The 121,822-nt window shown below is 46.1% G+C and overlaps 1 protein-coding gene across 7 annotated transcripts; it reads right to left on the bottom strand.

The window, feature by feature from the left end:
* Positions 1 to 34,837: 34,837 nt before the first annotated feature.
* RHOT1 (ras homolog family member T1) lies at positions 34,838 to 109,586 on the bottom strand. 7 transcript variants are annotated; one of them, XM_055131079.1, is made up of 21 exons: positions 109,375 to 109,580; positions 83,517 to 83,575; positions 80,306 to 80,387; positions 78,447 to 78,490; positions 77,697 to 77,750; positions 77,493 to 77,545; positions 74,791 to 74,899; positions 74,379 to 74,480; positions 69,892 to 69,990; positions 69,037 to 69,145; positions 67,616 to 67,736; positions 66,463 to 66,547; positions 65,963 to 66,108; positions 63,883 to 63,983; positions 60,780 to 60,910; positions 59,194 to 59,277; positions 55,404 to 55,523; positions 53,208 to 53,410; positions 52,084 to 52,164; positions 50,309 to 50,431; positions 34,838 to 35,963 (listed from the first exon to the last, which is right to left on the bottom strand). In XM_055131079.1, the coding sequence occupies exons 1-21, from the start codon at positions 109,448 to 109,450 to the stop codon at positions 35,846 to 35,848; spliced, it is 2,100 nt and encodes a 699-aa protein (XP_054987054.1). In that variant the 5' UTR covers positions 109,451 to 109,580; the 3' UTR covers positions 34,838 to 35,845. The 7 variants fall into 7 exon arrangements, with proteins under 7 accessions (XP_054987054.1, XP_054987057.1, XP_054987056.1 ...); XM_055131085.1 differs by lacking the exon at positions 34,838 to 35,963 and adding an exon at positions 35,988 to 37,692 and having other exon boundaries at positions 83,517 to 83,571; positions 109,375 to 109,586; XM_055131078.1 differs by lacking the exon at positions 34,838 to 35,963 and adding an exon at positions 35,989 to 37,692 and having other exon boundaries at positions 109,375 to 109,581.
* Positions 109,587 to 121,822: the final 12,236 nt, after the last annotated feature.

The raw sequence follows: 121,822 nt of genomic DNA, 5'->3' as shown, positions 1-121,822 counted from the left end.
AATGCGGAATGGCTGAGACTGGGAGGCAACCGGGCCACCCCACAGGATGAAACTCCGTTCCAGGGACAGGCACGCGCCTTTGAGATGGGCTTTGAAAGATGTCAACACTACCCAGAGTGTGGAGGGTGCTGGGGAGAGGGAACCCCTGCAGCGACACAGTGAGACAGGGCTGGGCACAGCTCAGTGGGCAGCACCCAGCGGGGCCACCGCTGCCCTTGAGAGCCCGTGGAGGAGTTGGCCCTCACGCCGTGGGCGACGGAGAAGCGGGACAGCTTTGTCGTCCAAGCAACATTTTAGGAAGATTAAGTTGGCCGCTGCTCAGATGGACGACTCAGCGCTCTGGGGAGAGCGTCCATCTGGGGCCAGCCCCTGGCCGAGGTGCTGAGAATACAAAGGCAATCAGACCCAGGTCCAGGGCTCCCGGGGGAGAAAATTAGATAATCCTCTAATTACAGCTCAGGGGGAGAGGGCGGAGGGTAGAGGGGAGAGTGATGGGGGGGTCTCCATTCCTCCAGCAAGGAAGCCACCTAGAGGGTGAGATTTGGTTTTGATTCTGCCTTCAAGCTCAGCTGGGCTGAACTGGGGAAGCCAGAGGCCGTGGGGCGGCTCCTGGTGGACTGGGAGAGCCAGGGAGACAGGGGCAGGGCCGGACAGGGCGGCCCGGAGGAGTTTGTTTGTGGACAGCAGGAGCTAATGAGAAGCCAGGGAAGGAGCGTTAAGGCCTGTAATTACGGCTCAGAGCAAATGGCAGCACTGAGAGAGTGAGGGCTGGGGGAGCATTTTTTGCGGAACTCTTCTGCTTCTGCCTCTTCTTCCACTCCTGTTTGCTGTTCCGACGTCCCGCCCGACCCCCAGGCCTGTACCCACCTTTCTCTCCCTAAGGGTGGCTCGGCCTGACACCTCCTTCCCTGCCCACGTCTCCCCAGAATCCTGCACAGGGCCGGGCACCCGCCAAGGCCCTGCCAGATAAAGACATGAGTTATTTTTGACTGAGATCCAAGCCCCGGCCCTGAATTCTTTTGTCTTCCAGGAATCCCCCAGTCGTGTTTGAAGTCTGCAAGTCCGAACAGCCGACGACGAAGGCGGGCAGCTCAGGGAGGAGACGAGAGGAGACTGTGCCCCGGAATCAGCCAGCCTCCTTCCTGCTCCCCCAGGAGCGCCCTGCACCGTCTTCCAGATCAAACAGAACCACACCGCCACCCGGCACCCCCTCTTTCCTTTTGTCTCTTCCTTTTTTCACTCCAGGCCCCCCCCCCGCCCCGATTTCCCTCGTCATCTGAATCACTACTGAAAGATGTCTAGGTTCACAGACATCCAACCCTTTCAAAGAATGGCGTGGGCACCCCAAAGTGAAGCCAGAACAGCACAGGGGAAACTTCCCCCGCCCCTCTGGGAACCCCCCCACCCCCCATCAGGGATATTCATCAGCTGCTCTGCCGTGTCTCCTCTTCCTTCTCTGTCATCTCCTGGAGACTTGGCTGATCCCCAGAGCCCGATTTGCAGATTCTCTCTGGGGCTCCCGCACTCTGGGGGAGCTCAGGCTTCTCCATGGGCAGCTCTGTCTCTCCCACCGCCACAGCCCTCCTCCAGGGTGCTTCAGCCCAAACTCCTTCCTCTGGGTCACTTTTTCCTTTCTACCTTGCACTATATTGTCTACACTTGGGGGTGATGATCATGATCATCACCTGGTCATGATCGGAGGTCACTCCTGGCCATACTGATGGAACCAGGGTTGGCTACATGCAAGGCAAATACTTTAACATCTATACATCTCTCTGGACCCTAACTTGTTTTTTTTTTAGGGGGTGGTGGGTAGAGGGGCATGCCTGATTGTGCTCAGGGTTTATTCTTGACTGTACTCAAGACTGACCCTGACAGTGCCCAGGGATCATATGCAATGCCAAGAATTGAACTGAGGTCAGTCAAGTGCAAGGCAAGTTCTCTAGCCCCTGTGCTATCTCAGTGCTCTGAATTTTATTTTTTGACGGGAATCATGGAGGGCACACCTGGTAATACTCACAGCTTACTCCTGGCTTTTCACTCAGGAATTACTCCTTGGGGACCTGTGGGCTGTGTGCAAGGCCAGCACCCTACCTGTTATACTACACTCTGGCCCCTACATTTTTTCTTGGTAGAATAGAGCTTATCCAACTTTGCACCCACCCCAAGACACAAATCAGAAACACAGTTTCAAAGGCTGGAGTGTCTGCCTGGCATGCACAAAGCCTGGAGTTCAACCCTTTGGTTGCCCCCAACTCCATGAGGGAGGCTACCCCCCTACGAAGATAAAGAATAAGAATCTCCACTACACGCCATTGCACACTGAAGAAGCTGAAGAAATATCTGTTTAATGAAAAACAGAGCATGTCTCTTGATATGACATGGAGTCTAATTACGTAGTTATTACTCTGAACCCCTCACAGGAAACAAGTTTTATGTGAGAGAGAAAAGATTCCTCTGCAAATTAAAAACACAATTGCATTCCTCCTGCCTTTATTTCAAAGCACCTCCACATTTGTCATTTCATTTCAACCTCAAAAAGGCAGGTGACCTTTTGAGATAAGCTGGTCAGGTACCAGTGCCTCCATTTGACAAATAGAGACAGTAGCAAGACACTGAACTCAGAGATTTGAGTCTCACCAAATGGTTGTGTGTGTGTGTGTGTGTGTGTGTGTGTGTGTGTGTGTGTGTGTGTAGGGGGCCATACTGGGCAGTTTTCAGGGGCTATTCTTGGCTCTCTACTTGAAGGTTGCTCCTGGCAGTGCTTGGGGGAACATGCAGTGCTAGTAATGAAACTTAGAGTTCCTATATGTAAATCCTATCCTCTGAATTGTTGAGTTATACCCCAGCCCACAAAGCCTTGCTTTTGCTTTGATTTAATTTGGTCTTGGGGCCACACTATGCTGTGCTATATCCTGGCTTTGTTCTCTCTCTCTCTCTCTCTCTCTCTCTCTCTCTCTCTCTCTCTCTCTCTCTCTCTCCCCCACCCCTGGATTTTTGGGTCACACCCTGTAATGCTCAAGAGTCACTCCTGACTCTGCACTCAGGAATCATTCCTGGTGGTGCTCAGAGGACCCTATGGTATGCTGGGGATCTAACCTGGGTCAGCCACATGCAAGGCAAACACCTGCTGTACTATTGCTCCAGCCCCCTGACTCTATTCTCAGGGATCACTCCTGGCAGTGCTTGGGAAACCACATCTGGTGCCAGGGATCAAATCAGGGCTGACCACATGCATGGCAAATGCTTTACCCATGATGCTATCTTTTCGCCCCCTCGGTTTTGTTTTTCTTTTTCTTTTTTTTTTTAATTTTATTTTTTTAAATTTTTTATTTATTTATTTATTTTTGCTTTTTGGGTCACACCCAGCGATGCTCAGGGGTTACTCCTGGCTTTGCACTCAGGAACTACTCCTGGCGGTGCTTGGGGGACCATATGGGATGCCGGGGATCGAACCCGGGTCGGCCGCGTGCAAGGCAAACGCCCTACCCGCTGTGCTATCGCTCCGGCCCCGGTTTTGTTTTTCAATAGCAATCTCTTGTAAAATGACTCTCAGCATATGAAAGTATTTGCACAGTGAATGACTCTATCCTATTGCTGATTTTTTTTTGTTTGAGGGTCACACTTGGCAGTGCTCAGGGACTACTCCTGGGTTGGTGCTCAGGGGACTATGCGGTGCCAGGGATGACACCCAGGTTTCCCTCATACACAGTACTCACTCTAGCCCTTGCAGCCATCTCCCTGGTTAGACTCTGCAGGTTTAGGCAAGGTCTCCCAGAGGTCAGCACTCCTGGGGTGTCTGCCTAGCATCTGACTTCACCGACCTCCTTGACCTGTCTTGGGAAGAACGTCCATTCATCAGTACCTACGCTGGTGAGGGGAATCCGAAGAACACTTTGGGGGTCCACATGACCAGGAGCATGCAGGAGCAGCCTGAGAACATCTTGGAGCTCCAAATCCACGGTAGCATGAGGCGCCCAGCACGAGGGAGACGGTCCTGAACAGAAGCCAGCGGCAGCGGCTGCAGGGAGCGCAGGCAGAGGAGAGAGACGGTGGGCACTCGGCTTCCTCCATCTCCCAACCAAAGAGAGGCTGTGAGAACTCAGCACATTGTAAATACCATCTGTCACACTGCCTGCCCAGGCCCGGCCAGCCTCCCTGCAAGGGAAGCATTCTTGATTATCGATGCAGCACGCACCCTACTTAAGTGTGCAGCCGCCAGGGGAGGGAAGGCACAGCCAGGCAGAGTCCCTGCCTCCCGGGACCTGTCCTCAGAGACTGGCTGGTCGGATGTCTTGGTCAGCACCACTCTGGGGAGTGGGGAGGTCCACTTCCGCCCCCGGACATCAGGCAGTCAGGCCAGAGCCCAGCCCCGGGCCCCAGGATGAGTTCTCCTCTCCTGCTACCTCCGCTCACTGCCAGGTTCTGGGCCCAGCACCAACTCTGGGGGCCTCCTTCTGAATCTTCAAGTGCAGAGGTCAGCCCAGTGGTCCTATGACATCCCTGTCAACTCAGAACTGTAACTGGGGGTAGGGAGAGGGTCCAAAGGGCTGGCTGTTGTGCTTTGCCTGTGGGAGGTTTGATTTCCAGCACCGCGTGGTCTCCCAAGGCTACTGGGGGGAGCCTTCAAGTACTGAAGCAGAAGTAGCCTTTGAGCATCAACAGTTGTGCTCCCCCCACCCAAAATGCAGTTGGGCTGGAGATATAATATAGCACAAGTGAGCTTTTTTGTTTTGTTTTTTGCTTTTTGGGTCACACCCGGTGACACTCAGGGTTTACTCCTGGCTCCACACTTAGGAATTACTCCTGGCGGTGCTTGGGGGGACCATATGGGACTCCAGTGATTGAACCCAGATCAGCCATGTGCAAGGCAAACGCCCTTCTCACTGTACTATCACTCCAGTCCCACAAGTGAGCTTTTAGGGGCTGTGCTCAGGGATCTCTCCTGATGGGCTTTGGTGAGTATATGTGGCAACAGGAATCTAACCTGGGTCTGCCAACATACAAGGCAAGCACCATGCTTGCTTGCTATATCTCTTTAGCTCTTGATTTTTTTAAAAATGTATTAAAAAATGTTGCGTCTTTTTTTTTTAATTGAATTACTGTGAGATAGACCCTTACAAAGCTTCTCATGGTTAGGTTTTAGCCATACAGTATTCTGACACCCATCCCTCCACCAGTGTACATTTCCCAGCACCAGTGTCCCAGGTTCCCTCCCATCACTCCCCCCCACCCCTGCCTGCCTCTATGGCAGGTGTGTTCTCTCTCTCTCTCTCTCTCTCTCTCTCTCTCTCTCTCTCTCTCTCTCTCTCTCTCTCTCTCCCCCCCCCCCTTTTGGACATTGTACATTGTGGTATGCAATATTGAAACATTATCAAGAATATCCCTTACGTATTTTAACCCTCAGATCTTGTCCTATCCAGTGTGATCATTCTCACTTATTATTGTCATAGTTGTCTCTTCTCTATCTTACCTACCCTCCGTTTCCCCCCACACTTATGGTAAGTTCCAATCACTGACCAGTCCTCCTAACCCCTGTTTCTCCTAGCCCCGGATATTATTCTTCTACTATACATATTTTTTACATACCACAAGTGAATGCAGTCACTCTATATAAGTCCCTTTCCTTCTGACTCATTTCACTCAGCCTGATACTCACCATGTCCATCCATTTATAGGCAAATTTCATGACTTTATTTTTCCTGACAGCTGCATTGTATTCCATTATGTAGATGTGCCATAGTTTCTTTATCCATTCTTCTGTTCTTGGGCACTCAGGTTGTTTCCAGAATCTGCCCATGGTAAATAGTGCTGTAATGAACATAGACGTGCAGATGGTGTTTCTGCTGTGTGTTTTTTGGCCCCAGCTTATATTCCCAAGAGTGTTATTGCTGGGTCAAACGGGAGCTCAATTTCTAGTTTTTTGAGAAACATCCATATTGTTTTCCAAAAAAAGGCTAGACCACTCAGCTTTCCCACCAACAGTGAAGGAGAGTCTCTTTTTCCCCACATTTACACCAACATTTAAACCATTTTTGTTCTTTTTTTTTTTTGCTTTTTGGGTCACACCCGGCAATGAACAGGGGTCATTCCTGGCTCATGCACTCAGGAATTACTCCTGGCGGTGCTCAGGGGACCATATGGGATGCTGGGATTCGAACCTGGGTCAGCCGCGTGCAAGGCAAACGCCCTACCCGCTGTGCTATCTCTCCAGCCCCCATTTTTGTTCTTTTCGATGTGTGCCAGTGTCTGTGGTGTGAGATAATATCTCATAGTTGTTTTGATCTGCATCTCCCTGATGATTAGTGATGAAGAGCATTTTTTCATGTGCTTTTTTGACCCTTGGTTTTTAACTGATTATCTTGTTGTTTTGTCGCCATACCAGCAGTGTTCAGAGGTTACTCTGAATTACTCTGGCTCTGTGCTCAAGGGTTACTCCTTGTTTGTGCTTGGGGGACCAGATGTGATGTTACAGATTGAACTAGGGTCTACTGTATTATCTATCAGGACCGGGAAGTTCCTGATTTGGATCCCAATACTTCAGACCCCTTCAGCAACACTGGGGGTGTCTCCTGTTAATTCACAACAAGATGCTCAGTGGGCTGAGCACATGCTTTGATGCAGGAGGCTTAGTTTCAGTGCCCAACACTAGATGGTCTCCAAGCACGACAGGGAACAGTGACATCCCCCGCCCCCTCCCCCCAACCACTGACAGGTGTGAGTCCCCCTGCAGCTCAGAAGTACATTCCTTCCTGCGCAGGCCTTCCTGCTGACTGGCCGAGGAAATTCAGATGTGGGTGCTGTTCCTTGGTACTGGAGAGCAGGACACAGAGGTGAGGAAGCACTGGCTCCTGTCCAAACTGTCACTATTAGGGGCCGGAGAGATAGTACAGTGGGGAGAGCATTGCTCTTGCGTGTGGCCAACCCAGGTTCAATCCCCAGCATCCCATATGGTCCCCCCAGCACTGCCAGGAGTAATTCCTGAATGCAGAGCCTGGAGTAACGCCTGAGCATCACTGGGTGTGACCCAAAAAGCAAAAGCAAAAAAAAAAAAAAACCCACAAAACAAATTGTCACTATTTAGCCATAAGACTAAATATGGCTCCTCCTTCTCCCCCTCTTCCACTTCCTCCCACTCCCCTCCCTTCTCTTCTTCCTCATCTCCTTCACTTCTGTTTTTGTGAGACTAGGGATCAAACCTAGAGCCTCACACACACAGGGCAAGTGCGCTACCACCAGCCCACGTCCTGGCTCTGGGGAAGGCAATTTCCTAATGTCAGTTTTGCCTTTTGGGAAACAAGTGAGGGGGACCCCGAGGTTTCAGCAGGAGAGTCCTCTGCGGTCTTGGATTTCTCCTTCCAAACATGACCCTGAGACATCTTCACAGAGTCTCCACCCAGCGCTGGAGGAGTCCGGGCCTGTCTGTCAGGGAGCTCTGAGCCAAGGCAGGAGCTGGGCTCAACAATCCCCTCGGGTGCACGCAGACTGGCACTGGGCAGAGACACAGACCGAGCAAGTGGGAGCAGAAAGGGGTCCGAGGAGACAGCAGAGCTGCATCTTGAAAAAGCAAGTTGGAGTTGGTTGGGTGGATGAGGGGCGAAGCCGTCCAGACAGAAGAAACTGCGCGAACCGCGGCAGGAAGGTGCAAATCTGCATAGAAACTGCCCAGCTTGCTGGCTCGTTGTTAGGGTGATGGTGACATTCTGTGCATCTCTGCATTGACTGTTTCCTTCCTACCTCTTTAGAACAATCCAACACTTCCTGGCCCCTGTGCATGCGTGCATGCGTGCATGCGTGTGCATGCGTGTGCGTGTGTGTGTGTGTGTGTGTGTGTGTGTGTGTGTGTGTGTGTGTTGAGGCTTCAGCCTGGTCTCCCTGTCCATGAAGCACATTTCAAAGAGAGAGGAGACTAACAAGATTCTTCCCTTCCCTCTCCTGCCCTGAGCAGATCCCTGAATTAGAATTCGTGAAACAGGCTAGAAACTAGGGGCTGGCTCAGGTGGCCCCCAAGGTGACCCCCAATCCTCCAGCCTTGCACACCAGCAGGCCGGGTCAGAAGAGGAATGTGGCTTTGTCCAAGAAGCGGCCCAGCAGGGGGCTGGCGTGTGGGCAGCTGGGTGTGCTGGCCACCCTTCCGGATGATCCGTCCTCCAGCGGCGGAGACCTGTGTGGCCCCTGGGGGGCTGTCCACGTCCTCTGCAGAGGGATGGAGTTAACCTGCCCCTTCTCCATGAAGGGCGTCCTGCAATGGAAATGTGCTCTCCCCTCCATTCCCTCCCGTCCCGTCCCCCCCACCCCCCCACTACTCAATCTGACTGCTGCAGTTCTGGTCTGCAGCTCGCGCGTCTGCTCTGCATACTCGAAAATACACCAGAGCAGCGGCGAGGAGGAATGCAGACATCCACGATACCCGTTAGCTGTGAACAGCCTCATCAGCTGTGAGCCGCGGGGTTAACCAGGCTCGGGAAAGAGCGCGTGAGGTGCTGGTAAGCGTTCTGTTGGTTCGGCATGCTGCAACAAGGAAAAGGAGCTGCAAGTCAGGAGAATACCAGTGGAGGAAGGGGCACGTTTGCCAGATGGTTCCGGGGACACAATTATATTTGCAGAGGGCTCGTCTGTCTGCAGAGGGAAGTCCTTTCAGCGGAGAGCAGAGGCACTGGGCTGAGGTTCACTCATTATCGGGGGCTCGTCTGGAGGAGGGTGGCAGCGTGGAGCACACCCACGCGTGTCCTTTCTTCCCGGAACCTTGAAGCCGAGAGTGCCTGAGGTTGAAGGACCTGCTAGGAGGGGATCTCCAAGCACTCCTCGCTCTGCTTCTTGAGACACCTACCACCTGTACCTCCTCTCCGGGCTGATGCCAGTTAATTCGTTCTCTCAACGGCCAGCCAGCTGTCATTCTCCCTCCATAATGTAACTGACCACACTGAGTTAATTACAGAGCCCAGGCTCCCCACAGCGGTGAGGTGAGTTGTGCGGGGTTGCCAGAGCTGAAGGAGGAGGCACTACGGAGGAGTCCAGGAGGAGGCTTGTGGGTTTGAAAATGAGACTCCTGGAAGGGCCCTTGGACTGATTTGCTGCACAGAACACAAACATCTCAGAACTCAATGCTTCCGCATGGTGCCTGTATCCCTGTCCTGGTCTTTCTCCATGAGACTGTGGATGGTGGGCACCGGTAAGGTAGCTCAGAAGGCTGGAGTACATGCTTTGCAGGGTGGGTTTGATCTCTGGCACCCATGGGCTCTCAGCACTGCTGGGAGTGACCCTGAAACAGCGCCGGGAGGCACCCGTCTAGGCTCTGCCACATGTGACTCTAGCTCTGTCTGGCTTGGCTTTGCCAGGGGTTCTGGGTGGCTTTGTGGTCGCAGCCTGAGTCACGCAGACGCCCCACCGTCTTGATCATGGAGGAGGGTGGGGGATGGAGTGGGTCAGCCACACCATCACAAAGCCCCAGCGGCACCCCCTTACGATGCCCACTGTGTGCGCAGTCAGCATCAGAACAGCAGCAAAAACGGCATGTATGGGATGCCCACCCCCAGGGCACCTGTAACTGTTGCTTTATCTTCCATGCTGGACCAGGAGGATGGGTTGCCTTTGGAGCATCGTCACTTTGTCTTCTCTAGACCACGCCATGAGCGCAGGATCCTGGGGTGGAGCGGAAGAAAGGCCAATTGATTCCTGTCGATCTCTGTTTGCAGCTGGCAGAATGATCTTCCGCAAGTGAGGCCAATGAGACTCAGAGAGCCTCCACTTACCTGGATAAAACATGGCAAATGGGACAAGAACGATAGCAGAGTGGTTAGGGAGCTTGCCTTGCACGTGGCCAATCCAGGTTCAATCCCCGCAGCCCGTATGGTGCCCTGAGCCCGCCAGGAGTGATTCCTGAGCACAGAGCCAGGACCACAGAGTCCTGAGCACAACCAAGCTGTGGCTCAAAATCAAAACAAAAAAAATAAAGTGGCAAATATGACACATCTTGCCAGAATGTAGATGAAAACAGACAGGGTGGCGCTTGGCACAGAGAAGCTCTCGGTAAATACCAGTTTCCCCTCCTCCCTCCACACCAGACACTCCACGGTGCTGAAAAGAGAAATCATTGCAGAGGTGTATATACCGTGGGGACTTTCTTCAGTACGTTCACATTACAAAAAATCCAGGTATTGCAGTGTTTTGTGCCTTTAACCCAACTAAGCAGCCAAATTAACAGTTTATAGCAGGAATATCCGCCCTGTGGTACGCTTACCTGGTTTCCAACAAAGATGTATGTACGTGTGTGTGTGTGTGTGTGTGTGGTGCTGGGGATCAAATCCAGGCCTCACATATGCAAAGTATGTTCTCCATCAGCTACCTATCCTTTCCTATTTGCCTTTTTCCTGGGAGGTGCTGGTGTGGGGGGCCACAAGTCGTGGTGCCTGATTCTGTGTTCCTGGGAGCTGTTCTCCGCTGCACTCAGGGAAGCAAAGGGTGCTGGAGCATAGCAGAGGCTAAGTATGTGCTAAGCGGTCTACCCACTTTCCCTATTTACTTTTTTTTTTCTTTTTGGGTCACACCCAGTGATGCTCAGGAGTTACTCCTTGCTCTGCACTCAGAAATTACTCCTGGTGGTGCTTGGGGGACCATATGGGATGCTGGGGATTGAACCCAGGTTGGCCGCATGCAAGGCAAATGCCCTACCCACTGTGATATCGCTCCCGCCACCGCCACCCCCCGACCCCAGCCTCCATTTACTTTTAAAGGAGAATACAAAGAAGCGACCATGGACCATGTGAAACAATGCCAGAGGATATGGTGCTTGACCTCTTTGGCCTCTTCCCCTTGACACAGAGAAACACTGATTGTGCCTAATAAGTGCACATCAAAGGGTTGGGTTTCTGAGAGCCCGAGGAGTTGCTTGCCTTGCATGTGGCCAACCCAGCCCCCCACCCTGAGCCCTGCTATGAGCACAGCGCCAAGAGCAAGGCCTGAATACCTCTGGGTGTGGCCTCAACAAAACCACAAAACCACGGGAGAGCGCGCGCACACACACACACACACACACACACACACACACACACACTTCATGGAAACATGAAGTCTTGGAACCACAGTGTCCTCTAGCGAGGAAGATTGGTTATAACACCCCACAGAGTGAGCCCATGGAGACAAAGCCCAGGCTGGCAGACTGGCAGGCACAACTGACCTTCATGCCTAGGAAGGCTCACACACACACACACACACACACACACACACACACACACACACACACACACACACACACACACACACACACACACACCACCCTTTCCCGAGTTCCTTGCTCACTTGTAGCCATGTTGTTTGTTTCCTTCAAATTCTTTACATCCTGGAAGAGGGTGTGGGTGATGCTCCAGGCTGCCGGCCTCTCTGAAGGAAGGCAGACGTTTGTCCTGCGGAAGGAGGTGCATTTGCTATGGAGCTGAACCTGGATCTGATTGAGTCTCTCTGGTCAACTGTCATTTTCCAGTAAGTGAGTTAACAGAGGAAAAGATTGAATGACACCAAAGGAATGTGATCAGGAAAATCCAGATTGTGGCCAACTCTACAGGAATGACAAATGTCCAGGTTTCTTCATAGATATTGCAAAGGAGGAAAGGGAAGGGGCATATCTTTTGAAGTTCCTGATTTAAACAATGTGAACCAAATAAAATACTCCAACTACATTTTCATCAACTGAAATATGGAAAGATTCAGTTGTAGAAGACTGAAATTTGTATGTGTATGATAATTAGGCAACAAATCATAGGGGAAATATATATATATTTATACCTATATATACCTATACCTATATACATATACATGTATATGTACATATATATATACCTCTCAGAGAGACTGGCAAGCTACCGAGAGTATACCGCCCGCATGGTAGAGCCTCGCAAGCTCCCCGTGGCGTATTCGATATGCCAAAAGCAGTAACAATAGCAGGTCTCATTCCCCTGATCCCGAAAGACCCTGGTGTGCTCAGGGGACCATATGGGATGCTGGGAATCGAACCTGGGTTGGCCACGTGCAAAGCAAACGCCCTACTCGCTGTGCTATTGCTCCAGTCCCTATGCTATTAGTTTTACTTTTGTGCAGATTTGAACACTCTCAAATAAAGAGAAAGTCCTTAATAGACAAAGGTCTACCTTGATTCTCCTTGAGAGCCCACAGATGACTCACTTAAAAGCTTTAGTATGAAAAAAAAATCTTTAGTCTGTTGTTTCTGAGAGAAAACTGGAGCCCACTATATGTTTTCATTTGGGGGCCACATCTGTGGCCTCCAAAGCATTTATTTCTCACTCTGTGCTCAGGGATCATTCCTGATGGGCTTGAGTGGCCATGTGAGGTCCCAGGAATTGACCCTAGGTCTGCTGCATGAGAGGCAAACACCTTAGCCCCTGTATTATATCTCTGGTCCCAGGGGCCCACTATTTGACAGTCTTGGTAAAAGGTTGCTTTCCTCTGGTACATATGAGAAATATGGCCAAAATCAGATAGGGTTCAGGGCTTTGCACCTGCACTTTTATTTTTACTTTAATCACAATTACAAGTACTCGAACTACTCTCATATCAGTGCTCAGGGACTGCTTATGGTAGGGCTCAGGGGATCATGCAATGCTGGAGATTGAACCTAGGTCTCCTGCATAGAAAGCCTGTACTCCAGCCTTTTGTGCTATCTCTTCAGCCCCAATAGTTGCCCCATTTAAATACCCCCTTTATTTACTCCTGGGAAAGGGAGGAAATAGGAAGAGGAAAGAAATTAGTGGGTAGGGGCTGGAGTGATAGCACAGCGGGTAGGGCGTTTGCCTTGCACTCGGATGACCCGGGTTTGAATCCCAGCATCCCATGTGGTCCCCTGAGCACTGCCAGGGGTGGTTCCTGAGTGCACAGCCAGGAGTAATCCCTGTGCATCGCTAGGTGCGACCCAAAAAGCAAAAAAAAAAATAAATAAATAAAAAGAAAAAAATAAAAAGAAAAAAGAAATTAGTGGGTAGATGTAAGGATTCGCTGGCACACATACTTTGATTATTTGCATAACTTTCTTCACCACTAATTTTTTTTTTTTTGCTTTTTGGGTCACATCCAGCGATGATGCACAGGGGTTGCTCCTGGCTCTGCACTCAGGAATTGCTCCTGGCGGTGCTCGGGGGACCATATGGGATGCTGGGAATCAAACCCGGGTCAGCTGCGTGCAAGGCAAACACCCTACCCACTGTGCTATTGCTCCAGCCCCTCTTCACCACTAATTCTTTTTGTTTGTTTGGTCCTGGGGCCACAGTTAGCAATGCTCAGGATCACTCCTGGCAGTGCTCGGGGATGATATGTGGTGCCAGGGATCCAACCCAGTTCATCTGTGTGCAAAGCAAGTACCTTAGCTGCTGCACTACCTCTCCAGACCCTCAGCACTAATTCTTTTTTATTTTTTGGTCTTTTTGCGTCATACCCAGCGATGCTCAGGGGTTACTCCTGGCTCTGCACTCAGGAATTACTCCTGGTGGTGCTCTGGTACCATATGGGATGCCAGGGATTGAACCAGGGTTAGCCACCTGTAAGGCAAATGCCCTCTCCGCTGTACTATCACTCCGACCCCTCAGCATGAATTCTTTTATTTTAGGTTTTATTTTTATAAAGTTGTTCATGATAATTTATTACATTTAATATTTCAACACCAATCTCACCACCATTATACCTTCCCACCACCATTACTTTGAATCTTCCCACCACAACCCAAGCCTGCCCCAAGGCAGATACTAAGTAATTTATTTTGTATTGCTTGTTATAGATAATCCACTAAAAATGGTCCAAAAAGGTTTCTTTAGGGGAAATTGTTGAATCTTACCATGAAGCCATTAAGCGCCCATATAAGAGATCACTAATGTTGTTACAGGTTGAGTCTTACGTGCACATATATATATATACATATATATGTGCATATATATGTATATATATACACACATACATATATATTTTAAATCAAGATCGATTGCCTCCTACTTTATACCTCATCAAACATGGTGCTACTCTTAGTATCACTGTCATCCCATTGCTCACCGATTTGCTTGAGCGGGCACTAGTAACATCTCCATTGTGAGATTTGTTATTACTGTTTTTGGCATATCGAATATGCCACAGGTACCTTGCCAGGCTCTGCCATGCGGGTGAGATACTCTCGGTAGCTTGCCGGGCTCTCCAAGAGGGGCGGAGGAATCGAACCCGGGTCAGCCGCGTGCAAGGCAAACGCCCTACCCGCAGTGGCATAAAGTATGGCATGCTTCAGAAATTCTAAAATTTTAAATAGGGCCAACACTAATTCTTAACTCCCAGCTTCCCTGGAAAAGGCCCTGAGTGTGCTCACAAGCTCAGGTGAACTCAGCACCTCCCGCCGCCTCAGTAACCCTCCTCTTGCCCTCTGCCACAGGCTCACAGACACACAGCTGGATCAGCAGCCTGCCAGCTGCAGAGCTCCTGGAAGATATTGGGCACTTTTCCTATTCTGGCTAAAAATAAGCCACCAGCTCTCCTGGGCATGAGCGGGTGGGGCGCTCGAGAAACCAGGCTGGGGTTTTCTCTGGCTGCCGGAACGGAGAGCCCGGAACTGCTTGTACCCAGTCCAGAGCAGAAGGCCGGCTATGTCCCTCGAGAGTCGGTTTTGAGCAGAACGGCAGCAGAGAAGGGCTCCTGCCTCTCTCTTAGGGCTGTGCTGATTAGGACTCACCTTTCTCCTAGCAGCAGGGACAGGCCACGGGAGAAGTCCCCGGCCTCGCACTTAGCTGGGTCTGTTACTCAGCACCCTTGAGATTCGGTTCTGTTCCATCTGTAACGAGGAGGTTGGTCATACTCTACATCTTGGCTGTGAGAATGAAATATGTGAATTGGGGTTTTTGTCTGTTCGCTTGTGTGTGGCGGGGGAGGCATGCCAGCAGTTCTAGCTCTTTGCTCAGGGTTCTCTCCTGGAGGGGGTCAGGGAACCATATGAAATGCTAAGGACCGGGGCTGGAGCGATAGCACAGCAGGTAGGGTGTTTGCCTTGCACACGGCTGACCCGGGTTCGATTCCCAGCATCCCATATGGTCCCCCAAGCACCACCAGGAGTAATTCCTGAGTGCAAAGCCAGGAGTAACCCCTGAGCATTGCTGGGTGTGACCCCCCAAAAAAAAGCAAAGAAAGGAAAAAAAAAAAAGAAATGCTAAGGACCAAATCTGTGCTGGCTGTGTTCAAGGTAAGCAAGCACCCTACCCACTGTACTATCTTTCCAGCCCTCAGATGTTTGAGAAGGATCTTGGAAACACTCGCAAACTAAACCAGGTTCATCCGCTACTTCCCTCTCTCTACCTTTTGTCACATGCCCTCCCCCATCTCCTGTGTCAATAGGATCTCCGCTACACATTCACTCAGCAGACACGGAGTGTGAGCCAGAGAGAGAGCACAGGGGTCGAAGCACTTGCCTTGCACACAGCAGACCACAGTCCTATCGCAGAACTGCATATGGTCCCCAAGCATTGCCAGAAGTGACCCCTGAGCACTACCAGATATGGCCCACTCCTTCAAAAACAGACAGACAGACAGACATTTGGACAGACATTAGAGTGTTTGTTGAGCACCAGGTCCCATTCTAGGTGCTGAAAGTGAAACAGTGGACAAAACAGACAAAAATTCTGCCCTCAAATTGCTGACAGTATTAGGGAAACTTGAAACTAAGAAAAAACAATTCTATCAGGAGTCAGAGTGCTAGTACAGAAGGTAAGATGCTTGCCTTGCATGCAGTCAACCCTATTTGATCCCGGCATCCAATGTAGTCCCCTAAGTACCACTGGAAGTAATCCCTGAGTATAGAGACAGAAAGTAAACCCTGAGCATTGCTGGATGTGGCCCCAAACCACTCCCCCACTTCCCCATCCCCCCAAAAAATTCTATTAAAGGAAAGAGTATGTAAGGTGATGCTAAGAATGATAGAGAAAAATTAAGTAAGGATTCAGGATAGGAAATGCTTATATGAATAACAGTTAAATTTTTTTCCTTTGGTGCCAGGATGGAACCTAGGGCCTCATAAATATGGAGCATGTACTACTCTGCCCATGATTTATATCCCTGGCTAAAGATACTTTTTATTTAGCTAAAAGATTAAAAAAAAAACACCCTGTTTTGGCCACCTTTGACTATTCCTGGTTCTGCACTCAGGGATGACTCCTGGCGGCTACTCTAGCAGGGTGAGCTATACCATCTCTCTGGCCCCTGGCTAAAGATTTAATTAATTAATTCATGTGTTTGGGGTCATACCCAGTAATGCTCAGGGCTTACTCCCAACAAAAGGTCCAAATAACCAGTTTTTAAGCTGAAAACTCCGGGGTCTTCTTGGAGTGGAGGTGGGCAGCCTCCTCCTCCCATGACTTCCGGAAGCCCCCACAGCCTACCCACAGCCCACAGTGCCGCTGTGGAAATTCACAGCCCAGTTTTATAGATCTTGACGTTCCTGACGATCCTTCCACACAGATTTCCCATTTCCCAGTAGCTAGGCCGTCACACCCAGGGACTGCCCCCGGCGCCATGTAATCCCACCAACGGCCAACATCCAGAGACTTAAAACCAAGCTTCTGGAAGAGAATAATGCAGAGAGTCTCTTGCCCGTGTGCCTGGCTGTCTTCCCCGGCGCCACTCAGAGGGGGTGGGCTCCAGCTTCCCTCCTCCCCCCCAGCAGAGCTCCCACGGCCGAAGACCTCTGGAGCCTAGCCACAGCCATGCTTATGGCCCCTCTCCACCTGTTCGGACGAGCCTCATGCATGAAGGTACCAGCAGAGGAACCCAGGTGTGCAGGACCTGGGGCTGAGACCTCCAAGCCTGCTTGGGTTGGGACTGGGCCTCTTCCACCCAGATCCCCCCTTTTCCAGTAGCTAGGCAGTTACACCCAGGGACTGCCCCCAGCACCGAGTAATCCCACTAACGGCTAACATCCAGAGACTTAAAACCAAGCTCCCAGAAGCCTCTTATAGCCTAGTTCTTCTTCTGGGAGAACCTGGCAAGCTATCGAGAGTTTCCTGCCCACATGGGAGAGCATCGCAAAGTCCCCATGGTGTATTCATATGCCAAAAACAGTAACAATGCTGAGTCTCATTCCCCTGACCCTGAAAGAGCCTCCAATGCTGCATCGTTGGGAAGGATGAGTAAAGAGAGGCTTCTAAAATCTCAGGGCTAGGACAAATGGAGACGTTACTGAGACTGCTCGAGAAATTCGACGATCAACGGGATGATGATGATGATGATGATGATGATGATGATGACGTTCCTGGAGCGCATGGTTTCATAGGCACCTTCAAATTCCACAATACTGACATCCCAGTTGGAGCACACCAAATTAGATGGAAAAGTAACATGGAAGGCAACAAAGCTCAATAAACAAAAAAAGAAAAGGCTCAGCTAGAACAGACAGTTTAGTAAACCCTCAGACAAGGATTTAAAGACCCAAAGTGAGATGTAATAATTTTCACAAATTTTCTTTTACTTAAGGTTTTTTTTTTTTTTTTTTGGCATTTTGGGTCACACTCGGCGATGCTCAGGTCTGACTCCTGGCTCTGCACTCAGGAATCACTCCTAGTGGTGTTCGGGGGACCATATGGGATGCTGGGAATCGAACCCAGGTCAGCCGCGTGCAAAGCAAATGCCCTACCCGCTGTACTATCGCTCCAGCCCCTTAAGTATTTTTTAAAATAATTCCATTAGCCACTTAGTTGTAACAAGCAATATAAAATAAATTATTTTGGAGGCCGGAGTGATAGTATAGCAGGTAGGGCATTTGCCTTGCACGTGGCCGACCTGGGTTGATCCCTGGCATCCCATATGGTCCCTGAGCACTGTCAGGAGTAATTCCTGAGTATAAAGCCAGGAGTAACCCCTGAGCATCTCAGGGTGTGACCCAAACATTACGCCCACCAAAAAAAATTATTTTGTGCCTGCTAAGGGGGCAGGCTTGGGGTGGGTGGGAAACTATGGACACTGGTGGAGGGAAGGTCACACTGGTGGTGGGATTAATGTTGGAACATTGAATGCCAGTAACAGCTATATTGTTGTTACAAATAACAACTTTGTAAACCACTGTGTTTAAATGAAGGGGAAAAAAAACCCTATCTTGCTTAAAACAACAAAAGAGCAACCAAGAATTACAGGTGAGGGATAAGGCATGTGAATATTTGGGAGATAAAAGTTTCTGGTAGAGTTACAGGCAAGTGCAGAGGTCCTGGGGTGAAAGCAAACCTCACACCTTCCAGGAACAGAAGGAGAGCAGAGCAGCTGTCGGGAAATGAGGGGAGGAGAAAATCAGAGAGGCAGAGGATGAGGATGGATGAGGTCGTGTAGGACCTCATCTGTCACTTGTAAAATTACTGGAAAATTCTCTCAAGAAGTAGCATGGGGTGTGTGTGTGTGTGTGTGTGTGTGTGTGTGTGTGTGTGTGTGTGTGTGTGTGTCTTTTAGGCCACAGCTGGCAATGCTCAGCACCTGCCTTAGTGCTCACAGGTCACTCTGGACACTGCTTGGAGGACCCTATTGCAATGTCAGGATCCATCCAGGCCTACTGCTGTTCTCTCTGCACTCCAGTTTTTATTAGGATTATACTGTTTTTTTTTTTTTTTTTTGGTTTTTGGGTCACACCCGGCGATGCACAGGGGTTACTCCTGGCTCTTCACTCAGGAATTACCCCTGGCGGTGCTCAGGGGACCATATGGGATGCTGGGATTAGAACCGGGGTCGGCCGCGTGCAAGGCAAACGCCCTACCCGCTGTGCTATCGCTCCAGCCCCAGGATTATACTGTTGTGTTGAGAAAAAGCCTGAAAAAGTACACGCAGGGAGGCTTTCGGGATTTTTAAAAGACATAAATTGAAATAGTAGTGATGGAAAACATGATATTTTTATTTTCATCTATATTTATCTATATTTAGATGAGCAATAGTCCGGATAGGATTAACAGTAGAAATGATTACTGAATTTCAAGACACAAAAATCAAAACTATCTAAAATCAAAGACTGAGGGCCTAGAGTGCTAGGTCAGGGCTGTATGCCATGCACACACAAGTACCCGAGTTTGATCCCTAACACTGTATGTTCCTCAGCACTGCACGGTGTAACCCTGCAGACCCTCAAACATCTCTGGGGGTGGCCCGGGGGGTCCCCAGCACTGCTGGGCTTGAGCATTGAGCCATCTGGCCCAGCTAAATGAGTATCATGGAGAGTGATACTCCTAAGTATTTCTTGGGAACCTTCCCCAATATAAGGCCAAACAAAACAGAAAATTAAAAATTAACTATGAAGAAGAAAATAAGACTTAAAAAAGTAGTAACATACCAATAAGCAGTGGCACAGTCTCAGGCATATGCATATATATATTCCTATTAGATGAGATCACAACATACATGGGGAGTAGAAAAATATTTGAATAACTGAAGAAATATTTAAATAAATGAAGAAATAATGATCACAGTTCTTTTTTTAATTTTAAATTTTTATTTATTTATTTATTTATTTTTTGGTTTTTGGGTCACACCCAGCGATGCACAGGGGTTACTCCTGGCTCATGCACTCAGGAATTACTCCTGGCGGGGCTCGGGGGACCATATGGGATGCTGGGAATCGAACCCGGGTCAGCCGCGTGCAAGGCAAACGCCCTACCCGCTGTGCTATTGCTCCAGCCCTATTTATTTATTTTTTAAATTTTATTGAATTACTGTGAGAGTTACAAGCTTTCATGTTTGGGTTACAATCACACAATGATCAAATACCCATCCCTTCACCAGTGCACATTCCCCACCACCAATATCCCTGGTATAACCCCCCCTTTCCCACCCTCCACCTGCCTCCATGGCAGACAATATTCCCCATACTCTCTCTGCTTTTGGGCATTGTGGCTTGCAACACAGACACTGAGAGGTCATCATGTTTGGTCCATTATCCACTTTTGGCACACATCTCCCATCCCGACTGATTCCTCCAGCCATCATTTTCTTTCTTTTTTATTTTTTTTTTGCTTTTTGGGTCACACCCAGTGATGCTCAGGGGTTACTCCTGGCTTTGCACTCAGGAATTACTCCTGGCAGTGCTTGGGGGACCATATGGGATGCCGGGGATCGAACCCGGGTCGGCCGCGTGCAAGGCAAACGCCCTACCCGCTGTGCTATCGCTCCGGCCCCTCCAGCCATCATTTTCTTAGTGATTCCTTCTCTATTCCCTCTGCCTTCTCCCTTACACTCATGAAGTAGGCTTCCAGCTATGGGGCAATCCTCCTGGCCCTTGTATCTACTGTCCTTTGGTGTCAGCCTCATGTTATGTTATTCTATACTCCACAAATGAGTGCAGTCCTTCTATGTCTGTCCCTCTCTTTCTGACTCATTTCACTTAGCATGATACTCTCCATGTCTATCCATTTCTAAACAAATTTCATGACTTCATCTCTCCTAACAGCTGCACTAGTATTCCATTGTGTAGATGTACCAAAGTTTCTTTAACTAGTTATCTGTTCTAGAGCACTTGGGTTGTTACCAGATTTTGGCTATTGTGAACAGTGCTGCAATGAACATATAGATATAGATGTCATTTATACTGTGCTTTTTTGCATCCTCAGAATATATTCCCGGAATTAGTATTGTGGGGTCATATGGAAGCTCAATTTCTAGTTTTTGAAGGACTGTCCATATTGTTTTCCAGAAAGGCTGGACCAGTCGGCATTCCCACCAACAGTGAAAGAGTGTCCCTTATTCCCCACATCCATGCCAGCACTGGTTGCTTTTGTTCTTTTGAATGTGTGCCAGTCTCTGTGGTGTGAGATGGTATCTCACTGTTGTTTTTATTTGCATGTCCCTGACTAGCAACGTGGAGCATTTTTTCCATGGATCATGCAGTTTCTAAATTTGATGAAAACTATAAGGGCATCAGCTTAAGAACCCCAATGATCCCAAACAAGATAGGAAAAAGAGACCAAAAATGGGGTTGGCGTGATAGCACAGCGGGTAGGGCGTTTGCCTTGCACGCGGTCGATCCGGGTTCCATTCCCAGCATCCCATATGGTCCCGTGAGTACTGCCAGGAGTAATTCCTGAGTGCAGAGCCAGGAGTGACCCCTGTGCATCGCTGGGTGTGACCCAAAAAGGCAAAAAAAAAAAAAGAGATAAAAATAATAAGAGGGGATAGAGCAATAGTGCAATAAAGAGGGAGTTTGCCTTGCATGAAGCTGACCCGGGCTCCATCCCCGACATCCCATATGGTCCCCTGAGCACTGCCAGCAGTGATCCCTGAGTGCAGAGCTAGGAGTAAACCCTAAGTATAGGCAGGGGTGGTCCCCAAAGAATAGAAATAGGAGAAAAATACACATAATCCAATAGAATAAAGGTGATGATAAAAAAAGGCTATTCCCAAGTAGCCTGAGGGAAGCCAGGCCACACACAGAGGAACAAGAGGGCAGATTTACCTTTAGATGTACGAGGCCAAGGTGGGTTTGATCCCCAGCATCTCATTTGGTCCCCTGACACTGCCAGAAGTGAGTCCTGAGCTCAGAGCCAGGAGTGATTCCTGAGCTCAGAGCCAAAAAAAAAAAAAAAAAGATTCATCTTTATAAACAACGCAAGCCACACAATGCTGAAAGGAGCCGGAAGAGAGAACAGAAGGGTTTAGGCACTTGCCTGACATGTGACTAGACCCTGGTTTGATCCCTAACACCACATATGTCCCCCAGCACTGCAGTCACTGCTGAGCGGAAGCCAGCATAGCCTCGGAGTGGGTGTGGCTCAAACCTGTGCCCTCCTCAGTGCTGAAAAAAACTTTTGTTATTCTTGGTAGGGACCACACCCGGCAGTGCTTGGGGCTTACTCCTGGTTCTGTGCTCAGGGATCACTTCTGGCCGGGCCTAGGGGACCATGGGATGCCGGGGATCGAGCCAGATCAACAGAGTGGCAAGGCAAGCACCTTATCTGCTATACTATTGCTGGCTCCAACCCTAGAATTCTTTCCCAGTGAAATATTTTTTCAAAACTGTTGGTGGAATAAAACTTCTCAGACACATAAAAGTTTATCACCAGCAGACCTGCCCTCTAAGAGATATTATCTTCAAGAGAAGAAAAATGATATCAAATAGAAATCTGATTCTAGCCAAAGGAGATAAGCAACATCATAAAAGAATATACGGGTGCCTTGAGCCTTTTAAATGATTTAAAAAGATAAACAATGTTCTAGGGGGACCATGCAATTCCCAGAACTCCATATGATGCCCTGAGTCTCACTAGGAGTGACCCCTGAGTGCAGCACCAGGATTAAGCCCTGAGCACTGTTGGGTGCTCCGAAACAAAACAATTTCCTGGGGCTAGGAGGTAGGACAACAGGTAAAGCATTTTCCTGACCTATGGCCCAATCCTGGTTCTTTCCCTGGAATCACAATCCCCCAAGTACCACCAGGAGTGATCTCTGAGCACAGTGGAAGGAGTAAGCCCTGGGTAGTGTGGAGGGTTACCAACCTCACTCCCACAACAAACCAATAAAAATATCAACTGGACTCATGTGAACCCTAAGCTGTACTATCTCCTGATCTCCACAGCCATATATTTCTTTCTTTTTTTGAGTGGGGCCACACCCAGTGGTGCTCAGAGCATGCTTCTGGATCTGGGCTCAGAGATCACTCCTGGCAGGCTCAGAGGGGACCATATGGGGGCCAGAAATTGAAGCAAAGTGGGCTGCATGCAAGGCAAGTGCCCTACCCGCTGTGCTATGGCTCCAGACCGCACACTGATATCTTTCGTGACAATAGACTCAAACATTGCTAAAACTGTAGAGGACTGGAGACAGTGGGTGGCAGGTAAGTTGCCTGTCTTGCAGCTGACCAAGTTCAATCCCTGTCATCCCACAGGGTCCCCTGAATCCTGACAGAATAAGCCCTGATCACATTCACGTGTGGCTCCAAAATAAAACAAAAATAATGCTAAAATTTTGGCAAATAAACCAACACATATGTAAAGGACAACATACTATGATCTAAGAGGTTAAGTCCATTAAGACAAAATTGGTTTACCATTCAAAGATAAATGTAATTTACCTTATTAACACCAAAAAATACATAATCTCAATAGCTGCAAGAAAGCATCTAACAAATTCAACATTTTTTCATGATAAACACTCTCAGGTGTTGATGTATTGACAACAGCTAAAAGGAGAGGAAGCAGGGAAACCAATGAGAAAGTTAGAAGCCTAAGGACAGGAATGATGGTATAGCGGGCAAGGTGCTTGCCTTGCACGCAGCTGACCCGGGTTCTATCCCTGGCATCCCATATGGTCCCCAGACTCCACCAAGAGTGATTCCTAAGTACAGAACACAGTGTGGGCAGCCCCCAAACAAAACAAAAAGAGGAAGAAGCAATCTATCACAACAACAATCTCAGCTAGAGAAAGACCAGGGTGATCATCTAATCATGGAGGTAGTGGCAAGTGGTTGGACTCTGTAGTTTCATTTTTGGATTTCTTGATTTTGGATCACACTGGCTATACTCAGGACTTACTCCTGACAATCTGGTTAGTTGCTCAAGGATAATTCCCAATGCATTCAGGAGCTATTTCTGGCTCTGTGGTTAGAGATCACTCCTGGCAATGTTCAGAGGAGCAGAAACAATGCAGGGAATTGATTGAACTGGGTCTGGCCACAGGTGAGGCAAATGCCTTAACTCCTGTACTGTCGCTGGCCCGGGACTGATTGGTGAAGGTAGTCCAAATGGGATTCGCTAAAGAAATGGGGGGAGCCAGAGAAAGAAAAGAGACAGGAAGTCTCTAGGATTTTGGGACTTCTTTCCTTCCCTCCCTCCCTCCCTCCCTCCCTCCCCCCTCCCTCCCTCCCTCCCTCCCTCCCTCCCTCCCTCCCTCCTTCCTTCCTTCCTTCCTTCCTTCCTTCCTTCCTTCCTTCCTTCCTTCCTTCCTTCCTTCCTTCCTTCCTTCCTTCCTTTCTCCCACTGAACCCAGGTCTCATGCCACTGGACTTCCTTCCTTCCTTCCTTCCTTCCTTCCTTCCTTCCTTCCTTCCTTCCTTCCTTCCTTCCTTCCTTCCTTCCTTCCTTCCCTCCCCCTTTCCTCCCTCCCTCCCTCCCTCCCCCTCCCTCCCTCCCTCCCTCCCTTCCTCCTTCCCTCCCTCCCTTCCTTCCTTCCTTCCTTCCTTCCTTCCTTCCTTCCTTCCTTCCTTCCTTCCTTCCTTCCTTCCTTCCTTCCTTCCTTCCTTCCTTCCATTGAGCCCAGGTCTCATGCCTCACTGCTGCAAGGCCAGTACTTTACCACTGAGCCACCTTCCCGGCCCAGGTTGTATTTCTATGTACTAGCAATGATTAACCTCAAAACAATTTCCATTTACAGTGGTCTCAAAGGAATGAAATACTTAGGGATAAATTTACCCAAGGAGAAAGACTTCTACACTCAAACCTACAAATTACTGTTAGATACAGAAAAGATTTAAATCAATGGAAAGGTACCTGAGTCTGCTGATGGGAAGGCAGTTCAACTGAAACGGGGTCTTACAGAAGCAGAGTATGGGCTTTGCATGTATGAGGTGCTGGGTTTGAGCCTCAGCACCAAAACAAAAACAAACAAATAAGACACTATTGTTGGTGGCGATCTGCCCCTAAGTGATTCACATGCTTAAAGACATCTGATTTAGCTTTTCATTTTTTTCTTTCTTTCTTGCAGAAACTGACAAGCTAATCTTAAAATCTGTATGGAAATACAGGGCCTTGGAGTGGCAAAAGCAATCTTGGGGTGGGAGAGGACAAAATTAGAGGACTCACAATGTCCAGACTTAAAATTTTACATTCCAGATGGGATGCCAGAGATCGAACCCAGGTCATCCACGTGCAAGGAAAATGCCCTATCTGCTGTACTGCCAGCCCATAAGCTTTTATATTTATGGCAAATTGATTTTCAAAAAGGGACCAAATATATTCAATAACAAAAAGATAAAATCTTTCCATCAAATGGTGCTGGGAAAACGACACACACAGCAGAGGAATGCAGGCCCTTGCTTACATAATATACAAATTACCTCACAATGGTGCAAAGACCTAAATGGAAAAGTGAAAACTTAAAAGAAAACACAGGTGTTGGGGTCAGAGAGATAGTATTGTGGGTAGGGCACTTACCTCGCATGGAGCCGACCCGGAGTTAATCCCTGGCACCGCATCTAGTCCCCCAAGCCCCGCCAGGAGTGATCCCTGAGCACAGAACCAGGAGTAAGTCCTGAGCACCTCCAGGTGTGCCCCCAAATAAAAAGCAGGGAAATTCAGTTTAAAGGTGGGGCAGTCACCTAAGGGGCTGCAGCGTGTGCTTTGTAGGCAGAGGCTCGGGTTCAACCCCAGCTCGGCCCAGCACAGCGGGGTCCCTGAGCACTGATGGCAGAGCAGCCCCTTCCCACCCAGCAGCACCTCAGGCGTGACCCAAAAGCCAAAGCTACACACAGGTGTAAATCCTGGCAACTTTGGATTAGATATCAATTTCTTAGACATAACACCAACGTTACAATACAAGAAAACAATCAATTGAAATTCATCAAAATAAAAATGCCATCTGCTCGAAAGGCCACTATGAAGAAAGTGAAAGACAACTCAGGAAAGGAGAAAACAGGGCAGATCCCCTTTCCGACAAAGATCAAGTCATCAGACTATAATAAATTACCCTTACTATCTTTTTTGGGGGGTGGACTGGACTTGTCCGTGGGGCTAGTGGCCATTAGTGCTACACGTGGCAAGGCTCAGAAGGTGCCAGGGATTGAACTCGGGGTCATGTGCATGCCAGGTTTGTGCTGCAGTGCTCTGAGCTCTCTCTCTGCTGTCTGCAAGGTGAGCACTGCTACTTAGTATAACTTGATAGAGTTGGTAGGATGGTGTTTTTTGTTTTTTTTTTTTGAAGCTTTTGAATCACTCCCAGCGATGCTTAGGGATTACTCCTGGCTCTGCGCTGAGGAATTACTTCTAGTAGTGCTCATGGGACCATATAGGGTGCCAGGGATCGAACCTAGGTTGGCAGCGTGCAAGGCAGGCACCCTACCTGCTGTACTATCTCTGTAGCCCCTGGTTGTTTTAACTTAAATTTTGTTTGGTTTGGCTTTTTTTTTTTCTTTTTGGGTCACACCCGGCGATGCACAGGGGTTGATTACTCCTGGCTCTGCACTCAGGAATTATTCCTGGCAGGGCTCAGGGGACCATATGGGATGTTGGGAATTGAACCCGGGTTGGCCGTTTCTGCTGTGCTATCACTCCAGCCCCTGGTTTGGGTTTTTTGGCCACACCCAGCTATGCTCCTGACTAACTCCTGGCACTGCACTCCGAAATCACTTCTGGTGGGGCATGGGGACCATAGAGGATGCTGGGGATCAAACCTGGGTTGGCTGCATGCAAGGCAAACACTTAGCCTGTCGTACTATTGCTCTGGCCCCCATTGGCTGCTTTTTGCTTCTGGGCATGCTAGTGCCACTAAGTCACATGGAACTTCTCTGAGATTCCCAGACATTTTGAACGTACCCTGTGAAGTATTCAAGCCGCCCTCTGGGGAGAGGCATCTTGGCGAGGAACAGCGGCTCTAGACAACAGCCAGGCAGGCAAATGGTGTTGGAAGGGAACCTCCTGGCCTCAGGCAGGCTTGCCGATGACTGCACCCCGCAAGCCCTGGCTAACAGTCTCCCGGCAGCCTCTCCAGAATCCTGAGCCCGTCAGCCAAGCGGCCCCCAACTTTGACACAGGCAAACGGAGAGATGACAAATCTCTGTTATCTGAAGCTGCCCAGAGTTGGCGTCATTTGTTAGCAGACAGAGATAGATAACCATGCCCGCGCTTATGACAAATGTCATTCTGTTTCCGTGTGCACGGTCCCTTGGCCGCCATAAAGCATGACCTGACTACAAAGTTTAAGGCTTTCTTGCCCCATCGTGTCTCTGGCAATGATGGGAGCAAACACCAGAATTTGCTCCAACCACATTGCACTCTAGTAAGAGAGTGTGGCCTGGTGTATGTGGGGGGGGGGGTGGTGGTGCTGGGAACCCCCTCTGTGCCTGCCCATGGAGGCATTTCAGGTATAATGCTCCCGCCCCCCACCCCCAGGACTGTGGATCTTTTTGTTTGTTTTGTTTTTGGGGGAGCCACACCCAGCTCCGAGTGGGGCTTACTTTTGGCTCTGCTTTTGCAGATCACTCCTGGCAAGACTTGAAGGGACCATAGAGGATGCCGGGGATCAAATCTGAGTCTGCCGTGTGCGAGGCAAACGCCCTCCCTGCTGCGCTATCGCTCCAGCCCTAGGACCCACATCCACCGGCGACCAGTGTGAGAGCCACAGAATTTTGAGTTTTTGAAATGCTTCCAATTTGTTCAGAAAGTGAAGTCAGCTAAGAAACGACTCCAGCTCTCTGAGGTTTTCCTGTCTCTCCCCCATCTGGGCGGCCTCCCCACACTGCCGAGAGAATCTGTCAACTGCACTCTGAGGATAAAGGAGAGAGAGAGAGAAAAAAAAAAAGAATCTAGTCTTTTCCCTGGAGTGGGAAGGCAGCTAATAGCATTCAGATATTTTGAGATGAAACTGTTACCATGGGAATGTTTCTCTATCTCTCCCTTAATAATGATGTGTGGAAACGACAACCAGGATAGCACTCAGAATTCCAGAAATAAAGGAAAGCAGGGAAGGAACCTGAAATCGAGAACAGGTCCCCCAACAGGACGGGTGAGTTCAGTCAAAAATTGCCCTGGCTGGGCCAAAGTGATAGCACAGTGGGTAGGGCGTTTGCCTTGCATGCAGCCGACAGGGTTAGATCCCCAGCATCCCATATGGTCCCCTGGTACTGCCAGGAGTAATTACTGAGTGCATGAGCCAGGAGTAACTCCTGAGCATTGCCGGGTGTGACCCTCCCCACAAAAGAGGTTAAAAATACTGCTTTGGCTTGGTTCAGAGTGAGAGTACAAGGGTGCTTGTCTTGCACAAGGCTGACCTGGTATAATACCCGGCTCCCCATATATGGTCCCCTGAACCTGCCAGGATGGGTTCCTGAGCACCACTGGGGGTAGCCCCCAAATCAAAACAAAAAATAAAAATAAAACATCTCTGGCTTGTGGGCTGGGAGGTAACTCAAAGGGCTGGAGGCCTGAGTTCCATCCTTGGCACCTCAGGGTCCCCTGAGTACTGACCTGGGAGTGGCCCCCCCTAATCAGCACTAAAAACCAAGACCCACTCAGAAAAAATGGCTCACAGTGCAAGGCCAAGGGCCAAGTTGGGGCTGGAGAGAAAGTACAGTGGACAGGGCAGTTGCCTTGCAAGTGACCAACCCAGGCTCCCATTCCCAGCATCCCATATTGTCCCCTAAACTAGGATTGATTCCTGAGCACAGAGCCATGAGTAAGACCTGAGCACTGCCAGTTATGGCCCAATCCACTCCCCCTCAAAATCCCCCCCCTCAAAAAAAAAGTTGTTTGGCAAAATTTAAAGTCTGATTAAAATATGGCGACAAGGGTCCAGACAGATAGAACAGGGTGTTAAGGCACTTGCCTTGCATGCAGTGGACCCTGGTTCAATCCCCCCCACCACACTCTGTCCTTTGAGCACCACCTGGAGTGATCGTTGAGCACAGAGCCAGGAGTAAGCCCTGAGCAACACAGGATGTAGTAGCCCCCAAACCAAACAATAAAAATTAAAAATGTTGACAAGTTAATGGTTACCCAAGCATCACCTGATGTGTCCCCAGAGCCAAAGAGAAAAGGCTCTAGACAATATTCAGAAGTGGCTAGAAAGGGGGAGGCTTGAATGACAGAAATCCCAGAGGCCAATGAGAGAAGTTTAACAACAATCCTTGAGTGATAAAGCTTTTATTATCTTAGTTTTCCTTTCTGCTAAAGTCTCTGTTCCAAGGTATTCTTCCATTTATAAATAAAATGTGAAAGTCATTTTTTTCAAAATTGAACAACTTAAGAACATTTTTTAAAAATCCTAGTGTTTTTTAGAGTGGTTCTGTCCTCACTTGCCCCTGGAATAACCCTCCCCACCGAGCCTGCATGGCTCCAAATAGACCCGTCGTTACCTGGCGACAGTGCGGAAGTGAAGGCATGAAGCCCGTGGCGCTGACAGTTTCTCAGAAAACTTGCTTTGCCAACTTTAACCCCTTCCAGTGGCAGAAATGTCAATACCTTTTTGTTTTCCTTTTTGCATATACCCAGCAGCGCTCGGTCATTGTTCCTAGTGGCCATGTGGGGTGGGGATGGAACCGGTGCTCCCTCATGTGAAGTCTGTGCTTCTGGCCCTTTAAGTCATCACCTGCTTGGCAAATGTCAAAATTCTCTTGTGTGTGGCCCGCATCCAGCAGTGCTACTCTCAGCACTGTGCTCAGGGGTCATTTCTTTTTTTGGCCACACCCAGTGATGCTCAGGGCTTACTACTGGCTCTGCACTCAGGATTTACTCCTGGCGATGTTGAGAGAACCATATGGGATCCCGGGGACTGAACTGGGTTGGTTGCATGCAAGGCAAGGGCCCCGCCCAACATATTATCACTCTAGTCCCTCAGGGATCATTCCTGATGGGACTCAGGGGACCATGTGGTGCTGGGGACCAAGTCTGGGCCTCCTGCACATGAAACATGAACTCAGCCCATTGAGTTATCTCTATGGCTCCCCCCCCTTTTGTTTTGGAGGGGTTCACAGCCATTGATGCTCTGTAGGGACCATATAGGATGCAGAGATCAAACCCGGGTGGGCTGTGCAAGGCAAGCACCTTACCTGCTGTATTATACCTCCAGCCCCTGTAAGAATTCTTTACTATTTATCTCCCCACCGCACCCTCCCACACACCTTTCTTTGTTCTCAATTACTTTTTCCATTTTTTTTCTTTTTTTTTGCTTTTAGGGTTACACCCAGAGATGCTCAGGGGTTACTCCTGGCTCTGCACTCAGGAATTATCCCTGATGGTGCTGGGGAGGACCATATGGGATGCCCAGCATCGAACCCAGGTTGGTCAAGTGCAAGGCAAAAGCCCTACACGCTATACTATCACTCCGGCCCACTTTTTCCATTTTTTCCCTAGAGACATTCCTTTTTTTTAATTAAAAAACTACGATTTACAAAGTTATTGATGGTTAAGTTTTAATATATAATATTTCAACACCAATCCCAGCACCAGTGTCAACTTCCCTCCACCAGTGTCCCCATATTCCCTCCCCACCCCAGCCCTACCTGTCAACTTGACGGGCACATCACAAAGTTTCAGTGGCTGCAGCTTAGCTCTCATGTTTTCAGGGTTGTTGAGTCTGTGTTTCGGATATGTGACCATACCCCTCACTCTTACCAGGAGTTTAACTAAAGCCTTAAAAATTTTTTTTCTTGTGGGGGTGGGGGTGGTTTGGGGGCCACATCAAGCAGTACTCAGGGCTTACTTCTGGCTCTGTGCTCCTGGTGGGGCTGGGGGCACAGGGGATGTTGGGAGATCAAATCTGGGTTTTCTGTGTGCAAGACAAACGCCCTACTTGCTGTCTTGTTGCTCCAACCCCTAAGTTGTGAGTTCTGAGGCTGAGAGAAGATGCATCCTCACACCATCACGCACACCGCGGCACACTGGTGTCTCCTGCTGTCTAGACCCGAGCTTCCACCCTTCCAGCCTTGTTCCCTCCCTTGGCCCTCTCTCCCCTTTCTACCATTTGGCCCCTGTTTACAGCTCTCACCTGTGTCCCCCTTGGAATATCTTGAGGACTCACTGGAGTGTGGCATACGGCCCTTGGCTGAGAAACACTGCTTGGAGTCTAGTAAACTTCAAATGAAACACCTTTCCCTCCCCCACCTCTCCCCAGTGCCTGGGATCTCACCTAGGCCTTCACACGTGAGGCATGTGCTAGACCATTAGGCTACATCCCTGACCCCAAAAGGAACACTCAGGAATTGGGGCCATACCCAGTGGTGGTTTGGGACAACTTCTTGCTCTGTGCTCAGGGATCACTCCTGGTGGTGCTCAGGGGATCCTAGGCGGTACCCGGGATTGAATGTGAGTCAGCTGCGTGCAAGGCAAGCACTCGACCTCTTTGCTTTACTATCTCTCTGGCCCCAAACGAAACATTCTTGCCAGACACGATTACTTTTCAGGGTCACCAGCTATCAGAGCAGGCAAACAGAAAATAAACACGGGTCAGTAGTGGAATAGCTCCGGGTGAGTGCCAGCGGGGAGGAACTGTTGAACAGCAACTGACAGGAGCCCTGGCTGCCAGTTCCCGCCATCCCAGGCTTAGTGTCGGCAGTGAAAGCGAACAATTCGGGCTGGAGAGACGGTACAGCGGGAGAGCACTTGGCTTGCATGCGGCTGCGTCAGCCACAATCCTGGTTGAAGTCCCAGTCCCCTGCGAACCCCCAGGCATCCCGCCTGAGCACTGAGCCAGGAAGAGCCCCTGAGCACCACAGGATGTGGCCCAAAAACTAAGGAAAAAATTGGGACAATTCTCATACCTCCTCCCATCTTAGTTTCCCTATAGATAAAGCCTGACTACGGCAATTTTAAGATTTCCCCCCCCAGTATTACACTTTTACAAATCCCCAAACAATCAGGGGTGTATTTTTAACTACTCACTTTTCTCTCTTATTGGTTATCTGGCCAACGGCCTAAATATGACGAATAATTTCTTTTAAATTTTTCTTTATTTTGGGTTTGGGGCCATCCCTGGTGGTGCTCGGGGTTGACTCCCTGTTCTGTGCTCTGGGAGCACTCCTGGCGGGGATCAGGGGACTGTACGGGATGCTCATCTCCTTTAGGAAGCTGCTTACTTCCTCTACGGTGCCTTTCCCTGATGGTGATGTACACAGACTCGCCCACAGACCTCCCAGCCGTCCTCCATGAGTTTTCCAGGATGGTTATGCTGCATAAACCCCACCGCTGCGCCCACAGGCTCCGACAATGTGGGGTGGTGTTCAGCGGCTGTCACCCGTGAAACGGAAAGACATACTGCTGGCAAGTGGGGCCGGAATGACAGTACAGCGAGTAGGGCACTTGCCTTGCGTGTGGCTGACAGTTTGATCCCCGGCACCCCATATGGTCCCCTGAGCCCCACCAGGAGTGATCTCTGAGCGCAGAGCCAGGGGTAAACCCTGAGCACCACCAGGTGTTCAAACCAAAACCAGACCCCAAAGCAAACCAAGCCTAGTGTTGGCAAGCAGCTCCAGCCTCTGGCTGGACAAGGCTGTTCTCTGGCAATCCCGCAGGCCCACACCCCTTCTCCTTTGGCTGTCTCATTGGTCATGAAAACATCCCAGCAAAACAGTTTCAGAATGGAGCAATTAAAAGGCCATACAGGAGCCAGAGCAATAGGTCAGTGGGTAGGGCATTTGCCTAGCATGTGGCCCACGCAGGTTCGAACCCCGGTAACCCTTATGGTCCCTGTGAGGAGTGAAACCTGAGTGTAGAGCCAGGAGGAACCCCCGAGCATCTCCAGGTATGACCCAAAGAGCCTAAATAAATAAAGGGTCATAGAGTGGGAGCCGTGTGAAAGATTTCCTTTTAATCCTGAAGTACTTGCTCCTTCTGAGTATAACGTAAAAGCCAAAAGTTGGTCATTGTATTTATGCATATATTTTCCTACGCTCACTCATCCCTAAAAGGGATGAGATAAATGATTTCAAGTGCCTGGACAGAGAATCAGTGAGCCACCACATTCTCCCCAGTCCTGACATGACTGAATCCAACAGAGAGAGAGGCGGCCAGGCCCAGTCAGCGCTGGTGAGAGAGCAGGGCTGCTGGCCGGGCTCTCTGCTCTCGAGTTGACAGGACAGTTTCTAATGAAAAGACGCAGGGCCAGAGTGATCGGACAGCGAAGAGGGCTCTTGCCTAGGATGTGGCTGACAAGGTTCAATCCCCAGCACTGCATAGGATCCCCTGAGCTCTGCTAGGAGTGATCCCTGAGCACAGAGACAGGAGTCAGAACTGAGCAATGCCCCACACACCCCCGCAAAACAAACACCAACCCTCCCCCCTCCAAAAAAAAAAAGATGGGTAAAATCCACATACAGAAATACATCACTTGGGGCTGGATCGATAGCACAGTGGGTAGGGCTTTTGCTTTGCAGGTGGCCAACCCAGGTTTGATTCCCAGCATCCCATATGGTCCTCTGAGCACCGCCAGGAGTGATTCCTGAGCGCAGAGCTAGGAGTAACCCCTGAGCATCGCCGGATGTAACCCAAAAAGCCAAAAAAAAAAAAAAAAAAAAAAAAAAAAAGAAATACAATACTTGTTGGGCCAGAGAGATAGTACAGCAGGGTGCTTGCCTTGCATGCAGCAGACCCAGATTCGATCCCCAGCATCCCAAATGGTTTCCTAAGGGGCTGGAGTGATAGTACAGTGGGTAGGGCATTTGCCTTGCATGTGGCCGACCCAGGTTCAATTCCCAGCATCCCACATGGTCCCCCGAGCACCGCCAGGAATGATTCCTAAGTGCAGAGCCAGGAGTCAGCTCTGAGTACCACCAGGTGTGATCCCAAAAAAGCCAAAATAAAACAACAATAACAAAAACAAAACAAAACAAAAACAAATGGTTTTCTAAGTCTGCCAAGAGTGATTCCTGAATGCAGAGCCAACACTGTTGGGTATGGCCAAAAAAAAAAGGGAAAAGAAACACATGACTTGTTTTGAGAGGGGTGCTGGGACAATACCTGCTGGTACTCAGGGGCAACTCCTAGTTCAGCCTGAGGGGATCCTAGGTAGTTTCAGGGATTAAACCAGGGGGCACTGCATGCAGGCCAAGAGCATGTACTCACAAACTCAACATTAGGCTTACAGATCTAAAATAAGTTTGTACAGGAAGGCAAGAATGAACTGTCACTGGAAACTGTGGAAGTGATGAATGTATCAGGAAATGGGAAACTCTCAGTAAAGAGTGAAACTTCGAGGCTGGAGAGATAGTACCAAGGATACGGCTCTGGCCTTGCATGTGGCTGATCCAGGCTTGGTGGGGGGAGGGAAGGGCACACCTGGCGGTGCTCAGAGGACCATATGGGGTGCTAGGGATGGAAACCAGGCAGGCCGGGTTCAAGGCAAGAGCCCTACCGCGGGACCATTACTACAGCCCAGCCCACAGATTTTTTCTTTTTTTCTTCTCTTCAAATGCATAAAGAAAATGGGGGAGAAGGGAAACAAAGTATACATGTAAATAAAACATATTACACATTTTTAGCATAGTGAAATTATGCTGCTACTAGCTGCTTGAAGAATGCAACCTTCTGAGAAAATGTCACTTAGAATAATAAAAGGAGAAAAATAATTCATGTCTAAGGAGAAAATAAATGTGAGCATCATGGCAGATACCATATTAGCGTAGGGGAAACAATCATTTTCTGAAGACAGATTTCCCAGAACTTTATTTTTTTGTTTGGGTGGGCCACACCCAGCGATGCTCAGGGGTCACTCCTGGTGGACTCCTAGGACCACAGAGGGATGCTGGGGGTCGAACCTGGGCCGGTCTCATGCAAGGCCAGTGCCTTCTACCCACTGTACTGTCTCTCTGGCCCAGATTTCCTCTCATTCATACAAATCATCCTGGTCTACTTTCATAATGAGTATTACCGTTTTATACATATTTTTTTAAAAAAAACAGCTTTCAGGAGCTGGGGAGATGACTCTAAGAGCTGCAGCCCATGCGCCAGCTCTGAATGTGGGAGCCCCAGGCTTGATCCCCAGCACCACATGGTCCCCTGGGTACCACCAGCTGCGACCTGGAAGCAGCAGCCCCGGGCACTGCTGGGTGTGGCAATTCCAAGGGAATTTTCGAGGTCAGGAAGACGGAAATCAGGGATGAACTCACATATGTACAGAAGCATTTACTCTGTAAGACAAAAACTCCAGATCACAGTACACAGCAATTATTTATTTAAATACTTGAAAAGGTCAATGATGGAAAAAATAGGTTTATCATGAGTTTATATTTGTTAGATTTATTTTACCATTAAAAAAAGTGCTGCTTCTAGGTTATCCTAGCCAGAGAGAGAACACTTCATAACACATGCAGTTACTGTGATATGCTAGAATAGACACAGCCATTATAGAAGGATTTTACACTTTGGGAAGAAATTTAATAGTCGTAATGATGACTGTTTATTTAAACTAAAAACATCAATAATATACAAATTGTCTTTTTTTTTTTTCTCATTTGATTGAAAGGGTTATAAAAGTCAACATACTGACAAAGGAAGCAACATAATCTCATAGTGACACCTCTGCTAAGGGCCGGGGCTTGCTCCTTCCTGAAGGGAGAGCCCGGCCGGCTCCCGCTGGTCCCGGCTCCCTGGCTTCTGGCTTTGTGGCTGGCCTACCGTAAGTGACTAAAGGAAAACTGTGTTGGTAAGTGGACACTGACTCATTTATTTTTAAAAATGGAGAGAAAGTGGCAAATTGCGCCTCATGTACTTAAAGAACCCAAAGGATCGTTTAGAGTAAATGTGAAATAAATAAGCAATCCATGAGTAAATACAATCTCCGGGCTGACTTAAACCTAGGAGAGTGAGCCAACTGAGCACTGACAACGCCGTGTAGAAACATCTGGAAACATCCTTTCTAGAACTCAGTCTGGGAGACCATATCTTGCTTGAATATGTACATTATTTACAAAATATTCCCTTTTGGCCTCTGAAATTTAGCCATTTTAGTTTGGCTGTTAAGCTGTTTTCTTTCCATACGCTAGCCAATACTGTAGTTATAACTATCATTAAAATACTCTTATGCATGAATTACAAATATTAATAAAGTAACTCTGCATGTATAAATATCTCAATATTTCTAGCAGAATTTAAAGCATTCAGAATGTACACAAAATTATTTGTTTTTTTGGTAGGGCCAGTAATTTTTTTTTTTTTAATCATCGCTGTTTCAATAAAGCTTTGTACATAGCAAAGCCCAAAACTGCAAAAACAGTAGCACCAAAACTTGCTCGAAGCCAAAACGTGGAGCTCTTGAGGTCAGCTTGTGTCACGTGCCTGCAGTCAGAAAACATAATTAATATTTAAAACATGATTAGTATGAATGAAAACACCAGTTATAAAGCGGTGTACTTTTAGGGAAGTATTAGCACACTTGTCAGGCGAATTGCATACAATAATGCTTACAAAAAATGATCAAAGAGCCACCTAACCTATACATTACTTACATGTAGGCATTAATAGAGACAAATGTCTTTACTGACAAAGCTACAACTCGGAAGTTAATAACATCTAAATTTTTTTTTTTTTTTTGGCCACAGCCAGCCTGTGCTCAGGGCTTACTCCTGGCTCTGCATTCAAGAATCATTCCGGGCTTTGCACTTAAGGGACCATATGGGACCCTGGGAATTGAACCCAGGTCAGTTGCATGCAAGGCAAGCGCCTTACCTGCTGTACTCTTTCCAGCCCCAATAGATCTAAATTTTCATACATTTTCTTCACATGGGAAATGGGATATAGACAAATAAACCCAACACTCTCTGTAAGACCACCAGATGCTTCCAAATGAGGTGAGGCTGAGATCTTACAATGTAAGGTCAATTTCAGGACCTTAATGGGCAATGTCCAATCCCAAGGAACTACAAGGTATGTTGTAAGCAATGAAGTGACAAGTGATAATACTTTTCTAAGAGTAATGCTTAAACTGAATTTTGGAAACACCGATCCCCATTAAAGTTTACCAAAAACATCCCAAAGGGGGAGGAGTAAGATTTACCAAGTTTATATTAATTTGGTTACTGATGATGAAAAAACAAAGAGAACAAGAATACATCAAACCCTGGCGTTAGTTGGACAGGCGGTGATAATGGTACCAACCAAGGATACAATGTAACAGGATGACTGAAGGTCAGTGACATAAAAGAAGCTGTGTTATGTATGACACGAACAGGGACGGTCTGTACCATAGAGTCCGTGAGCATGCGCAGATGTAACACTGCTAGGCACCCTTGAGAGTCTCAAGTATGACAGCTTACCATGAAGAGGAGAAAGCTTTAAAGCAAAGGTTGCAACACTGTATTCAAGTGGCACTGACATTTTAGTTAAGTGAATGCAATTGAGGTGGTGTAGAAAAAGCATAGAATTAAGAGCTTATGGAAACTCTTTTGAGTTATTTTGTAACTGCGTTAAATAAAATTAGAGCAGAAGTCAGACATCATTAAGAGCCACACACTGACATAGGCAAAAAGAGTTAAGAGCCAAGAATATCAACTACATCCAAACTAACTTGCCCTGGTCATACTTAAAGAGTGAAAGTCAGATTAGTTGTCACAAACCCCCTAGAAACACGTCTGGAACACAAGCCGGGGTGCTCCATGCTGCTCACCATGGCAAGACGACACACAGCACAGTCCAATTAGCCTCCCCACTTAAATTTTTTAAAAAGAGCCACTCCTCTATATAATGATTATTTTACAAAGCAAAGTGATAATGCAGGTTCATTCCACCTTGTGAGTTAGTTCTTCCAACAGGCAAGCGGTCTTTTCTTTGGTTTTTTTAAAGTTAGGGAAGAGAATCCCGGGTTTCAGCTTTTCCAAGAGGAAAAACTCCACCAAGGCCAAGCACTGCTCGTGGGAAATGTTACCTGGCTTCAAGAAAAAGTGGACCACGAGATGACTCCATGAAGATGGACTCTTCGACGGAGCTGACGGCGTGCACCTGGTGGGTAATGCTGCCCTCGGCGTCTGCTAGCAGCATGGCACCCCACTCGGCTACTTGGGCTCTTAACCTTTTATACACATGCACACAGTTTGCGGTTCACAGCAGAGCTCACACAAGGGAACTGAAAATAACGTCTCTCAATTACATACCCCACACGCAGCTGAGTGGCTACCCTGTACGAAGCCATCTCATGCTTTCCTGCATTTCAAATAAACACATTCTAGAGCAGATTGACAAACTTAAAGCTGCCTGTATGCGCTCTTGTAAAATACACGTCAAGGAAGGCAGGCTGAGGCTGCCAGTCACATCACAAACGTGGGTCTGCAGATCCCTTCAGAGGCCAAACTTGGCATGTAGGAAGCCCTAAACAAAGCCCTCGAAACCTGAATCCTCAGCAATACCTGACAGTATCTGGTGATCCTAAGAATTCGCTCGAGGTGAGGCCCACAAGCTTGTAGCTGTTGCTAAATCCTGACTACTCAATGATATCACATGCATGCCTTAAAGTCTGAGTCCAACATCCTAAATTCATAGATCATCAAGGACCTATGATGAGAGCTTCAAAGTTCATATCCTCATGTCAACAGAATTTAAAGTGAGAACACGGATTTTGGTCTCTAATTTCCATGGATCTTTACCCACTCAGGATGAACTTTACTACAGTATTTCCGCCCCTACCTTATGGAAAGAGGCTGGGATTTAGATGTAATTGGGGCTGAAGAGACAGTGGAGCGTACAGAGGTGAAGGAGCTTGCCTTGCACGTGGCCGGTGCCTGCCTGACCCCCAGCACCTCATACGGTCCCCCAGCACAAGTAATCCCTGAGCATTACCCAACAAGCCCCTCACAAAACAAAATAAAAATCCAGCTAGTTATAATCACGTTAGTATCAAAATAATTGCTGATATTTTTCAAACATGGAATCTGTTTCTCACAGCTCTTTTGCTGTATTTTAAGACAGTATTACCATTCATGAAATAATATATTCTGACATATGTGCTAAATTTTCCTTTGCATTTCATAAAAGTAGTTCTCATTTCCCCCAAGCAGTAGCCTACAGAATAGCAGTACACACAGATACATATGTTTTAACTTGATCTGGGAGGAAGGGGGTTTGAGCCCTGTCTGGAGAAGCGCAGGGGCTGTTCCTGGCCCTGTGCTCAGGAGTGACCCCTGGCGGTACAGGGATACAACGAAGCACTGGAGGGAGGCGAGACAAGGGCCTTCGCCTCTGTCCTAATAGCTCTCTGGCCCAGGAGATCATATTTCCATACAGGAAACCATGCTTTTAGATATGAAAAGTTAGAGAACTATTTTATGCCTTTACCATAGGCACTTAATAGCTGCACAGGGCAGGCTCCACTTATAAAAGAGAATGCAATTAGGATGGCCACTGCTTGGCTAACAGACACACTTGACAAAGAACAGTGAGATCTGAACTCACTATTCCCTGAGCATCAAGGACTGAGCCCCTTCTGTCACTTCAGGCCTCCAGGAGAAACTGCAACTTCACAAAGTTGCTTCTTAGCATTTCTAAACTCTAGCAAAAATAATTCACAATTCAGAAGCGTTATTCTTTTCAATTTGAAACAAAGAAACTATAGTACCCAAATACTACTTTTTCATCTTAAATTTTATTTTCTTCTTGCCTAGTGAAACAGTAGAAGTGGGGCTGGGAGGCGGCCAAAGGGCTGCGGGGCGGCAGGCTCTGCATGTGGGAGCCTGGGGGTCAAATCTGGGCACCGTGTGATCCCCTGAAAACCAAGTCAGCAGGAGCCCCTGAGCACCATTAGGTGCGACCCAAAACAAATAAAAAACAAAATGTATATATGTGTAAAGTGGGGTTTTGGTTTTTTTTTTTTTTTTTGCTTTATGGGTCACACCTGGCAATGCACAGGGGTTACTCCCGGCTCTGCACTCAGGAATTACTCCTGGCGGTGCTCAGGGGACCATATGGGATGCTGGGAATCGAACCCGGGTCGGCCGCATGCAAGGCAAACACCCTACCCGCTGTGCTATTGCTCCAGCCCCAAAGGATTTTTTTTTTAAACAAAAAAATGTGATTCTACTGATAAACCAGAGTCACATTTTCCTATTCTGTGTGGAGTAAGATAATTTAGCTTCAGCAGCACCTCTTTATAGAACATCAGAAATGATGACTAAATGCTAGAAAATAATCTAAATTAAGCATATAAAGTGTGTCAGGACTCCCAGGTTCTTTGGAGGAAAACTCTGTGGAGTAGTGGCTTTCGGGCTTAGTGGTGCTGAGAGCGGAGTCCTGGATGAGCAGCCTCTGATACAGCTCTTACTAAGGCTGATTAATAGAGGGAAAAATGTTTCAAGTTTCAGCAAAAAAAAAAAAGGGGGGGAGCTGGAGTGATAGCACAGCGGGTAGGGCATTTGCCTTGCACGAGGCCGACCTGGGTTCAATTCCCAGCATCCCATATGGTCTCCCAAGCACCACTAGGAGTAATTCCTGAGCGCATGAGCCAGGAGTAACCCCTGTGCATTGCTGGGTGTGACCCAAAAAGCAAAAAAAAAAAAAAAAAAAAAAAATCAGGTTTAGAACTGGTTCTTTGAAGGGATAGATTGGGGTAGCCAAAGTCTATGTATTTTTGCACAGAATGCCTCAAGAGCACATGAGATATTTGGCTTAATTCTGCAATTTATAACGTCTATTTTAAAAAAGCTTTTTTTTAACTGGCTCAATAAATATACTCAACCAACAAGTAACGGGGCTGGAGAGAGAGCAAGAGGCTGAGCGCATGCTTTGCATGTGGAAGGTCCAGGGTTGATTTCTGGCACCACCAAATATATGATAATGAGGCTATTATTAAAAATAACGTGTTATTATATAATATCATTATATAATACCACTGTGTAAGCAGGAGTGATAACAAGCACAAAGCCAGGAGACATTGAGCACCACCAGGCATGGCTCTCCACCAAGCCAAAAATTTAACCAAGCCCGAGTATCACCACATTTCAAACACAAAATAATCATCTTTTAAAATCTAACTTATCCTAGTTGTTTCTAAATAGGGTAATTTTATAATTTACCAGGCCTTTATATGTTGATTATAAAAACTATACTGGAGAGGGGCTGGAGCGATAGCACAGCGGATACGGTGTTTGCCTTGCACGCGGCCGACCCAGGTTCAATTCCCAGCATCCCATATTGTCCCCTGAGCACTGCCAGGAGTAATTCCTGAGTGCAGAGCCAGGAGTAACTCCTGTGCATCACCAGGTGTGACCCAAAAAAGAAAAAAAAAACTATACTGCAGAGACACAAGTCTGTAAAAATTAGAATTTGAAGAGGTAGAGTTCAGACTGGCCCAATTACCAATTAGCTTTGCCTTAAATTACAGACTAGGTACTGTTGAAAGACCCATCTACCACCTTTATTTCTCCTCCCACCAAACAACTCTGAAATAAATTTTCATTTTCACATCACTTTACCCTCTTCAAACACAACTCAAAGGTATACACACAAGCATGAACACAAATGTTCTTGCATTTTATAACTCCATTAACATATGGGTTCATGATTTCAGGTTTACATTTTTTTTTTTTTTTTTTTTTGCTTTTTGGGTCACACCCAGCGATGCTCAGGGGTTACTCCTGGCTTTGCACTCAGGAATTACTCCTGGCGGTGCTTGGGGGACCATATGGGATGCCGGGGATCGAACCCGGGTCGGCCGCGTGCAAGGCAAACGCCCTACCCACTGTGCTATCACTCCGGCCCCAAGGTTTACATTTTTTTAATGGCTCCAGGAATCAAATCCAGGGTTTCCACTAACCTACACATGGCATGAATTTTTAAGTTAGTACATTGAAGAAGCTTTTTTTTTTTTGTGGGGGGGGGAGTTTACACCTGGCGATGCTCACAGGTTATTCCTGGCTTTGCACTCAAGAATCCCTCCTGGTGGTGCTCAGGGTACCATATGGGATGCTGGGAATCTAAACCAGTGGCCACATGCAAGGCAAAAGCCCTACCCGCTGAACTATCGCTCTGAAGAAGCCTATTTAAGTGTAATATGTGCAACCCACAGTAACCAGAACTAATACGTATTATATAATTTTTTTTTGATGGGGTGGAGGGGAGCCCAAAACAGGTGGTGATCAGTGCTTACTCTTGGTTGTGCTGGGGGTACCATATGGGGTGCTGGGGATCAAACCCAGGTCAGGTGCATGCAAGGCCTTACCACTTATCTCACCAGCTCTCACCAAATATAACCTTTTTTTTGTTTTTTGGGGAGGTGTTTGTAGGTCATACCTGGTGGTGCTCAGGGTTTACTCCTGGCTCTGCACTCAGAGATCACTCTATCAGTGATGAGGTGCCAAGAATGGAACCCGGGTTGGTCATATGCAAGGCAAGTGCCCTAACTGATGCACCATCACTCTGGCCCTAAGTAATTTTTTCACTGTTTGGTTCTGGGGTCTAGCTAGGGTTCCTGCATGCAAAGCATATGCTTTGGTCCTTCGCCTTATCTCCCGAGCCCCTCAAATATAAAATTTTCCTACTCACACTTTACATATCTTAAGTTGAAAACTAGTACCGAAATCTCCAAAATAAGTTTTCTCTTTTTAAATATTCTGCTTCACATTTTATTTCATGGATTTTGGTACTGCGGCCATAGAGCGATTCTCAGGGCTCTTAGAGGGGCCATCTGCAGTAACAAGATAGAATGGGGGTTGGCCACGTGGAAGGGAAGTGCCTTTATCTCCTCTAATATCTCTCTGATGCAATATTCTGATTTTTAAAATAGTCTTACAGACCTTCCTGTCTTTTTTGTCTTGGAGAGTGCTCAGGGCTTACTTCTAGTGGTGGAACTGTAAGCTATCTCCCTGACCCTCACTCAATTTGTTTGGTTCTGATCAGCAGCCACACTGGGTAGCTGAGCGTACTCCTGGTTCTGTGCTCAGAGATCACCCTTGGAAGGGCTCAGAAGACCATATGTGGTACTCGGGGTTGAACTCAGCTCAGTCACACGCAAGACAAATGCCTTGCAGGTGGTACTTTACAGCTCCAATGTTTCTGCTTTTATCCTCTCAAGTATTTCTGACCAAAGTATTTTTTAAAACTTGATTTCCAATAATTCCATTATTGATAATCATTTTAATAATGGCAATTATCTGAACCAGAAGGCAAAAATATTGTAATAAGATACTTCTCAAACTAGGTCAAGACATGAAAATATAGTGTCCAGTCAAGATGACTTGGTAAACAGTAAGGAAGTTGTTCAATGTGCATGCCCAAGTGGCAGGATACCTTGGAAAGAAGGACATCATATATATCACTGTCATCAACGTGTCAACAAGCACTGAAAGAATCAAAATTTACAGATGCTCTTAGACACATGGCAAACAGTCCACAGAGCAATACTTAAAATATCAGAGCAGACAAATTCCACCTGCACCTGGTTATGTCCTTTTTTTTTTTTTCTTTTAAACCAGGGGTTACTCCTGGCTTTGCACTCAGGAATTACTTCTGGCGGTGCTTAGGGGGCCATATGGGATGCTGAGGATCGAACCCAGGTTGGCTGCATGCAAGGCAAACAACCTACCTGCTGTACTACTGCTCTGGCCCCTGGTTATGTCCTTTTATAAATTTAAATTTTTTTAAAATTTCCAAAAAATTGCAAGCAGCAACTTACTTAGCACAAGTTCTTGTACGATTTTTTAATCGCAGGACTATGTACTAAAGCTCAAAGAAAGGCTTTATAAGGACCTTCACATGTGGTAAATAGAAGTTTCTCATGTAACTTCTTCCTTGGATATATAGAGAACACAGATCTTCCTTAGATACAGTATTTTACTGAAACATAATAGACTAAGAATGCATAATCCTTATGGAATCTCTGTAAAATTAAGCTGTCTAGGAATCTACTTCTTTAGATGATAATTCTATGAACAGACAGTTCACTTTGGTCTGATGACAGTAAAACCCTTTCTTCAAAAAAGGACACCTATGTTAAAAAAGATTTTAAACTACTTTAAGAATTTAGGTGACTGTTAAAGCAATGCAGCAAATGAAGTAAAGTCATTAATGAATGGATTAAAATAAATCTATCATATCACTGTCACTGTCATCCCGTTGTTCATCGATTTGAGCGGGCAGCAGTAACGTCTCCATTTTGAGACTTGTTGTTACTGTTTTTGGCATATCAAATATGCCACGGGTAGCTTGCCAGGCTCTGCCGTGTGGGCAGGATACTCTCAGTAGCTTGCCGGGCTCTCCGAGAGGGGGAGGAAGTGACCTCAGGTCGGCTGCGTGCAAGGCAAACGCCCTACCGCTGTGCTATTGCTCCAGCCCATCATATAATCAATTAAAATATATTAAAAATAGGGGGAAAGATACAATGATAGATGTTGAGTGTCAATACACCGTTAGGTAGGTCTCTGTAAATACTCAAGTCTGAACTATGCCCTTTGTAGCTAAAGTAAAATGCTGGGAACCAAACTTAAGAAGTGACATGAACAAATAAGTTATATGATTAATGCAACTAATAAGATGGGATGTAAGACATCCTAACACCAAAGAATTTTAGGATTTAATAGAAATTTGATAGATTTCAGACCAGAGAGGTAGTACAGTGGGTAGGGAGCTTGCCTTGCACACGGTAGACCTGGCACCGCAAAGGCTCCCCTGAGCACTGTCAGGAATAACTCCTGGGTGCAGGGCCAGGAGTAACCTCTGAGCATAGCTGGGTGTGCCCCCCAAATAAAAGAAGAGCACCCAAAATTAGTCACTTGACCGCACATTAACCATCACCCAAATGTATATATATTATTTCTAGTTATTCATAAATTATTGTAAAAAAAAAAACCCAGACCTACCTAGATCAGAAGGGAAAGAGCATAATGACAAAAAGAATAAAGCTACATGTTAGACATGTAGCTTAACATATTTCATGTGTTGAAATATGCATCCAAACTGAAAAGAAAAAAAAATCTTTCACTATCTTCTACTTAAAATATGTAGAATCAGTAATATGCTAATACAAGATAATATATTTTTAGCTAAAGATAGCAAAAGAAAAAAATGAATCACGACAGATATAAATCTGTTGAAACTAGCTACGTATAAATTAAATGATTTTATTAGCAAGAAGGACTGAGGTCACTGTAATGTAAGCCAAGTTTCAAGAAGAAATTTTAACGGGTTGTTTTAAAAGATACTTAAAAGCAGATCCACATATTCACCGTGTCCCCACCTCACCCAGCTCACAGTGGACTCCGATCTACAGCAGGTTCTTTTTTTCTTTTTTGCTTTTTGGATCACACCCGGCGATGCACTGGCTCTGCACTCAGGAATTACCCCTGGCGGTGCTCAAGGGACCATATGGGATGCTGGGAATCAAACCCGGGTCGGCCGCGTGCAAGGCAAACGCCCTACCCGCTGTGCTATTGCTCCAGCCCCTACAGCAGGTTCTTAAAGCAGTGTGAAATGAAAAATTCTAAGAGGAAGTTTAGGGAGATGGGCTGGGTCTCAAACACGTACGTACTATCTCAAGATGTAATCCTACTTCCATGAACAAAAGCGTGGTCAAACAGTACACTAGCTTGAGACAACTTCTATTACCAATATGGCAGGCTGGGGACTACATTGGATGCCAGGGATCGAACCACCTTCCTCTTTCCCTCTCTCTCTTTCTTTCCCTCCCTCCCTTCCAGATGGTGCTCAGGGCCTCCTAATAGGATCCCTCTAAACTCAGGGATCACTCCGGGAGGGCTGAGGGACTATATGGAATGCCTGGGATCAAACCCAGGTCAGTTGTGTGCAAGGTAAGCACTCTACCCTCTGTACTTGGCCTTGTGACTTGGCCACCCACTTTCTTCTTAAACATGGCCCCTGGCTTTAAATCTACCTGAAACCTAGAGGCACTGAGTTTTGGATCCCTATATTCATCTACCTTATTCTCATTCCTTTTTTATGTTGTTGGGTTTTTTTGGTTTGGGGTCACCCACCTGGAGATGCTCAGGGTTACTCCTGGCTCTGCACTTTAGGAATTATCCCTGGCAATATTTGGGGGAATATGGATATGAACTGGGTTGGCCATGTGCAAGGCCAAGTGCCCTACCTGCTCTGGCTATTTCTCCAGCCCCCACATTCTTTGGTAAACAAGAAGAAACTTCAAATAAAACTAAATTCCCACTGTTCCTATAAAATATTAACTGCTGCTCCACCAGGGACCGTAAAGGAAGTTCACTGAACGGCATGTTGGTCCCCTGCTCATCTCTTTCGTTCTTTTTATTTTTGACCATGTGCTGTCAGTAATGCAGGCTGACATTCCCATTAATAATCACTTTTAGTTTATAAGTGACAAAATATACTGTTCCCCGCCCCCCAACCAAGGACTGTTGTAGAAAGTGACTGAATAAGTGTGCTCTTCTATTAATGCAAACCAAGCCTGATTTATCTGTTTTTTGTTTTGTTTTGTTTTGTTTTGGGGTCACACCTCGAGATGCACAGGGTTTACTCCTAGCTCATGCACCCAGGAATTACTCCTGGCCGTGCTCAGGGGACCATACGGGATGCTGGGAACCGAACTTTGGTTGGCCGCGTGCAAGGCAAATGCTCTGCCCGCTGTGCTATTGCTCCAGCCCCAAAACCTGTTTTATCTGAAAGCTGACCGAACTGACCCAACAGGAATGCTGTCCCTACAGATGTAGATATTGGAATGCTCTGTAATTATGGATAACCCAGTCTTTAGAATAAATCCAATTGAAAGCTTGTAGGCCCACCGTGACGAAGATATCAAATAGACATAACATCCTATTTAGATAAAATCACTATACTGGTAGATCAGAGAAATTATTTGACGGTTTTTAAAAAGTCCTCTATTAACATCCTGTAAGATATTAAGTAAAAAAGCAGTCTGTATAACTTTGTGGGTTTTTTTTTAGAGGGGGGTTGTGTTTTCTTTCGGGGGGGGGGGGCCACATCCAGTGGTGCTCAGGGTTTACGCCTGGTCTGCACTCAGGAGTCCCTCCTGGTGGGCTCAGGAGACTACAAGTGTGTAAGGCAAGCCCTTACCTTCTGTACTATCACCCTGGCCTGTTTTGTTGTTTGTTTGGGGGCCACACCTAGGGATGCTCAGGAGTTACTCCTGGCTTTGCAATCAGGATTATCTTCTGGCAGTGCTCAGGGGAACATACAGGATGCCAGGGACCAGACCCAGGTTGGCCACATGCAAGGCAAGCGCCTTACCCGATGTACTATCTCTCTAGTAGCCTGCTTTAGGCTTCTTTTGTTAAATTTTGGGTCACACCTGGCTATGCACTAGGGATCACTCCTGGCGGGCTCAGGGACCATATGGGATGCTGGGGCTAGAACTCAGGATGGCTGTGTGCAAGACAAGCGCCCAACCCGCTATACATCTCCAGCCCCAATTTTGTTTGGTATTTTGGTCACACCCAGTGGTACTCAGATGATCATCTGAGCTGTCAAAGACTACCTGGTTGGCTGCATTCAAGACAAGTGCCTTGTCCCTGCACTATCTCTCCACCTCCATAATAATTTTTTGAGAGGGACTCACCCAGCAGTACTCAGGATCCTGGTTTTGCACTCAGGGATCACTCCTGGCGGGGCTTGGGGGACCTTACAGGACTCTGGAAACTGAATCTGGATCAGTTGCGTGTAAGGCAAGGGTACCCACTGTACTATCTTCAAGTGGTATTAATTCCTTCTTTTCTTTTTTAAATTGACAGAATATTTCCACAAGAACTCTCAGCCTGTGCCAATGAAAAGAATTCTCCAATGGAGTACTGTTAAGACTTACTCAGTTTTGAACTGGTCTTCAGTAGGATGCTTAACAGGAGGGAGGGGCAGGGGACACATTGGTGCTTAACAGTGGTGGAGGGAAGTAGATTTTCTGGGGGAGTGAGTGGTGCTGGATTGTGTTATGCATGAAACTCTATCATTAATAGAATGGTTAATGATGGTGCCGGAAATTAAAAATAAACAAATAAAAATCTTGACCCTTAATTCTAGGGCCTCAGAGATAGCTCAAGAGGCTGAGCTCATCGTGTTCTGCATGCAGGGGGCCTGGGCCTGACTCTCAGCACCACAGCCTCCCAGGGCTTCGGGAGTGATCCCTGATGGCAGGGCTGGGGGCAGCCCCCTGGAACTGGAGGGTGAGGATCCAAAGCAAAGAGAAACATGAAGAGTTACTTCATCCAGCTCTCTCTGAGTTTTCAATACTATCTTTTATGAATAACTTGAAGATAACGAAGACATGTCTACCAAATTTGCAAGTATGGGACAAATGACAAAAATAATGTTTGAAATGACTGATCTAGAACACATGGATCAAAAAGAAGAAATGACATTCAATAGAGGTACATATGTATCTGCATTTTAATTCTAAAAGTCCACTAGAACTACCAAATATATGAGAGAGGAGAAATTTGCTGCATTAAGAGGACTTCATATGGGGGGAAAAATTGACTTAATGTACCCCAAGATTTACAGGCGTGAGCAGGGGGCTAGGGCTGCCACTAAGTTAATCTATGCAGTAGGCAGTGGGTGCACTACCTGAAACACAGCTGCACACAGTTCTGGACTGGCCACAGCACACCTGGGTGTCCTGTTCTCCACGCCCAGGGGCATCTTCCAAGCAGTAGTCGAAAATCAGAGGGACTTTCGGGTAAGGGCAACAGGAACGATGAGGCTTTTTGGGTCACACCCGGCGATCCACAGGGGTTACTCCTGGCTCTGCACTCAGGAATTACTCCTGGTGGTGCTCGGGGGAACCATATGGGATGCTGGGAATCGAACCCGGGTCGGCTGCATGCAAGGCAAACACCCTACCCGCTCTGCTATTGCTCCAGCCTCGGCTATGAAACCTAATTCAGGAAAAGCCTGAAAGAAATGGGAATGTTCTACTCAAAGAAGAGAAAATTAGGGGAGACATGACGGCCGCCTTCAAACGTCTGAAGGAGTGCTATGTTGAAGAGGGAGTAGAATGGTCGTGTGTTTTAAAGGGCAGAACTAAAACTAAAGGGGAGAAACTTATAGGGAAATAATTTTAGTTAAAAAATAAAAATTAAATTAAAAAGCCAAAGCAAAAACCCTCTCCAATGAGGAAAGCCATCAGCAAACAGTAACTCCCAGGAAGGCATTCTAATGAGAGGCTGGGCCAGAGGAATTCTAGACTCTTTCCCAACTAACTTTCCAAGCACAGGAACACCTGAACACTGTCTGGCTTGGAACAGCCTTGCACATTCAGACCCAGGGAGAAGCTATCTCTGTGCCTACTTTACAAGGTGTCAAAGGACAGAGGTTGACCTTTACCACCAAACTGGCAATCCCTTCAAAGCAGTCACCTTTGATGGCTGCATTCAGAGCTCTGGTGGTGAAAACATCACCGAAACTCTTTCAGGATGCCTTCAAGTCGCTTCCGGCTCACTTAAGTGATTTGGATTCATCCCCACTAGACACATCCACTCAGTGCTCATGGACACACTGATCACACAAGTATAATCAAGAAACAGACTCATTTTCAAACAAAACCTATTACTTAATTTGATCATCAGTCTTTTTTTACCCCCCTGTAACTGGTGGTACTCAGCGCTCACTGCTGGCTCTGCAGGCAGGCTCAGGGGACCATATGTGGTGCTGGGGACTAAACCTAGGTCAGTGGCATGCAAGGCAAACATGCTACCTGCTATACTGTCGTTCCTGCCCTGCTGATTAATCCATCAGTCTTAATCAAGCTCAGCTCCCATTGATATTTGAATGACTAAAAACACCCTTGCATAAAATTTGACACTGGGTATGAACTAATACTACAAGAATGCTTAAGTACTCACAAAACGTTAGATCAACTGAAACAAAGGCAGCATGACCAGAATAAGAACAACCTAAGTTCATGGCTTTGAGGGAATGTATATATACCTGTGTTTTGTTGTTACTTTTTTCTTTATCTTTTAAAAGCCTGTTATCTTCTTTTTCATGTTTTGGGTTCTATTACAAAGACTTAAAAAAATTAGCGCCACTGATTTTTCCTTGTTTTGCATGTTTCTGTATAGTCTTAAAAGTTGGCTGTTTCTCATTTCTAGAAATTATGGTTTTAAAAAACCAAAACCTTAAATAATAAGTGGTTTCAATAACAGAGAATTTTTGATGGTGCTGGGGACTGAATCCAGAGCCTCCCACATGCAAGGCTTGCCCACTAGGGCTGAGTACCCCAATCCAATAGGAAAAAATTTCAAATGAATATTCTATTCATGATAGTGGGGCTTTGATAATTCTGACCACTTGAATGTTAGCTGAACACAGTAGAACATCTTGGATCAAAATGTCTTTTCCCTATGATGACAGTTCTTATCTATTTCTATATCTATATTAATAGATAATAATTCTGATTTTTTTTTGTGAACTAAAAGCTTTGCATCTCCCTTTACATACTATCCTCTAATACGGGATCCTTCAACTTTCTTAAAGGAAAAAAAAATTCAAAATACTAATTTCTAGAACCCTCAACGTGCCTATGAATTTTAGAATACTAAGAATGAAAACTACAAATTGTCACCAGAGTGAGCGTTTTAGTGGCGGTTAGTTGGGCATCGGCCAGTTCGTCGTCTCTGCAGGGAGTGTCTGTATCATAGAGAGTCATCCACTTTTTTTCTTTTGTATTTTAACAGAATGCCTGGTACCCAGTAAATAAAGTTAAGAACCTGTTAAGAACTGCAGTGAAGATTTTGTTCTTTACAGATTGCAGCAAGTCTGAGTTGAGGAAGTTCTGACAGATGCAAAATGTACACCTGTTGCAGGTGCACATACAGCGTAACCGGGCATGGCTGCGAAAACACACAGAAGGACAAGTGTTGAGTTCTTACTTACAAATATGGCACCAGTCAGGGTGTGCCGACTTTTAAAAGAAAAAAAATCTAGGCATAAGCAACACTAAGGAAAAGAATAGTGTGGGGCATGCTAAAGCTGTGCAGAGTTCCACATTCGCCAAAGATACAGAACAAACAGCATAGCTTCCTCCTCCCTCCTTGTGGAAAATCGAAGGAAAATACACTAGCACTTCTGCTTTTCTGGGAGGGGGGATGGAATTATTATTTTAAGAGTTTTAGTGGAATAAATATGCACAGCAATAGAAGGCACCCTCATCTGAATTAATAATAATAATTAAAAAAAAAAACTGAGTAAGCCAGAGCACCCACCAAAAGGACAAAGTTTGCTAGCATTTAAACAGTTATTCCCGCCTCCTCCTCCTCTTCCTCCCGTAGCATACATACATGCCTGGAAACCAGGAAGGAGAAGAGTGACAAATACACAAAAGAGTCAAAGACGAGTATATTCAACCCTGAGCAGATATGAACAACATCGTCTTTAATTCATCAAGCACCCTGGCTCCCAAAGGAAATCAAAGTGCTTCATAAATTTCCACTTGAGCAAAATGTAGGGTCAATTTCATCGGCTACCAAAAACACAGCAGCTAAATATGACAGAATGAAACTCCAGGTAAGGATGCAAAAATAAACAATGGACCCAATGGATACGAGGTCTGAAATTCCCGGAGGCTTTCTGACTCCTTTCTGACTCAATGGAGTTGCATTAATTGATAAAGGCACATGGGGTAGCCCGTTTCACCTGTGCCCTAACAACCAAAGTAGGGGGTCTCCAGTGACTGCCCGTGGCCAGAGTCACTCAGACCTACAAAGCCATCACATCACCCCTGAAGAGGAACTGGCGCAGAACCCACTCAGAATCAATGCCATCACTTCCTGTAACTCCTGAACAATTTATAGAGGTTTCTCAGTCAAGGGACTGGCCCAGTCTGACTTGGTTTAGCTTGTGAGATCTGATGAGATCACAGCACTCGGTGGCATGGTTGTGGAGATTAGCAGCATCCCAATAAGGCCTAATTGCCAACATGAAGAAAAACAAGAATTAATTTTTTTTTCCAAAAACTATGTAGGCTCAAGATATTTCTTTCAAAAACTTGTGATGATGAACATATATCACTGCTAAGTCATTGCCAGCTGTCATACTGGAATCCATTTGTTATTTTATAAATGGAACCTGACTCTTCCACATACACAGGCTCCGCCCGCCAGAGGGGAGGGGCGGAAAGTTTGCTGAGCAACAGGGAGATGCTTCATGAGAAGTGGTTTGGTGTTAACTGTATAAACATGTGTCCATGTATGTACATTTATCATATACACACACACAAACACACACACATTGATAAGAATTGCAGTAAAGAGTTTTAAAGATGCAAATCTAAAAGCATAACTGCAGTTATTGACAAGATTTAAATAGCGTACTTATATAGTTAAAAAGAAAACAAAAGACACCATAGTATACAGTAGGGCTGTAAAGCTGAATCAAGCAGTGCGTTTCTGTACTAAAATTAATTATGGCAAGAAAGGAGATTTGGTCAACCTGTAAGAAAATATCAACAAAATGCCACAGAAGTCAAAAAGAAAAATTAACTTACAAAGCAGTTTTTAGAAAGACCCAGATTTTTCTCAAATGCTCTATTCTATCAGTGTGGCCCGTGTCCCGGGAGAGTCTGTCTCTGCAGATAACATACGTGAGAGTTTAAAGCAAAGTTTTGTAAAACATAGGTAAGGTTGCACTTATATTCATAGGAATGATCTGACTTCCAATACAAATAGAAAGAATTTCAAGGGGTTTGATTACTTCATTAAAAAAAAAGTATCTGTAATAGAATAGCAGTAAAGTTGTTAACTCTGATTTGAAAAATCTACAAATCAATATGTTTCTGAAAAAACCCAGCTTACAGCAATGCCCATTACACTATGTTCTAAACTGTAGCTTTTATAAAAAGAAAAATAATTCAGAGACTGACACAGTAATGAACTATTGAGCAAATTCCTAAGAAACGCACTGCCTGAAGAACTGTCCTTGTTACAAACAGAATTTATAAACAGTCTCAAAGAATGCCATAAAGAACCATGCAATTTGAAGGTGATTAGTAAACTACAAAAATGACCACAGTTATGTGCTAGTGCATATGCATGTGTAGATATAGTATAAATGTACATAAAGCATGTGGCTTGTAACATAATATAAAACATTTATATGGTGGGAATTCCAATTGCAACTACTTTTTTACAGCACTTAAAGAAGACGTTACATTTTGAACTTGAATACATTTCCAGATTCTAACAAAAATCTATGGAAGAGGTGAGTGTCCTTCATATATTCAAGGTCAATTATCAACCAAAATAAGTCTAAAAATAAAATTTTTGGTTACTTATAGAAATACTCTATAAGCATAGAGCAACATGACGCCAATTCCATTTCACTGCAGTAAATAACTGCAGGTTATTTAATGCTGAATGAAGGACTGAATTTTATTGTTGCTAAGATGTTATAAATTGCTCAAAATTATACAAATTGTCAGCTCTGGTTAGTTTTCATAGGGTTTCCAAACCAATCTGGCATTTGCTGAAATTTGTTCCTTCTCATTACAAAGTGTCTTTCTGTTGCTGAACAACTTTAACATGACAAAGATGCTACCCTTCATGGCTAAAAATGGCATGCAATGTAATTATGAAACATGCACAGGAAACCGAAGGCAGAGCAAGTACTTACGGGTACATGGCCATCGTCGTCAGTTTAACAAAGATATCTTTGCTGGGTGCATCAGCAGTATTGCAAGTGAAGGCTTGTGGTGGAGGCATTTTGTGTTTCCTGCAGAAATCGGTAGGTGAAATACTATATTCTTGTTTAACTTCATGCAGGTCTGACTTTGCAGCTATGATTAAACAAGGTATTCTGCTGTCCATAAAGTGTTGCTATGGAATACAAAAACAAAAAACAAAAAACCCGAAAGCCATCAACATTTGATGATGAGTTCAAAATTTACCGAGTTTAATTAAATGTGCACCAAAAGATTTCTTGGCGAGGCAAAGCATCCAGTTTGAAGGAGACTCGAAGGAGAAGGTGGACTGAACAGCAAAGACCAGTAGTGACCAGGGTCTGTTTCATAAGGCCAGGCTGCTTTTCTTTCCTTTTTTTTTTGTGGGGGGGTGTCACACCCAAGCAATGCACAGGGGTTATTCCTGGCTCTGCACTCAGGAATTACTCCTGGCGGTGCTCGGGGGACCATATGGGATGCTGGGGATCGAACCCAGGTTGGCCACATGCAAGGCAAATGTTCTACCCACTGTGCTACTGCTCCGCCCCCCAGGCTGCTTTTCTAATGCTGCAAACAATATAAATTATAGATCTTCAGATCCACTATAATGAAAAACTTTACTGGAAATGAAATATGCAATACTAGGTGGATGAGGTCCTGGGTTTGGTCTCCCCACCTCACTGCTAAAGCACATACTTTAAAAGGAGTAATAGAGTCCATCTTAAAACGTACTATTTTCATACAAGAATCCTTAGTACTTGCACTTATATATGCCTATCTTTACATACTTGCTGGACATCACCATCATTATTATTTTTGTTTATTTTGGTTCTGGGCCACACCTGGTGATGCTCAGGAGTTATTCCTGGCTCTGCACTCAGGAATTACTCCAGGTGGTGCTTGAAGACAATTTAGGATGCTGGGGAATAAACCCAGGTTGGCCACATCCAAGGAGAGTGCCCCGCCCACTATACTATCTCTCTGGACCCCTGAAGGGCATGATTTGTATGCAACCAAGCCCTCGGTTTGTGATCCCTGGCATCTCACCACTCTTGTATTGCCAAGAGCAAACCCTGAGCACCTATGTTGGGAGTGGTAGACCCCCATCACTGGCAGGTATGGTCCAAAATTTTTTTTAACTGAAAGAATATACATCAGTCAAGAGGGGAAAAAAGTGTTTAAAATACAGATGTAGGGGCTGGAGTGATAGCGCAGCGGGTAGGGCGTTTGCCTTGCAGGCGGCCGACCCAGGTTCGAATCCCAGCATCCCATCTGTTCCCCTGAGCACCTCCAGGAGTAATTCCTGAGTGAAGAGCCAGGAGTAACCCCTGTGCATTGCTGGGTGTGACCCAAAAGCAAAAAAAAAAAAAACAAAAAAACAGATGTCTGGGACTCTACCACCTCAGTATATAAAAAAAAAAAAACCAGAATTCGGGGCTGGAGAGATAGCACAGCGGGTAGGGTGTTTGCCTTGCACGCGGCCGACCCGGGTTCAAATCCCAGCATCCCATATGGTCCCCTGAGCACCACCAGGGGTAATTCCTGAGTGCAGAGCCAGGAGTAACCCCTGTGCATCGCCAGGTGTGACCCAAAAAAGCAAAGCAAAAAAAAAAAAAAACACACACACACCAGAATTCATCTTTATTCTGTTTTCGGGCTAGCATACAGACACGTTTTTTGGTTTTTTGGTTTGGGGTCACACGTGGTGGTGCTCAGGAGCTGCTCCAGGCTTGGAGCTCAGAGGTGGCTTCTGGCAGTGCATGAGGACCTACATCATGCCAGGGAAAGAACTCAGTCTTAAACTCGCGAAGCATGCGCACTGGCCCTTGGCTATCTCTGCGGCCCTGCTCCACAGGGCCAGAGAGGTGGCTCAACGGGCTAAGCACAGGCTCTGCACGTGGGAGGCCCAGTGCCAAGCTTGGCAATCCATGGTTCCCTGAGCACTTGTAGAGAGAGACCCCGAGTACAGACCCTGGGAAAGTCCACGAGCGTTGCTGCATATGATGCCCCCCCAACACACAAACTAAAATAAACATTAAAAGGCTTAATAAATGTTAATTTCCTTGTATTTCTCTGGTTAGAAACATCACTGTAATTCCATCAACTCCACATACAGATGAACTTTGTTACAGACCAGATGAACAACAAACCTTAAAGATCCTGGCACAGTATTCAAAGGATTTGGGGTTACTGACATCATACACCAGGCACACAACATCACAAATGATCTCAGCCTCAGTTAGGAACTCCGATTCTGAGATATCATGCAACTTGAAAAAAAGAAAAACATAGTGAGAAAGATAAATATCATGAGACCATTTTATAACTAAAGTCATGATCTTTTACTACTTACCTTGTTATTAAAAAATACAGTTCAGAATAACTTCATACTATTTTCAGAAGTAAAAAACACAGCTAAACAAGTTAACTCTTATATGAATTAAAAATGATGAATCCTAAAGGCCTAGAGAAATCAACATTTAGTAATGCATGGAAAGCATCTGCTCTCTCTGTTCCATAGTGAAGAAGACATATGAAACATATAAAGTCAAGTCAAGAGACAGCGGAGCAGGTAGGACACTTGCTTTGCACAGAACCAACTCAGGTTTGGTTCCTGGCATCCTATATGGCCCCTGAGCTCGCCAGGAGAGAGTGAGCCTAAGTGCAGAGCCACAGCTGGGTGTGCCCCCTCAAGCCCCCGACTGTTTTCTAAAAAGTCTTGCTATTCAAATCTGTGTTCTTCCCCCCCCCTTTTTTTTTCCTTTTTGGGTCACACCCGTTACTCCTGGCTCTGCACTCAGGAATAACCCCTGGCAGTGCTGGGGGACCACATGGGATGCTGGGAATTGAACCAGGGTTGGCCGAGTGCAAGGCAAAGGCCCTACCCGCTGTGCTATCACTCCAGCCCTGTGTTCTCCGTTGAGCACATATCTCACTTGCTTGCTGTTTCCACTCTAGAGAAGCCTGTGCTCTCTCAAACATGTACTTCTCTCTTTCTTTCCCCTCACATCTTTCTAAATAAGTTTCAACATAAACTATGCTGATTCTCACACACACACACACACACACACACACACACACACGAAAACATATTAAGTCAACAGCCTAAACAGATTCAGACCATTGCCTAAGATAACAAATCTAACGTATCTAATAAGTCATCAGACCAAACTCTGATATGATTCCAAGGTCAACTTTCTTTCTCTGACACCAGCTTTTCCTTTCCACCAATCAAAAGCACAAGCCAAAGAACTCTTACACTAAGGTCTCTTTGTTCTACTCCACTGCCTACTCTTTTTCCAATGTTTACGGGAGTGAAGAGAAAGCTCAATGAGCTAGAGCAATGCTGTGCCTGCAGACGGCCTGGGCTTATCACCAGGACAGCATATGGGTCCCGGGCACTGCCAGGAGTGATTTCAAAGCACCAAGCCAGAAGCAGTCCCCTAGGCACTGCCAAGTATGGCTCAAAAAACTGTACTGCACTGTCATCCCATTGTTCATCGATTTACTTGAGCGGACACCAGTAATGTCTCCATTGTGAGATTTGTTGTTACTGTTTTTGGCATATTGAATACGCCATGGGTATCTTGCCAGGCTCTGCCATGCGGGTGGGATACTCTCAGTAGCTGCCGGACTCTCCGAGAGGGGCGGAGGAATCAAACCTGGGTCGGCCGCGTGCAAGGCAAACGCCCTACCTGCTTTGCTATCACTCCAGTCCTCAAAAAAAAAAAACAAAGAAAAACTCCACTGTGTATTATAAAACCTTCTGTAGAAAAACTCCACTGAGTATACACAATATGAGTAAAAGCCCAGCACTGAGTCATACTAAGACAGTGTATCTCCACTGAGAAGGAAAAGTCTAGTTAGAAGTAACTAAATATCAAGATACTTAGTTTAATAAATATCAAAATGTTACCATAGCCTGAATACTGAGAAACATCAAAGATAGCAATAAGCAAGAATAAAACCAGGAAAATTAAGCCAGCAATATTTGCTGAAGATACAAAACACCAAAGTATATTTAGAAGCAAAGAATGTTGATAAACAAGGTTTAACATAAAACTACAAAGAACTGGGGCTGGAGCGATAGCACTGCGGGTAGGGCGTTTGCCTTGTAGGCGGCTGACCCGGGCTTGATTCCCAGCATCCCATATGGTCCCCAAGCACCGCCAGAAGTGATTCCTGAGTGCATGAGCCAGGAGTAACGCCTGTGCATTGCCGGGTGTGACCCAAAAAGAAAAAAAAGAAAGGAGGAAAAAAAAGCAAAAAAAAAAAAAACCCAAACAAACAAATAAAACTGCAAAGAACTGTTATAAAGAATTAAATGTTCATAACATTCAGTGTAAGCATCATGATTTCCAAAAAGTAAGAGAGAGAAAGTAAATTTTTCTGGTACCCAGCACTTGACAGATAGGAGCTTTTCAGATTAGCTAACTTAAGAAACTTGGATTCAGAGACATTAAGTCCACTGGCCAACCTCACAGAGCTCAAGGTTCACACGTCAATCTGACTGGATTCAAGGAGAATATACAACCTTGGGCTGGACACAGTGCAGTGGGTAGGGTGTGAGCCATGCCACACAGCTGACCCAGGTTTGATCCCCAGCATCCCATATGGCCCTTCCAGGGGTGATCCCTGAGTGCAGAACCAAGAATAAGCCCTGATTATGGCCAGGGATGGCCCAAACAAACAAACAAACAAAACCAGAATATATAACCTCTTCAACCTATGTATCACAGTGATTTTTTTCATTCTCTTTTTCACTCATTTTTAAGGCTAATACATTTTTAAGGATAACACATTGGTTGGCTATATTCCTCTCCTATCTAGATAAAACCTGACTCAACAATCGTACTAATATGTTAACATTAATTTCTAGTCAATATAGTAGATCTTTTTTTTTTGCTTTTTGGGTCACACCCAGCAATGCACAGGGGTCATTCCTGGCTCATGCACTCAGGAATCACCCCTGGCGGTGCTCAGGGGACCATATGGGATGCTGGGATTTGAACCCGGGTCGGCTGCGATAGCAGATCATTTTTTAAAGGAATGAAAGGAGTGAAAGAGTGTATGTGTATATAAATATACATGCACACACTCTACGTGTGTGTGTGTGTGTGTGTGTGTGTGTGTGTGTGTGTGTGTGAGGGGAGAGAAGGAAAGGAATACATGTCCAAGAAAAAACAGCCTGAAAAAGCAAGCAAGCAAACAGATACAGAAACAAATAAGATACATGGTCAAGAGAGAACAAGTGCTTAAGGAGCAAGCCGGTTTTTTTGTTTTGTTTTGTTTTTGGCTTTTCAGGCCCCACCCGGCGATGCTCAGGGGTTACTCCTGGCTCTGCACTCAGGAATTACTCCTCGCAGGTTGGGGGGACCAAATGGGATGCCAGGGATCAAACTCGGGCTGGCCATATCCAAGGCAAATGCCCTACTCACTGTGCTACTGCTCTGGCCCCTGACCTTTCTACCCTTTGTGGTACAAGGGACTGAACTCCTGATTTTGAACACGTGAGGCATGCACTCCACCACTGAGTCATATCCGTAGTTCTATTTTATTTTTGAAGTAAAATAGTTGTATTTAGAGAAATGCAAGGAGAGTCAGAGAGGGAGAGAAAGAAAGAGAGTGAGTACATATTGCCAGTTGCAGTGTGGGAAGCAAAGAATGAGTCTTTGACTTTCTTATGGTATAACATACAATTAAGCATATAATAACATACAATTAAGCAGGCAAATAGATGAATTTTTACTTATTTCTACTCCCATGTTATCACCATACAAGATCAAGGGAATAAAGATTAATTCAAATGAACGAATTAGGTGAAAGAACTCAAGAGAAAGTTCAATATACAACCATTAAACTAACCCCCACTGTGTCTTCAAAATTTTTTGAAAAGATTCACAATGATTCATAATCCTTAAAGGTCTGAGGATTTCTTACCAACAAATATTTCTCTTGTCCATATACATAAACAGTGTTGATTGCATAGTAGGATTTATGATCATCACGAATTTTCTTCTGCCTCTGAAAATACAAAAACTCTCAATATTTACAGTAAGAAAATGTTATTAGTTTTTACACTACACACACCCTATGTATATGCAATAATATTTTAAATAACGGGGCAATCTTTGGGCCAGAGAGGTAGTACTTGCTATGCATGCAACTGACCCATTTGAAATCCAGTCTCAGAGCACTGCAAGGAGTAACTCATTAGCTCAGAGCCTCTGAGTGGACACTTCTGGGGGTGGACAAAATATACTGCCCTCACCAAAAGAAAAAAAAAAGACACTATCCCTTATACTATGTATTGTTTACTAGTGCAAAGGGAATACTGATCATATATATATAATCAGTATATAATCAGTATATATAATCAGTATATATATTTTAGCTCTTAAGTTCTAGGAAAAAGAAAGCATTTGTTTCACATACAGTTGGAAGTAGTAGCTGAAAGGAAAAAAATGATATTATTGAAAGTATTCCAGAGCCACCTGCTGGCAATTCTCAATATACTACAATTTGGTACCAGACTCATCTAGAAATACATTAACTACCTTACTTAAGGGAGCAGCATAAGAATTAACTATCAGTAACATTTACGTATCAGTACCTTTCAAACACTTGAACTATTTATCATGCACTCAGTGCAGTATGGTATGCTTACAATTCAGATCTAGTGCTGTGTTAAGGGTTTTCATAAGTGTATTAATTTAATCTACATTTAAACACATTTTAAAAAAGATAAAATGTGGGGCTTAAGAGATCATAGAGAGGGGGCTGGAGCAACAGGACAGTGGGTAGGGCATTTGCCTTGCACGAAGTCAACCCAGGTTCGATTCCCCAGCATCCCGTATGGTCCCCGAGCACTGCCAGGAGTAATTCCTGAGTGCAGAGCCAGGAGCAACCTCTGAGCATCTCTGGGTGTGACCCAAAAAGAAAAAAAAAAAGAGAGAGAGAGAGAGAGAACATAGAGAGAACAGGGTGGCTGCCTTGTACATGGTAAAATCTGGTTCAATCCTTGGCACCCCCAGGTGTTCCTGCTGAGCACCGAACCAGGAGTAAGTCCTGAGCACAGCCAGGAGTGGGCCAAGAACCAGAGGAAAAATAAAAAGGTAAGAAGGATAAATGAGGGTAAGCGGGATGGTTCAGAAAACTAGAGCACATGCTATGCCCATGGGCTTCCTGGTCTCATTCCCGGCACCTCACGTTCCCCAGAGCACCAAGCTGGGAATGGCCCACGAGTAACGGTGGGTATGGCACAAACCCACCCCACCCCACCCCCGCAGCCAAAGACATGACAGCTGGGGCCAGAGAGGATTACAGCAGGGAAGGCACTTGTCTTGCATGCGGCAACCTGGATTCTGTCCCTGACACCTCATTCTGTCCAGCAGGAGTGATCCCTGAGCACGAAAGCAGGAGGAAACCCTGAGGACAGCCGGGGATGGGCAAAAACCAAATTATCACCATAAAGGTTTTACTTATTTATTATTTGTTGCACGAAGTTCTATGTTTTGAGATCTCACCATTAAGTTTCTTCCAAGAAGAGCCTGAAGAACTCCACTTTTACCACAGCCTTTCATGCCAATGACATTACATCGGAACACATTTCTCTGGGTTTGCTTTTTCTGAAGGTCTATCTTTTTATCTCTTGTCACTGCAAAAGGGGAAAAACAGACATACTGAGCCTCAACCTCACTTTCTACTAAACAGAGGACGGCTGCTTATCACTTTCTGTATTTAATAAATAAACATACTGTTTGCAGTCAAGCTGCATGAGAAATAGGATACTAAACCCAATACAGACTGGCCCCTCTTAGTGGGAAAGATGGCTTTATTTTTTTTTTTTTGCTTTTTGGGTCACACCCAAAGATACACAAGAGGGGTTACTCCTGGCTCATGCACTCAGGAATCAATCCTGGCAGTGTCGGGGGACCACATGAGATGCTGGAAATCGAACCCGGGTTGGCTGCACGCAAGGCAAACGCCCTACCCACTGTGCTATCGCTCCAGCCCAAAGATGCATATTTTTAAAAAGGTTGCTACAAAGTGAACTTCTAATAGTCATTTATTTCATCATAAAATAAGTAGCATATTTTCATAATGACAGTGACCTAAAATTGGGGCCAGATATAGTACAGTGGGTAGGGCATTTACCCTGCACATGTCTGATCTGGATTTGATCCCTGGCACCCCATATGGTTCCCATAAGTCCTGCAAGAAGTGATTTCTGAGTGCAGAGCCAGAAGTAAGCCTTGAGCACTGCCAGGTATGGCCCCAAAACCAAAAAGCAAAACAAAACAAAAACAAAAATAGAGGTACCCAGAGATTCAACTACAACAAAGCTCACTGGAGACCTGAAATATGATAGCAAAAAAAAAACAAAAAAAAAACCCTAAAAATGATAGGGGCCAGAGCGACAGTACACCGGGTAGGCCTTGAATGTGGCTGACCAGGGTTCAATCCCAGCATCCAATATAGTCCCTCAACACTGCCACGAGTGATTCCTGAGTGCAGAGCCAGGAGTAACCCCTGAGCATCGCTAGGGGTAACTCAAAACAAACAAACAGAAAAACAAAAACTAAAAATTATAAAAAGAAAACACACAGTAACTAAGGGACAGTAATAGGACATACATGTAGTGATACCTTATTTAAGTGGTACATTATTTAACCTTAAAGATAAAAGTATTTACTGATACAGGAAGAGATTCACAATATTGAGTGAAAGGACTTCATGTAGGCAAGCAATGTTGTCCTGCTCTTTGGTACTGAATTCAATACTGTCAAACTGGTTAAGTACCTTAAGGGTACTGGCTGATGACCAACTTACCCCACCCCCTCTCCCCTCTACAACACACACACAAATTAGGGTGTTAGCTTTAAAAAACTTTTTTTAAGTTCTTGGATCACACTTGGCAATGCTCAGTGGTTACTCCTGGGTCTACACTCAGGAATTACTCCTGGTGGTGCTCAGGGGACAATATGGGATGCCCAGGATCGAACCTGGGTTAGGTGCATGCAAAGCAAGCACGCTACCTGCTGTACTATCTCTCTGAGCTCCCGATTATTCAGACTTTTAAAATGATCAGTTTCTAATTTGTCACTTACGTATCTACTCATGTTCTTTTCTGTGGGAGAGGGGATCATACCCCGCAATACTCAGGGGTTAGTTTGGCTCTGCACTCAGGAATTAACTCCTGGTAGTGTCTGGGAGACCATATGGGATGCGGGGACTGAACCGGTGTTGGCTGCATGCAAGGCAAGCACACTACCAGCTGTATTATCTCTCCAGCCCCCATTGGTGTTTTTTAAGGAATGCGCAGTGCTTGGCAAGAAAGCCTAGCCAACATTACAAGATCTGTGAAAAAATTTTTAATGTGGAAATGGTTACAAAGTTGAGAGCTTTAACTCACCATGTGCCATCATGTGGAAATAGGAAGTATTAGTGTTTGTTAACCTTTTGTTTTGGGGCCACACTCATCAGTGTTTAGGGTTACTCCTGGCTCTGCACTCAGGGGTCATTGCTGGTGGGCTTGGGGGACCTTATGGGATGCCAGGGATCAAACCTGGGTCAGTCCTGCCCAAGGTAAACGCCTACCTGTGTACTACTGCTCCAGCCCCACAGGCAGTAATTTTTCATTAGGAATTACTCATAAGGTAATTTTTCATTAGGAATTACTCAAAGTAATTTTTCATAAGGAATTACTCTTACTACCAACAGCCCTCTTCAATTTTTATCAGTGGGTAATTTTAGACAAAAAAAAGAAGTAAACTGGGGCTGAACAGATAGAACAGCAGGTAAGGCACTTGTCTTGCACGCTGTTGACCCAGGTTTGATTCCCTGCATCCCACACGGTCCCCCAAACCTGTAAAGGAGTGATTCCTGAGTGCAGAGCCTGAGTAAAACCTGAGCACTGCTGGTTATGGCAATAAATAAATAAATAAATAAATCGCTTGCCTTGTGACTGGCCCACCTGGGTTTGATCTCCAGCACCCTATATAATCCCCTGAGCTTGCCAGGAGTAATCCATGAGCACTGCCGGGTGTGACCCCAAACCCCCCACAATAAAAATAAAAACAGAGGGTGCCTGAGCCATAACACAGCAGGTAGGTTATTTGCCTTGCACACAGTCGACCCGGGTTGATCCCTGGCATCCCATGTGGTCCCCTGAGGACTGCCAGGAGAAATTCGTGAGTGAAGAGCCAGGAGTAACCCCTGAGCATTGACGGGTATGACCCAAAAACCCATAAATAAATAAACAAACAAATAAATTTAATTTAGTTAAAAACAACAAAATTTTGAAAAAGAAAATCAAGTAGCTCAACTCAAAAGAAACTGCCGAGTCATAGGAGAAGTGAGTTTAAACACAGAAGCCCAATGAAGATGAGCTAAACTTAAAAAGCATTCCTAGGGGCTGGAGTGATAGCACAGCTGACAGGGCATTTGCCTTGCACGCGGCCGACCCGGGTTTGATTCCCAGCATCCCATATGGTCCTCCAGCACCACCAGGAGTAATTCCTGAGTGCAGAGCCAGGAGTAACCCTGTGCATCACCAGGTGTGACCCTAAAACCAAAAAAAAAAAAAAAGCGTTTTTAATACTGAGCTGAATACGATTCGGATGTTACCTGTAATGGCTGAGGCCTGAGACTCCTGCTCTGTCAATATTGAGTAGCCGAGATAGCCCAAATACTCCAGGCACCGCTGCACGTCTAAGTAGGTGGTGAGCCTAGGAAAGTGCAAGCACACAAGGGAAAGAAGTTCCTGAGGGAACATTTCTAGAAGAAAATTTCAACAGTTCACAGAACTACACAACCAAACCCCATGGAGTTTCTGCCAGATTGCTCTAATTTCATCACGCGTCCATCATGGCAAGCTCCTTAACCGCTGCACCATCTCTCGAGTCCTATCCTGCCCCGTCCCGGCTTGTCGGGAGGTGGAGGTGGGATGCAGGGGAGGAGGGGGGTTGGGTCACACAGCACGTGGTGTTCAGGGGACCTTATTCGGTGTCGGGGATTCAAACCAAGGTCATGAACACCACAGCCGCACGGAAGGCCAGGGTCTTATCTCCTCTATCTCCCAGCTCTGTGACCTTTTCTAAAGGCAAGAACAAGAACGGAGACTGCAGGGTGGGGCGGGGGAAATAAGGCTCCTGACCCGACTCTCCCGCCTAAAGAGGGCAAACCACACAGAGGAACAGGAAGAGCAGGCATGTTTTTACATAACAAGAAAACCATGTGCTCTGGCCCTTGAGACATCTTTCCAGCCCTAAATTCATCTTTTTTTTGGGGGGGGGCAGGAGGGGAGAGTCCTCTGGGCCACAGGCAGTGCTCAGGAGTGAGCTTGGCGGTGCTCAGGGGATCCCTGTGTGGTGGCAAGCAAAAGAAAAAGAGCTTTACCCTTTGCACTAGCTCCCAGCCTCTAAATCATGATCTGAAAAATGGAACTGATACTAGTACTGAGAAAGTTAATCTCAAGTAACTCCTTTTTTTTTGGGGGGGGAGGGCGTGGGGAAGGGCACACCCAGGGATGCTCAGGGGTTATTCCTGGCTCAGCACTGAAGAATTAGGCAGTGCTCGGGGGGTCATATGAGATGCCAAGGATTGAACCCAGGTCAGCTGTGCACAAGGCAAGTGCCCTACCTGCTATACTATGACTCAGGCCCTGACCATCCTCTTCTCACATATAACCATAGGATTTTCTTAGTACCACCAATAACTGTCAGTCACACTGTAACAAGGATGTGGACAAACCATTGCTAAGTCTAAGGGAGCACTAAAACAATGAAAACTCAAATGCAAAGTAAGTCTGTCGAGTCAAGAATAAACATAACCTGGGCTGGAGAGATAGCACAGTGGGTAGGGCGTTTGCCTTGCACGCGGCTGACCCGGGTTCAAATCCCAGCATCCCATATGGTCCCCTGAGCATGGCCAGGGGTAATTCCTGAGTGCAGAGCCAGGAGTAACCCCTGTGCATTGCCAGGTGTGACCCAAAAAGAAAAAAAAAACAAACAAACATATTCTTCTTATATATTGAAATGATAAGAATTACACAACTGCAGCATGATTTCTAATTTCCTTCTCCAAAAAAGTATTAGAATTTAGTTCAGTTTGGGGCTGGAAAGATATAGTAGGTAAGGCATCTGCTTTGCAAGTTTAAACTCCAGCACCACCTACGGGCCCCCAGACTTTGCCAGGTGTTATTCGAGCACAGAGCCAGGAGTAAGCCCTGAGAATAGCAGGGTGTGGCACTATCACCGGGGGAAATAAAAGGAATTTAGTTCAGTTTTGATATACGACTTTATGTTGTTCTCCCATATATAATCCAAAGCAAACAATGCTTAACAAATTTATAAATACCTAGAGCTTACCTTAAGAGAGGCCAGAGAGATAGTACAGTGGGCAAGGCACTTGCCTTACAAGTGGCCAACTCAGGTTTGATCTCTGGCATCCCACATGGTCCCCTGAGCACCTCCAGGAGTAATTCCTGACTGCAGAGTCAGGAATAGCCCCTGAGCATCACCAGGTGTGGCCCCCCCAAAAAGAAATAGTTCATCTTAGAGATAACATTATTTTAATTCCTGCTTACAAAGAGTTATGACCAAAACACTTCATAAGCTCTGCCAGCTTACAAAGTCATGAATGCAAGATGTGCCATCATTCTAAATTGGCCCTAGCTCTAGAGGAAAGAGATGAACTCCATACTCACGTCCACTGGGAAAGGAAGCCCTGGTAGGTTATCCAGCCTTTTTCATTGGTACAAACTGTATTATTCACATCTGGCCCCCAAGGTATGTAAGGGAAAACTTTAAATAAATCTTTAAGCTCATCAGGGGACAGAGCACAGTCTCTATCCTGCAAGGACACAAGGAAGTTGACAAGAAATTAGACATCTGGAAGAATGATTCCCAAACCCAACCTACCTAGTCAAGTAAATCTATGCTTCTAAAATCAAGAAATTTTACATTTCATGACCAAAGTTCCTCCATACATGAGAAATTCTATGCAAGAGCTTAAGAGAAACTAGGGCTTTTTTTTTTCTTTTTAAGAAAATGCCAAAATTAAAACATTATTGCTAGCCTTTTAAAAAAGAATTTGAGCAGCTTTCGGCTATATAGCACAAGCAACCCAAAGTGAAGGGAATCGAGTTAAATCACTCACAGAAAAACATTTTACAGTTTGTTATGGGAACCGCAGCTAAAAGCTTACCAAATCATGCTTGTCAAAGGTACTTTGGAGAAACAAATATGCATGATGATTTAATTCAGTAGTGCAATCAGGAGGTATTTTTAGCCTGTTGATTAAAAATTTTAAGAGAATAATAAATCATTAATCAAATATTAAACTTTAAGATAGGAATAAAAAATTACAGTGAAGTTGTTTTGTGGGACAACATTACTTGCAAAATAACTTTTTCTGGAGTCATTTAGACTTTTCACCAGATGCTAAGTCTCTCCATCAAAGAGTTGTCATAACGCTTACTCCAAAGTGACAGAGATGCTCTGTATATAATGAACTGCTAACAAGCAGGAGACAGCACACAAATAAATTACCTCGCTAAGTCAACAGAACAGGACAAATCCTCAGTGTGGGTGAGCTAGGGGTAGTGGGGAGTCAAAAGGGAACGTCTCTAGCCTGGGCTGAGAAGGTGTCAGGACTGCTGAAGACACGGTTGCCAGAACTGACTTTTGCTCAAAAGAGCATCAATTAGAAAGGGAGAAAGAGGGCTGAGGTGATAGCACAGTGCGGAGGGCATTTGCCTTGCACACGGCAGATCTGGGTTCGATCCCCATATGGTCCCCCGAGCACTGCCAGGAGGAATTCCTGAGTGCAGAGCCAGGAGTAATCCATGAGCATCGCCTGGTGTGATTCCTCACCACCACCACCACCACCAAAAAAAAAAAACTTCAGGGAAGAGAAGAAATGATAAAAAAGAAGACTACTAATAAGTATATGAGTTTTTGCTCCAAATTTATCAGGCATTTTGTCTCTCCTTCCTCAGCAAAAAGAAATTTGAAATGTTCTTATAATCCCTACAAGAAAACATGGAAGAGTCTGAGTCATGTTATAAATGAACTGGGGAAGCTTTTGCTTAAACATTTGGCGTTTTCTAGAGACATCTTCAGTTATCACAGCTGGGGGAGGAGGTGCTGCTGCATCGAGTGATGTGCTGAACAACCTAGTGCACAGGACAGGCTCCAAGGCTGAAATGGCAACAGGGCTGAGGACGAGACCCACTTCTGCAAACCCCGGTACACATCTAAACACCTGCCTGGTAACTTAACGCCTACCTACCTGTGTGCCAAATAAAAATGCACAGTGCCTGGCAAGTAAAATCAATCAGAAATTCGAATGTACATACAAGGGGAATAAATATTCAGGTGTCAAGTCCAGATCATCGTCATAACCAAATCGTCGGAGCACAGTCCACGTGGTTTCGTGTCTCCCTCTCTGGATAAAAAGTGTGTGTAAAAAAAGAAAACCTGAAATAAAATAAATAGTAAATACAACTAATGTTAAAAGAAAAAAAAAAGAACAGTATCTCTTTTGCCTAACATACAAAGAAAAGTGCAACATACAAAGACAGAAGCTTCATTTAGGAATGGATCTATACTAGTTGCAATTTGAAAATTCAAAAGGAAACAAAATTCACCAGTGTCTCAACAAAACAGTCAATTTCAGAATCATTTCACCTATATCCAAGGTCAGCAAGACTAGTGGGATGAAAAGGCTAAAGACATCCCAAGGAATACACTGACGTTCACAAAGTGATGAAAAACAAAAGAAGGGGCTGGAATGATAGCACAGCGGGTAGGGCGTTTGCCTTTGCACATGGCCAACCCGAGTTTCATTCCCAGAATCCCGTATGGTCCCCTGAGCACCACCAGAAGTAATTCCTGAGTGCAAAGCCAGGAGTAACCCCTGTGCTTTGCCAGGTGTGACCCAAAAGGGAAAAAAGAAAAGAAAAGAAAAAGAAGTCTTCTGCAGTTCTATTAGAAATTTCTGGTCCTCAATATCATTTCTCATTTCACTATGGCTCTATAATCTATTCCACAGGGAACATTTTGTACTTGATAAACCTGATGGGTAGATAAAATGTCTTCCCTAAAAATAATTTTTTTTTTTGCTTTTTGGGTCACACCTGGCAACGCACAGGGGTTACTCCTGGCTCTGCACTTAGGAATTACCCTTGGCTGTGCTCAGGGGACCATATGGGATACTGGGATTTGAACCCGGGTCGGCCACGTGCAAGGCAAACGCCCTACCCGCTGTGCTATCTCTCCAGCCCCCCTAAAAATAATTTCTATTTAAAGGATGCTTATGAAGAGAAAGCCTTTAAAGATAAATTTGTTTGTTTCAGGAATCTCCTTTCCTCATATGAACTTTTGTGTACAATCAATCGACCAATTTCTTTTTGCTTTTTGGGTCACACCACACAATGCACAGGGGTTACTCCTGGCTCTGCACTCAGGAATTACCCCTGGCAGTGCTCAGGGGACCATATGGGATGCTGGGGATCGAACTTGGGTCGGCTGCATGCAAGGCAAACGCCCGACCCGCTGTGCCAGCCAAATTGACCAGTTTCTAATTCACGCTGAAAATAAGGATAATAATCTTCACCAATGACCTGTTTCTTTCAGTTCTTAACTATCCAAATTAGACTTCTGGCATATATGTGTACAGTAACATTTCCCTTTAAGTACAAATAATGAAACAAGGCCTTCTACCTCCTGCTAAATCTGAAAACATTATGTTCAAAAGGGAGGAAGCCCTTTTGCCCACCTTTCAGTGTCAACCCGCTGTCAGCCACGCCGTCGCTTATATGTTTTCGAACTACGTTCTTGACATCTTCCAGAGCTTGAGGAGCTAATGGAGTGTTGAAACAAATTCTCTAACAAAAAGAAAATAGATAAATAAACAAAACATATTGTAAAAGCAGCACTAAACCCACAAATAAAACATTTATCTGCAAAGCACTATTAGGGGACAGAGCAATAATACAGCAGGTAAGGTGCTTGCTTCGTACAAGGCCAACATGAGTTCAATCCCTTGCATCCCATTTAGCACCCCAGAGCATTGCCAGGAGTGATACCTGAGTGCAAAACCAGGAGTAACCCCTGAATATTGCCAGGAATGCAACCCCCTCTAAAATTTTTTTAATTAAAATTAAAAATAATTTTTAAAAGCAGTTATTAAAGCATTAGAAAAAAAACCCCAAAACCAAAAACAAATTTTAAGTTAGGATATTCTCCTCTCCCCATCACTGTGTTAAAATAGAACATGCTACACTTAGAAATAAACTCTCCCCGCCTCCCCCACAATTTTTCTAAAACAGAGCTCTTTGTATAGCTGTGGTAAACAAAACAAGAAAGGACAATAACTCAGGTTCAGACTAAGTTTTTCTTAGTGTCTTAATAGACCCCAATGTAGCAGTCAAGAAATAACATCAGAGAATTCTCATTTCCTATACATAAGTTTTATACCCTAAGTAAAGATTTAAAAGACTGACGTAAAAGATAGTCTTACATGAAAAAGACACACACTTATCAACTTACTACAAAACGAATACATTTGTACAGCTTTTCTCACACACAAAAAAGGCCAAGACAGCAGAAGTCTGAAATAAAAGTCGGCTACCTGGAAAAAGTTGAGTTCAGCATCATTGAGCGTACCATCATTATCCTGATCCGATATTTTAAATATACGAGTAAGGGCTTTTATACAAGCTGGCTTCATCTATAGAACATTAAGAAAAACAATGGTTTTAATGATCACTTTCATAGCATTCAGATAATTCTGTTTTCACGATCAAATATACAACACAAATATAATCAACATAAAAAAAAAACAAGCTACAAGTTATTTCCTTGCATAGTTAAACCTTCGGGATGGTGGGGGATGGAAGTTGGGCCAAACCTCGCAGTGATCAAGGGTGACCCCTGGAGATGCTTGGGGGACCATACGTGGTGCCAGGGATCAAGTCAGGGTTACAACTGAAGCAGTTGTATGCCAGGCAAATGCCCCACCTCCTGAACTACTTCTCTGGCCTCTGAAAAAAAGGTTGATTTTTTTTGGTTTTGGTTTTTAGTTATCAAATTCAGATGGCATATGAATCACCTAAACTTTATTATTCCACAAGCACAACTAGTACAGATGGGGAGGTGAGCAGAGGACTCCGGACGACAGCTGGCCATGGCCACCTTTCAGACTGTCCGTTGTATTCATCTTTTATTATCACTATAGTTTAGGTGACCCACCTACAATAGTGCTAAGGTTTATGGCCTGGCTGTACAGCCTTTCTGCACCTCACTGCCCTTCGGTTACTTGAGTCTGTCTTCATCTAGTCTCCCAAAGACTTTAGGTTGTAGGATAATTTTTATTTTTCCTGAATCCAACTCAAATATATATGGAAAGCGTACTCTTGTTTTTCAGAAGATTCTGCTACAGGCTTACCCTGAAAGCATGAACTTGTGTAACACAAGGTACTGTCACTGTCACTGTCACTGTCATCCGGTTGCTCATCAATTTGTTCGAGCGGGCACCAGTAACATCTCTCATTGAGAGACTTATTGTTACTGTTTTTGGCATATCCAATACGCACGGGTAGCTTGCCAGGCTCTGCCGTGTGGACGAAATACTCTCGTTATCTTGCCAGGCTCTCCGAGAGGGATGAAGGAATCGAACACGGGGTGGCCGTGTGAAAGGCGAAAGCCCAACCGCTGTGCTATCGCTCCAGCCCACACAAGGTACAGTATCTAAAAATTCAATTTTTTTTTTTTTTTTAACCTCCGGCAGGTCCATCTAAGGAACAAATGACAGGTGGTGGCGGATGCTTTCATTTTACAGGATTAGAGACCAGAAGTGGGTGGGTAGTGATTACCAGATTAGCAGAACTAATAATAGGCCTAAGAAAAAAGAATTAACTGTAACCTAACTGAGGGGATTTGATGTTCACCAGGCTGGAACTTAGAGGTAGGGACTGTTATCCAAATTCTTTTGATAATAAGATATGCCTCCTGGCTGAATCAAAATGGAGCCGTGCTTTGGACAAATATTCTTAATAACTACTGTGAGGCAAGCGGGGACATACTGAATGACCAGCAAGTTGGAAAGCAGCGTTTCAATGAAAGAATGGTAAACCAGGACTAAGGAAGAACAAGAAAGGGTCAAATAAAGAGACAATTCAGACTGATTATTCACACTCAGCACTACTCTTAAGGGCCATGCAGCAAATATCCTGGGCTCTGAGGGCCAAGGGACAAAATGTGGGGTATCATGTAGGTATTTATAGAGCAACTGAGAACCAAATTTCCAAAATGTTTCGATGAGTGAATTAAAAAATATAGTTCTGTATGAATTTTCAACACAGGTCCACTAGGAGAATAGAATTTTTGGAAGGAGAATATTTTACTGAATAGGTATTTAATGGGGGCTGGAGTGATAGGACAGTGGGTAGGGTGTTTGCTTTGTACACGACTGACCCAGGTCTAATCTCCAGCATCCCTTACGGTCCCCAAAGCACTGCCAAGAGAAATTCCTGAATGCAGAGCCAGGAGTAAGCCCTGAGCATCCCTGGGTGTGACTCAAAAAACAAAAATAAAATAAATAAAATAGAGGTTCAAAGTTAGTATTCTTTTTTGTTTTCCTTTTTGGGTCACACAATGCAATGCACAGGGGTTACTCCTGGCTTTGCATTCAGGAATTACTCCTGGCGGTGCTCAGGGACCATATGGGATGCTGGGACTTGAAACCAATTTGGCCATGTGCAAGGCAAATGCCCTACCCACTGTGCTATCACTCCAGCCCCAAAAGCAAAAATGCTCTTAAAGAAGGATGACCACTCAATACCCCTATTTCAAACCACAACACCCAAAAGGAAAGAGAGATATCAAATTGGAATGCCCCGACACAGAGGTGGGGTGGGGTGGGGGGGTGGGAGGGATACTGGGTTCATTGGTGGCGGAGAATGGACACTGGTGGAGGGATGGGCTCTTAAACATTGCATGAGGGAAAAACAAGCACGAAAATGTGTGAATCTATAACTGTACCCTCACTGTCACTCACTAATTAAAAAATAAATTAATTAAAAAAAAAAGAAGGCAAAGTCAGGGTTCTTTATCATGAAAATTGACTGCAAATGTTTATCTGAAATGAGATTTTACGCATTTTATGTTTCATGTTTGAACAGTTATTTGGCATACATATATATATATAGTCAATACTGATAAATCATGAACATATAATTTTAATTGAAGACATTCAGTTCTTGGAAAATACTTAAATTCTCTTCTTCATATCTGGACTCAGTATATCATTGCACTGAAAATTATTAACTTCCAACTGAACCTTAGGTAGAAATTCCTGAACAACAGAGTCAAATTCACTATAGAATATGGAAATATTCTTTTCACCTGCAGTGAGGTATAAAAAATCTGATACTAGAACTATAGTAAGAGCTGAGAAAATCTATCTGCTTTGCCAACTAAAAATATGAAAATATGTTTTTGGGTTACAGAGATAGTACAGCAGGTAGGTGCGTGCTTTGCAGATGGTTGACTCAGATTTGATGTCTGGCACCATATAAAGTTCTCTGAACACAGGTAGAAATGATCCCTGAGCAGAGTCTAAAGTAAGCCCTACGCGCAGTCAGATATAGCCCCCTCATCATTCCCCCCACCAAAAAACCTTATTTGGGGCCAGGGATGTGGCCCAGTGGCACAGTGCTTGCCTTGCATGTGTGAGACCCTAGGTTTGATTCCGACAGTGCAAAACAAACAAAACAAATAAAAATCTGCTTCTTTTCCTGTTTTGATGATTGGTAATGCACTTGTAATAAAAAAAAATTAAAATATACTGGGAGCTGGAGCAACAGTATAGTGGGTACCCATGCATGCTGCTGATCTGGATTCAATCCTTGAATTTCATATGGTCCCCCAATCACCCCTAGGAGAAACTCCTGAGTAATGGAGTAAGCCCTGAGCATTGCTAGGAATAGTCCCCAAACAAAAAAAATCAGGGGCCAGAGACATAGCACAGCAGGTAGGGTGCTTGCCTTGCATGCAGATGGCCTGGGTTCGATCCCCAGCATATGGTCCCCAAGTACCATCAGGAGTGATCCCTCAGCAAAGTCAGAAGTAACCGCAGAGCATCACCGATTATGGACACAAAACACAAAACAAAGCAAAAAAACCTTCCAAAACCCAAAACCAGGGCCCAGATAGTACAGCAGGTTAAGGTCCTGCATATGGCCAAACCGGAGTTGATCCCTGCACCTCATGTGATCCCCCAAACACTGCCAGAAATGAGGATTAACTCCTAAGCATTGCCAGGTGTGTTCCAAAATTCAAAAAAACAAAGAAGGGGCTCGAGCAGTAGCACAGTGGGTAGGGCATTTGCCTTGCACACAGCCGACCCAGATTCAATTTCCAGCATCCCATATGGTCCCCCAAGCACCACCAGGAGTAATTTCTGAGTGCAGAGCCAGGAGTAACCCCTGAGTATGGCCGGGTGTGACCCAAAAAGCAAAAATACAAAAATAAAACAAAATATCCTATTACACGATAAACATGGTCTCTGAGATGCTGTCGACGACTCTGAATAACTATGTTAGGGGTCAGACCCTGAACAAAGGAGTGGTGCAGGTGCAAAGCACATGGAAGGCCTGGATCCATCTCCAGCACTGCCAGGGAGTGGTGCCTGAGCACTGTCAGATGAGGCGCCCAAACAAAAAACAAAATCCAAGTAGAACAACCATCCACGCAATTTGCAGTGTGCAGCAGCAAAAAGCAGAAGAGCACTGTGCCTCCGGAGCACAAAGGCAATCCTCTACAAACACAAAGGAACGACCTGGGAGCCGAGAGGCAGATCAGTGGCAGACGCAGGGCTTGCTGCACGTGCAGGGGGACCAGGCCTGATCCCCAGCACTGCATGGTACCCTGAACCCCAAAAGGAATAACCCTGGAGCACAGAGCCAGGAACACCCGAGCATCGGTGTCCATGGCCCAAAGAATCCTTAAGTGTTAGTCAAGTCTCATACAAATGGCCATCATACTAAACTTACAGTGACAAAGTTCAGTCCGCACTGACACAGCCCTGAAGGGGGTGGGGTGAGGGTCAGTGCCTACCTCCTTCTCCTCTGGACAGTACAGGGGCCCTGTAGGATGAAGGACAGCTTTCTGTGCATAATAAAATAGCTCTGATATGTTCTTCAGGTTTTTTGCGGAGCACTGAAAAAATAAAAGCCAAAAGCTCTATACCGTGACAATATGAGAATTAAAAATTATTCAACTAGCAACATACAGTATTAACAACATCACTTGAAGAAACCAAAAAGTGCATTTTTCTTTGTGGCTCTCACAATACTTATGTTTACAGAGAGCTTAGAGATCAACAACAAGTTCTGTTCTATTTGGTTTACATGACTTCCCGAATGGCAGGACATGTACTCCATCCCACACCTTCCCACCTATTCCAAACAGCCCCTTACTGAGAGTTCAACATCATCAAGTACAGAGTCAGAAGACAGAATAGGCGTACCTCCACACAGGTTTCTATCTCCGTGTACTGGTTCATAATGGGAAGGATGGTCTCCATACTACTATACTCCACCAGATCAGATTTGTTCCCAACCAATATCAAAGGCAGCCTGAAGTAAGTAGGGCACATTGAGTAACAAGGAAGGGAAAAGATGTTAGACTTACAGTTAATGTAAATCATAACCCATTCAAACTCACAAACTTTATTCAATCTCCCCAATTCGAACCCTCTACTACAGTCAGCACAAGCATCCTAGAGAGCACATTTATATTCAACAACAGACACTGAGTATTGCTGTAAACCGATACTGTTCTAGGAATTAAGAACATAACACAGCTAAGGTCTCTGCCCATTCAGGTATTAAAAACCAGGGGTCTGGGACTGGAGCAATAGCACAGCGGGTAGGGCGTTTGCCTTGCATGAGGTCGACCTGGGTTTGATTCCTAGCATCCCATATGGTCCCCTGAGCACTGCCAGGAGTAATTCCTGAGTGCAGGGCCAGAAGTAACCCCTGTGCATTGCCAGGTGTGGCTCCCCTCCCCCTGAAAAAAAAAAATCAGGGTCCTGAGGCCAGTGATAACACAGTGGGTCTGGTGTTTACCTTGCACATGGCCTACTCAGGTTCGATCTCTGGCATCCCATATGGACCCTAAGCCCCACCTATACTGATCCTTGAGCACAGAGCCAGGAGTTCCCAGAGCAGAGCCAAGTGTGCACCCCCCTCCCCTCCACCCAGCCCAATATCAGGGACAAAAGAAAGAAAACATCAGCGGCTGGAGAGATAGTACAGAGGGTAAGATGCTTGCCTTGCACATGGCCGAGCCCACCAAGAAGTGATCCCTGAGCACCATCATGTGTGGCCCAGAAAATCTAACAAATAATAATAATAAAAAAAAAGCCCCCAAACACTGAAAATTTAAGAAGTATAATAATCAAATTTAAAAGGCATTCCCAGGCCAGAGACATCGTCTAAGGTGAAGATACATGCCTCGCATGCAGCTGGACCCAGTTTTAAGTTCTGGCACCACACAGTCCCGAGCATTGCTGGGTGCAGGCCTGGAGACCCCGAGCACTGCTGGAGTGGCCCGGGCAGTCCCTGGCACTGCAGGGTCAGAGCAGAACTACATTTTCGGGTGCTGGCATTCACCAGACAACCCCAAAGGCTGAAACTCACCAGGAGGGCACCCACCCCCAAAGGGGAAAAATTTCCAATTCCATACGTGCTCTGAAGGAAATAAACAGGGTATGAGATATGGGAGCAGCTAATGAAATATTCAGTCAAGGGAAAATCTCTTGACAATGGGGACCCTCTATGTGAAGAGTCAGGAAGAGCTAGATGGGAAGGAAGGAAGGAAAGAACGTACAAAAGTCCCAGACAGAAAAATGTCCCCATAAATCCAAAGAACAGAAAAATGTCTGAACAGCCAGAGTACTGAGCAGAGTGGGGGAGTTTGAAAATGGAGAGAGGAACACAGGTCGGACACGTAACAACTCAGAGCTGAGGTAGGAAACATCTGCTCTAAGTGTCAAGTGGGAAACCACTCAAGAGTTATAACTAGGGGGAATGACACAATTTAATGACATTTGGGGATGGGAGGTTTAGAGCAGCACCCAGCAATGCTCAGGGTGTATGCTCAGGGATTATTTCTAGGGGGCTTGGAGGACCACATGGGGTGCAAGAATCAAACCCCAGTAGAACTCATGTAAAGCAAGCACCCTACCCCTGAGCCAGCTACCCAGCCCCTGATGACATGTTCTTGAGCCACTCTTGGTGGTACTTAGGGGACCCTGTGGTGCTGGGGGTGGAACCCTGGAACTCCCAAATGCAAAGCAAGTGCTCCAGCCCTTTGATCAATCTCCTTCACCTCAAAATAACATTTTAAATTAGTCACGTGTTATCTTTTAGAGATACAGAAATATTTACGGCATGACATAAATTTCTCAAAGTTATGTGGGGGGCAGTGTCGTGCTGAGGACCAAACCCAGGCCAAGTGCCTTACCTGCTATACTACCTCCCTGCCCTTCAAAATTATCTTAGTGGAAGTTTTGTACTTTTTTCTTTTTGGGTCATACCCGGCAATGCACAGGGGTTACTCCTAGCTCATGCACTCAGAAATTACTCCTGGTGTTGCTTGGGGGACCATATGGGACGCCGGGGATCGAACCCAGGTCAACTGTGTGCAAGGCAAATGCCCTACCCACTGTACTATCACTCCGGCCCCTCTTAGTGGAAGTTGTTTTTTTTTTGCTTTTTGGGTCACACCCGGTGATGCCAGGGGTTACTCCTGGCTCTGCACTCAGGAATCACTCCTGGCAGTGCTCAGGGGACCATATGGGATGCTGGGAATCGAACCCGGGTCGGCCGCGTGCAAGGCAAATGCCCTACCCACTGTGCTATTGGTCCAGCCCCACTTAGTGGAAGTTTTAAGAAATCAAATTGGCTATGAATTAATACTTCATCTTTGAAATTGTGAATCAATACAGTATCAAAGCTCTATTTTCGGCTTTGCTCCCCAACAGATACGCAGTCTCTAGTCACTCCAACCCCCAAAAAGATGTGTATGTATAAACTAAGATGGACCTACCTTTAAAGCAAATGTAGCAAAATGTTCATTGGTGGATCTAAGTAAATGAAGGTTTACAGATTTTCAATAAACATTTCAAAGTACTAAATGTACAAAGTCTGGGAGAAAAAAGAATACCTGCTGTCTTTGTCTGTCCTTTCATTTATGAGAGGAATCCATCGACTTGTTACCTAAAATCAAAGTTAATAAGAAGTAAACTGTGATAAAGATCTTTAAAAATTACTCTCCGTGGACCCACAGAATTCTAAACCTAGGGTCAATTATTAAAGTGTGCCCACTGAAATGTTACTAAATACAACGAGAAAAGTTACACATTCATACCTTATCAATTGAATGTTTGTTATTAACAGCATAAACTATGCAGATGACATTTGCCTGTAAGAAAAATGAACAGATTAATATTTCTAAATAATAAAATGTAAACAGAAGCAGTTGATTGCTAACTAGTTGACATATTTTGGGTCAAAGGAAAAATATATGAAATTAGGAAACACACAATTGAACTTATCTGTGAGGGGATGGGGTGGGGAGGGGGAGATGGCGTGCCCAGAATTCGAACCCAGGCCTCAGGCATGCAACATGCAAGGCCTGTGATCTGTCGCCGAGCCACATCCCCAGTCAAGCTCTTCTTTTTCAGTGCTGGGCACTGAACCCAGGGTCTAACGCAGGTAAGGCGAGCACTCTGTCACTGAGCCATACACCCTGGAATGTGTATGGCTAAAAATATAAAATATATACTTTATATTTATATATTTTATATAAATATTTTATACTTTATATACTTTATATAAAAATATAAAGAGAACACAAAAAGGCAGAGTCTGACTCACTAATGTTTTTGCACCAAAACAAACAAAAAAAAAAACCAACTTTTTTTTTTTGCTTTTCGGGTCACACCCGGTGATGCACAGGGGTTACTCCTGGCTCTGCACTCAGGAATCACTCCTGGTGGTGCTCCAGGGACCATATGGGATGCTGGGAATCGAACCCGGGTCAGCCGCGTGCAAGGCAAATGCCATACCCGCTGTACTATCGCTCCAGTCCCCCCCAAAGAAAACTTTAAAAACTCACCTGTGATATTTCTTGATGAAGCTGCTCATCACTTTGTTCTGCTTCTACAAATGACAAAGCCAGAAAAAAAAAAAAGTTTATTCAAAATAGTTCATCAAAATGGCCAAGCAAAGTCCACATGACACCCCTGAAAATATCCCTAAAAACATCCCTCACTCCTCATGCCCTTTCCATGGTGCATTGCTACATTAGGAGACAGAGACCAGAGCAAAGAGAAGGCAGGTGTGAGACAACGTGAAGGGGACAGGCCCGCGCTAAGACATGTCTACATGAGAAGAACCAAGGGCTGGAGAGCAGAAAGCATCTTGTAATAGATCTAAGTTGGCATCTATTCTAGAGTTTTAAAAGGGTCAGAGAAAAGGGACAAAACAAACTCCTCAGCTAGAAGATCAGGTGCTGAAAAGCCAGAAGCCTGGACAAAGAGGCTACACACACATGTAAGATCAGGTTCAGGTAAGCTTATGATCTAGAGAGCAGAGAAGGGAAACAGAAGCACAACAAGAACAGGACAATGAGGAGTCCAGAATTCCCTTTTCACACAGGTGATGGGATTGGTGTAGGAATATTTAATGCCTAAAACAACTGTACTATTTTTTTTTTTTTTTTTGCTTTTTGGGTCACACCCAGCAATGTATAGGGGTCACTCCTGGCTCATGCACTCAGGAATCACCCCTGGCGGTGCTCAGGGGACCATATGGGATGCTGGGATTTGAACCCGGGTCGGCCGCGTGCGAGGCAAACACCCTACCCGCTGTGCTATCACTCCAGCCCCAAACAACTGTATTATTAAAAAAAAAGAATTCCTTCCAAGGGACCAGAGAGCTAGTACAGCGGGTAAGGGGCTTGCCTTGGATGCAGCAGATCTCAGTTTGCTCTCCCGCATCCCATATCATTCCCCAAAACCTGCCAGGAGAGTTCCCTGAGCACAGAGCCAGAAGTAAGCTGTGAGTACCCTGGGCTTATCTAAGACAAGCATCTCCACAGCTGCAGTGATTCCCGACCAATTGGGTCAGTGGTTTTATGCAGGGTACAAGGATGCAGTGCTGCTCGGGCCCTGAGATTATCTGGGCCTCCCTGGCAGTGCTTGGCATGGGGTATATCAGGGATATACATACCCTCCATGTTTGGGGAATCATCTGCAGTGCCAGGGAATGAGCCAGGGCTGGCTGAAACGCCACATGCAAGGCAAACGCCTCACTTCCGGTACTATCTCTATGACCCAAATTGCAATTAATATTCCTTCCTCCTTTTCATTATGAAACCCAATTTAGTAAAGCAGGAACAGAAAAAACTAAGACGGAAGTTTTAGAGGGGTATTCCAAAGGAGTTGGCAGAAAGATATACTGCTGTTAAGAATGACTTCATTATTTTGGTAGTGGAGGGTGGGTTTGGGGCCACATCTGGCAATGCTCAGGGCTTACTCCTGACTGCACTCAGGAGTTACTCCTGCTGATGCTCAAGGGACCATACGGGATGCTGTGGGTCAAAAGGCAAGTTCTCTACCTGCTGTATTAAACTTCCAGCCCTGAGAATGATTGTTTATTGCCAGAGGAAAAGGACCACCACTCTCTGACCCTTCTGTTTGTTTCTGAAACACACCCAGCTGACCTCAGGGCTGGCTGATTCTTGGCTCTATGCTCAGGGATCACATCTAGAGTGGCTTTGACACGGAGTCAGGGATTCCACTCGGGATCTTCTGTGGAGTTGGGGACTGAACTTGAGTCACCTGCATGCAAGCAAGCACCTACCTCTTGCTCTATCTCTCCGGACCCCTGAACACTTTTTAAAGCTCAGTAAGTACTTCTTTTGTGGCAAATTAAATGAACCCTAAGCTGCCCAGAGAAGAGGACATTCGTTACCAGAGTAATCGACGATGTGAGTTGGAACTCTCTCAGGGGTGACATCGGCTGGAATGGTGATTTCTTCTGCTCGGGGAGGAACCTTTGGTCGCAAACAAATAGAAAAGAAAAAAACTAAGCTATCATCAATCAAACTTAGCAGATCACAAAATTTATCTATGTGAGTCCCATTCACTCTTACCTATTCTTACTGGTATTATACTTCTAAATGCTGATTTTTGTGCCTTCCCATAGGTGCAAATTTTTATTACAGCTATATGATAAAACATCCTTAAAAATGTAGATTTTCATGTGCATGGGCAAAGGATATATTACAGATACTTCAATTATCACTCAGCCTAAAACAAAATTTCATTTGATGTTTCAAATAGAAGATTTTGAAAATTTGCTATCTTCACGAGCAGGAGAGATAGCACAGCAGGTAGGGTGCTTGTCCATGGCATATCCAATTTGATTCCTGGCAACTATGTGGTCCCCCAGGCCTGCTAAGAATGATCCTTGAGTGCAGAGACAGGGGTAAACTTTTAGCACTGCTGGGTATAGCCCAACATCCAAAACACAAAAGGCAATTTGCTCTTTTCACTCTATTTTGTTGAAAGCTTAAGGTATTCTACAAATGAGTTACTTTACTCTAAAGCAATCCTCAGGGCTGGAGCGATAGCACAGCAGGTAGGGCATTTGCCTTGCACGCAGCCGACCCAGGTTCCATCCCTGGCATCCCATATGGTCCCCCAAGCACTGCCAGGAGTAATTTCTGAGTGAAGCGCCCAGAGTAACCCCTGAGCATCACTGGGTGTTACCCAAAAAGCAAAATAAATAAATAAATAAAACAATCTTCAAATAAAATAATACATTATCAACATCCAATCCTTCTAGCTCACTGACTGTCTACATAAGCCTTGTGAACAAATAATTTCATTTTTCAGAAAGACCATGGATTTTTGGAGTGGGAAGAGGATGTGGTGCCAGGGACTGAGCCTGGAACCTCATACGTGGCGTCTGCCGCTTGCGTAGAGCACACCCCGGGCCTGTGGTGCTGGTTTGCTTGCTTGTTCGATACATCCAAAGGTGCTCAGGGACTCTTCCCAGCTCTGTGCTGGGGGAGGGGATCACGAGGGGGGGCGGGAGATCAGTAGCTCCCAGCGGTGCTCAGGGGCCAGACCATGCAGTGCTGGGGACCGAGCCCGGCTCCCCGTGCCAGGCGTGCCCTGCATGCACACTTCCAGCCCTGTACGGTTTCTTAACTAACTGAACGCTCCTACCCACACCTGGGAAGATGATGCCAAAACAATTCTAAACCAAGACAACACAGGAATTGGGCTCTGAGTGATCATAATTAATCACAAATCACATTTCATTTTATATATTAAATACTTATGCAATCATTTAAGGAGGAGTAGCAAAACATGAATAGTCATGGCAGTTGCAACTGCAGAAAACTATACCACACAACAGATCAATTTCCTGCTCGAATAATGAAATTATAAAGATATTCCTATCCAAACAAGAGTAAGGAAAGGTTACGTACAAAGAGTGGCACTAACAATACCTACAAAGGAAAGATATTATTTCATCCCATATTATTGACCCATACCTCACAACAATATCCTAACTTAAGAAGCTTTAACCAGCAGCCCCTCACACTGTAACTCCCCACATAAATATATCAGCAGTAAGTACAAAACCACCCTACTCCTGGAAGCACGCTACTGTGTCTCCATTTCTCTTATCTGGGATTCATAACAATCCTTTGACGCAGGCAAGTGAAAAGTGAATTATCTTCTTCATTTGTAAAGTGATGGAAGTAGAGAATAATATTGGAGGCTTTCAAATGTGTGTGTGTGTGTGTGTGCGCGCACGCACGCGTGCGCGTGTGCGTGTGCATGTGTGTGTCAGAATCCTTAAGACTGGAGAGTGTCCAGGAAAAGGCAGGCAGGGACCCAGACTATTCTCACTTCATCTGCAGGAATACTCATCTGTTTAACTTCTGAGTAACATCCTATTTTTAAGAAAGAACTACCAGCTTAGCTCGGTCATTTCTCAACCCCAGGCCATATGGTCCGTCAGGATCTTCTAAAGAAGCCACAGGTGAAAATCATATTAATGTGGGTGCCAAACCACAAGACTCGGGGGCCAACTGATGGGAAAAAATGTTCACAGGAAAGAAATAAGGTCAGAAGGGGACCATGGTGAGGAAATGTTAAAACAGACTAATTTAGGGGCCAGAGCAATAGTACTCTGGGAGGGCCCTTGCAGGAAGAGTGCTTGCCTTGCATGCATATGACCAGGGTTTGAGCCCTAGCATCCCATATGGCCCCTGAAACCCACCAGGAGTGATCTCTAAGTGTAGAGCCAGAAGTAACCCCTGAGCACTGTTGGATGTGGCCCAAAAGCCAAAGAAAGAAAGAGAGAAAGAGAAACAGAGAGAGATAAAGATAAGAAAGGAAGCAAGGAAGAAAGAGAAAGAAAGAAAGAAAGAAAGAAAGAAAGAAAGAAAGAAAGAAAGAAAGAAAGAAAGAAAGAAAGAAAGAAAGAAAGAAAGAAGGAAGGAAGGAAGGAAGGAAGGAAGGAAGGAAGGAAGGAAGGAAGGCAGGGAGGGAGGATGCTAGCTGAGGTCGGTCTCTAATATTCCTTTCAGCTCAGTGATGTAGCCAAGGTCCATGCAGCAAAGGAGTTAGGTGAAGCTGGCTGCGGTTTAAGTCTTTCTCTTACATTAGCATACAGAAATGGCTTCTATAAACTAATATGAGCCTCTTTAAAAGTTACATCTATGAAAGTGGGGGAGAAAGCTCAAAGAGCTGGAGCACATGTCTGGCACATAGAGGCCCCAAATTCAACAGGTGGCAAGGCAAGGCCCCAAAACACCACAGGACTGTCTGGAAATCCCCCCGCTGCCCCCCACAAATTCAACACTCAGAAAGAAACACTTGCAAACAGGGCAGCAATCCTGCATGTTAACCTGATTTTAATTTTTTTTTAAAAAAACAGTGGAGGGGCTGGAGTGATAGCACAGCGGGTAGGGCGTTTGCCTTGCACGCGGCCGACCCGGGTTCGAATCCCAGCATCCCATATGGTCCCCTGAGCACCGCCAGGGGTAATTCCTGAGTGCATGAGCCAGGAATGATCCCTGTGCATTGCCGGGTGTGACCCAAAAAGCAAAAAAAAAAAAAAAAAAAAAAAAAAAACAGTGGAAAGAAATCAAAATGATTACCTCTTCTGGGAATTCTTCACTGACCAGAGACATAATCAGCGACGTCTTCCCAACTCTAGCTGTGGGGAGAACAAAAATAATTAGTATTGTTTTTAAGTTCAAATTCTGCAAGCACAAATCTGTTGTTAGCTGAAATCTGAGGCATCCAAACCATCAAGTTTTAGCATGATCATTAAAATATCTCTTATTCCTTAGAATAAGTTACTCACATTTTTAATAGCAAAAAAATTACAAAAAGTAAAACTGTCCTGTAATATTGGATTAAGAGGGGCCGGAGAGATAGTACAGCAGGTAAGGTGCTTGCCTTATAGGTGGCTGACCCAGGTTTGATTCCCAGTATCCCTTGTAGTCCCCTGAGCACTGCCAAGAGTGTTTCTTGAGTTCAAAGTCAGGAGTAATCCCTGAGCATCGCCAGGAGTGCCCCTCACCCCAAACTGCTTTAAGAGTACGAGCCTCCCCTCAGAGCGATACAGCGGGTAGGGCGTTTGCCTTGCATTTGGCCAACCCGGGTTCAATTCCCAGCATCCCATATGGTCCCCTGAGCACGGCCAGGAGTAATTCCTGAGTGCAAAGCCAGGAGTAACCCCTGTGCATTGCCAGGTGTGACACAAAAAGCAAAATAAAAACAAAAAACAAACAAAACAAAAAAGTATGTCCCACACCCCAAACCAAGAGTATACACACACAGACACACACACACAGACACACACAGACTCCTAGACTTTTGCTACACGTAGAGTAACTGAGCACAGTGAATTTCTAATTTTCCTTTATCCTTTAATCATACTGATATCATATGGGTAACACTGCATGTCAGCAGATAGAGGGAAAGGGAAAGTTGTTATTTAATGGTCACAAAAGCTTTTGTTGGGGGTGTTGAATAAGTTTTGGGTCTGGAAAGTGATACTGATTACATAGCAATGCATTTAATACCCCTGACTTGTATACTGACAAATGTAAGAAAAATGTTTTGTCACCGTTAAAAAATAATGATTCGGGGGCTGGAGCGATAGCACAGCAGGTAGAGCATTTGCCTTGAATGTGGCCAACCTGGGTTTGATTCCCAGATTCCCAAATGGTCCCCTAAGCACAGCCAGGAGTAATTCCTGAGTGCAGAGCCAGGAGTAACCCCTGTGCATTGCTGGGTGTGACCCAAAAAGCAAAATAATAATGATTCAGAGGGGTAGGGAGAGCTGGATCGATAGTACAGTGGGTAGGGTGTTTGCCTTGCAAGCAGCAGACCTCAACCCCAGCACCTCAGGGTCCCCTGAGCCCACCAGGAGTGATTCCTGAATGCAAAAACCAGTAGTAATCCCTGAGCAATACTGGGTATGGCCTAAAAAAATAAAACAAACAACAATGATGGGGCTAGAAAAATAGTATTGGGGGTGTGTGTGGGGGGGAAGAGAATCTTAAGGCCTTGCATGTAGCCAACCACATTTTGATCCCAGTACCACACGGACCCCCCAAGCACAGAGTGGGTAGTAGCCCACGAACACATCCAAGTATGTCCCCCCACCCAAAATAGTAACGACAAATCCAATTTTTATTAGCACAATAAACTCCAGGGACCAGAGCAGGTAGGGCACTTGCCTTGCATGCAGCTGACCCAGGTTCCATCCCTGGCACATATGTTCCTGAGTCTGCCAGGAGTGATCCCTGAGCACAGCCAGGTATGGTCCAACCCCACCCCAAGTCTCCAATATTGTTTTTTACAGTTTTCTAACAATTCTTTGTACGATGTGTCAGAATTTATTAACCTCAATTATTTTTCTTAACCAGAATTATTTATTAACTATAATTAATATCGTAACAATAAACATGGCAAAAGTTTTCCCTCTTACAAACACTGCTGCAATGATTATCTGTTTGAGCAGTTTTTTCTGTCTCCTGTTTGGTGTTCAGGAGATCAAACAGTGCTGGATTGAACCCAGGGCTCCTATAAGCAAAACATGTCCTTCAATCCTTTGTACAGCAGGTAAGGTGCTTGAGTGCAAAGTCAGGAGTAATCCCTGAGCATCGCCAGGTGTGCCCCTCGTCCCAAACTGCTTTAAGAGTATGCCCCTCACCCCAAACTACTAAGAGTACACACACACACACACACACACACACACACACACACGCACACACATGCACACACACGCACACACACACACGGCATCTCTCTGGCCCTTAACCTTGCAATATTTAAAAAAAAATCCTTTTTGGGGGGAGCCAAACCTGCCTTGCAATATTTTTAATACATTAAAAAAATCTTTTCAAGATGGGGCCAAGAGATAGTACCTGACCCAGGCTGGTACCCTGCACCACATGCTACCTCACACACTGCCGGGTGCTGCTCTGGAGGCCCCTGCACCCTTGGGGTGGCTGGAATACCCTCAAGTACCACAGGACCTGAGCAACATCATAGTCTCCATGCCAAGCATTGAACCCATGTTCCAGCTGACCAAAAATTGCTGGTGGGCAGCGATTTCGTTTTGAAACTTGACTCTCACTCCCACCATTTTCTGATCATATCATAGCTGTTAAAAATACTGTTTATTTAATTTTTTTTTTTTTGCTTTTTGGGTCACACCCAGCAATGCACAGGGGTCACTCCTGGCTCTGAACTCAGGAATTACCCCTGGCGGTGCTCAGGGGACCATATGGGATGCTGGGATTGGAACCTGGGTTGGCCGCGTGCAAGGCAAACGCCCTACCCACTGTGCTATCGCTCCAGCCCCCAAAAATACTGTTTATTAACTAAATCCTTTTATGATTCTAAATAAAAAATAATCCATCTGGGCTGGAGCAATAGCACAGCAGGTAGGGCGTTTGACTTGCACACAGCTGACCTGGGTTCGATTACCAGCATCCCATACGGTCCCCTGAGCAGTGCCAGGGAGAATTCCTGAGTGCAGAGCCAGGAGTAACCCCATCGCAGGGTGTGACCCAAAAAGCAAAAAAAAAAAAAATCCATCTGCCAATTTATTAATCTCCATGTTAACTGCAAATTAGCTTTTAAAAGTAAACTCTAAACCTGAAAGTACTGGGGCAGGAATTATAGGACAGCGGGTGGGGCACTTGCTTTGCATGCAGCCAACCCAGTTTTAATCCCTGGCATCCCATATGGTCCCTGAACCTGCCAGGACTGATCCCTGAGCACTGAGTTAGGAGTAAGCGCTGAACATAGCTAGGTGTCGCCCCAAAACCAAAAAAATAAAGAAATTTAAAAAAAAGAAGAAAAAAGCAGCCACAGGGACAGGAGTGATGGTTCAAAGCGCTTCATCAATCCACCTGCCCGCTGGGAGAGAGCCCCAGGAAGCCAGCCAAGCCCTGCCAAGCCCTGCCGCAAGCCCTGCCAAGTGCAGCACCAAAACAAAGCCCCCAAGAGTCACATTTCTTTTCTCTTTTTCCCTACCCACTGTACTATGGCTTTGGCCCCTCTTTTTTCTTTCTTGAATGACTAGCAGAAAGGGTGAATGAAGACGTAAGTCAAGGCTGCGGGGACCAATCAATGGAGAGGAACAACCTCAGGGTGCACTGCGCCCTGATCCAGCCTGTCGGGGCAGGAGAACACTGGGGAGCTTAACAGGAGCTTCAAACTCTTACTTTCTACAGATCTGTTCAACTGGCCAGTCTCAGAAGGCCTTCTGCAAGTGGCAGGAAATAAGAGGTTTCCTTGAGTTCCAATCATGTCAGGGAATTCAAAGCCCATCAGCGAACTCAACGGGCTAGAGTACACACTTTGCATGTAGAAGGTTCAAGTTTATAAAAGAGGTGGGGGGGGCTGGAGCGATAGCACAGAGGGTAGGGCGTTTGCCTTGCACGCGGCCAACTCGGGTTCTAATCCCAGCATCCCATGTGGTCCCCTGAGCACCGCCAGGGGTAATTCCTGAGTGAAGAGCCAGGAGTAACCCCTGTGCATCGCCGGGTGTGACCCAAAAACCAAAAAAAAAAGAGGTAGGGGAGAGGGTGCAACCCCTCCAAGCACCGCAACTTCAAGAGATGTGGAAATGCCACGGCCAGGGAAGTTCGATCTCTGATGACAATCACGTGAGTGGGCCGGTAAAGCACCACTTGGGTGCCTCAACGAAGAGCGTGAGCATGTGCACGCACTGCAGCCAAGTGTTCGGGCAGCCCTAACACCGTATCCTAGCAACGGAGGGAGGGGCAAACAAACACCGATGGGAATGATATCTGTGTCTACGGAGGATAAGCAGATATGTCTGTGTCTGTGTGGGACATGTAAATGTCTATGTAAATGAGGCCTGTCTGTGACTGTGTAGGACAAATGTCTATGTAAATGATGCCTCTGTGTGGGAAAAGTAAACATCTACGTGAATGTATGTCTGTGTCTGTGTAGGATAAATAAATGTCTATGTAAATGTATGTCTGTGTCTATGTAAGATAAATATCTATGTAAGTGTATGTCAGTGTAGGAAAAATAAATATGTCTATGTAAATGATGTCTGTGTCTATACAGGATAGTTAAATGTCTATGGAGATGTGTCTATGTAGGACAAATGTCTCTAAATGTATGTCTGTGCAAGATAAATAAATGTCTATGTAAATGTATGTTTGTGTCTATGTAGGATAAATGTCATGTAAATGCACATTTGTGTTTATACAGGATAAATGTGTAAATGTATGTCTGTATAAGATAAATAAATGTCTATGTAAATGTAAGTTTGTGTCTATGTAGCATAAATTCTATGTAAATATATGTTTGTATTTATGTAGGATAAAGGTTCATGTAAATGTATGCTTGTGTCTATGTAGGATGTCCATGTAAATGTATGTTTTTGTCTATGTAGGATAAGTGTCTATGTAAATGTATGACTGTGTCTATGTAGGATAAATGTCTATGTAAATATATGTTTGTATCTATGTAGGATAAATATCTATGTAAATATATGACTATGTCTATGTAGGATAAATGTCTATATATGTATGTTTGTGTCTATGTAGGATAAATGTCTATGTAAATGTATGTGTCTATGTAGGATAAATGCCTATGTAAATGTATGTCTATGTAGGAAAAATGTCTGTGTAAATGTATGTTTGTGTCTACATAGGATGTCCATGTAAATCTATGTAGGAAAAATATATATGTAAATGTATGACTGTGTCTATGTAGGATAAATGTCTATGTATATGTATGTTTGTGTCTATGTAGGATAAATGTCCATGTAAATATATGTTCGCATCATGTAGGATTAAATATCTATGCAAATGTATGACTGTGTCTATGTAGGATAAATGTCTATGTAAATGTATGACTGTGTCTAGTAGGTCACGCCCATGTAAATGTGTGTCACTAGTAGGTCACGCCCATGTAAATGTGTGTCTCTAGTAGGTCACGCCCATGTAAATGTGTGTCTCCGTCTGTCTGTATATTGTGTTGGGCCGAGATGGCTCAAGGGGCAAGAGCACGTTCCCTGCAGACTGGAGCCCCGGGTTCCATCCCTGGCACTGCAGAGTGCCCCGAGCACTGTCTGCAGTAGCTTCTTAGCACGAGTAAATGTGACCAAACTCCCCCTTATTAAACAAGGAACTGAAGTGGAGCACTGGCCGTACAAATAGTATGCAAGTTTGTTAAAATAGTCGGGATTCACTGGTGATGAATCTAACAGTTCTGACTCAATTTTTAAGCTTATTTTGAGAAAATTTCCGACTTACAGTTGAACTGCACAAACAGAACAAAGAACTCATGTCTATCCTCTAGTCAGATTTCTCACATTAACATTTTGCCACATTTACATTGTCATACCCCATCTCTCTACACATACATGCAGTTTTTAAAACCAGTGAGGGGCTGGAAAGACAGTGCACCAGGTAGGGCACTTGTCTTGCAAGCAGCTTACCCGGGTTCAATACCCGGCACCTCACTGGACCCCCAAGTACGAGCAGGAATATTTCCCGAGTGAAGGGCCACGAGTTACCCTGAGCATCACCTGAATTACCCTGAGCATTGCCTGGTGTGGCCCCCAAACAAACAAATATAACACGCCAATCATTTGAGGGTCCTGGAGAGCTAGCTCAGTGGGCGAGAGTGCATGCCGGAGGCCTGGCTTCTGTCAGTGGCTCCATATACGTTCCCCTGAGCACTGCCACGAGCCACCTGAGCACTGCGGTGGGTGTGCCGCACACTCCCTCCCCCCCACCACCACCCAAAAAGAACACAGTAGAGAGTAAGCTTCAGGCATAGCGTTTGTCTTTGAGAAGCTGAGTACTTAAGATAGAGAAATAGAAACATGATGATTTTGTATAACACATCAACTGTCAAGATACAAGAATAATGCCGGAGGGGGCCAGAGCAATAGTCCAGCGGTTAAGAGTCTGCACGCAGCCAACCTGGGTCTGATCCCTGGCATCCCACATGGTCCCCTGAGCCTGCCAGGTGTGATTCCTGAGTGCAGAGCCAGGAGTAAGCCCTGAGCATCGCCAAGTGTGACCAAAAAAATAAATAAATAAAAAGAAAAGAGTACTTCAAGGGACTGGAGAGATCATCCAGCGGGTAAGGGGCTTGACTGGCATGTGGCTGACCCAGGTTCAATCCCGGGCACCCAATATCCGAGCCCCACCAGGGGCGATCCCTAAGTGCAGAGCCAAGAGTAAGCCCTGAGCTCTACCAGGTGTGGCCCCCCCAAAACTGAAAAACTGCCAGCAGTACAGGCCTGAAGGGTGCAGTGTTATGGCCAGTGCTCAGGCCTGCAAGGCAGAGGGCTTGGACCCAGTGCTGTTGTGAACACCAGTGCAACACCCTGAGGTGCTCCGGGAGGCCAGGCGGTGCTGGGGTTGAAGAAGACGGGCCCAGACCTTTGAGCTATCTGCCTCCCTCCCCCCTGTGTATCTTCTGAATCTCATTCAGTATCAAGAGGCCCCTCAATTCTCTTACACATTTTGGGCAGGAACACACAGAAGCAACACGGAAGTGTCCTTCTCAGAGTGTGAGAGCCGGAAGGAGAGGATTTCAGTTTGTCCCACGAGCAGCCAAGTTAGTTGTCATCACCTGGAGGGGGTAGTGTCTGCTAGGTTCCTCCACTGGACAGCTCATTTCCCCATTTTAATGAGTAAGTATGTATGCATCCTGTCAGAAGATACTTTGAGACTATGTGCTCAAGATGCTCAAGAATTTCCACAATATTTGACAATATTTGTCATCAAGCCTCTGCCTAATAGACTCAGCAGTCACTCACAATCCTGCCTGAAGCAAGTGCTGCTACATGGCTGAGAGGGTTGTTTTCTTTTCCTTTTTTTTTTTTTTTTGCTTTTTGGGTCACACCCAACGATGCTCAGGGGTTACTCCTGGCTTTGCACTCAGGAATTACTCCTGGCGGTGCTTGGGGGACCATATGGGATGCCGGGGATCGAACCCAGGTCGGCCGCGTGCAAGGCAAACGCCCTACCCGCTGTGCTATCGCTCCGGCCCTGTTTTCTTTTCCTTAAATTCTTCTACTTACTTTCCATTATACTATAAGAAAAAACTTTCTAGGGCCAGAGCAAACCCGGGTTCCATCCCTAGCACCCGCTATGGTCCCTGAGCCCTGCCAGGAGTTATGCCTGAGTGTAGACAGGAGTAACCGCTGAGCACCAGTGGGTATGGCTCCAAGACCAAAAAAAAAAAGAAAAAGAAAAAGAAAAAACTCGGGGCTGGAGCGATAGCACAGTGGGTAGGGCGTTTGCCTTGCACACGGTCGACCCAGGTTCGATTCCCAGCATCCCATATGGTCCCCTGAGCATCGCCAGGAGTGATTCCTGAGTGCAGAGCCAGGAGTAACCCCTGTGCATCATCAGGTGTGACCCAAAAAGAAAAAAGACAAAAAACTTTCTCTTCAAATTCATACTAAAGTATAAGTTCATGGATTCTGCTATTATTCCACAGTGCCCCATGTCTCCCAAGCACTGCCAGGTATGGTCCAAAAACCAAAACAGAAAAAGAAATCGTACATAATTTAACCCCAGCCCGTTAACTACTTCTATTTTCCTTCTGACAAATTCTGCCGAAATAAGGCCATTTTGTTCTATATAGGAACAAATAAACCATAATAAATACTTCTCTCACATAGTTTTCTCTATCTAAAATCATATAACCTTGGACAAGGCCTTAAGCTCGAGCCCCAGGAATGCACAGCCCCACAAAAATTATGCCCAGGGGTCCCCAAGCACCGTTGGGTGTGGCCTCTATAAAAATTAAAGCTATACGGTCCTTTCTGTCCTTGACACTGTAATAAAACTTTATTCTTCACATACACCTTAAAACTAAATTTAATTAAATCTCTCTCTACTTTTCTAAGCATTAACCATCTCTCAAATTCTCACTCATCCCTAGAGCCATGCGGGACTTCTACAGCCCCCACCCCTTCCTCTCCTAAACTGCTCCTGTACTGTGGAGCTGACCTAAATGCCCAACAACAGACAAGGGGATAAATAAACTGTGGAACGGAGCTAGGGGAGGGGACGACAGGGAAGGCGCCTGCTTGCAGAGCTGACCAGGGTTATGATCCCTGGCACCCCATATGGTCCCCCAAGCAATGCCGGGAATAATCCCCGAGCACAGTCAGGAGTTAAGTCCTAAGCACTACTGGGTATGGTCCCCCCCCCAAAAAAAAAAACCCAACAAACTATAAACAAACTGTGAGGGGAACAGGGCAGAGAACTAGTACGGGCAGTAAGGAGCTTGCCTTGCATGCAGCTGACCCTAGTTTGATCATCAGCTGGCACCATTAAAAAAAGTAAAAAATAATCTAGGGCCTAGGTCATGACCTCAAATGCCTAGGATCCACGTGCACCAGAGGCAATCCTGGCAGCTCTACAATCCCTGGCGTCACGAGGAATTTTCCACCTCCCCACAGTGAGGCTTACATAAGAACGACAGAAAGGGGTGTGATCCCCAGGAAGCGCCACGGCCAGGAGCAGAGACCTCAGGCGAGCATGTGTGAGCACCAGCTCAGTGAGCAGGCAGCTGGGAGTGCAAGCCCCACAGCTGGGCCCGTGTGGGACGCCTGGTCATGACAATGAAACGAAGGGGTCAAGGACATTTTCAAGGTAAACACATGGGGCCAGAGAGATAGTCCAGTGGGTAAAGTACTTGCCTTGCACTACTCACTTGACCCTGGTTCAAGTCCCACACATATGTTCCCCTGCGCACAGAGCCTGGAGGGAGCCCTGAGCACCGCCAGGCATGACCCCCAAACACAAAACAAAAAGTTAAGTTTAAAATAAAAATTCTAAAATGTTGGGGCCGGAGTGATAGCATAATGGGTAGGGCGTTTGCCTTGCACATGGCCGACCTGGGTTCAATCCCCGGCATCCTATATGGTTCCCGAAGCACCGTCAGGAGTAATTCCTGAGTGCAGAGCCAGAAGTAACCCCTGAGCATTGCTGGGTGTGACCCAAAAAAGAAAAAAAAAATTCTAAAATGTTTCTGCTTAACTGGCTTCTAGGGGAAAAAAAAAGTTGAAATTGCCAATTGCTGGTAACAGAAGTAAGGTGTGACATAACCAAGAATGCCTGTGGTCCTTTCCCCCAGCTCTGGGCACAGATGTTAAAAATCCCTTTAGAATTTCCTGAGTGACGGGTGTGTCTTTTGTTCTCGTCAGGGAGCCTCTTCAGTCACCCTCAGTTTATCCTAACAAGGTGACTCACGAGCCAGTGGAGGGCCAAGATGGAATCAAGATGGGACCTGGCTGCCAGAAAAATCAGTAACGTGGGCAAGAGTTAGAAATTTCAGCTCCATCCCACAGCTTCCCAGGAAAAGGGAGGCTGCGAGACTCAGCTCAACTGTGTGGCCAGTGATTTAATCAACGTTGCCTATGTGCTCCTAGGCCCCATATGAAAGTTCTAGAATCAAAGCGCAGCATCTAGCTTGATGACATATTTACGTACTGGGAAGGTGGCATCTCCTGACTTCACCGGGGCAAAAGCACTTTATCCTATGTTCAATGATAAAGCACATCTTGTATGTGTGAGACCCAGGGTTCCATCCCAGGCACCATCCAAAAAAAAAAAGAGAGAGAGAGAGAGAGAGAGGATAAAGAAAAAAAGAGGGGGTATGGTGCCACCATCAGGAAAACCTGTACCTGTGGGGCAAGTGCATCAGCAGCTTGATGATGCCTTCAGACATACCCCAAAATTGCTGCTGTGCCTTAGGCCAGATCAACAACTTGGGGCTAAGTTTAGCAAGAATTAAATGACCAAAAGTTAGGTAGGTATGTGGGAGACACACCACAAACCACCTCCTGTTCAGCTATATAAGCTCATTTATTGGCCTTATTTCAGAGACCCATAAATCTCCAAAGAGATCAAAAGACGCAGTTAGGGCCTGTGGTGCAGAGGTAGGCGGGAACTCATGACTGAGAGCCCCAGGCTCGCTTGGATCAAGACTGGGCCTCCTCCCCGCCTAGTCCCCAGTTTTCCAGTAGCTTGGCAGTCACACCCACAAACTGCCCCTGGAGCCACGTAATCTCATCAATGGCCAAGACCCAGAGACTATAAACTAAAGCTCCTGGAAGAAAGTGCCACAGAACGCCCTGGCACCGCACCATGCTGTCTTCTCTGGGGCACCTTGGAGGGGGGCGGGTTGAGTTTCCCTCCCTGTCCCAAGCAGAACCCTGACAGCCAAAAACCTCCAGAACCCAACCACCGCCATGTCCAAGGCCACTTTCCACATGCTTAGATGAGCCTCACCCAAAAGGGCACAAGCCTCACCCAAAACAGGATGAACCTCACCAGAAAGTGAGGTATGTGGGAACCCGTGACTGAGAGCTCCAAGCCCACTTGGATTGGGACTGGGCTTCTTCCCCCCAAGTCCCCAGTTTTCCAGAAGCTTGGCAGTCGTACCCACACACTGCCCCTGTAATCTCATCAATGGCCAAGACCCAGAGACTATCAACTAAAGTTCCCAGAAGAGAACGACACAGGGGGCTGGAGCGATAGCACAGTGGGTAGGGCGTTTGCCTTGCACGCAGCTGACCCGGGTCCGAATCCCAGCATCCCATATGGTCCCCTGAGCACCGCCAGTAGTTATTCCTGAGTGAAGGGCCAGGAGTAACCCCTGTGCATTACTGGGTGTGACCCAAAAAGCAGAAAAAAAAAAAAAAGAGAACGACACAGAATTTCCTGGACATTATATTTTATCCATAACGAACAATACAAAACAAATCGTCTAGCATTGCTTTCTCAGCAGGTTTGAGTGGTGGTGGGATTGGTGTCGAAATATGGAATGTAACCAAAGTAGAAAGAGAGTATGGGGGAAATTGTCGCACAAGCAGGGAAAGGGTTGGAATGGAGGGGGAGAATACTGGGGATTTTGGTGGTGGAAAGTTACACTGGTGAAGGGATGGGTGTTTGATGATTATATGACCGAAGCTCAAACATGAAAGCTTTGTAGTTGTATCTCATGGTGAATCAAAAAAAAAAAGTGGGGGGAATAATAATAATAAAATAAAGTTAATATTCAGAATAGAATAAAAAGAAAGTAATGTGGAGTTCATGCCCAATTCAATCTGAGTACTGAATAAATCGCAGTACTCCTACATTATTTTAAAAGAGAGAGAGAGAGAGAAGGAGGGAAAGAGAGAAAGAAAAAGAAAAGGAGGAAGGAAGGAAGGAAGGAAGGAAGGAAGGAAGGAAGGAAGGAAGGAAGGAAGGAAGGAAGGAAGGAAGGAAGGAAGGAAGGCTGGTTCTGTGGCCCAGAGCTCCAGAGCTCTCCTTCCAGACTTCACTCTAGATACCTCTTCCCCGGGCTATTCAGTTAAATAATCCTGAATTCTGTGGGACTTTTTTTTCTTTTTTGGTTAATTTTGGGCTCACACCTGGAGGTCACCTCTGATGGGACTCAAGGGACAACACAGTAGTGCCCAGAATCGATCCCAAGTGAGCCACATGCCCGGCAAGCACCCTCCCTGCTGTACCATCTCTGTGGCTCCAAGTTCTGTGAATTATTCTAGTGAATTAACTGAACCGGCAGAAGCTGTGGGCAGTCTTGAATTTGCATCTGGTCAGGAAGAAGCACAGGTAGTCTACGGATTCCACCTCCTGCTGGAGTCTCAAGTACAAAAAAATGGAGGGAAAGGGTGAGGAGAAGGCCAGAGAGACAGAGAGAGAGTACTCTGCCCAGTGTGCAGCTAACTCCAGTTCAACCAACCACTGGACTACAGGATCCCTCAAGTTCAGAACCCAGCACAGTCCCCAGCACCTCTGGCTGTGGTCTAATAACACCTCCCCCAAAAGGGAAAGGGTGCAGGAAAGGGCAAGAAAAAAGGATGTAACTTCCCAAAAGAATCAAAAACAGTTATGAAAAAGCTCGTGCTCTGAACGCTAGAAGGAAATGCACAGTCAGTTAAGACATGTGCTTCCGAGGGCTGGCCGTGCGAGGTGCGAGCATGAGCTGTGGGGTGGACCCCCCAGCGCTGCCCGCATGCACAAACCATCACCCAGCAGCTCTGTCCTCGAGAACCGCTCCCTTGCCATAACAATCTCCAGTTCTCGGGACGGAAGCCAGGTGTGAGTGTGAGTGCCACAACACCGAGCAACACACGGGCACCCTGGGAAGTGTCCCAGCCGAGGGCACATGCATCACGGCCAGGCGTGAGACCCTCAGCACCGCAGCAAAGGAGAGGGCACAGTTCTGTGCCCCGGGAATACCTGGACAAGGACTGCCGATGCCTCCTTTGTGAGAACCTGTCCTTCCCTCCCAGTTACTGTGTGATCTCCCAGAAGACTAAGGAACAGAATTTCACTGTCACCTACAGGAAACTCCACAAGGGCAGGGAATGTCTTTCGTACAGCTGAGTCCTGGAGCCCGAGCAATAGTACAGTGGGAAAGGCACTTGCCTTGCATGTAGCCGACCCAGGTGTGATCCCCAGCACTCCATATGGTCCCCTGAGCACCGCCAGGAGTGATCCCTGAGCACAGAGCCAGGAGTAACCCCTGAGCAGAACTAGGTGTGGACCCCAAACAAAACAAAGGATATGTGGGACGGCGAAGCAAGAGGGAAACTGAGGACACTGGAAATGGACACTGGTGAAGGAGGCATGTCCACTGTATGATGGAAACTCAGTCACAAACAACTTTGTAACTGTATATTTCACAGGGGTTCATTAAAAATAAAAGATATGTACAGTTGAGGGGCTGGAGCAATAGTACAGTGGGTAGGGCATTTGCCTTGCATGCGGCTGACCGGGGTTCGATTCCCAGCATCCCATATGGTCCCCTGAGCACTGCCAGGAGTAATTCCTGAGTGCAGAGCCAGGAGTAACCCTTGTGGATCGCCAGGTGTGACCCAAAAAGCAAAAAAAAAAAAAAAAAAGATATGTACAGTTGAATTCTTAGTTTCTAGCAAAGTCAGTGGGGTAGCGCAGAGAGTTAGAGCATATGTGAAAATCAAGTTACTTTGGAGGGAAATGCAAGAGAATGACTACCAGTTGCAAAGTTTTACTTCTTTAGCTGAATGATGAATGATTTTTACATTATTCCTTATGCTTCTTAGAGACATATGAGAATGGAACTGAACTTCCAGTCTAGTAGCTGTTTCATCGGGAAAGTCATCAATTCCAATCTGCTGATCTATAAAATACATTTCTGACACTTCAGAGAATCGGCAAAAGGATTCATTTAACATGGCAAATATAGAGCCCTGAGGGCAACACCTGGCATACATTAAGTACCAAGTTGTGGTGATGAGTCTGAGAGCTAAGGAGTACTGGAATGAACAAGAAATCTGATTTGGGAACCAGCCTGGTCTTCAATATCAGATGACCAAGTTGTCACTGACTTAGAGCTTCAGTTTTCTCATCAGTTTAAAAGAAAAGAAAAAGGAAACTGCGCTTCCAGTGCCAGCACTTAGGAAGCTGTGGTCATGGCAAAATCCAAGATCCAACCCCACACAACCAGTCTCGAAAATGGCAGAAATGGCATCCAGAAGCCCCGGTATAATCTCCCTAAAACTAAAAGTAATTAAAAAGTTAAAAAAAAAAAAAATCTCTGGAGCTGGAGTGATAGTACAGAGGGTAGGGTGCTTGCCATGATGCGGTCAACCCGGGTTCAATCCCCAGCATCCCTGAGCACCACCAGGAGTGATTCCTGAATGCAAGGGCAAGGAGTAGCCCCTGAGCATAGCCAGGTGTGGCCCAAACAAAACACCTGGAATCCTGGTCCATACCAAGTATGCACCCCTGGGGACTGGAGCAATAGTACAGTGGGTAGGGCGTTTGCCTTGCACTCGGCCGAGCCAGGTTCGGTTCCCAGCATCCCATATGGTCCCCCAAGCACTGCCAGGAGTAATTCCTGAGTGCAGAGCCAGGAGTAACCCCTGTACATTGCCAGGTGTGACCCCCCCCCAAAAAAAAACCCCAAAAAGTATGCCTGCGCTCTCTCTCTCTCTCTCTCTCTCTCTCTCTCTCTTTCTCTCTCTCTCTCTCTCTCTCCCCTTCCCTCCATCCCTCCTCCTCTCATTTCTTCTAAAACTCACTAGGGAAAAAAAACCCCACAAAGACAATAAAGGTGTTAACTCCAGGTAGGGACTGACCCCAATCCCTACACCCAGATGGTCAGTCAGCATCACTGTGTACCACTTGGTGGCCCCAGCACCCCCCATCCTCTGGCCTAGCACTGAACTAACACTAGGTCACAACCCCCCAGCCCCCGTCTGTACTCCCTGAGCACCACTTGAAGACAGAGAGGGGAAAAAACGAAAAGCCTCATTGGAACGACTTTTCCTGGCCTCAGTCCCTTTTCTGCTTTTCTCATGGAACCCCTATAGCTTGCAAGGATATTCTCAGAAGAGAGAGACCAACCAATTCTGAGGAAAATCAGATTTCTTCAGTGGTCAGGTCAGCAGGGCAGTTCTAGCTGGCAGGGCAGCAGCAGGCTCTTTCCAAAGTCCAAGCCCGCTGGCCAGTGTGTCCACAGGGCATGCGCGAGGTCAGGCAAGGGCACACCCCCAAGACAGGCGGCGCTGGGAAGCCTCTCGCTACATCACCTCGTTTCCCTCCCACCGTGAACGCGCACACGACAGCAGCACCAGAGAGTGGGAATAATCCAACTTGAATTATTCACATCATAGAACATGGCTGGGTGTGATGTTTCACTTACTTAGTCATGTTCTCCTTCGTCTCTTATAGAATCTGAGGCAGTTTAGCATTCACTACAACAAAAGAATCCAATTATTCCATATCTAAAATAACTGCGTAATACAAGTTCCTCAAAAAAGCACGGGGCCTGGGGAGGTGGCTCCAAGGGCTGGGGCACATGCCTTGCATGCGGGAGCCCCGGGCACAATCCCCAGTACCACTTGGTCCCACAAGGCAATACCAGGAGCAACCCCCAGGCACAGAGCCAGGAGTAACTCTGAGTCAGCTGTGGTCCAAAAACAAATAAATAAAATGAAACAACATGACTCTCTCCCACATAAAAGCCCAAGAGACTTCCTTTTTAAAAAGAAATCCAGGACCTGAGAGATAGTGTAATGGGCAAGCAAGTCACCACAAACAGTTCCCCAGCAATGCCAAAAGTGACCCCTGAGCACAGAGCCTAGAGTAAACCCAGAGTATGCTGGGTGTGCTCCCAAAACCAACCTCTTTCCCAAATCCAAAATTAGAGCAAGAGAGTCAGGTTACAGGGGCTGGAGTGATAGCACAGCCGGTAGGGCATTTGCCTTGCACACGGCCAACCCGGGTTCAAATCCTAGCATCAAATCCAAGCCAAAAAAAAAAAAGAAAAGAAAAGAAAAGAAAAGAAAAAGAGTCAGGGGTTGGAGCGATAGCACAACAGGTAGGGCATTTTTTGCCTTGCACGCGGCCGACCCGGGTTCAACTCCCAGCATCCCATATGGTCCCCTGAGCACCGCCAGGAGTAACCCCTGTGCTTCGCCAGGTGTGACCCAAAAAGCAAAAAAAAAAAAAAAAAAAAGAAAGAGTCAGATTAGAGAAACTGGGAAAATGGGCATATTTTCCTTAGCATCACTTTAGTTTCCTTCTGGGAAAGTTGTGAACTAGTAACTACTATAATAAAGAATGAAATAAATATATTTTAGTTAAAAATTGCTTCTTTCAGCTAGAAAGATAGCATGGCTGATAGGGCACTTGCCTTGCATGCATCTAACGTGGGTTCAATCCCTGGCACTTAAGCCTGCCAGGAATGATTCCAGAGCACAGACCCAGGAGTAAATCAGGAGCACTGGGTGTGGACCAAAAATAAAAGCTTCACTGACTTTTTGCTTCGTTTAATTTCTACTAACCTCCAGTGAGGCTATCAACCAAAAAAGTAATACATTCAACACTAAAATTGTGCCCTGAGGGTGTGGCCCCAAAACCAGATAAATAAATTTAATTAAAATCAGTCCCTTTTAAGTTAACTATAAATATTCCTTAAGTATAACATTTTAGAATATTACTTACTTTGGGCCTTTTTTGTTTGTTTTGGTTTGGGGGCCACACCTGGTGATGCTCAGGGGTTACTCCTGGTGGCCCAGGAAATATATGTGGATGCTGAGGATTGAACCCAGGTCAGCCGAGTGCAAAACAAGTGCCTTACCGTCTTACTGTTACTCTGGCCCAGATATTACATTTAAATCGTTTTAATAAGCCTAAAACCAAATGGCCCCTGGTGGGGCGAGGGCTCGGTTGCTTTGCATCATGTGGAAGACCTGGTTCCATCCCTAGTACTGCATGGATCTCTGAGCACGGCTAGGTATGAGGAGGGGAAAAAACCAAGACTCTGGGGGAAAGGCCCATGGGTGGGGGTAACCCAACCTGGCACTGCCTCCCCCAGCATTGCTGGGTATGACCCTGGTGGCCCCCAGAAAGCTGGGCCTGAGCACTGCCACGTCATCCCACACTAGCACTAGGTCTCCTGCAGCCGGGTGGGCCTAGGAACAACAGGAGTAAGGGAGCAGGTCCTGGGCTCCCTGAGAACTGCCACGAAGCTCCCCCAGTCCTGGCGGGGGCGGGGGGAGGGGGGAGCACTACTTTCTTTGGCAGGGAGGGCACAGCCTGTGGTGCTCAAGGTACCAGGCAGTGCCAAAGGTTAACCACAGGCCTCCTGCACACAAAGCATGCACTCCAGCCCACTCTCAGACCCCTGAAACAGTTCCCATCTGGGACTGGAGCAATAGCGCAGTGGTTAAGGTGTTTGCTTTGCACACAGCTGACCCAGGTTGGATCCCGGCATCCCAAATGGTCCTCTGAGCACTTGCCAAGAGTGATTCCTGAGTGCAGGGCCAGAAGTAACCCCTGAGCATGGCACAGTGTGACCACCAAAAACAAACAAGCAAACAAACATCATATTTTAACTGCTCCAGAAAATAAAAATGATTTCCACAAAGGAACGAAATTCTAAGATCATCTCTAAAATTGGTATAATTAAGGAGACTAACACCCAAGAGTTGTAGAGATAAGGACCAGGAGGTCTGCCCCACAGCTTGGAGACTGGCCTCACATGCTGGGGGAAAAGGCAGCTCAGATATAGAAGGGAACACCATGTAGAGGATGTCGGAAGGACCCATTCGAGTTGGAAGATGCGAGCTGAAAGTAGACTATAGACCGAACATGATGGCCACTCAATGTTTCTATTGCAAACTACAACACCCAAAAGGAGAGAGAACAAAGGGGAATGCCCTGCCACAGAGGCAGGGTGGGGTAGTGGGGGATGGGGTGGGGGTGGTGAGAGGGATACTGGGATCATTGGTGGAGGTGAATGGGCACTGGTGGAGGGATGGGTAAACGATCACTGTATGAGTGAAATGCAAACACAAAAGTTTATAAGTTTGTAACTGTACATCACAGTGATTCTCTAATAAAAATTTTTTTAATTAAATAGAATTGGTATAATTATTATTCCAGTTTCAATACTATGTAAATATACCTTCCTTGTTATAATACAATTTAATAACTTTATAATAAAATATTTATAAATATTAATGCATTTGATATGAATATTAATAAAGGTCAAGAGAATGACCTCTTGTTAAGTCATCCCAGTGGTCTCTATTTCCTCTGCTTTGCCTGATGAAAAATCAGAGTGAACTATAAACACAAAAAGCACAGCCACAATTATCCCCCAAGACTCCCCCAGGCCTCTGATTCAGTGCGACACATGCCACAGTCCCAGATGAGGCCCCATGCTTTTAAGTAGGTCATCCCTGGGAAGCACAGTTCATCATGGTAAAACAAACTGTCTTTGTCTAAAATTTCTTTGTCTTCCCATCACATCTTCTGAACATCCAGCTAGAAATGACAACAAATCCCTAATATTCATGAAGCAGAACAACACTTTCTGGACCCAATGACCACCTTACCAGCACGCTGGCCGTGTTTCTTGATAACACACTTTGTTTCAAGCAGCAAAGAAAACCAATTCTCGTTTTTATCTGCTTCTTTATTAAAAGGCCTGGTTGGCTCTTCCTAAATTAATATGATGAGAATTAATAGGAAGAACAGTGATGCTGGAGTTATAACTTTAAGTGGAAAACTTCAGCATTGGGTGAAACAGATGAGCTCTGTTTAAAAAAAAAATCCCATCAATTATACGCAGATAAAGAATGCTGCAAGACAAATTCTGTAGCGTGTTCCCTCTCCTTCAAACCAGTGTCCAACAGGGTTCCAGCGTCAAACTAATGCCCCCCAGGTAATCAGTTTTGGAACCCGAGGAGTCAAAAGCAAGTGACGAGTAGGTCTCAAATACACACCTAAGGATAACTTAGAATAAGCGGTCTAGGGCCAAGGATGCAACTTGAATCATAGTATTAAATATAATATAATTGAAACTGAAGCAAATAATCTTCAAATACTGTTTTAACAAAAACTGAACAAGGGGCCGGAGTGACAGCACAGTGCATAGGGTGCTTGCCTCATAGGGGACCAGCCCAGGTTCCATCACTGGCACCACATATGGTCCCCTGAGACCCACCTGAGATCCTGAGCTTAGAACCAGGAGTAAACCCTGAGCATGGCTAGTGTGGAACAAACACACACACACACACACACACACACACACACACACACACACACACACACACACACACACACACACACACACACACACACACACACACACACACCATCGATACTGTTTTTAAAGTATCTCATAAGTTTTTTTTTTTAAATAAATACTAGCTTATACCTGAAGAGTCTTTGTTTCCCCAACCCTTTCAAATCTCTAAGATGGCCTCTGGTGTTTCAAGGAGAAAAGCTGACCTTTTTTGGCAAGGACAATTCCTGGCTTGCAAAGACATGAAATAGGGCAATGTCACCAAAGGGCAATGTCACTGGTCTACTTTAATGACAGAACACAGAATCCCCAAGACAAAAGAAAGTTCAGGACATGGGACAAGAAACTAAATGCCACACCCTCAAATTCTACCATCCAGCAAGCACAGCTGGGTGTGCCCTTCCCCCAAAAAAACCACCAAACATCAGATTTAGGAAAGAAAAAAAAAGGTTTGAGAAAGGAGAATAACCATATTTTCAGATTTGAGACTAGTATTTGTGGGAATCAGAAAAGTTTGAATAAACAGAACTAGCTGGATTTATTCACTCAATAACTATTAGATTGTCTAGTTGGTGCCATGCCTATTCTAGGCGTTAGGGATACAGAAATAAGACAAATTCCCAACCCTCAGAAAGCAAATTCCCTAACCCCAGTGACAGGATAGTGAATAAACTTACAGGGCAGGGGGAACAAAGCCTTGGTCAGGGCCTCTGAGGAAACAACAAAGGTCAGAGCAGTGTAAGAGTGAAGCAGGAGCCAGACTTGAAAGAACCCGGTAGGCCTATGTGTAAGTTTGGATTCCGTGGTTTCTCTTCAAGCTCGTGTTCTCCCTTGAATACAATCTCACTTGCTTACTTCTACTCTAGAGAAGTCTCCTGAACACGTTTCCCTTCCTTCTCTCTCATCTCTTTCTAAGCAAGTTTCACTCAAAAAACAAAACAAAAACAAAAAACTACCTTGCTTCACTAAAAAAAAAAAATTAAATAAGGGGCTGGAGTACAGCAGGTAGGTATTTGCCTTGCCTGTGGCCAACCTGGGTTCAATCCCTGGGAAACCCTATGGTCCCCCGAGCACCACCAGGAGTGATCCCAGAGACCTGAGTCAGGAGTAAGCCATGTGTGGCCCTAAAGCAAAAATAAACAAATAAAAGCTAGGACTTTGGGGACCAAGCATGTAGCTTAGTAGCTCAGGGAACGCCTCATATGGACAGAGGCCATGGGTTTGATCTCTAGCACGAATAGTTTGGAGTTTATTCTCAGTGAAAGCAAAAATCACTGGATTTTAGAAATGGGTAACAGGGTCTGCAGCATTTTTTAAGATGACTCTAGCTATCCCAGAGAAAACAAAACAGAATCAGAAGCCGAGAGACCAGCTAAGGACATAGTTCAGAAGCCCAGGTCAGATTCACCTGGAGCTCGGACCCGTTTGGCAGAGGCTTCCATGATAAACGTGTGAATCCCAGCCGGACAAAATGGGACCGAGCCGCCAGAGTCATCTGCAGGGAGAGTAACAGTGGCACTTTCACCATAAAATCCAACCGGAATACCAGTATCTTCCAACTTAATTTAAAAATAAGACCTCACTAAACTAAGTGTGCTCTTTCAACGTAACTACATGATTTAGAGAAACGAGTATAAGATCCTCTCTAATTTTATCCTAACAGGCTATTTCTAAGCTGACAAATGAAAATCCAGTTAATAACAAATTCTGGCCAATTAATTTGTGGGATTTTTGTTTGTTTGTTTTGGGCAACATCTGGTGGGGCTCAGGACTTACTCCTGGTTCTGTGTTAATCACTCCTGGCGATGCTCAGGGGTCCTTATCGGGTATAGGGGATAGGGGGATAAAACCTAGGTTGGCCACATGCAAGGCAAGCTGTACTATCACTCTAGGTCTGTGTCCAATTAATTTGATTCTGAAAAATTATAACTTGAAAAGCTAAATTTCATGTGTTGGCATTTTAAAAGATTTTTTACAATTTCATTTTTTTAATTGGTGATTGACCTGTTTTGGTGTCATATTCAGTGGTGTGTGATTTTAGCTTTTGGGTCACAACTGTTAAGTCCCAGAGATGCTCAGGAGTTACTCCTGGCCCTGTACTCAGGGATCACTCCTGGTGGTGCTTCGGGGAGTGCTGGGGTGCCAAATGGGGGGCCAGGTATCAAACACAAGTCAGCTGTGTTGCAAGGCAAGTGGCCTACCCGCTGTACTACCATTCTGGCCCCAACTTTTGAGTATTCAATGATAGTGTAAATGATTTTTGATATGTTCAATAATTAAGATAAAGGTGTCAAAGATACTTAAAACACTCTGGCTTTCTTTGCAAACAAATATCTTAAAATTCATAAATAGTCTAACTTCTCTGATGTAGCATTAAATAGACACTAAGCAATTAGCATAGAAAAAAGTGGGCCAGAAAAGATCCATTCTACCCGAAAAAGTATAATAGAGGCTTAGTCAGCAGACTGTGGGAACAATTCACAACTATTTCCAGCTTCAGGGAATGAAGCTGCTGCTACATGACTACTTCAGGGTCGGACTTCCAGCAGCAGGAAAACATCCTGAGGAAAGTGGCGAGGGCCGCAGAGACGGTCCAGCTGGTAAGGCCACAGAGGCGGCACGGCAGGTAAGGCTGCAGAGGCAGTAGAGCAAGTAGGGCGTTTGCCTTGCATGCAGCTAACCCAGGTTTGATACCCAGCACCCCATATGATCTTTGAACCCGCCAGGAGGAATCCTTGAGTAGTCAGGAGTAAGCACAGCCATATGCAGCTCCCCCTCAAAAACAAAAACAGAAACCTGGCTATCCCATTCCAAAGAAGAATGTTCTTTCTCTTCGCCTTTCTCATTTTCCTCAGCTTTAAATTACCACTGAATGACTGAGAGCTGGAGCGATAGCACAGCAGTAAGGCATTTGCCTTGCACACGGCCAACCCGGGTTCGATTCCTCTGCCCCTCTTGGAGAGCCCAGCAAGCTACTGAGAGTATCTCGCCCACATGACAGAGCCTGGCAAGCTACCCGTGGCGTATTCAATATGCCAAAAATAGTAACAACAAAGTCTCAAAATGGAGATGTTACTGGTGCCCGCTCGAGCAAATCAATGAGCAACAGGATGACAGTGACAGTGAATTACTGGAACTATGTTTTTTTTGTTGTTGTTGTTTTCTGAAAAACTGGTCCTCTAGGAGTCCGGAAACAGTTCAATGGGCTGGGCACATCTTGCATGTGGAAGGCCGGGTTCTGATCCCCAGCATCACCTGGCCCCTGAAATACAGCTGGGAGCAACCTCCGAGCAGGGGCCCAGGAGTAGCCCACAGCACTGGGAGTAGCTCCAGAGCACCACCCGTGCCCCCTTCCAGACTAATACACAGTCTTAGTTAATTTATGTTAGTTTAGAACAACTAGAGTGACAATTACTGTCAGACATTTACATTCAATCTCTAAAAGAAATGCTTCAAACATTTCCCCCCCAAAGAGCTCACTAAAATGAAAAAGTTGAGCCAGGGAGAAAGAGCAACCAGCTGGAGTTCCCACTCTGCATGCAGGAGGCCCAGGTTCGGTCCCCAACACCACATGGTCCTCTGAGCACCACAGGAGCAGCCCCCTGCTCCTGTTAGGGCACCAGAACCAAATAAATAATAACACAGCAGGGACCGGAGAGATAGTACAATGGGGAGGGTGTTTGACTTGCACTCAACTGATGTGGGTTCGATCCCCAGCATCCCCTATGATCCCCCAAGCACTGTCAGGAGTAATTCCTGAGTGCAGAACCAGGAATAACCCCCTGAGCATCGCTGGGTGTGATCCAAAAAAGCTAAAAATAAATCAATGAATAAAACAATACAGCATATTTCAAAAAACGTAACACTTTAAAATATTTTTTAGACATGAAAAAAACCTCATATGATAGCTGGACTTCTGGCATAACTCTTTTGGAGGGGCATGCTGGTTTGTATTGTCTCTCCAGCTCAAGCACAAGCCAAAAACCCTGCATGTCCTTTCTTTCTACAATAAAAAAGACTAATTTAGGGCCTGGAGCAATAGTACAACAGTGGGGCATTTGCCTTGCATGTAGCCAACCCAGGTTCAATCTCCAGAATCCCAGACGGTCCCTGAGCACTGCCAGGAGTAATTCCTAAGTACAGAGCCAGGAGTAACCCCTGAGCATCGCCAGGGGTGACCCAAAGAGCAAAAAAACAAATGGAAAAGACAAATTTGGACACATTAAGTAAAAATTTTCATTTTTGCTTCTGCAGGACAGTTTGTAACTTTTCTTACAAATTATGAATTCTTTCCTGTATATCTAAGTCAGTAATTCTTGTTAACATTTCATTTTTTTATTCTGGTTTATGTGCCACACTCAGCAGTGCTCAGGGTTGACTCATGGCTCTGAGCTCAGGGATGACTCCTAGAAGTGCTTGGAGGGGCCACAGGTGTGGGGATCCAAAGGGTGGGACAGGTGCCACGACACAGGTGCCTTACACAGCATACTGTATCTCTAACAATTTTCTACTTCTTTGTTGTTGTTCTGGGACCACAACCAGAGGTGCTCTAGGTTCACTCTTGTCAAGGTTTGGGGGACCATATCTGATGATGATCGAATCTGGGTCAGCCACATCCAAGGCACGGACCCTACATCATCTCAGGCCCCAATACCATCTTAACTTTAATATCCTGGGGGCGGGTGGCAGAGTGGGAATCCAGCAGGTGGGGTGCTTCCCTTCCCGAGTTCCATCCCCAACAGGGAGAGTGAGATGTGAGTGCAGAGCCAGGAGTAAACCCTGAGTACCACTGGGTGTGGTCCAAACTACTCCCCACCAAAAAATAAACATATATTTTGCAGACATACGGTATTTCTATTTTTACAAATTGATTATATATAACTGCTTCCTACATTCAAACTTAAAAACAAATGTAAAACTATTGTCTTTTAAAATATTAAATTATTTTAAACTATTTTATGACACAGATAAATCTAATCAGGAATTTTATTTTTTTGGGGGGGCACAGGGGAGATTAGGCCATACACAGTGGTTCTCGGGGCTTACCCCTAGCTCTGAGTTCCTGCACCTGGTGAGATTACAGAACCATAAGGGTGCCAGGGTTCGAACTGTGTCTGCTGTGTGATGGCTCCAGCCCAAATATAATCAGTTTTGTAAAGAGCTGGTTATTGGGGCCGGAGCAATAGTAAAGTGGGTAGGGTGTTTGCCTTGCACTGAGCCGACCCAGGTGCACTGCTCAGCATCACATCTGATCCCCTGAGCACTGCCAGGAGTAATTCCTGAGGGCAGATCCAGGAGTAACCCCTTAGCATCACTGGGTATAACCCAAAAAGTGAAAAAAAAAAGGCTGGTTATCTACTCACTTTCACTACCATGCTCCAACTGCTTTGGCATGAATCATATGTTAAGTAACACCTCTCTGAACTTTGTCAAGGAAGTCCACGCAAAACTCAGACTAAGATACAGTTACAGGGCTGGATACTACAGATGGTCGGGCCCTTGTTTTGCACGAAGCAGGCCCAGGAGTGATTCGTGGCACCCCATATAGTTGCCTCAGCACCGTGAGAAATGATCCCTGAGTACAGATCCAGGAGGAAGTCTTGAACACCACCACCAGGTATGGCCCAAAACCAAAAAGAAAAAAAAAAAGGTACAGTTATACTCAAGCTCACAAAGGCAAGAAGAAAACACTGGCTAACTTCTAAATTCTGATTCTAAAAGGCCGTTTCTCCAAACAGCACTTAAACAGGCCTCAATGAAATCCTAGAACACGACGACAGAGAGGGTAGGGTACGTGCTTGCTTTCCCTCCGGGTGGGCATGACCCTGGTGAAGTGGCAGGGGTCTTTCTAGAAGAGACTGGGGATGAGAAGAGAAACTTCAAGAGAGCAACGCGGCGCATTAAACAAATGTACCTCGAAAACAAACAATAGCATCCTCCTCAGCCCACTGTCTTCTTATTTTAGTCCTACCGCTTGAGTCATGTCACTTGCACGGCGCTGCCAAGAAGTCCCCACCGCTCGGTCCCCGAGCCGGCGCGGGCTTCCCTCCGCGTGGCTGGGAAAGGGGAAATCTACAAAGCTGCGGGGCGCGCGCGTCCCGCTCGGCCCCCCGCGCGCGCGGCTCCCCCACCACCGACCCCACGAGCAGCTCTGCGATCAACAAACACTGACGGGGGGCCGCGATCCCCCAAGGATCACGACCACTGCCCAGCGCCAGGCCTCTCCCGAAGAGCATCACTCATTCGGACAACTCGCTTAACTTTGAAGAGCTGAGAGTCCATGGGGGGTGGGGGGGGTTAGGAAAACAGCGTGATCCAGAGTGAATCCAATGCAAACTCCAAAAAAAAAAAAAAAACCGCTAAAAGAAATACTTGAATGTCAATGCCCATGGGGAGAAATGATTGGGAGAAGAGGGGGGAAAAAAGAGAGAGACAGAGAGAGAGCAGAGGCAGAGGGAGAGAAACCTGACCTTGCCCACAAGTCCAAGAGTTTCCGCGCCCTTCCCACTAGGCTCCCCGGGCAGCGGCTCACGCCATCCCTATGGGTCAGCCCAGCACCTGGCCGGCGGGGGCCGGGGACCCTCCCGCACGCAGGCCGAGAGGAGGGTCTGGCAGGGGCCGCGGCCCAGGAGGAGAGGACTCCGGGAGCAGAGCGGCGGCGCCCCGGAGGGCCGGGCGGGTAGAGGCGAGCGGGGCCACGGCCGGGAGGGGGTGGGCACAGGGGGGTGCAGGGAGGGCCCGGAGAGCCGGGCGGACGCGAGCCGCCCCGGGGGGCCCGCGCGGAGGGCGAGCGAGGCCTGGAGGGAGGGCGGCGGGATGCCCGGGGCCGGCCGGCAGGCCCGCGGCGGCAGCGGGGGCCAGCGCCGAGCGGGCGAGCGGACTCACGTTCTCCCACCAGCAGGATCCGCACGTCTTTCTTCATGTCGCCGGCTCGGAGGGGCCGGGCTCGGCCCGCGCGCATGGAGCGGACTCCTCTCGCCGGGAGCGCCCAGCCTGCCCCGCTGCCCCGCCCGGGCCGCCTCCCCGGCTGCCTCCCCAGCTCCGGAGCCCGGACAGCGCCAGCTCCGCCTCCTCCGGCTCGGCGGGCGCGGCGGCGGCGGCGGCGGCGGCAGCGGCAGCGGCGGGGCGGACGGGGCGCCGCGAGGGACACGCGCCGCTCAAACGCGAACGCGCTCCGGGCCCGCGCAGCGCCCCCACCGACCCGTGCGCTGCAGCGCAGGCCCGGGAAGCCTCGCCCACCCGGCCGCTTCGGCGCGGGGAAGTAGGGCTAATGAGCAAGCTCTTTGGGATCGGGGAGTTCGTGGGGCCACGCAGCGGCTTGGCTGGCCCCAGGTGTTTAACAGAAAAAGGACAGGAATTTCTTGCCCAAGGTCACAGAGCTAGAGCTGGGCGGTGACTCAGGGCGACTCACCAAGCGATAAGCCCTGGGAGGGCAGTGACCTCTAGCTGTTTCAGCACAATCCCCACCTTGTCGGATTTAGCCTTCAGAAATACTTGCTTGAAGAATGATTACACCCGGATTTAGCCCTGTCCGCTACCCAGAGCTCACTATGCTAACTGCATTTTGCCTGTGACATTTACACGATTCTAAGGAATGAGGTTCTTTCTCCCACTTTTTTTTTTGCAAAGTCGTGTGTATAAACACAGGCATTTCTTTGTAGCTCCTTAAGTAACTTCTCTGTCTTTGTGGTTCACATACATCAGGGAAGGTCTTAGGCTTCTCTTTTCTCAAGTTGCCAGAGTGCTACCGTGCACAAAGGTAGCACTCATGATAAGCTTACTGATTTTTGTTTGTTTGGGGGCCACACCTGGCGGTGTTCAGAAATGAGTCCTTGTTCTACGCTCAGGGATCACTCCTGGATGGGCTCTGGGGACCGGATGAGGTGCCCGGGATCGAATTTAGGTAGGCTGTGTGCAAGACAAGGGCCCTCAAGGGCTCTAGTGTCACTCCAGGCCCCCTGATTTTTTCTAACTGGCCTTAATTTCTTCTGTAACCTTTCCAGCTTGTAAAATCATTGCTTAAATTCTGAGACTGCAACAGTGTTTGGCACCCGGTGAGGGGGGCAACTTCTGCATGATGTACCTTTTTTCTTTCATCCTAAATATTGCATAATAAATGTCAGCGGGAAAGAAATGTGCATAATGCCAATTCCCTCTTTCTCCTAGAAAGTTGTGAGATATGGCAGTAGTTAGAAACTGCTGATAACTTGCCTGGATGGTTTGATCCCCAGCACCATGTATTGTCCCCCTCAAGCCTGGCCAGGAGCATCCCTGGGCACAGCTAGTGTGGTCCAAAAACAAACAAACAAAATTACCTGAGTGTGAATCCAGAGTTCATCACCTAAGAGTTATGGGAACCTCACTTAGATTTTTTTGTTTCTCCAAATCTTTTCCTGTGACAACATGACGTTAATGATTGTTTCGTTGGTTGTGAAGAATTAGATAGTACTTGCCAAACACGTGCCCACTCAGTCCCTGCTCTACTGATCTCAGCTATCAGCCTCCTCAAGTTCTAGGAAAAGTTGAAATCCAAGGCTTGAAGGCAAATATGTTGTTTATAACAGTTGTTTCACCATTTTAGTTAAATCAGTATAGGGTAGGAATCCCAATACACACTCTGTGATGTGAGAAGGCTGATTTTCCTCTATTCCTTGGAAGATAATTCAGATACATCCCAGTGAAGTTAAGGTGAATGGAAATGTGAAATTCAAGAGACTTCATTACCTGAAGAAAAATATTCCTCCAAACTGTAATATTACAAAATATTTCAATTAGAAGGTTTTTTTATTTCCTTAGAACACATTTCAATTCCCTTACTCTGTAAGTAAGAAAAGCAAGACCAAGAAATATCATGATTTGTCAAAAAGGCAGCACAGCCAAGATTTGAGCCCTGACTGCACAAGTCACACGATCTCTCTGTGCCTCAGTTTCCTCTACTAAATGTAAACTATCATTTATTCCTTACCTTCTACCTCATGGAATTGTGTAGAGAATCCTATGAAATAGCGCATTAAATATTTTTAAATCTTTTCCCTTTCATACTTCTCCCCTTATTTTCCCACTTTTACAGAGAGCCAAACTTTTTTTTTTTAATTTTATTCTTAATTTTTTTTTCTCTTTGGGTGATAGCCAGCAATTCTCAGGAGTTCCTCCTGGCTTTACATTCAAGAATTACCCCTGGTGGGGCTGGAGCCATAGCACAGCGGGTAGGGCGTTTGCCTTGCACGCGGCCGACCCGGGTTCAATTCCCAACATCCCATATGGTACCCTGAGCACCACCAGGGGTGATTCCTGAGTGCAGAGCCAGGAGTAACCCCTGTGCATCGCTAGGTGTGACCCAAAAAGAAAAAAAAAAAAAGAATTACTCCCGGAAGTGCTCGGGGTGCCATATGGGATGCTGAGGATGAAACTCAGGTGGGTTGTGTGCAAGGCAAAGGCCCTACCTGCTGTGCTATCACTCCAGCACTGAGCCAAATTCTTTAGGGCATTAAGCAACTCTTTGTTTTCTGTCCATTCCTCCAGGTGTTCAGGGCTTATTCCTGTCTCTTTTCTCAGGAATGACTCCTGGCTGGGCAAGGTGGGGGTGGGGGTAGGGAACCATATGGGTTGCTGGGGATCAGACCCAGGTCTGCTGCATGCAAGGCAAATGCCCTACCCATTTTATTATGCTTCAGCTCCACTTTTAAGGAACTCTTAGTAGAGAATCTTGCCCCCAGGAGTTCTGCCCAGCATTTCCAATTGACAATAATGTTAATTCTATGTGGCTTTGCCAGGATCATAAGACACAGAAGGAGAAGGAAGAAGAGCTTATTTGGGAAGAACACGACTGAGATAATCATGCAAGCTCTTTGAATAAAGGAGAGAATAAAACAAAATCCAAAACCCAGATTCAGGGCTATAGAAAGGAGACAACAGCAAGTATATTGAGTTGGCAGCATAATGACTTGGTACGAACAGCCAACACTAACTAAAGTGAAGGGGGTCTGAATGCCTGACTGCGCCTCCCGGACCACATCAGTTTCTTTTTATAGACCCTATTCATTTCCAAATCAGTTCTTCTTCTGAAGGTCCAGCCTCCTACCTCAGCTTCAGCTTCTTTTTTTTTTTAATTGAACCATCATGAGATACGGTTACAAAGCTTTCATCTTTGAGTTTCAGTCATACAGTAATCGAACACCATCCCTCCACCAGTGCACGTTTTCCACCACCATTGTCCCCAGTATCTGCCCTCCCCCACCCCACCCCCCGCCTCTATGGCAGACAATTTCCCCCATACTCTCTCTCTACTTTGGGGCACTATGGTTTCAGCTTCAGCTTTTTGCCCTTCTGCAGATGGCCATCACCGGTCACTCTCCAATTCTCCTGGAGACAGACTTGCTCAGTGGTTAAAAGCAGGAACTCTGGCGTCAGCCCACATCTGAACCACAGCTTTGCGTCTTGCTACTGTGTGTTATTGGGAAAGTTGCCTCACCTCTCTCTGTGCCACCTGCCAAAAGGGAATGATACCCCTCTGGGCTTGCTGTAAAGACGAAATGAGTTAAGAGACAAGAAAACTCGAGTGTCTGGTATATGGTCAGTGATATAAAAATGTTGGATCAATAAAGTAGGTTGTGAAGGAAGGGACTTGTGATCGCTTTCCTGAGTCACAGAATGACACATACGTTGCAGTCAGACATCAGCCAGAAGACGCAGCGGCTGGCAGTGAAACTCTCGCCGTGAGGAATGTGCAGCTAGATTACTGTATATAAAATAGGTTGGAGAGAGCCAGAAGGGCAGATTGGTATCGAGACAGTCCTGGTGGAATTTTCCTCTAGCATATGAGGGAGCAGCTCTCCCCTCGCAGACTTCAGCCTCCTCGACTCTGCTGGGCACACTAGGAGATCTGAACCAAGTGCTCTCTCAGGATCAGAAGGGTCCGCCTCTCCTGCCTCTCGGGGGAGAGACTTGTCACGAGAACTTTCTCATAGTCTCACTCAGGACAGCGGAAAACCCAGGACCAGCGGCAGGCCTGAGGGGTGGAAGATAGAGTGTGTGTTAATGACTGGCAGTGGGTGGAACGAGAGGCCTGGCGCTGATTGGCGAGTTAAACACAGACCCGGGCAGGAGGCCAAACAAGAATTGGGTTGGCTTTAGTCCCACGTTTCTGCTCCATCTATCTTGGGTCTCTGGAGTTGAACCCAGAGCAGCATCCGTCTTTGTCTCCCATTCCTCACTTCACTCTCTTCACTTTTGTCTCCTGTCCCTTCCAGAGAAAACTTCTCTTTTGCTGCCAAGCAAACTCTGGTGAAGCAGGAAAGCCAATGCCTTGATACGGGTTCCATATTTTATCTTGCTTTCAATGTACTTATTCTTGGTTCCGTGTTCAAACAATCACGTCCTCTGCACAGTCACATGAGTAGGTCTCTAGAGGACAGAGAATCTGTTTGTGTGATTTGGCCAGGAGGTCCATCACTCACCACATTTACTTATTAAAAGACATTTGATTATAACGAACCATGTTGAAAGGAAATTTCTAGACAAGAGTCTCATCTGTTGATGAGGATGCATTCAGTTCTGTTTTCAATTTTCTCAAGCTCCTTTCAGATACAGATTGTAAAACAAATGCCCTCAAGTAATAGGTGATTGATCCTGAGGCTTCCAGACATTCTTCTCTGTGAGTGGCTAGCATTTCTTTATGAGATGGTTAAGACTGTACGCTCTGGAATGTACATTTCAGCTACAAGACTTTGCTAGCTGTACCATGGTAAGCAAATTACCTTACCCCTCTGAAAAATGAAACTATCTCATAGAGGTTCTTTAGAGAATTATTACAATAATAAAGGTAAAAATACAGATAAAGTCCTTAGGACCTTTCTCTTTTTCTCTTTCTTTCCTTTCTCCCTTTCTTTCTTTTCTTTTGGGGGGGGGCAGGGGCTACCCCAAGAAGTGCCCTGGGATTATTACTCTTGGCTCTGAGCTTCAGGGATCAGTCCTGAAAATGCTTGGGGGATCATATAGGGTGCTGGGAATCGAACCCAGGTCAGTCATGTGCAAAGCAAGCACCTTACCCACTGTTCTATCGCTCTGGCCCCACTTAGGGCATTTCTTAATGCATAGTTCATGCATATATCCTGAATAGCTGTTTTATTTACTTATTTATTTATTTTGGTTTTGAGGCTACACTCAGCAGTGCTCAGGGTACTGGGGAACGAACCCTGGGTCAGCTGTGTGCCAGGTAAGCACTTTACCCACTGTTCTACTTCTAGGGCCCTTTAGATAATATTTTGAAAGAGGATTTCACTGGGGCCGGAGCGATAGCACAGTGGGTAGGGCGTTTGCCTTGCACGTGGCCAACCCAGGTTCGATCCCCGGCATCCCATATGGTCCTCCAAGCACCGCCAGGAGTAATTCCTGAGTGCAAAGCCAGGAGTAACCCCTGAGCATCGCTGGGTGTGACCCAAAAAGCAAAAAAAAAAAAAAAAAAAATAGGATTTCACTAGCTGACTAACATTGCTTTTCTAAGACCAAATTGATTAGCTTGCCTGCCAACCCAAAATAAACTCTAAAAAAGAAAAATGAATTTAATATAATTTTAATTACTATAGAAACATTAAAACTTTTGTTGACTTATATATGCCAACTAGTGATTCTCGGAAGCTATTTAAGTTTACATGATCTTCCAGTAAAACAGAACAAAAATCCATAGAAAGTAATTTATCATTTCTAAACTCTGCAAATAAATACCACAATTAAATAATTTCCAAGAAAATAACTTTTAAAAAGAAATATACATTATATAAATATATAAATACATGTTCTCTTTACAGCAACATTAAATAGTGGTAAAAACAATGGGAAAAATACAATTGTAGGGCTTTAAAGATAGTACAGTGGTTAGTGCTCTTGCCTTGAATGGGGTCAATCTGGGTTTGATCCCCAGCATCCCATACACTGTGTACAACCAGGAGTAATCTCTGAGCATTGCTGGTGTGGCCCAACCACAAAAACAAAAACACAATTATAGAAGAACAGGTAAATTAAGCGTGACATAATACCATTACAATTTTCAGCCATCAAAATTGATAGCTATTAAAGATATGAAAAAGCATTAACAGAAGTCTGAGAGATAAGACAGCAGATAAGGTACTTTCCTTGCATGTGACCAAACCTGGTTCAATCCCCAGCACTACATAGGATCACCAAGTACTGCCAGGAGTGATCCCTGAGCATAGTACCAGGAGTAAACCCTTTGCAGCACGTGAGCAGTGCCAGGTGTAGCCCCAAAACCCTTTCTCTGAAGAAAATAAAATCATCCAAGTAATAGAAATATTTAGAAGAATAGGAGAATAGAACATTCAGTTGCCTTACTTTTTAGTTTGTTTTGTTTTTCCAGTGCTGGGCATTTATTTGTTCTAATCAGTGTTGTTGTGATTATAGTGATTGTAGCCTTGTACAGAAATCATTTTGTGCCTTTGGGGAGCATATCTGTGGAAGTTGGGAGAGCCTGGCAAGTTCCCCGTGGCGTATTCATGTGCCAAAACCAGTAACAATGATGGGTCTCATTCCCCCGACCCTGAAAGACCCTCCAATGCAGCACCGTTGGGAAGGACGAGTAAAGAGAGACTTCTAAAATCTCAGGGCTAGGACGAATGGAGACGTTACTGAGACCACTCGTGAAAATCAACGATCAACGGGATGATGATCATGATGATGATGATGATGAGTGCTGGGCACTGAACCCAGGGCCTCACACATGCAAGACAGAAGCTATACTGCTGAGCTACCTCCCCAGGCCGGCGGGAGGGTGATTTACATGAGACATTCTGTAGGCGATCGTGCTCATTCAGTGATTTAGCAAGGACTCCTTGTTTCCTTGTTTCCACCACGTGGGAGGCTCTGTGGTAGGTGCTGGGGACACAGTCACGAATAGCACAATCTCACGAGTCGTGGAGAAGGCAGTTCAGTTTTGCCATCTCTTTCCTCCCCCACGGTCTCCACTGCACTCCCTAGCTGTCAGAAGTGCCTCTGCAGAAAACCCGGATCTCTCTACTGTCTTCTTCCCCCACTCCTCCCGTGGCCCAGACCAGGCAGACTCTGTCCCATTCCTTCTAGTAATCTGTCCACCCTCCCTGATTTTAACATCCTACGCACTGTGCCCTCCTGGGCACCACAGTGCCTTAACTCAGCATGGGTAAACAGATCTCCAGAGAGCTTCTGGGAATGTTGGTTCACATCTGAGCGATAGCACAGAGGATAGGGCATTTGCCTTACACACAGCTGACCTGAGTTCAATTCCCAGCATCCCATATGGTCCCCTGAGCACCGCCAGGAGTGATTCCTGAGTGCAGAGCCAGGACATCGCCAGGTGTGACCCAAAAAGAAAAAAAAAAAGAATGTCAAGCGTCAGAGCCCTAGGACAGTGGGTAAGGCACTTGATTTGCATGCATCTGGCCCAGGTTCGATTCCCAGCACCCCATATGGTCCCTCAAGCCCTTCCAGGAGTGATCCCAGGGCAGAGAGCCAGGAGTAAGCTCTGAGCTCGGTTGGGTGTGGCCCCCAGACAACAAAAAAGATCATTGACAAGTTCACCCCCTTAGCAATCATGCTAGTAACATACTTTGGGGGGTTATTTTGGGGATAACTGTATATAAACTAACTTGGCAGATGAAAAGGTACATATTTGCCCACATCTTTCCCAGATATGTGTATTACTTTATTTTTTTTAACCCTAGGATTCATTTGCTTGCATCTCCCTCTGAAATATTTATTTTCTTATTCTATGGATACTTTGCTTATCCTATGGATACACCCCTGCTTGAAATACATATATATATATATATTTGATTTTCCATTATGGAAAAATCTGTATTGCCTCCTGAGCATATTCCACTGAGGAGAAACCCACATTCTCTCTTTTCCTTTCTCTTCCCTTCCCAAATAAACTTTTTTTTTAACTTCACTATTCCTCTATTAAAATTCTCTTCTATGTAGTAAGGTCTGGAAAGCTTGGGTAATATTTTGGGCTGGGGGCTCAAACAATAGCACAGCAGGTAGGGCGTTTGCCTTGCACGCGGCCGACCCAGGTTTGAATCCCAGCATTCCATATGGTCCCCCGAGCACCTCCAGGAATAATTCCTGAGTGCATGAGCCAGGGGTAATCCCTGTGCATTGCTGGGTGTCACCCAAAAACCAAAACAACAAAAAAAAAGATTTTGGATTGGCTTTCTTGCAAAGAGAAATTCCTCACTGCAACCTCAGTTCCCCATTCTTCAAGAAATCAGGTGTCAGGAATTATTTCCCACACTGGGCAGAACAAGCAGAACCCAGATGCAGTTTGATAGGCAACTCGTGGGACTGGTGAGCCCTAAGGTCTGTATCATGCAGGTTCTCATCAGGCACTCATCAGTCCTAGAGCTTTCTCCCCACACTTTCCCAGGCGGCCCAGCAGGTAGAGAGGAAGCAGGAGACTCTCCCCTGCTGTCTCTCTCCTCCTCCCCACCTGCTTGAGTCACCCAGGGAACCTCCTTCTCGTGGAAGTCCCATCTCCCAAGTAGTCAATTCTAAGGCAGCCTTTGGGCTCTTATGTCCAGAGATGGTACAAAGCCTTAAGGTTTTCTCCCTGGAGTACATCTATTGTGGAAAAGAAAGCTGAAGCACTTTCACTGAACAGGGAAGGCAGGTAGGCAGGCAGAGATAATCTGGTGCCACAGACTAATCTCTCAGAATCATGTTCTTAATTTTTGCTTGTTGTTGTTTTCCTGTTTGGTTTTTGATTTGGGGCCACACCCAGCAGTGATCAGAGCTGACTGCTGTCTCTGTGCTCAAAGATCACTCCTGGCAGTTCTTGGGGGGACCCGATGTGATACTGGGGATTGAACTCAATTTGGCTGCAGACAAGGTAAGTACTTTAACTCTTGCACTATCTCTCCGGTCGCAGAACCCTGTGCATCAAAGGGGCAGAACAAGAGGCTAGTAGAGAAAGTGACAAGACAGAGATCCAGGGCTGGAGCGATAGCACAGCAGGCAGGGCGTTTGCCTTGCATGCGGCCGACACAGATTCCATTCCCAGCATCTCATATGGTCCCCTGAGCACCGCCAGGGGAAATTCCTGAGTGCAGAGCCAGGAGGAACTCCTATGCATCGCCGGGTGTGACCCAAAAAGCAGAAAAAAAAAATCTAAAAAGACAGAGATCCAGGAAGCCTTGTGACCAGGATATTTTCCTTTTTGTGCTATTGTTCTGCCCTGATTAAGTCCAGGTGAATGCCTCAGTGAGTTTTTAACACCTAATAATCTGAGAGGAGTGAGACAGAGAGGAGGTGGGGGCACACAGGTAACAGCCTCCAGTTCAGCATACACATAGGACAGTTCTGAGTAGTTGTCTGTGCTCCATTTGCCTTCCCACATAAACTTAGGGATCACCCTTTTATTAAGACACATGAACCTGACTTCCTGGCTTTCATTTACAAAGAACTTCATTGCTGCTTGTCATTCCCAGGGCCATGCAGTGCCAGAGACTGACTGCAGGGCTTCCGCCACTTGAACCATGTCAGTCCCATTTACATACTTTTTTTGGGAGGGGCGGCCATACCCAGCAGTGCTCAGACCTCACTCCTCGCTCTGTGCTCAGGGATCACCCCTAGCAGTTCTCAGGGGACCAAAGGTAATGCAGGGGATCAAATGAAGGTTAATTGCATGCAAGTCAAGTGCCATAACCTCTGTACTATTCCTCCAGACCCAGGCCTCATTTTTAATGCCCAATAGCATATGGTCCTCCAAACATCACTATGGAATGCAGCCCTGGAGGCTGCTCTCCATGCGACCCCAACAACACTAGGTGTGGCCCTGGAGCACCACCTGGGTGGCCTGGGTTGTCCCCACTCTGTGGACTTCACGTCAGCTGGATGCCAGAAGGGCCCCAAAGCCTCCTGAGCTCCACTTGGAAGCCCCTCCCCACAAATATCAACTTTCAATGGGTTGTGAGGTCTCTTTCTGGGAGTGATAAAAAAGCTCTAAAATTAGATTATGGCAATGGCTTCACAACTCAAATATACTGAAGAAAAAAAACCCACTTATTTACACACTTTAAATTTTACACACTTTAAATAGTATGGAAAGGAAAAGTATGCCAATTAAATCTCAGCAGAACTGTTAAGAAAAAGACACACTGCTGTTTTAATGGGCAAAACTAAACTCATGCATATTTGGGTGCTAAAATGCTCAAGAAATGCAAGGAAGTGATGACTGTTCCTGAAATCCGGGGGTGTGGCTCAGTGACGAGCATGTCTTTCTTGTGTGATGCCCTGGGCTCCCCAGGACTACTCCTGAGTGCCCCACTGCTGAGTGTGACTCCATGTCCAAGTCATCACATCATATAAGAGTTGAAGTCCCAAGCTGGACTTCAACTTGAGAAAGCACAGCAGGTAGGGCGCTTGCCTTACACCTGGCTGACCCAGTTAATCCGCAGCATCCCATATGGTCCCTCAAACCCAACCAGGAGTGATCCCTGAGCAAAGAGAGAGGAGTTAAACCTGAGCACTGCCAGGTATGGCCCCAAAACAAACAAGAAAAAAAAAAAGAGTTGGGGCTGGAGTGATAGTACATAGGTAAGGCTATGTTTTGTACCTGGCTAACCCTGCTTCGATCTCTGTCATCCTAAATGGTCCCCCACGCACCACCAAGAGTAATTCCTCCTCGACCCACCCTCAGCGCCATCTTGCCACATTCAACAGAGAAGCGGCCAGGCATTCTGGTGAGCAACGCGGCCCGGAAAATGCTCCGGACCCGAATTGGGGCCAGCAACACCGGGGAGCCGGACGGAGGAGGTGCAGCCTGCACACATTCTCCAGATGGAGCCCTGGCAACACTGAGCAGCAACTAACACGGCTCCGGGATTCGGGACTGGGACACATCCGAGCCGCGCGGCCGCTAATGTGACCACGCAACCTTTTCTAAAACCTGAAAACATACAATCTTTTATTGGAAAACTAACTATCAAATGCTTCCTTAGTAGAGCTATCTTGTTTGGGGGTATAACTCCCACAACAATAGTGAGTTTTGTGTTGAAGTATGGAACGTAATCAAGGTAAAGAGAAATGAAGTGAAATTCATCAGTTATACAGTTGGGGTGTGGGGCGGGGCGGGGGGTATACTGGGGATTTTGGTGGTGGAATATGGGCACTGGAGAAGGGATGGTGTTTGAATACAGTATAACTGAGACATAAACCTGAGAACTTTGTAACTTTCCACATGGTGATAAAATTTTAAATTTTTTTTTAAAAATAAAAAAATAAAATAAAATAAAAAAGATTAATTCCTGAGTGCAAAGCCAGAAGTAAACCCTGAGCATTGCCAGGTGTGGCCCAAAATTTAAAAAAAAAAACAAAACAAAACAAAAAAAACACCTAAAACAAAAGCAGAGTTGAACGAAAACTTCTCTCCCTTCTTGGCTTGCAGCAATAGCAAAGGCACTACAAAGCCCCATGCAGTAAGGAACTAAGGCTGGCTCCCAGAAGGACTCAGACTGATAGCCACAGGGAAATAAATGGTCACCGCTAACCCCCATGGGCATTTGCAGTCAGACTTTTCCCTAGCAGAGTCTCCAATGTCAAGTGTGGCACCAACTCATATCCCGCTTGTAGTTTGAGACCCCCTAAACCAAAGGCCTCAGCAAGGCTGTGCCCTGGGTCCAGGCACAATAAGAGAACAAACATGTGGGGCTGCAGCGATAGCACAGCGGGTAGGGCATTTGCCTTGCACGCAGCCAACCCAGGTTCAATTCCCAGCATCCCATATGGTCCCCCGAGCACCACCAGGACTAATTCCTAAGTGCAGAGCCAGGAGTAAGCCCTGAGCATTTCCGGGTGTGACCCAAAAAGAAAAAGAAAAAAGAGAGAGAAAACAAACATGTGATTTTGAAAACCATTCAGATCATGATCAAGTTATTACACAGCAATTGAACAACATGCCCTTCATAGCTGGGGCTCCCTAAAACCATTCTCGGGTTCACTAATCTACTTCTTTCCAGGAAGACTGGAAGGATTCACAGACCATAATGAAGCCATTCTGCTCTGAGCTGCAGTTTATGACTGTGAAAGGATCTGGATCACAATCAGCAATGGAAAAAGGCGCACAGGGCAGGGGCTGGGCCACCCATTCTCCTCTCCCACTGGAGTCTGGACAATGCCCAATTCTCCCAGCACGGAGATATGCCCACATGCAGGGGATGTCCTGCCAGTGAGGGAAGTTCATCCAAGTCTCAGTGTCCAGGACTTTGAGGGTTGGACATGGAGGCAGAATTCATCATCCGTGTGGCTGACTTTGACCTCCAGTCTCCAGAGGTCAGGCTGAGAGCAC

This window comes from Sorex araneus, chromosome 3, assembly GCF_027595985.1.
Source record: "Sorex araneus isolate mSorAra2 chromosome 3, mSorAra2.pri, whole genome shotgun sequence".
Taxonomy (NCBI): domain Eukaryota; kingdom Metazoa; phylum Chordata; class Mammalia; order Eulipotyphla; family Soricidae; genus Sorex; species Sorex araneus.
Note: the sequence above shows the minus strand (reverse complement) of the source record. Positions and strands in the feature narration are given on the sequence as shown.

Excerpts from the sequence above, each read along its gene's own strand:
- RHOT1 (XM_055131078.1), bottom strand. The coding sequence starts at position 109,450 with ATGCGCGCGGGCCGAGCCCGGCCCCTCCGAGCCGGCGACATGAAGAAA. Across the intron at positions 78,491-80,305 it reads TCACATCGTCGATTACTCTG|AAGCAGAACAAAGTGATGAG; the intron begins GTAACGAATGTC and ends TGTCATTTGTAG. Across the intron at positions 59,278-60,779 it reads TTCTTGGAAGAAACTTAATG|AGGCAGAAGAAAATTCGTGA; the intron begins GTGAGATCTCAA and ends TTGTATTTTCAG.